Source organism: Gastrolobium bilobum, unplaced genomic scaffold (assembly GCF_033153095.1).
Source record: "Gastrolobium bilobum isolate Gb01-03AN ecotype WA unplaced genomic scaffold, APGP_CSIRO_Gbil_v1 utg908, whole genome shotgun sequence".
Classification (NCBI taxonomy): domain Eukaryota; kingdom Viridiplantae; phylum Streptophyta; class Magnoliopsida; order Fabales; family Fabaceae; genus Gastrolobium; species Gastrolobium bilobum.
In genome coordinates this window covers 167195-289741 of record NW_026897979.1, presented here as the reverse complement: position 1 = coordinate 289741, position 122547 = coordinate 167195, and the positions used below count along the sequence as shown (strand labels likewise).

Below are 122547 nucleotides of genomic sequence, written 5' to 3'. Positions count from 1 at the left end.
CTTGATCATGCGTTTTATAATCTTTAAAGTTTTGGAAATTAAGGAAAAAATATTTAAAATTTTTATTTTTCCTCTAAATAGATTTTTAAGATTTGATTTTTGATTTGAAAAAGAAAAATTTAATTTGAGATTAATTTTTTTTTTTTGAAATATTTGATTTGATTTTATATGATTTTGGAAAGTCAATTTTTGGAAAATTAATTTGAATATTTTGATTTTATTTTCAAAAGGTATTTTGGATTTTTTTTTAAATCATGATAATCTTGGCAAACCAATTTAGTGCAAAAATTTAGATATTTTTCCTTACTAATTGATTTTGGAAAAAAGTCTATAAAACCATACTTTGAGTCTTTTTTAAAGCATGGGTGAGCATTCAAGAGAAAGAGCACATTTGCACATATTGTGAGTATTTTTCCTCTTAAGATGCTTTCAGTATTATTTGGTAACCAAGGCATTATGTTTAATTTGTACCTATTTGTTTATTTAGAAACGTCTAAGGTAATCAATTTTAATTAAATTTTTTTTTTGACCTTGAAAAATATTGTGGCTTAGAAATAAGTCGGTCTTTGTTCATTGCGAATAAAGACGGAAGTCGTTTGGTTTTATGGAGTCATTGAGAATCTGAAGGTTATGTTTCAGGTTAATTTTTGTATTAGTGTAGAATATGATATATTCTTGTATTTAAATAGATTGTAATATTGGATTTGTCTCCCAATCATGTAGAGGTATCTAAATTAAGATTGTGAGTTTTTTTTCACGTTAAAATAATCGTGTCACTTTTTCTCTTTAGTCTTTGTTTTATTGCAATTGTGTTTTTTTTTTTTATGACAAAATTCTCAATAAACTCAATTCATCCCACTCTTAATCCGGGGCCAACATTGAATGGAAAAAATTATAAGATAAATAACAGATAAGAAAAAAAACATAGAAGATATAAGATAAATGAAAAGAAAAAAACTCGATAAGGAAACCATATCGAGTTTTTAAACTTTTCCCTTTTATAGTCAAATATGTGATCTGAGAATAATTTTTGAAGTGATCTTACACTTTAAAAGGGAACGCAACGAAGCCAAAATGTATACACAGAATACAAGCAAGTAAGGAGCAATGTATGTTGTCTATGTTTATTCTGTTTCCTCACATTCTGGAGAAAAATTATTTTGTATTTTGGCAATCTTCGTCTTTATTTTACTTTAAGAAAAAAAAAAAGTAGAAAAGTGATTTCTGCAATTTTTTTATTGCAAATTATTATGGTTTTATTTAATTTTCGTTTTATTTTTTTAAGAAGAAAAGCTAAAATTCTCTTTTCTACTTCTTGCATATGATTCTCAAGTTCATCAAGTGAAATCGGTGACAAGAAAATTAGCTGTCACGGCTTTGAAGGTTGGAAACAAAATTATGAGTCTCGTCCTTCTGCTATGTGTCATCCTTTTCGCAGGTTTGTTTTCATTATCTATATATTTAAAGAGGAAGTTATACTTACAATCTTTTATCACTGTAATCTTAACCGTTGATTTTCACCAATCAACGATTATTGTTTATTATTAATTAATAAATTTAATTTACGAAAATAATAACTATTGATTTGCGAAAATCAATGGTTAAGATTATAGTTGTAAAAGACTATAAACAAAAATAGATTATAAGTATAACCTTCCTCCTATTTGTATCCCATATATTGACACTTTTTTTTTTTGGTAACCATATATTGACACTTTTAATATGGATATGATAACCACTAATCACCTCTCACCATATTTTCAATTTTCAATATACGCCAACAAAGTACGTGTTAGTCAATATTTTTTCTATTTTATATATATTTAATCGTAATATACGTCTGTGTCATAGTTGTTAAAATCTTAATTTATCATTACGATTTTACGTTTTTATAATTTTTTTCATCAAAATAATTTTATCAATATTCCAAACGCTTTTACGATTTTTTTAATTACAATTTTATATTTTATGACTTTTTAGTCTCATTTCGATTTTACTTAAAATTTTGATTTTAACAATATTACTCCGCGTTGCCGATTAATTTTTTTTTTTTTTTGTAATAATTTTTTTTGTTTTAACATGCACGACATCTTCGTTATTTACATTCTGCATAAAATTTAGAGAAAATTTCATTTTCACGTATCGTGGTTTTGTGATTTATCATTTGACTTTTTATGATTTTAAATATATCACATTGATTTATTGTGTTTAAATAATTTATCATTTAATTCCCTATAGTTTCAAATTTTCACTTAGATATCTTGTGGTAGAAATTTTTTCACTTAGACTCCTTGTGGTTATAAAAAAAAATATAAAAAAAAAATATTTAAAATAATTTTTTCTTCTTTTTTATTTTATATTCTCACCTAATGCATTTAGGCTTTAAATAATAATAAAAAATTCAAGTATTTTTATCAAGAAAATAAATGCAAATAAAATATTATTTTATTTTATCTATTTTACCCGATATCATTATAAAATTATCTAAAGAAAGTAAATATCTTATTTTGATGATACATATTTAATTTATCTTAAATAATATTTTTGTTTAACTTCAAATATATTTTTTAAAATAAATAAAAAATAAAGATAATTTATAAATTAATTTTAGAATAAATAACTTGAAATATTTTTAAAACCCAAAATGCATTAGGTGAGGATATAAAATAAAAAAGACAAAAAATTTAATTTTTAAAATTTTAATTTTTATAACCACAAGGGATCTAAGTGAAAATTTTTGCAATCACAAGGGGTTTAAGTGAAAATTTGAAACCATAGGGAGTTAAATAATAAATCATTTTAGTACAGTAGATCTAAGTGATAAGTTTAAAATCACATGAAGTCAAATGATAAATTATAAAATTATAGTTGGTGAAAATGAAATTTTCCCTAAAATCTATAGTATTTACCTATGAAGCACCGACACTTCAAAAATCCTGACGTGTCGTGTCCGACACGTCGCAAAACTCTCAGACACTCCAACACTCCCCGACACTTCAACACGCGTTATAGAAATTCAAGAGAAGGATTAAAGGTTGCGTTGCGTTGAGTTTTTAGTTTCAACTATTAGATTCGTTGGATTACGATTACTATTTTATTGAGTAATATAAATATTTGGGATATCTTATGTTTCTTTGCAAAATTTATGAATATTATAAGTTTAGATTCATTTTTTTGTTAAATTATTGAATATTAAATATAATATACACTACATAAATTAAAAATATTATTTAATATCAAAACGTGTCCTAACGTGTCGAAATCTAAAATTTTAGTAATTAAAGTGTCACAATATCGTGTCGTATCGTGTCACGTGTCCCGTGTCAGTATCGATGCTACATAGGTATTTACCAGCAGAATTAGTTTGCCAAGCAAGTTTAAATTTCATTATTTTTCAATCATAACAGGGATACCTGTTGCCACTTCATCTTATTTGTTTGTTATTACTTTTGGATAATATTTATTATTATTATTGTTATTCCTTTATTGACACGTCCGTGTGTGTATATAACAAAAATCTATATATACGTACACATTTATTGACACGTCCGTGTATATATATATATATATATATATATATATATATATATATATGAGGTAGGATCATTTGACACCGGTGTCAAATTTGACACCGGTGTCAAATTTGACACCTCATCTTATAGCTATTAGATCAAAAAAGATCAACGGTGTCACATGCTTACAAATTAGAGCCGTTGATTTTTTTTGATCTAATGACTTTCAGATGAGGTATCAAAGGATCCTACCTCCATATATATATATATATATATATATATATATATATATATATATATATATATATATATATAGACACACACACACACAACATTATATTCAGTTTCCTTTTGTAGCTTTATTTTTTTAGTTTCTTACAATGTTATTGATGAAAGAAACTATGTCAGAATATATAGAACTGATATATCTATCTCACTTGCCACCACAGGTTTAGAAGCTGAAGCATTATCCTATGATTACACTGTCAGCATCGAAGTAAGCTCTCCCTGCAACATTTATATTTTCAATGGTGTTACTTATATTACTAAAAAATTCACTTTAATTTTGGGTGTTAAATGTTTTCTACCTCAGTGTTTGGCATACCCACACAAGCCTCAGTACAATGGAGGAATCATCCAAAACCCAGAACTGAATAATGGACTACAAGGGTGGACTGCATATGAGGGTGCAAAAATAGAACATCGAGAATCATTAGGCAACCGATATGTGGTAGCTCATAGCAGAAATCAAGTATATGATAGTGTCTCTCAGAAGATTTACCTTCAAAAGGGGAAGCATTATACTTTATCAGGTAAATTTTGTACTCAAATATATATCAAATTCTGCATAGTAACTCCCACCTTAAAAATCAATAACCCAATTGCATTGAGGGAAACTATGCAGCTTGGATACAAGTGAGTGAGGGAAATGTTCCAGTAACAGCAGTTGTCAAAACAACTAAAGGATTCAAACATGCGGGTGCCATTATTGCTGAGCCTAATTGCTGGTCTATGCTTAAGGGTGGTCTCACATCGGATACGACAGGACCTGCTGAGCTCTATTTTGAGGTACTACTAATAAAATGGGAAGCAATGGGTATTTTATTTTATTGAAGTTATTCTTTAGTAATTTGATTTTGATTATCTCTTCAAAATGTTGAACTCTGTAGAGCAAAAATACTTATGTGGAAATTTGGATCGACAGCATTTCCTTGCAACCATTCACAGAAAATCAATGGAGATCTCATCAATATCGAAGCATTGAGAAGGTAAACATTAGTTATAGTTTTCCATTATGTATATGGGAAAAATATTTCTGCAATTACTGTAGATAAGTTATCTGCATTTATTCTCAAAACGACGTCGTTTTGGTATTAAAATCTTAAAAAATTATAAATATAAAGACTATTATAACTTTGAAATAAATTAAAATTACAAAAATACCATGATTTCTGCCCCAAAACAATGTCGCTTACTGCAGATAACTTATCTGCAGTAACTACGTAAAAAGCGAACCTATGTATATTAACCTTTTTTAGGCAATTGTCAAATATTTAATGATAGCAAAGGTGGAAGGTATAATGAATCTCTTTGACATTAGGAACTTACCTAGAAATTGTGTTCAGCATGAAAATTTTATTGACTTTGTTTTTGAACGTTTCTAATATGATATATGAAAAGAAAAAGATTACAAAGAGTTTAATCTTGACTTGGCAGGCACGGAAGAGGAAGGTGTTAGTCCAAGTAGTTGATGAACAAGGAAATCCTTTACCAAATACAAGTATATCTATTATACAGAAGAAGTCAGGTTTTCCATTTGGAAGTGCAATCAACAGTTACATTCTAAACAATAGGGCATATCAAGATTGGTTCACATCTAGGTTCTCAGTTGCCACATTTGCAAATGAAATGAAGTGGTACAGCACCGAATATATACAAGGCAAGGATAACTACATGGTTCCCGATGCCATGCTACAGTTTGCCAAGAATCACAACATTGCTGTTCGAGGCCACAATATATTTTGGGATGATCCTCATTACCAACCAAGTTGGGTTCCTTCTCTCTCACCAAACCAGCTTAACTCAGCAGTCGAAAGGAGGGTGAATTCCGTAGTTTCAAGATACAAGGGCCAACTTATTGCTTGGGATGTTGTTAATGAAAATCTGCATTTTTCATTCTTTGAAAATAAACTTGGACAATATTTTTCAGCCAGGATTTTCAATGAGGTTCACAAAATTGATGAACAAACCACTTTATTCATCAATGAATATAATACCATTGAGGATAGTAGAGATGGTTTATCAACCCCAGCAAAGTACATCCAAAAGCTTAGAGAGATCCAAAAGTATGCTGGGAATTCAAGAATACCAATTGGACTTGGGCTTGAGTCCCATTTCCCTAATTTTCCTCCTAATCTGCCTTATATGAGAGCTTCCATTGATACCCTTGCCGCTACTGGTTTGCCAATTTGGATTACAGAATTAGATGTTGCAAGCCAGCCTAAGCAGGTAAAATTCAATAACAAAACCAAGTTATTTTCTTGTTAAAATTCTTTTTCTCATGTATCAATTTTGAGGTTACTAGAAGAACAACATGTGCATCTTGGTAGATAATACATGTCTAACAAACTGCTTATATAAACATAATCTTTTTTTATACGTGACACCGAGGTTGGAATCTATGACCTCATACAATTTACTCAAACCTCTCATTACTAGACAAATTCTAATGGCTTTATATACACTTAATAGTAAATGTTCTTTTTGGTCCTCAGCAACGATGCTTGCTTTAGTTCCTAGCAAATAAAAAAATTATTCGTGGTCCCTAAAAATTTCAAAATGAATCCATTTAATTGAAATCGTGGTCCCTCACAAATTCAAAAAAGACCCACATTAGTCCCTCAAAAGGACTAAAAAAGGTCCACTTTGAATTTCTTAAGGACCACGAATAGCCTTTTTATTTTCTAGGGACTAAAGCGGATATCGTGAAATTTGCTGAGGACCGAAAAAAATATTTACTCTAAACTTAATCTACCTTCAGTTGCTGAGGCATTTCTGCATGAGATTTGAGCTGAACTTAAACATAGAGATATTTCTTTTATGCAAAAAAGAAATATAGCTCTGCCTCAAAATGTTATTTTAGTATTAGACTTACTTATGCATTTAATTCATGAAAGTTTTCTAAATATGGTTTTTGTAGGCAGAGTACTTCGAGCAGGTTCTTAGAGAAGCACACTCCCACCCACAGGTTCAGGGCATTGTAATGTGGACAGCATGGTCACCACAAGGTTGCTATAGGATTTGCTTAGTAGATAACAATTTCAAGAACTTGCCTGCAGGGGATGTTGTGGACAAGCTTCTTAATGAATGGGGGTTGAAAAAATTATCAGCCACCACAGACGAAGATGGGTTCCTTGAGGGCTCCCTTTTTCATGGAGACTACAAAATCGAAATCACTCACCCTGTCAAGAATAATTACACTCTCTCTTGGCATGTGCAAGTGATTCCAACGGATGATTCTGACAAAACAACACAATTTATACAACTTTCTATATAGTTATTGTTTCTGCATACTATGCTTGTAGACTTATGGTTTAGTTATCTATTATTATGAGTACATGGCATAGTCTGTATTAATTGTTGTTTTGTGGGATATCACTAACGGGATTTATTAATCTCCTTTAATAGAAAATAGCTTGCATTATGTTATACAAACAAATTATGTGGATCCCATTATTTTTTAAAAATAAAAAAAGAATGACACATTTTTTTATGCTTCATTAACATAAGATAATTGTCTCGTGTAAAAGGAGACAATTTAAACCCATCACTATATCCTATGTATAATAAAAGGGTTATATTACTTTCATGTTGCATGAGATAATATAACTTCCTACACACCCATCGATTTTCATACTTCTCTTTTTTCTTTTTTAATAAATAATGGGACCCATTACATGATTGTATCTACAACATAAGATAATATATCTCCTATTACATGAGAGTAATATAACTCATAATAAAATGCATACTATTAAATGCATACCTTAAAGAATAAAAATAGTCCAACTAAAATGAAATTAGATTATTGCGAGTACATGACACTACAGATGTTAGTTCCTATGTACATCAAAAGTTAATCAGATGCACTCTCTGGGTCGATGTTACGAGTGCATTGTTTTTTATTTAAAAGTATCCAGTCTTTTCTTCCCTTTTCAATTTCAAAATTTAACTCTATTTTGTATAGCTATGTGCTAGAGTGACTTTAGTTTAAATTTTTATTATATAATTGGAGGAATTTTTCCTGGTATAATATATGATTCACGCAACATGGGTGATATTTGAATTTTATCCTTAATTATATACTATCATGATTAAATGGGTGTATCCGTGTATGCAAATTTGTTCTCTCATTTTCATAATAAATTTGGTTGGTGTAGACAACATACTGTCAACAAGGGAAAATCTTCCTAATATTTTCCTTAACACTTATATGACAATGAATAAGGGAGATATAAATGACTTATGGAAGAAGTAAACAAGCTATAAGGTGTTGCTGTTTGGGGCGAAATGATCTTTCAACAGTTTTTTTTGTTGTTGTTGGTAAATTAACATATTTTAACTATATCGATCATCTCATGTCTTGTTTTAGTTTTAATATAACCATGCATGCTTAGGATGTCAGTCATTGAAGATCAACAATGAACAATTAAAGTAACTATTTATATTTTTTTCATTTTACAAATTTCTTTATTAAAATTATAATTGTTAATTTATAAATAAATAACTGAGACCTTCACATAACATATCATATTAAAACAAAACATGAGATGATCTATTTCAAACTTATTTTTAGGTACAATGCATTTAGAGTTAACCTATTACAAATGACTCAAATAATCTTTTCCTCACATGTCCAAAGAAACAACAATTTGACATCTAGATCCAAGTGAAACAATAAATATAATAGTATTTTGCTTGATAAAAAAACACAGCGTGATTTAAAATTTAAGATTTGAGATATGATTTAAAAGAATTTATTATATTTAATTATTAATTTTTATAAAATATTTGTCGTTATATTTATAATTACATTTAAGATTTCAAATTAATTTATTTTTAGTGTAGAAGTTAAATATTTTATTATTTTAATAATTATAATTGAAAATCCAAAGTTTCTCCTTAATGTGAAAAAGTTAAATTAATGTTCAGTCAATAACAATTAATGAACACAGAAAATTTAAAGAGAGTAAAAAAAGTGATTTTTACTGATATAATTAGTTTATCATTAAAAATACGTGTCAAGCACGGACTGACATATTATGTATCTACATGCAGTTAATGTTCCAACATATTTAACAGGTCGTCAATATTTTTTCAACATTTTTTTTTTAATTCAAATTTTATTTTATTTTATATATTTATTTAAATAAAAAAAAATTATTTAAAAAAATATTTTTACCATTAAATTTAATATAAAAAATTAATAAGACATAAAAAATTATTTCTTTATATTTATATTATAAAACTAAAATATTTAATTAATTATATAATTTATTATGAGCTGTTTTATATATTGGACATAAATTATATTAGAGAAAACATTTTCTTCTTTTAAAGGAGAAAACTTTTCTCATGTTAGTGACACATTGTATAAGTGAGTCCCACAAAATAGTGAAAAAAGAAAAAAATTAAAGGTGGGACCCACATATGCTTTGAGTAACTAACATAAGAAAAATTTTCTCCTTTAAAAAAAGAAAATGTTTTTTCATTATATTATATATTAAAAAGAAATCAGTGCAATATGGTGCAATATGGTGCAACATAATTTACATCTTCTCGTTTCAGTAGAAATTGATACTTTTTTGCTTTAATCATATTTTCTAGAAACATAAATTAATCCATTTTAGATTTGGGTTAGGCATTACCGACCCGTACCCGTAACTCAGGACGCTTTGTCATTGCTATTTAACACTAATGTGGATCCTGTGGATGCTTCTGTTTCAATCAGTTACCTCACAAGTACTGCAATCTTCTTCTTTGCACTGAAATTAAAACCCTAACCCTATCTATCTTCCTATTTCTGCAATCCATGGACGCTCTCGATTCGAACCCTAACCCGCCTCTTCTTCCTTCCTACGATCCACCTCCACAGAACTTTTCAGCACCAGAGTATCACAATCCATCAGAAACCCTAGCTTCCGATGGTCAAAACTCTAACGGTAATAACGACAGTGGCCACGGAAACCCATCGGAGAACGGCCAGGGCGCTGCTAATGATAACAATTCACGGCCTCAGATCTCGAAACCCTTGGTCTCCGAGAACGGGTTGACCGGTACTACCCGGAGCGGCACCGACAAGGATCAATCTGGCGGCGAGGAGGAGACTACTAGCAAGCGCCGCCGTCGAAGCCGTTGGGACCCGCAGCCGGATTCCAACGACCAGAGCGGTGGCGAATCGGGTGCTGCCGGAACGAAGAGGAGGAAATCCCGTTGGGCCGATGACGAGCCAAAGCCGGTGATTCAACTTCCTGATTTCATGGGTGGTATTGAATTTGATCCCGAGATTCAAGCTTTGAATAGTAGGCTTCTTGAGATTAGTCGAATGCTACAATCAGGTTTGCCTTTGGATGATCGCCCAGAAGGTGCTCGATCACCTTCGCCTGAACCTATATATGATAATATGGGCATTAGAATTAACACCAGAGAATATCGTGCGCGAGAGAGATTGCAAAAGGAGAGGCAGGAAATTATATCTCAGATTATAAAGAAAAACCCCGCGTTTAAGCCACCTGCAGATTATAGGCCACCAAAGCTTCAGAAGAAGCTTTATATACCAATGAAAGAATATCCTGGTTACAATTTCATAGGGCTTATTATTGGTCCTAGAGGTAACACTCAGAAGCGGATGGAGAAAGAAACTGGTGCTAAAATTGTGATTAGAGGTAAAGGATCGGTGAAAGAAGGCAGGCTGCAACAGAAGAGGGATTTGAAACCTGACCCTTCGGAAAATGAAGATTTGCATGTTTTAGTGGAGGCAGAGACGCCAGAATCGCTTGAAGCTGCTGCAGGTATGGTGGAGAAGCTCTTGCAACCTGTGGATGAGGTATTGAATGAGCATAAGAGGCAACAGCTTAGGGAACTTGCTGCCTTAAATGGGACGATTAGGGATGAAGAGTATTGCCGGTTGTGTGGTGAACCCGGTCATAGGCAATATGCTTGTCCTACAAGGACTTCAACATTTAAGAGCGAAGTTGTTTGTAAGCATTGTGGGGACGGTGGTCATCCAAGTATAGATTGTCCTGTAAAGGGTGCTACTGGGAAGAAGATGGATGATGAGTATCAGAACTTCCTGGCAGAGTTGGGAGGTTCAGTTCCTGAATCTGCAACAAAGCAAACCAGTACGTTGGCAATTGGTTCGGGCAATTCTGGAGGCAATCCTCCTTGGGCTAACAATTCTGGTTCAACTGGTGGTGTACCACAAGCTGGCCTAGGGGCTAGTGCAGTTAAAAAGGAAATTGATGATACAAATTTGTACATTGGATATTTGCCACCCACTCTTGATGATGATGGCCTGATCCAATTGTTTCAACAATTTGGTGAGATTGTAATGGCAAAAGTTATCAAGGATCGAATATCAGGTTTAAGTAAAGGATACGGGTTTGTGAAATATGCTGATATCACAATGGCAAACAATGCGATTTTGGCAATGAATGGTTATCGCCTTGAGGGCCGAACCATTGCTGTCAGAGTTGCTGGTAAGCCTCCTCAGCCTGTTGTACCTCCTGGCCCACCAGCATCTGCTGTGCCCACTTATCCTGTTCCAAGCCAACCACATGGCGCCTATCCTTCCCAACAGTATGCTGCCGGTGGTCCTCTTGGGAGTGCTCCCCCTGGGAGTTATGGTGGTACCCCAGTCCCATGGGGACCTCCCGTTCCTCCTCCATATGCCCCTTATGCGCCTCCTCCACCTGGGTCAACAATGTATCCTTCGATGCAAGGTCAACCCATGCCTCATTATGGTGTTCAATATCCTCCTGTCCCAACAGGCCCCCCTGGTGCCCCATCCCAGCCTGCAACTTCTGGTGAAATGCAGCAGAGTTACCCTCCTGGAGTGCAATCTGACAATAGCACTTCTACTCAGTCTCTACCAGCGAATATGTATGGGAACGCGATACCTTCAATGCCACCAGCAGCTCAACCTACATACCCTGCATCTTATGGATATCCACCATACTACAGCGCAGTTCCTCCACCACCTCCCCCTCCTGCTCACATTCCTGTCTCGACATCAAATGTGCCTTGGGCCAGTAATCCTATGGTGCCACCTCATGCTTCGTCTGCTGAGAAGACAACGTATGGTGCTGATCAGTCCCAGAGCATTGGTAATGTGCCTTGGGCCACAAATCCACCAGTGCCTTCTCCTGTTTCATCAGCTGAGAAGACATCACATGGTGCTGATTCAGAGTACGAGAAGTTCATGGCAGAGATGAAATGATCTAGTTTCATCATGCTTCAAAGTTCCAAAAGGTGTGTTTTTCGTTTCTATTTTTTTTTTTTATATATATATATAGAATTTAGCTTTCAATTCCTGATTTGCTTTCACATCTGATGTAAAGTTTATTCTTTTTATTTAGTCATACGGAATCCTTTTAGAATTGTTGGTATCACAATTTCTTTGATTCTAAGAGATTAGTTCTTAAAGTTACTTAGTACCCTTGCATTCAAATACCAGTTTTAAAACTTTTTCAGCTGATGAGCATCCCATAAAAACCGTGAGTTGTTTATGATTTTGTTCTAATTGGAAACAGGTGGGACTAAGGATTTTTTGGATTTAATTTGGTCCTAATAAATTAATGCTATTACAATTAACTTGTCTGCTCCTGTTCATAGTTATATGCTGTTGGCTTCACTTTCAAGTTGGGATTTTCATCTGCAACTTGATGTTTTTTGTTTCTCTGATGTGCGTTGTGTTCATTAGCATATCTTTAAATTCATGGTTTTGTTTTTAATGCGATTTTGGGGTTTTTTCCTTCCCAAGGTTTTATATATTGCAATGTATTTGGTTTCCTTGGAATTTATTTTTCTGCAAATAAAGGGCAATGTTAGCTGCAAAAGCCTCCCTACTGACTCCCTGGACCTTAAAGAAAGCTATTTTATTGTATTAAACAACGTATTCAACCTTCTATGTTAACTTCCTTACAATTGAATTCAATTGGTCTTCTGTTTATCTGAAGGGCCCTTACAGAGGAAAGGGCAAACTGGTATGACTTTGTAAGTATATGATATCTGCACAAACTTTTTCTTGGATTTAATTTCTCCAGCTTATTTATTAATGGGATGATGTATGGTCTCCTTCCTAATTTTATGGTGTACATTGGAGCAGAAACTAGTTACAGTTGTATGGCTCAGGTATAAAATCCCCTTCCTGAAATGAACCAAAAGAAAAAAGGAACCTTTTTTTTTTGTTTGTTAATGTATTGTTAGAGTGAAGGGCCGGCTTGGCTCAGCGGTAAGCTTGCTTGCCGTGGTGTGTCAGGTCGCGGGTTCGAATCAGCCTCTCTGCAAAAAGCAGGGGAAAGACTGCCTAGAGTATTCCCTTCCCCAGACACTCACGAAGTGAGTATTTGAACTGGGTCGGCCCTTTAATGTATTGTTAGATTGGTTGATATCCATATTGTAATAGATTTTGAATGCAACATTTTGCAGATTATGTATACAATTTTCATTTCTAGTTTTTCAAAGATCTCTATATTTTTCTTTCGCTTTCACTACTTGAGGGTGTCTATTCTCATGCTTTTTTATTATGCATAAAATTAACAATGGCCTTCTGTATGTTATTTATATTTTATCGTTATTTTGCCTCTCTTAACTCTTCATTGTTATGATGTAACGTTTTGACAGGCCTGATGTTTCTTGGAGCTCTTGTGAACCTGATTTCTTAACCTCTTGCCATGTCTTTCTTGGAAGTTTGGGACTCACTTCTTTAACCTTGCTGTACTGTTATGAAATTTGCAGAGATTTGGGCTAGAAGTTTATAGCAGTCTTCATTCAGCAGAGGCAAACATCGAAGCTTACTATAGTTATGATTGTTATTAATCTTTTCTTTTTGTGTAGGACTTAATACTGGCTGAATTATTTTCTGTGGCATTTTATTGATTTACACAGTAATGTCTGGTTGCTAATGTTTCCTTTGAAAGTTTGTTTGAACTTTATGGCAGCTGGTTTCTGGTGTTTCATATTGATACTTTTCTGTAGTCATTTTAGTTGTTCTAGTTCATTCAAAACTGATTCTAACTAATAATTTTGGTGATGAGCTTAAATCTTTTTTGTTTGATGCTAATTCTCTTAATTGCTTGGTGCTGAAGCTGGCTTTTAGATGCCTTTAATCATGCATCTCATCCCGAAGGTAATCATGCCTTGCCATTTATTTTAGGCATTTGGGGTTGGTAGAAGAGATATTTTTTCTTTTAATGATTTGTTCATACAACTATAAAATGTATTTAACCGTTCCAGTGTGACAGGTAAAAAAGTTCAAACGTTTTTCTGTTTCTGGCATGACAAATGTCAGACTTCGATGGTATTTTCACATCTTATAAATTTTAGCTGACGTGGTGTTATGAACACCAAATTCTTGTATCATGGTACAGGCAATTATCAAGTTTCTCATTTCTTTCTGGAGTGATCATGTGGTCCCGTTGACACGGTCAATGTTTTTGGGCATAAGATGAAGGCTGAGGTGAAAATGATTGTTGATAGTGGTGTTTATGAGTTGTCTCCTCATGCTTCGTTTAGCTGTGTTGCTGGGCGAAGATAGAGTAAATGATCAAAGAATTGGAGTTGTAGAAATTTTCTTTATTTTTCTGCTTGATATCTGCCCTTTTTTTTGGATTAAAACAAACAGTTGTGTTGTATTGTTGCTAGGGATATCTAAATTTTTCTAATTCGACAATGCAAATCTTAGATCATGGTCGATAAATCCTGGAGCCATGCTAGTTCAGTTAGTGTGCTTGTAAGAATAAGGAAATATGTTAGTTCACCTAGAACCTTTTTCTTTTTAGGCATAGGCTGCCAGAAAGAATTAGTACGCCAATCGTATACGTACTCCTTGATCTGAAGTATTGAGTGGATTTACTGTTCTCAGGATTTAATAACTATTAGGAAGTTCTTATATCTACGTAGAATCTAACGGGGCCTTCAGATTCTTCATATGGGGGTAGTTTAGACACTCGAAGTTGCTGCTCTGCATTTCTAGTCAGAAACCTGATGTCTTTTCACAAAATTGTTATGGTCCTCGACCCCTGATTTTGCTAGTCAGATACCGGTTAAATCCATCATAGTAAATCAATTTCTAGGTGCTTGCCTCAAGCTTGTGATTTCATATCGTTATACTTTATGGGAAAAATTATTTTCATGTTGTTGATGAGTATCTCTTTTTTTATATATTATCGATTTCTGTGTAGTTTAATTTTTATTTTTTTATAAGTGAGTGAGTTCTATTTATGATTGTGTTTATGGTAGGAGAGAATTATTCTCCTAAATTAATAAAGCCCATACTTTAATGCCATAAATTATGATTTCTTTTACATTTATGCCAGTTATTTAGTTGTTTCTCTTTTTCTATGGTATTAGTTTGTTTAGAAATACTTTGCGTTTTCATATATGCATCGTTGCAAATCGGAACTTGAAAATAACGTCTGATGATTCGTGTTCATTGAAATGGGTAATTCATCATGGTCTGTTTGTGTGTGCATTTGCTATTGAGTAGGGTAGTATATAAATCGATCGAATCTAATAAAATTTTAAAAATGTTATAATGTAAGATAAAAAAATTTAAAAATTAAATTTTTTGATCGGATTGTATCAGTTTTAAGATGTGATGAATAGAAGAAACAATGTGTAATTAATGAATAGAGAAATAGAGGAATGATTAAGTTTGATATTGATTATTGGGGAAGGTTATACTTACGACCTATATATTCTAACTTTTGATTTTTGTCAATTAACTGTTAAGATTTTTGTAAATTAAATTTATTAATTAATTATTAAATCACAATAATTGATAACCGTTGATTGACGAAAATCAACGGTTAAGATATATGGTTGTAAGAGGTTATAAAGAAAATAGGTTGTAAGTATAACCTTCCCCTTGATTATTTGTTTATAATAAATTTAATCAATTATTGGAGATTATTAAGTTAAATCTTTAATATAAAATAAGACTTATATGATATTTGCCTTATTTAAATTTTTTTTTTATAAATTTTTAAAATTATGATATAGTTTCAAATTTTGTTTTATGTATTTTATATATATATATGTGTGTGTGTGTTAAATTGTTTCTTGGGTTTATAATTCTTGTTAAATAACTTGAATTTAGATCGCGAAAAAAGAATATGCAGTTGTATAGGTATTTGACTGTTTGCTATCATATTCTCGTGGAAACGGAAGTTACGTATATTATAAAATTTTAGACTTCATTTTAACCTTCGTCAATGCTTCTTTTGTTGGATAGATTTGAGGTCGTCTGTTTTCTCTTTTCATCCACGATGGTTTGAAATTTATTGTATCTTTGAGGGCCTAAATCTGAGAAATCAACTCTACTGAATTGAAACCGGGTGTCATGTTTCTTCTTAATCACTTTATTTTCAGCTGATCATCTTGAACCATGAATCTGTTCTGATTTGCAATTTGTCTGTTCATGCGAAACTGAATTGAATCATCTACTTTAGCAACATTGTTCACCGCTCTTTGGATTATCACTACTTACCTTTCTCATTTTGGCTACGCTAGGTAGTAAGAAACTTGACATTCATTATTACCGTGTTTATGCAATTCACAACACGTTATAAAGAAAAATTTACTATACACACACACACAAAATGAGTGAACTTTCAAAATAAAAATAAAACAAATGATTGAACTGGAATAGCTGGGATTGTAACTCATAGATCGGATGATTGGCTCAATGTACAGAAATCTGGTTAAGCTCAATAGTCCGACGGATCAGAGCTTGATAAATGGGTCTTTGTCCTATAGTGTGAATAAGGGCTGGAGCCAAGATGAGCCTAATGGGGAGGCAAAACGGGTCGATTAGTCCAAATTTATCAAAAATGGGTTGGTCCTTTCTTGAACGTGGATCGAAAAGTTTAATCTATCCAATTTTATGGTAGGTGCCGGATCAACTTGCCTATAAAAAATAAAAAAATAAAAAATAAAAAATTAAATAAATTATATTTTATGAAACCTACAATATTGCTTATTTTTATTTCACACTGCTCTTAGTTTTTTTTGTAATCTCAAGCCTAAATGCATATTAATATTCAGTCAGATATTCTTTAGGAACTTACTTTTGCTTTCATATATGGATAACTTTTATCATAAATAAAATTTTTCTTTATTTTTTCTAGGGGAGTATTAAGATAAAAAAATTAGATATCATAAAAGTTTAGTGACAAATAAAATACTACCTAATAGAAAAAAAGGCCTGTCGAGCCAACCCGACCCACCGCTAACCCGTTTTGACCCGCAACCAGGCGGGGCGAGTTGAGACAGGTTGGAGGGTTGAGATGTGTAACACAACTCGCCCCATTTTGGTTGGTTGGGAGTTGACATTTCGAGTTCAACTCATATAGCCACCTCTAAGGAGTATAGCTAGAAGTCCGCTTTTTGATACTTTTGCCCTATGTTGCACCGACACTAACATGTGACTCAGGATACGACACGTCGATACATTAATTCTAAAAAATATTAGATTTCGACACGTTAGGACACATTTTGATATTAAGTAATATTTTTAATATATATAATATAATTTACATTCAATACAATAGCAGTTCATAATAAGTCATATAATCAATTAAATATTCAAATTTCATAACATAAATATAAAAAATATAAAAAAATTCAGGTCATATTTCATAATAGAAAATATTTGATTTATAAGTTAATTTTTCATGTTTAGTTAAAAATAAAAATAAAATAAAATATGGATATAAAAAACTTGTAGGAAAACATTGACAGTGTGTCGAAGTATTGATCGTGTGTTGTAAAATGTTGATCGCATATTGGACACGTGTTGAAATGTATCGGTGTTTGACATGTGTCCGCCAGAGCGTGTCTGTGCGTCAATCATAAATAAAGTAAAAACAAAACAATGACACCGATATTGAGGAGCTCTCAAATCACTTTCCATGTATACCCAAGAGAGCAACCAAAAGAAACCTTAGAAAAAAAAATGATAGAAAAAAAAGTGAGTGTTTTGTGTATCATCGAAATTTAATCGATTAAATAAATTTGTTAATCGGTTACTATATTAATTTGACATTTAATCGATTAATCATTCAACGGTTAAAAAGAGACAGATTAATATATAATTTTGGAATGATATCAAAGTGGTAATTTTTATTTTAATTACAGACAAAAGGAAAAATCACCTCTAGAAGTCATTTTTCTAAAAATAATTCTTTTATGAAATATGATTTTTCTTTATTTTAAATCTGAAGTTGAATATAAAACTTTGTTACCTTTTATAAAAGGATTAATATTTTCTCATGTTACATGAGACAATATTTTTTTTCCTACACACACAATTCAAAGGTGGAGTTCACCCTATATTTTTTCTCTCTCATCTATTCTCTCTTCTCTCTCCTTTATTTTGTGAGTGTAGGAGATTAATCTTTTCTCATGTAACATAAGAAAAGATTATTTCTTTATAAAATAACTTAAAAGACAGTTAAACTCTGGTTGGAAAAATTTATGAGTCAAAGCTGGTAGCCCGTTTAATGATTTTTTTTGACTCATTTATTTTTTCACTCATAATTTTACAAGATTTAACTTCAATCAACAAAATTAGTTCTATATTATTATCATATTACTTAAATATACAGGACCAAAAAATACTGATAAATAATGCATTTATTTGTAGCCCAAATTTTTTAAAAAAAAAGGAAAATGTGATAATGTTAACATGTCTAGGACTGGCAAACGATTTAACCCATCCAGGTCTTTTGTACTGGTTCGTGAAAACAAACCGACTGTGTAAAATAAATACTTAAAGATGCTGTCGAAAAATCAGCTAGACTCAGGTTGGATAAATTTATGAGTCAAAAGTTTAATGATATTTTTTAACTCATTTATTTCTTTACACATAATTTTTCGAATATTTGAATTAACCATCTTTTAGTACTAACAAGTGTCTAAATATATGTATATAAACAAAATTAGAAACCCTAGTCACAAGTAGTTTATAAGCTCAGTGGTAAAAACCGAAACTCATTTTCTGAGCTCCCGTGTTCGATTCTCGTTTTGCCCAAAATCAGTATTTTTAGTTCATCATTTTGTCCTTCAACATCAGAGCCATGGATCCAGACCAATCCTCTTCAACTCGCCGGAAGGTACTCACTCACAAACACCGAATTCCTTTCTATTTTGAAATAGTTTCGGTTTCAAATCAACGTTGTGTCGTTTTGTGTTGTGTGCACTGTGTAGGTCAAGTTCGCCCCAAAAGCCCCACCCAACAGGAAGCCCAAACCACCACCACCTTCTTCCGAAACGTAATTCACCTAAAATTCACTTTGAATTTCCAAACACCGAATCGAAACATCATTCATTGCCTGATTGTGGAAAATGTTTCGATGCAGTGAAGCAGGTGATGAACTACACGAAGATAGCGCACAGGCTCAAGCTTTCTTACGTCGTTGGAATGTATGTCTCTCCGTTCTCATCGTTTTCTTTCTCTAATTATCTTCAATTATGGTTTGTGATATTCTCAGTGTTCAATGTAGTGCTCGTAATTTATAGTTTATTTTAAGTTAATAATAACATCTAAACTTGTGTTTGGCCAGTGAGAAAATCAGAATCAATTGAAGGGAAATTAATAATGCTAACAATAGCTCTCCTCCTAAATTTCCATCTTAGGCCCTTTAGCCAAAATAAATTAAGTTAATAAGAAAACTCAAAAATAAATGTAATGTTATGCAATTTTCAATTTTTCTACAACCCAAAATAGTAATTATGTTTGAATCTTTATTATCCTATATTTTCTCATTTTAAGATTTAGTCTTACTTTTGGAGTTGTTTTTTTTTTTTTATTTAGAAAAAGGTTAAGATAATAATACATATATAGGTGATTTGTTTAGTAAAAATTAGCTGTCTTTTTTTTTTCTTTTTTGGTAGTCACCTGTACTTTAATCTTTACATTGTCCTCAAGCAACAAATTTTAAAATATAAAGATTGCACTTTTATTTAGCTCAATTTAGAAATTGTAATTAAAAATAGTTACTATAAAGAGTGTGAATAGGTGATTAAAATGTTAATAATCTCACTCATTTTGTGTGTGTTAATATAAATTGTATATTTGAATTAGGTTTTTTTTTTTTTATATTTAAAACAGTTTATAGTATAATATTTAGAAAGAGAGCTTTTAAAATAAATAAATAAAGGTGGTATTTTTTTCTAAAAAATATGACCAAAACCAAACACGTGAGCTTTCGAAAGAAGCAATGTTTCAGAAAAAATTAATTAAAAAACAAACGTGTAATTAATTGCATGTTTGGTTTTGATGCGTTACTTTAGCAATGCCATCGTTCCATTCCTAAGATGCTGCAAAGTTATGCTTGAATGTATTCGTCTGTATCTTAAAAGATCACCGAAAATATTTGAACAATATGGAATACTGAGTGTCACCCAATAAGTATATTAAGAGTGATGGGCCATGGCATCTGGAATTCTGAATTGAAAATAAAACATATTGTACGTTGATATGTATATTAAGAGTCTGCATGCTCCAATTATCTAGCTACCTGAATAATGGTGAAGGTTAAAGTCATTACAAAGATCAAAGTAGGATGCCATGCCTATGTCATGTGAGGTTGCGAATTTATAGAGACTTTTTTATTTCTCCTTTTATCTCTTAGAGATAGTAAAACTGTTTACTAGGGAACTTTCTCAAATGTTTAACATTTGTTAACCCTTACCTAATTTCCCAACAATATTGGCATTTTGCACTGTATCAAGCTCAATGTCACTGAGGCTGCTATAAAGACAAGTAGACAACATGGATTTAACTGAGTTAAATTATATCAAAAGACAGCAATTGTAATGTGAAATAGACATGCTAACGAGACCTTTCCTTTCCTATTCCTTTTTTTTTTTTTTTTTACCTTTCCCTTATTTCTAATGTGACATTGATTTGCTTTTTATCTACATTTGCAGGAGAATCTTGCAAGACGCCAGCCTAAAGTTGAAAGAAAATGTAATTTTTCATTAGTTTTGCAAAACATGATTGTGCATCTGAATTCATAACCTTATATGCAAAAAAACATGGCTGAAAGTATGAAAGACATTGCAAAACATTATTAGTCACTTTATTTCATGATAATTTTTTGGAAAGATTTATGGTTGATGAAGAAGTTTTTGAAATGAAAGATAGCTGTGGTGTTGGGAGATGAAAAGATCTAGAGCAATATGTATTGGCTTAATAGTAAGGGGAAAGCGTGTGTATACTGTCAAATGTGATATAGTACATTTGAATGAAATATGTTATGTTTTTTGCTTTTCAACGAAGTTTCTTTTTGGGATTTTAGACATTTGTCTAAACCATTTTACCATGGGAAATACTAGCTGATCACTTTGACTGCATTTAAATATCTTGGACTCCTTGAGTAGTTAGTTGATTCTGTGTGGCCTGCTCACAATGATAAATTACCTCCACCATCATAATCAATATTTTTTTATTCATATTGTTTGCTTCTAATTTCTGGAGTTTAAAACTTGCAGCAAGCGTGCAAGTCGCATTTGGTCCTGGAGGTTCATCACCTTCTCTAAGGACAGATGGAATTAGTAAGTCTGTACATAGCGGTAAAAGCAGTGGCACGGCATCTGAATATCTTGCTAATGAGCAAAATGGTTTAACACGTTCTTTAACTGCTGTGGAAGATCAAAGCGACCCTTTTATGGTAGATGTTACTGATGATAACACTAATGCATCAGCCGGGAAAACTAAAAGAGATTACGTGGAACCATGGGTTAGAAATTGTCATCACTCATCTGTTCTCTTCCTATCTGTATCTTTCCAATAATCTTAGCATCCGAAGCTTTAATTTGATTACAGGATTATGTCAACTCTTACTATCCTATTACTCTTCCTCTGAGGAAGCCCTATTCTGGAGATCCAGGTATGCTCTCATATGCATTAACAAATGATCTACCAATGGAATTAATATTCATGAACAAGACAGATTAAGTCCCAAGGGTACTTTGAAACTGTATGAAAAGGGTCTTGTTAGCAAAAGTCAACTTCCAAGGATGCATTTGTTAAGCATTAACAGTCATGTTTGGATTTTTTATCTGGTAGAAATTCTTGATGAAGAAGAATTTGGTGAGGCTGCTACTAGTGTGGAGTATGATGAGAATACTGTTAATCCTGCTGCAGCACTCGGGCTCTTGGTTAGTAGTCAGAAAGACATTAATAAATATTAAAGTAATTCTAATAACACAGCAGTACTGTGATATAATGCATAGATAATTTTTCAACAGGAGAAGAGTGAACAACAAAGGATGCTTTTCTTTCAGCTTCCTGCTCTGCCTTTGGTCAAGCAATCTGTGAGTATTAAGGGGAAGGAGAAAATTGGTACATCAACAGTATCACGAGATCCAACTAATAGGAGTAACATGGAAGATTTACCAAGTGGATATATGGGCAAAATGCTAGTATTCAAGAGTGGAGCAATCAAATTAAAACTAGGAGAAACCCTGTTCGACGTAAGTCTTACTATCCCTGTTTCAAAATTAATAATTGGCATCGCCATCTTTCTCAATTTACTATATTTACTAAATTAAGAGCCAAGTCATTTTGTTTTCCCCGTGTGTTATTCAATTTAATTGTACAATATGTGATGATGAAGTAATAGATTTGTAGATCACCTCATTCCCGGAAAAGGAAAAAAAAAAAAAAAAATCCCATATTTTAGTTCTTTTACCTTGTTGACTTCAACTCTCGCATTTGATAACAATATAATTTGGTTCTCTAACAGGTCTCTCCAGGTTTAAATTGTGATTTTGCTCAAAATGTTGTGGCCATGAACACTACACAGAAACACTGCTGCGTTCTTGGGGAGATTAGTAAAAGGGTTGTTGTAACTCCTGATCTTGATTCAATTGATCTGTGAATATGTGAATATTTGGTTATACGCCATCATATAGGGAAATAGTACAGGTACCTGCGTGGTTTATGTAAATAGGGATATTATGTGAATATGGGTGGACTACAAATGCACTGCTGATTGGCAAGTGCAAATTGGAAACTAGACCTAGCATTTGACATTGACGAAACACTAAGCATGAAGTAGAAGTAGAATGCCATATTTCCCCGCTGAATGCATTCTTGGGGAGGGGGCTGAACTTTTAGCCATCACTGTTCTCCCGCACTCCGGATTAGTCTCATAGCCGGCTCAAAGAGTCGAAGCTCGTGGGGATACCGGAGGGAGACAACTCGTCTCAAAGAGATAATTAGGGTTGGGTAACTCAAAAAAAAAAAAGAATGCCATATTTCTGTTATTGCTTGGTAGGAAGCGCTAGTTTTATGCAAGAAGTAAATCATTGACAAATGTAAGATATTTCAAATTCTTTTGTAGTTTTGAACCATGTATTGCATGCAAGCTGCGGACACACACAAACTACATCTTTCAAAATCTCTACTTTAATATAACTTGTAGAGAAAATAAAGCCAACCAAATTAAGTTCAATGCATTGTCTGACAAAAACTACTGAGTCTAACAAATAACATGCAAAGTAGGCCTATCATTCATGCACCATATGATAGCTTAATCATATATTTCTTTGTCTATGAAGAAGACAAAGGACATAAAACAAAGCATCCAAAACTCATCCACGATATGATAGCTTAATCATAAATTTCTTTGTCTAGGAAGAAACAAAACGACAAAAAACAAAGCATCCACAAGTTTTGCAGTTCAAATTAATCTTCGAGAGTCGAAGAGAATTCTTGTTATGTAGGTGAATTCTGTCATGCCCTAGCTATTGGCACGGTTCACCATGGCAACCAACAGGACCATAATGGTAAGCATTAAACAAGCTTTCAGCTTTTCTTTGAGGTTATCAGAGTCAGAGCCATTTCCACCTCCACCTATCTTCTGATAAGTATGTTGAAACAACTGGTTCACAATCTTGGTAATTTTCTCAATTACTTCCATGAATTTGGCTTTGACAGTAACAAACATCGACACCACATTTCTTGTAGTAAGGGAGTCACTGTGAGCAGTCCCATCTGGAAGAACATGCGCTTCATCTGCACATTTCATGTCCAGATTAGTCAAATTGTGATTCATATGTAGATAATGGAAGTATCGGTGGAAGACATCCAATTTCCATCATAAGTCAGCAATAATAATAATATTACTTTGAAAAAGGTATTCTGATATATTATAGAATTGTGTAAATACTTTGGACAAAGGTTCTCTATTTATAGAGAATACAAGACCTAGAATACTTGACCTAATGGGCTAAGCCCAATACAACAAATAATAAATAAATATATAATATTAATATTTACAACACTCCCCCTCAAGCTGAGAAATAGATATTTATCATTCTCAGCTTGCTAGTAAGCTCTTGAAATCTATCTGAAGGAAGTCCCTTTGTCAATACATCAGCTAATTGACACCCGGTGGGAATGTAGGGTGTGGTAATCAACCCGCTATCAAGTTTCTCTTTGATGAAATGGAGGTCGACCTCAATATGTTTAGTCCGATCATGTTGAACCGGATTATGAGCTATACAAATAGTTGACTTATTATCACATAGCAGCTGCATTGGTCCCTCACATTTTATTTTGAGATCATCAAGTATAATTTTCAGCCATAGTAACTCACAAATGCCTTGAGCCATGGCTCGAAATTCAGCCTCTGCACTTGATCTGGCAACCACATCTTGTTTCTTACTTCTCCATGTCACCAAGTTACCACAAAGAAACATATAATAACCAGTGGTAGAACGACGGTCCGTCACAGATCCAGCATAATCAGCATCAGTGTAGACTTCTAAAGAGAGATTGCCATCTCGCCGGAATAACAGTCTTTTACCAGGAGTAGCTTTGAGATACTGAAGAATTCTCTCCACTGCCTGCATGTGTTTCTCCTTTGGATCATGCATAAACTGACTGACAACACTAACAACATAAGCTAAGTCTGGTCTAGTATGGGCCAGATATATCAATTTCTCAACTAGCCGTTGATATTGTCCTTTATCAACTGGAGGACTCTCCTCTTCAAAGCCTATCTTGTGATTCTGCTCAATAGGAGTATTAGAGGGTTTACACCCGAGCTTTCCTGCTTCTTTGAGAAGATCCAAAACATATTTCCTCTGACTGATAAAAATTCCTTTGCTTGAATTAGCTACTTCTATCCCTAAGAAATATCTCAGTTTCCCAAGGTCTTTGACTTCGAACTCAGAGGCAAGCTGTGTCTGCAGAATCTGTCTCTCCACAAAATCATCACCTGTGATAATAATATCATCAACATATACAAGGAGCACAGTAAGCTTCCCATTTTGGGAGTGCTTGAAGAAAAGAGTGTGATCTCCTTGACTCTGTCTGTATCCTAAGGTCATCATAACCTTAGTAAACCTTCCAAACCAAGCACGAGGTGACTGCTTCAATCCATACAAGGCCTTTTTTAATCTACAAACTTTATTTTCCCCTTCACAGAATCAAAACCAGACGGGATTTCCATGTAGACTTCTTCTTCTAACTCACAATTGAGGAAAATATTTTTCACATCAAATTGATTTATATCCCAATTGTAATGGGCAGCAAGGGATAACATTATTCTCACCATATTCTCAAAGTTGCAGCTAACACTGCTTCTCCCCAATAAGAACTAGGAACAGATGTCTGGAAAAGTAGTGCTCTAGCAACTTCAAGAAGGTGACGATTTTTCCTTTCAGCAACCCCGTTTTGTTGAGGGGTATCAACACATGTGAGCTCATGAATCATACCTCTGTCAGAAATGAATTGTGACAGACGTTGATTGACGTACTCAGTACCATTATCAGATCTGAGTCTTTTAATATCTTTACCAAACTGAGTCTCAACCATGTGATGAAATCGAATGAATATCTCTGGTACTTCAGACTTGTCTTTCATCAAGTATATCTATGTTACCCGAGTACAATCGTCAATAAAAGAAACAAACCACATTGCACCTGAAACACTGTGCACTTTAGAAAGGCCCCAAACATCAGAATGGATAAGAGAAAAAGGTTCCTTGCTTTTAATAGTGCTAAAAGGAAGTGACACTCGATGGTGTTTTGCAAATTCACAAACATCACAATGAAAGGTCTCAACCGACTTATTGAGAAACAGAGAGGGGAACATAGACTTCAAAAGACTAAATGGTGAATGCCCCAGACGCTTGTGATGGAGCCAAATCATAGACTCTGCAGTAGAAGGATGACGTGTCGTTAATAACAAATTTTTTCTAGCATGGTCTGGAAGGAGATGATACAACCCATCCTGTTCATTAGCAACTCCAATTGTCTTCTTCGTGGTAAGATCCTCAATAACACAATGAGAAGAAAAAAATGTGATAGAACAATTTAAATCAGTTGTAAGTTTTTGAGTGGAGATAAGATTAGTAGAAAGCTGAAGAACATAAAGGACATTCTTAAGCAACAAGGAAGATTGAATTTGAATGTTACCAGAACCAATAACTGATTTATGGGATCCATCAGCTACGGATATAGTATGACTACCAACAGTAGGATGATAAGAACAAAACAACTCAGTACGACAAGTCATATGATCAGTTGCACCAGAATCCAAAACCCATGAGGTTTTAAAATCAGTGCAAGAAGCAAGAAGAGATGTAGAATGTGTGTTCTTACCAGATAAGATCAAAGAACGGTCATATGGCTTACACATATTATCAATAGCGGGTTTAAGCTGATCCATGGAGAGGAGACAAAAAAAAAAAAAACAAGCAGGATTTTTTTTTTTTTGTGAATAGTACCCGATGAACAGTATCGCGTTTTTTTTTTTTTGAGCTTTTTCGGTCGTCTGATGAAAAAGAAACCTCCGTAGAATGATAGATCTAAGAAAACGGAGTGAAACAGGGGTCCTCACAATCCAAAAGGTCCTCAAAAATTTTTTTTCCGGCGGCGGCTTTGTGGTGGCGAGAGGCAAATAAGGTTGGTTTTTAAAGATGGTGATTTGCGGAAGCAGAACCTTCAGAATCGAGAGCTCTGACACCAACTTGAAAAAGATATTATGATATATTATAGAATTGTGTAAATACTTTGTATAAAGGTTCTCTATTTATAGAGAATACCTAAAATACTTGACCTAATGCACTAAGTCCAATACAACAAATAATAAATAAATATATAATATTAATATTCACAACAATATTAATAATATTTCTATAATATTATCAATACAACACTGAAAATGGAAACGAGCTAAGAAGCTAATAGCAATTATCAGCATGAACATGAATAAGGTAAAAGGAACAAATTCCACCCAACCTTCCCCTACATTCAACCTCCTGAGAGAGATATAGAGTGAAAGATAACTCCAACTTAACTGAGCCACTAAGATACATTCCAAATTTCTCAGGTTTAGTATGAAATACTTAAATGCCAACCTGCAGATATTGACTCCCTAAGTTCCCGTACAACTTCATTGTTCAGAATAGCATCCCAAACAGCTTCGTCAGAAGATAATGATTTGACAATTCTCTGCAGCAAGACCACAATTATTGAATACTTGTAATAATTGAAGTCAGCAAAGTTTAATTGTTGATTTTTCTTCTTTTTTTAATCAATGACAGCATGAAGACTCTATCATGAACCCAAGACCTCCTCACCCAAAGCCTTCACCGCAAGCCCATTTTATTTCTCATTATAGATATAAGAAAAACTGCAATACATGTAGAAACAACATAGCTATTTTTTTTTAGGAATTTATTAATCTCCTTCGATAGAAGATAACTTACCTCATGCATAGAAACAAGTTATGTGGGTCCCACAATTTTTAAAAAATAAAAAAAGAATGACACAACTTTTTATGTCTCACTAACATGAGATAGTTGTCTTCTATAAATGGAGATAATTTAAACCCTTTTTTTTTAATACAAAAAACAACATAGCTTTTGAAAGCTTGTTTGACAAATTTTTGTCCATCATGCAGAACGAGGGCATGCATATTAAGTTTAGCATTTTGAAAAAAACATTTACTTCGACAAAATGAACAGAAAATAACATTATAAATGGGTTCATTACTTCATTATGATCAGGGGCTTCTTACATAATCAACTAGAAGTAGGAAAAAACAGAACAATAAAAAGCAGCTTTGTGTTACTAATTTTACTTCTTTTTTTTCCCCCTTGCGTGTGTGGTTACAAGAGGCTATGATGCACGGACACGGACACGGGACACGGGACACGACACGACACGACACGCCGACACGTTAATTCTAAAAAATGTCATATTTCGACACGTTGGGACACGTTTTGATATTAAATAATTTTTTTAATATATATAATATAATTTATATTTAATAAATATAAAAGTGTATAATAATTCATATAACTAATCAAATATTTAAATTTCATAACATAAATATAAATATAAATAATTTTTCGTACTTTGTTAAATTTTCATGTCAAATTTCGTAACAGAAAAAAATTAATTTATAAATTATTTATTTTATATTTAGTTAAAGTAATAAAATTAAGATTTAAAAATAAAAAAAAAATAAAAAAAACGTGTCCGAGCGTGTCCGAGCGTTGACCACGTGTCCGAAAAAGTTGACTGCGTGTCGGAAAAACGTGTCGGAACGTGTCGGAGAGTTGACCGCGTGTCCTCAAATGTTGACCGCGTGTCGGACGCGTGTCCGAGCGTGTCCGAGCGTGTTCGTGTCGGACACGTGTCGGACACGTAAATTTTCAAAAAAATCACGTGTGCTATGGAGACAAGAGGCTCTAAGAGATAGCATTACATATCTTCTGAAGAGATATTATGCAGGAGATTAGTCCCCTAATGTCAATACTCACATCTATGACCCATAATGTCATATTATCAAAATAACTATTTATATATAATTATTTGTTTGGAAATTCATATTAAATTTGGTATTTTTGAATTTGGGTGATTTAAAAAGTTTGTGTTAAATGAATAAGAAATTAAGAATTATTTATTTTGTTAATTATTATTTGATTTAATTAATTTATTATTAATTTTTTAATTTAATATTATTTTAATGTCAATTTTTAATTAATGATAATTTAATGTCAATTTATTCAGGATGAGATAACAGAGATGGAAGAGAAAGAATTATTATGGTACATGGCAAATAACTTTCTTGGAAGCTTGGCTTGTTTGATTATTTTTGTTTTAAACTGTTTAGTATAATAATTAATAAAATATATATTTTTTGTATTTTTTAAAGTTAAAAATCAAAACACAAAACAAAAAACAAAAGTAAGTTAGATACATTTTCTAGATTTGATTCTAAAAATTAGAAAAAATAATTTTTAAAATAATGTTTACAAAACAAATCTTATCAAAACATGATTTTTAAATTTTTTTATTCTAAAAATCAAAAAAATTATTTTCGAAAACAATAATGAAACAGACCTTATTTTCACAATTTTTTTTTAACATTTTCACGACTTTTTAAAACAAGCTCAGAATGGTCCAAATGTTCTACGAAACGAAATAGGGTTTGGGAGCTCCAAGGTACAAATTTCTTCCATTCTGCAGTACAGTGTTTGTTTTTGGTAACCAATCTGAGGAATTTTTGCTCTGCAAACGCTTCTTCCATTCTGCAGAAGAAAGTCATGGGCTTTTCAAAGTACCAGCTTCTTGAGCTGTTAAAGGTTCTCTTTTTTCGTCGAATCCCACCCAATATTCATATTGAAAATGCCTTACTTTATTTTCATCTGTGTGTGCTTCGTTTTCCCATTCTACTCATTTTCTGTGGCCGGTGATTTTTGTATCAATCAATCCTACCATGCTCAATAACCAAGGGCGGACCCACATGGGTCTAAAATCTGAAAAAAATGTCTACGTCCCCAAAAAAATACATAGTATATTTTATTTTTCATAACTGGTGGGTTACTTTAACAAAATTAGCATTGTGTGTCGTTTGAATCTGAAATGAGTTGAATTGATTTCACCTTGTTGATGATCGGTACAGTGTTTTTGTTCAAAGCTTTCGATTTCATTTTCTGAGTCTCCTTCTTTTGCTTCATTTGATACCCAAAATCTGTTGGCATGAGAAAGAAGCTTGATACCCATTTTCTTGTTGTGAGTATTTTCACTTTCTCTTTGTAAAGTTGTAATCTTTTTGTAGTTTCATGCAGTGGAATAATTTTCCTAGAATATAGGAAGAATCCCTTGAGTGGGTAGAAAGAAAAAAAAAAGTCAATTTTTGAATGTTTAGAACTTTTGTAAAAAATAAAAAACTTTAGAATTACACCAGTGAATCGTTTTTTCAGTCATTCATTGAATGATAAATCACTACATTCGGATGCTCAAAAACCAACAGAAAGTGAAAGAAAAAAAATGGGTATAAAATAATTATAGTTTGCAATAACTTTTTTAATTTATTTGTTTAGCTTTATGGTGCTTGATAATTGAAGTAGATGGGTCTGTAGTGTTGTGGGCATTATGGAACTTTATGATGTTAGCTTGCCTAATTTGGGTTCTACGAGCTTCCCCCTCTTTTTGGATTTATTTTAGTTATGTGATTATATTTGTTATTAAAATTAGGCTAAAATATAAGTTACCCCTTGAACTTTGATCATGTTACAAATTACCCCTTGTACTTTTAATTGTTTCAATTAACCTCCTGTACTTTATAATTGTTTCAAATCAACAATTCTGTTAAATTTTTTACAAACACTGTTAAACCCCCTAAGCCCCAAATCTCAAATGCTGTTAGAACCCCTTATTCTCTTTGCCACTTGGAAATGTCACTCACAGTAACAGTGACATGCCATGTTGTTTGGTTTATCGCTTATACAATGATGAAATTTTGAGACTGAGCAGTGTGGAAATTCCTTTATCCTTTCGGATTATCAAGATGAAGCTACAATGGCAGAAGAGTCTCAAAAGAGTCATGTGAATGACTTACAGTATCATAGATGAAGAGTTTCTTAACTTAGGATGTAACATTCCCTAATTCTACAATAAAACTATATATGACGAGGCAAAAAAAAATTAGGATGCAGCCTTGTATTACATGTCAAAGAATACAATATATAATCTATGAGATGTGGCTAGTTAACTCTTATCAGCCAAAATGCATGAATTTTGTATGCGATTCAATGTTATACAGCTCTGTACCTAACAAGAATCGGGTAACTACACTAGCCAATTGAAGACAGTAGAATAATCTGACAAAGTAGAAGAAAAGAAAGAAGAAATATTTGAGATTTGGGGCTTAGGGCATGTGAGAGGGTTTAACAGTGTTTGTCAAATTTTTAACAGAATTGTTGATTTGAAACAATTATAAAGTACAGGGGGTTAATTAAAACAATTAAAAGTATAAGGGGGTAATTTGAAACATGGACAAAGTTCAAGGGGGTAACTTATATTTTAGCCTTAAAATTATTTAATGGGTGCATCTCTTGAGATCGCTGTACATGTTTTTTGGTTTAAGACTGTGATTCTCCTACTTTTCATTGTTGACATGGCACATGGCAATGAAATAATCTATGTTAAATTCGTCAATTTAGTATACTTGTTAAATTATATTTTATTTAAAATTCTATAAGTTGGATTTGTTAAAATTTTCGCCCCTCTTCATATAATTTTCTGGGTCCGCCACTCAATAACGATGAACTTTTGATGATGATGATGATGATGTTGATGCACCTATGTTCCATGAGCAGAATTATCTGACTTCTTGTGATGCCCTTCACTTTTTTATTTTCCTTCTTTCATGGGACTAATTGTTGTTAGTTTGTGTTGCTCAGGAGCTTCTAATTCAATTTTCCCAGTATGAGCATCCAGTTGTTTTGACAGTTGAGGAAGGGGTAAAAGGCCTTTAAAGATTGTAGGTTGCTTTGTGTATATTGTGTCCATATGTTTTTTTTCTCCTGATTCTGTATCCATTTTCATACAGGAAAAATATGTTGGACACTTAGGGGGTGGGATGAGTAAAAATTTATTTTTGAAGGTAATGTTCGTTTAGAATTTAAAGCAGAAAACACCCTTGTGTTGTTCAAATATGTATATGCCCTGATTACTACAATTTTACAGGACAAGAAACACAGGTTTTATGTTGTTTCTGCTTTGGCCAATACCAAAGTTGATATAAAAGGTACGAATAATTTTGTAATTCTGAGAGGAATTTGTTGACTTGCTTGTTTGGCCTGGCTTTAATGGATATTCATGATAGTAATTTGTTGTGTCCAATGGGAGCCAGTATTATCTCAGCGGCTAGGTTTAGGAAAAGGAGGTCTGAGAATGGCGCCCGCAGAGGCTATAGGAGAAATACTTCAGGTTTGTCTATGCCTTTGTTCTATCCCTTTGTTGCTTAAACCTTCATTTCTTTCTGTCTTTATTATTATTATTGGGAATATATTTCTATCTTTATTTTACCTTGTTAAAGAAGTTGTTTTCAACCTTTAAATTAGCAGATATCTTATAGAGGTATACTGTCTGATTTTTAGACATGTTTCTGTGTAATTCTTGGCTTCTTAACAAACTCAGTCCTTGCACAAAAGCTACTTACCATGTTGCTTGTTGCTATCCAATATATAGTGCATAAGGAAACTAGTTCTTATTGAGGTATTTTCTGATTGAGTTGGTTGGATTGGGATATAAAGCAGTTGATCCCATTTATGGATTTCTTCTTGCCTTGGTTACAGAAACCGTTTCTTAGTTTAATATTTTAGTAGGATTATTTAATAAATAACTTGGTTGAAATTATCATTGACTTATTTGAAGTCCTTGTTTTTCCTTACTCACAAGGTGCCCTTGGGTTGCGTCACTCCGTTTGCGCTAGTGAATGAATCAGCACGGTATGTAAATGTTATTATTCTTTTTCCTACTTATGAGATATCTAATTTTTTTCTTGTTAAATCTTGTTGCTTGCTATTAATTGCATTACCTTACTTTCTGATCCTGTAAGATACAATATTAAACATGAAAAACTATGCGAACATAACATGACTAGAGGTGTTTGCTTATTTCCGCATGAGGATAGTTTGTTTTGAAATCCATGACTAAATGTTTTTCCTATAAAGTTTCTTCTCTTTTGAAAAAAATACTAATTTTGAATTTGAAGTTATTGATGCTTTTTCTGTCAGCTTGAAAATGACATTCACTTGAATGATGAACGGGAGCATGCTGAAAGATTATCTGTGTCATGACTGTAGCAAAACTTGCTTTGATAAATGATAATGCATTTGCCTGTTAATGTAGTGGTGTTTATGCTTATTAGAGTGTTTACGATGAATGTTCAGACTGAATTAGAAAATATAGTTGAAAGAAACTAATTTCTGTCTTTTATGTGGCACGTCTTTCCCTTTCTGAAGAGATGTTTCGCTGTTGTTGGATCAAGGGTTCAAGACTCAGGAGCACTGCTTCTTCCATCCGCTGTCAAATGACATGTCCATATGTAAGTGAGAAGTCTCCTTTATGAAGAGAAAAAAATCAGTTGCATATTTTTGACTAACTCTTAAATTTTATGAAATAAAGTATTTCTTTTATGCTAGTGTTCTAAAATAGAATGCTTCTTGTTAAAGATTTGGACAAATATGAAATCAGTGGACTGTGAAGTATAACTAAGTAACCCTAAATTTTGCTGGATCTCATCTTTTGTGGATCTATTTGTTATATACATTGGTGTTACAATTTTTAGGATAATGCTTTATTTGTAGTAAATTCTATGAAGTAACCTTAGCAATCGCTGTATTGAATTTTAGTTAGTCCATTAGTGACTTTGAACAAAAGTCATACTGAATTAAGAGAATGCTTTGGATTAGAAACCTAGATTAGGTTTCCTAATGGCTAATGCTATCATTGAGGAAAAAAAAGTTTTATGAGTAGAATGAAGAAAGCATTTGCATGTTAGGGCTACTTTCCTGTACTATAGTCCTCATTTCTTACTTTAATGCATGATAATTATAATCTACACAAGTTAATGAACCATCGATGTCTTAGAATCCTATGATTCTCTAAACTTAGTATGAAAATGCTTCCTTCCTAGTTCCTATTGAATATATGTTCGTCCAGCTGTCCTAAAATTTTGTTGACTCTTTGGCTAATAGAATGTTCTCTTACTTTAGGTAGGAAGTGGAGGATGTCATGTGTATGAGACCTATTAAGTATATATCTTTCAGGCTTGACAAATACACAAGTGGGATATCTACTGACTATATCTGTTAACATATGTTTGTCAAGCCTAACAAATGCCAAAGAAGTCGTTTTATATTAGATGCTGTTGCCAATTGAATTAGTTTAGAAATGATTTTCAATAAGAGAATTAGTAATAAATAGGAGACATAGCTGAAAGTTACTGAGGACTGAGGTTATCAATTTTATTACTCTCCATTTTGCACACTTGTTATCTCAGAAATATTTTAAGAAAAAAATGTCATTGTCTTCAGTTTTCACGAGTGCTTTCTTGGGTCTCTATGATCTGTCTGTTGTCATCATTTGATGGTATCTATCTATTCCTTACATGTTATCTCATAATAACAAATTTTTAAATTAAATATTTATGCAGTCTTTTGTAGCATAGCTCAATTAGTTTAATGTAAGGCATCACTGTTCAGGTCCATTGTCACTTACATTTAACTAGATTTAAGTGTGGTGACTTGTGATCCATCATGCTTTGATGCACTACACTGATCAATAAATTAATTAGATTCCACTCCTCTACCCACTTGCAGCTCTAAATGCCCGTGATCTTGACAAGTTTCTTAAGTCAATAGGAAGGGATCCCTCTTATGTTGATTTCGAGGTGAGTAAAATTATTGGCATCTCCTTTCCTTTTCTTATTTGATGACATATTTATTCATTATTAGTAATCATATGTTTTCTTTATCCCTTTGCAGGCCAATCCTACAGTGGGGAAAGATCAACCCCCTGATCTAGTTGCACTAGTTCCATCTGGTTCAATAGTTTTGCCTGAAAAGCAACCTTCATCACAAGCTCCTACAGATGGAAACCATGTTTCTGTGGATAATAAGTCCAAGACAATTTCAGGTCAAAATTCAGTTAAATGTGATATTCTATCTTCATTCATTGTACCATCTTCATGCATGAAAACAACGTTTACTTTTTGGTAATTACCGGCCACTACCCGCATTTGATAACAATGTCCTAGGGTATCTTTTTTTTTTGCAAATCCTATTTTCAGCTCCTTACCCATTCCCCTAATAGAGATAGTTTTCTGTTCAGAAAAACCCATATGGAAATCTAAAGCTCCATCTGAGATCAAATCTTTTGTTTGGACTGTTGTTCTTAACACAATCAACACTAAGGACATGTTATTGAAGCGCAGACCTCTGACTGGTTTATCTACATGTGTGTATGTGCAGTTATAGTTCGGAAACTGGTGCTTATCTATTTTTGCACTGTTCTGCAACTACTCGTTTGGGATTTTTGAAGAATATTGGGTCTTTCCTAAGGCCTTGCATAAATTTCTCTTAACTAATTTCAGAGGTTTTGGCTTTCAGAAAGAGGCTGAAATTTTGTGGCATCACTTCTGTCTTTGCAGTTCTTTGGTGTTATTTGATAACATATTTATTCATTATAAGTAATCATATGTTTTCTTTATCCCTTTGCAGGCCAATTTTGATTTCTTTGTTTTGTTTTCTTGAGAGGGTGTCTTCCTAGCCTCTTTCTGATCTAGTTGCACTAGTTCTCTCTGGTTCAATAGTTTTGCTTGATCAACCAGAAAAGCAACCTTCATCACAAGCTTTCCTACAGATGGAAACCATGTTTCTCTGATTACCTGACATCAGACACATTTTGAATGTTATGCCTTCTGTTTGAGCTTTGATGGCATGCTTTGTTACGTTTTCCAATCTCCTCGGTTCTAGTTTTGATCTCTGTTTTGTTTTCCTAAGACTTCTTCTCTCTGTTTTGTTTTCTTAAGAGGATGTCTTCTTATCCTCTTTCTTTGTACCTTTTCTTCTTCCTTCATAAATCTCTTTTTCTATAATTTATTTTTCTTAATCTGAAGCATTAGTTCAAGCTTATAAAGTTCTTCAAAATTTCTTCATTGGACAATGTAAATTTCATTCTTTAAGCAATCAATTTTTTTGTTCACACTCTGATTGCATGACATCTGGAAAGTTTGAATGTTATGCCTTTTGTTTGAGCTTTGACGCAAAACAAGAAGACGAAAGGTATTGCCTAATGGTAAAATATTGTTGCAAATAAAGAATGTATAATGTTGTAATTATTATTGATATGTTTTTTCTTTTATTAGACATATTATGATAGGACATAGGAAATTGTGTGAAGGTTATATGTTTCATTTACTCCTGATTTGTTTCCCTAGAATTAGTTCTTTAATTAGGAAAGCGATTATTCTCATTTGGCCTATACACTATACATGATTATTCAAGCAACAATATACAGATTGACTTATATTTCAACTATTATTATGCATTACAAAGATCAAATTGATTATACTTTTAAGTTGGTGGCACGGTCTTTTATTTTCTGTTTCTCGTGTTTATAGATTAAATTTTTTCTATTTTCTCCTTTTGTTGTTTATATTTCTTTTCTCTCCATTTAGTATTTCTTTTCTTATCACAAAATCATCACTACACGAGGATTACATTAAAACTGAACTTGATACCACTGAAACTTTGGAGTCTAGGACCTACAATTTTATCTGCACTCTCTGCATCTGACACAATTTGCAAAATTGTACAGTCATGTTGATGCACCAATATTTTATGTTAAAAGAAGTTTATAATCAAAATGCTACCAATAGAGCTTTTGGTTTTTTTTGTATAATAATTAAGCAAAACCAAACGTGCTATAAATCTCCAATGTTTGTGGCTTAAAGATGTCAGTGCTTAGAAACAGTGTGAATGTCTTGCTAACATGTCAATCTCTCTGATGCAGCAAAAGTTGTTAGTGAGAAAAATACAAAGGGGAAACCAGTCAACAATACTCATTCATCAAGATCCTTTGCAGATGTTGACCAATTTGTTGAAGAAATGTTGCATAAAACATCAGAGTTATTGCTTTCAGAGGTAAAGAAAACTGTAGGCTTTCTTTCAATTTCAAACTACTTCTATACTTTCTGCATCAAGCTGAAAAATCTTGATCACACAGATCAATGAAGACACGATACATAAACATGGGGAGCATCTGGGCACTAGAGTGTCTGAGAATCTACGGAAAGCTCTCAGCTCAGATATGAAAAACCTTTCTATAAGTATCTGATGATGCCATTCAACTTTCCCCTCCTTTGTTGATAAGCCTTTATCATGTGAAAAACTGTGGTTCTGATAACTAGATGATCTTACTGCAGATGATATTTAAGAACAAAGCATACACAGAAGGGTTCCATGCTGGTACTCACTCTCAATGGAGACATTTGTGAAGATCATAATCATTTGAGATTGATTCACTGGCATCATCGTAAAATATGGAGCAAAACTTGTTCAATTTTTCATTTATGATCGTAGCATGTATTGATTGAACATATATACAGGAAATTTGATTAATGAAATGTCCTTATTCTCTTTGTTGTTTGCGGAATTTATGTTCAATCTTGTCCTATAATGATGTCACATCATTTAGTGAAAAATCTTATTTTCTTTGTTGAGGTATCGTAATCGAAGCATAACGTTTTAGACTCGCCAAGGATCATTTGATTTCCGGAAGTATAAAGGTCATCCTTATAATTAGTTCTGAAGCTAATTTTCCGGAAGTATTAGATAGACATACTCAGGTTAATATGGGATAGGATATTGTGACACACAAATAATGTTACGCACAATGTTACGACCACATCTTAATCGTTGATTTCCGCCAATCAACGGTTATCATTTATTGCGAATTAATAATTAATTAATGAGTTTGATTTGAAAAATGATAACCGTTGATTGGCGGAAATCAACAATTAAGATGTGGTCGTAACATTGTGCATAATATTATTTGTGTGTCACAATATCATATCCCGGTTAATATATGTGATTTTTTTTGGTTTAAGGCTAATATCCTTTCTTTCATATTTATGCAGTTTAGTTAACCAGGTTGAAGTCTGTCAAATTCTTAATAAGAACATTTGCATTTAAACTAAATTTTTGTTGTATACCTCATTCATTCACTCCATCATTGAGAATTCTCGTCATCAAAAGTAGGGCATTTCCAAAGGTCAAAACCACGAGAATACGAAACAGAGATGTATGCTACCCAAGCAAATTAACAAAAAAACCCAAGTTGCAAGACAAGCCATGAATATTACTATTCTAGAAGTTCATTATAGCTATAAATTTACAACCACCGATCGATATATTTGTTTACCCCGATCATTCTGAGAAGGATAATGCTATGTCTCCATCTTCATGAGAATCACCTAGCTTGTCACATGCACTATCATAGTCAGCTTCATCTTAGTTATCACCATCACTATTCTCCATAATAACTGTGAATCTGGAGATGGAAAAAAAATAAATTCCCAGGTTGATTGAGTATGAATTACAGGTGATTAAGGCTCCAAACTATTGTTACCTCTGCTATAAGAACCACCTTGACCTTCCCCACCATCCAATCGAACCCTACAAAGAGGACAGGTTTTGTTGTTGTTGAGCCAAAGAAGAATGCAATCAGAACAGTAGGTATGGTTGCAGGGCAACTTGCATGCTTGGTAACCCACTTTAAGCTCTTCCATGCAAATGGGACAAAGAGACAGTTTATCTCTATCATACTCTGAGATCCTCACCCTGAGAATGGAATTGATGATACCATCTGGAACCTGAGGGTAGTTTCTTTTATCAGTTTCAGGCCATCCTTGCTCAATCAGAGAAGAGGGACCCTGTGGATTATGATCCAAAAATGCATCACTGGGACGAGGAGTTTCATATATATCATCCTGTGATTCACTGCCAAATGCTTCATCTGTGGCATCCAGATAAAGTGGTGTTTCTGATGGATAAACTTGCCATGTACTAGTAGGAGTTTGAGTATTATTATGATCCAAAAATGCATAACCGGGACGAGGAGTTTCATATATATCATCCTGTGATTCACTGCCAAATGCTTCATCTGTGGTATCCAGATAAAGTGGCGGTGGCGGTGGAGGTGGAAAATGCCAGTCAATTTGAGGTTCTGGGTTTGGAGGTCGTGGTGGTGATGGTGTTTCTGATGGATAAACTTGCCATGTACTAGTAGGAGTTGGAGTATTATTATGATCCAAAAATGCATCACCGGGACGAGGAGTTTCATATATATCATCCTGTGATTCACTGCCAAATGCTTCATCTGTGGTATCCAGATAAAGTGGCGGTGGCGGTGGCGGTGGAGGTGGAAAATGCCAGTCAATTTGAGGTTCTGGGTTTGGAGGTCGTGGTGGTGATGGTGTTTCTGATGGATAAACTTGCCATGTACTAGTAGGAGTTGGAGTATTATTATGATCCAAAAATGCATAACCGGGACGAGGAGTTTCATATATATCATCCTGTGATTCACTGCCAAATGCTTCATCTGTGGTATCCAGATAAAGTGGCGGTGGCGGTGGCGGTGGAGGTGGAAAATGCCAGTCAATTTGAGGTTCTGGGTTTGGAGGTCGTGGTGGTGATGGTGTTTCTGATGGAGAAACTTGCCATGTACTAGTTGGAGTTGGAGTATTAGGAGCTAGGACTACAGATTCTGTGTCTGAATCATCTGAACTATCTGCATTAGTGGGAACAAAGCATAGCTGGTACCACCTTGTGGGCTGGCCTTGGCCACGGTTCGCTGGCATGACTTTCACAATTTGTGATGCCTACAAAATCTGAGTTAGACTATGTCAAAGCCTTTAGCCATTTACTATACAAGAATGGGTTCAATTCATTCTTTTACATATTTGTGTGGTATCATTACTTTTGATCATCTCAAATTTTATCCTTTTTTTTTTCTTTTTCTTTGAACTACTTGTTTGTTAAGTAATGGTGTGTCTAGTTAAATTTGCAAGTTGATGCTGTCCACGCACTCCCGCCACATCAAGCACAAAGAAAAGGGACTGAACCAAAAGGAAACAACTTTAAGAAAGAAACGACGGTAGGAGCAATTATTTTTAATCACTTGGAAAAGTGAAAGAGGAGAGACTATACATATATACTTATTATTTTTAATCACTTGGAAAACAAGAAAGAACTTAAGAAAGAAACGATGGTAGGAGCATTTATTTTTAAACGACGGTAGGATCTTTAAAAAGTTTGACACCTCGTTTCTTTCTTAAAATTGTTGTATTCTAAGTTATTTATTGGGATCTTTAAAAAGTTTGACACTGCATTTCTTTCTCTTTCTTAATCAATGAGTTTGATCGGCGAAAATTATAATTGTTGATTGACAAAAATTAACGGTTAGAATTTAATATCAAATTTCAACAATAGCCATTATACTTAGGATTGATTCTAAATCTCAATTATCACTCAACAATTGCTTTCATATTGTCATGTGAACCTTACAATAGTTATAACTCAAATAAAAAAACCGTAAGATTTGCTTTAAGGCTCCCTTAAAAATTTCTAATAAATAAGTAAATGGAAAAAAGGTGTGTCATTTTAAATGACACATTTTTTTTTTTTTTTTTTTTTTGATAACAGACACATTTTACATTCTTTCTCTCTTACAAAAAGGTGGGACCTACATCTTTAAAAATTTTTGCCCCAACTCTCTCTCGCATGATTTATCTCTTTCTCTCACTTAAAATGACATAATTTTGTATCCTCTAAAATGATACATTTTTTTCCTAAGTAAATAGACACAATTGATATTTATAAACTTTTGTCTCAAAACTTGTTACGAGGAAAACCCCTAAATTCTAACATTAAATCTAATTTTTTAAAAATTAAAAATTGTATCTTGAAAAAAAAAATCTATTTTGATTAAAAATGAATTTCTACCTTTCTTTCCTAATTTTTTTTTTTTATATCTTTCTTTCCTAATTTTTAAACCTTGAAATAACGCAATTCAAGGCAAAATTAGGATTTACACCATCCATTAATTACATAAAATTTAATATTTTATTTTCGATTTTTATATCTTATTACATAGATTTCTTCATAATTCATCATCTATCAAATCCTAGAGCAAATTTTAAAAATCTTAATACAGTTGGATGATATAGCCTCTCACCAATTTGTTATCACAAAAAATATGGAACCCAATAGTAAAAACAAAGTATCCACAGGTGAGCCACGTAGGACATTTCCTTGGACTATTGTTTAAAAAGTAAGTTTAGATAGAAAATGAAAACCTTTTGAAATGAACTTTATTGGATTTTAACTCAACTTAGCCCAAAAATATGGGCCCAGTGCATGTAGTGAGCCGAACGGCGTTGAAAAAAGTTTCCAACCCAACTTTGGGAACATAATCGCGATGGATGTGAGATGCATCCTTTAATCGCAAAGACCCAAAATCAAAATTTGTTTCATTTTCCACTATCATCCGAAGTGAAAATGGATTCTGCACATTTCAAGTTCGAAAATGAGATCCTATTGTTAGGATAAGGTTATTATCTGCTTGTATTTGAATCTAGGTAGTTTTTATGTTGTAACAGTTTGCTATTTAAGTGTGATCTTATCATATCACAACTGTACATGTTTAGCTCATCTTTCTGTTGTAACTCACTGTGTATTTAAACACAGCTTTGAATAATACAAAGTAACCGATTGCACTGTTACAGTTCTTTATGGTATCAGTAGCGTTTCGATCTTGGAACCTACCCATTTTTTTTAAACCGTTGTTCCGATTGCTCTCATGGCTGACAACGAGACCTCGCCCATCAAAAAAACTGATTCCATGTCACCTTTTTTTGTATCCCAATCTGATAGTCCTGGCATTTTACTCACAAATGTTGTGCTCCGGGGAGAATCTAACTATGATACCTGGGTCAAGGCTATGAAAAATGCTTTACATGCTAAGAATAAACTTGATTTTATTACTGGATCTGTTACTGCCCCTAATGCATCCAAACCTGCTGAGCTTCATGCTTGGGGAGTTTGCAACTCCATGATCAATGGGTGGATCCATAACACTATTGATCCACAACTTCAACCTTTCATCAAATACTATGACACTGCCAAAGCTTATTGAAGGAACGATATTCCGTGGAGAACATTCCCAGAATATACCAATTAAAGGCAAGTCTTTCTTTTATCAAACAAAAAGGCTCCTCTGTGGCTACATATTATACCAAGTTACGTGCCATATGGGACGAACTTGAGGCTGCCCATTCCATCAACCTTTGCTCCAATGGTGCAAATTGCTCTGTCCATAAATTTCTTACTGAAGAAACAGAGAAGGATCATGTCTACCAATTCTTAATGGGCTTGGAAACTGCCACTTATGGCCATTTGCGAACCCAGATCCTAAATATTATCCCTTTGCCTTCTATGAATCGTGTTTATTCCATGATAACACAAGAGGAAACTCACAAATCCATAGCCAGGACCTATGATGACCCTGTTGATGCCATTGGGTATGCTACTCGATCAAGTCACCGTACCAACTCTGTTGCACAACCTCCTCGTGTTGTTTGCTCTCATTGTGGCATACCTCATCATGATGTCTCTCAATGTTACCAATTGCATGGTCGTCCTAACCGACCCTCTGGACGCGGACGTGGACGAGGTAGATCTCTACCATTTCGCAGGTCACCTGTTACTGCACATGCTGCCCATGCATCCTCTCCAATGAATGGTGTTATTGCATCAGATGCTCTTCAGGAACCTCAAACCAATGCTACCTTATCTCCTGAGACTTTGCAACGTGTTCTCATCATTGTTGAGTCCCCTAAACGTGCAACATCTGAGAAACTCTCTGGTAAGGATTTTTCCTCTGTTTGGATTGTTGACAGTGGCGCTTCTCAGCACATGACATATAGACTTGATCTCATGACAGCAGTTCATGAAATTTCTCCTTCCGTTGTTGGGTTACCAAATGGTTCTCACACTATGGCAAGCAAACGTGGAACCATTATTTTTCAGAATTCTCTCACTCTTACTGATGTTCTTTTTGTTCCTGAATTGAATTGCAATCTCATATCTGTCGCTCAATTGCTTCGTTCTCATCCTTGGCATGTGACATTCACTAATCACTCATGTGTTGTGCAGGACCTGAACTTGAGGACTACGATTGGCTTGGGTGAGCTTTGTGATGGAGTGTATGTGTTTAAAGCTTCTTCACCACATATTCATGCTGTTCGTTGCTCTTCTTCCTTGGAGACTTGGCACCGTCGTCTGGGACATCCTTCCCCACAATGTCTACTCTATCTTCCTTTTGTTTCTGTTGGCAAGAATAAGTCAATGGTTGTTTGTGATGTTTGTTGCAAAGCAAAACAGACCCGTAGTTTGTTTCCGATTAATAATAAGCGTTCTACGCATTGTTTTGATTTAATTCATATAGACGTTTGGGGCCCTTATCATCTGTCTTCTCTTACTGGTGCACATTACTTTCTTACTATTATTGATGACCATAGCCGATTTGTTTGGGTTTACTTAATGTCTGATAAGCACGAATCCAGTAAATTACTCATCCATTTTATTAAAATGGTGAAAACTCAATTTCTTAAGACCATCAAAATTATTCGTTCAGACAATGGCGGTGAATTTCAGGCCACATCGCTCACATCCTTCTTGGCTGCTGAGGGTATCCTTCATCAAACTACGTGCTCATACACACCCCAACAAAATGGGCGTGCAGAAAGGAAACATAGACACGTATTAAATGTTGCTCGTGCTTTGCGATTTGAGGCTCATCTTCCACTGGATTTTTGGGGAGAGTGTATCTTGGCTGCTACACACCTAATCAACTTGACTCCTTCAAAGTTGCTTGCTGGTAAAACCCCACACGAACTATTGTTCAAGACTGTACCATCCTATGATCATGTTCGTACATTTGGTTGTCTTTGTTATGCCAACAGACAACCTCGTTCAACAGATAAATTTGCCTCACGTTCACGCAAATGTGTGTTTCTTGGATATCCAACTCATAAGAAAGGGTGGCGCCTTTATGATGTCAGTACCAATGAACTCTTTTATTTGAGGGATGTACTTTTTCACGAGGATGTTTTTCCATTTGCTGATGCCAATTCAGCTCCACCTGTATCCAGTGTGCCAGCTTTGCCTACATACATCCCTACTCTTCATGATGTCTCTTCTGGCCAAAATGTTGTTGAGAAACACACTGTGACTCCGCTTTCATCTCCACAGACATCTTCTTCTGGAGAATCCACTGATAGGGGGAGCACCACTGATAGGGGGAGCACATCAGTTCAAAATATGCCACTCCCTGCCACTGGCAGACCTCAACGGACACGTCAACCACCTGCATATTTACAAGATTTTGATTGCAACTCCATTTTTACACATATTACTCCATCTCAGGCTACTCCCTCGGTCACGTCCTCAGGTACTCTCTATCCCTTAGCTAATTATTTATCTTACTCCAAATTTTCCTCGCAGCATACCAAATTTCTAGGTGTTGTTTGTGCTACTGTTGAGCCTCGTGGCTTTAAGGAAACAATGTGTCATCCTCATTGGCAAAAGGCCATGAAAGAAGAAATTGATGCTCTTGAACTCAACAATACATGGGTTCTTACTACACTTCCACCAGGAAAACGAGCAATCCCCTGCAAATGGGTGTATCGTATCAAGCATAAGTCTGACGGCAGTATTGATCGCTACAAAGCAAGGCTAGTCATCGCTGGTAACAATCAAATTGCAGGAGAGGATTTCTTAGATACCTTTGCCCCTGTTGCAAAAATGGTTAGTGTGAGGACTTTTCTTGCTGTTGTTGTTGCTAAAGCATGGGAGATTCACCAACTTGATGTCCAAAATGCTTTCTTACACAGTGACCTCAATGAAGAAGTGTACATGCGCATTCCACAAGGATTCAATAAGGGACACTTTGGACAAGTTTGCAAGCTGCAAAAATCTTTATATGGTCTTCGGCAATCCCCACGAAACTGGTTTGCTAAGCTTCGTACTTCCCTTGAGTCTTTTGGCTTCACTCAATCCAAGGCAGATTATACACTATTTACCTACACTCATGGTAACACATTTACCGCAATCTTGGTTTACGTAGATGATATTCTTTTGGCTGGTAACAGTTCCACAATGTGTGCTCGCATCAAATCATATCTCAATACTTGCTTCCGAATAAAAGATCTCGGTAAACTTAAGTATTTTTTGGGCATCGAGTTCGCTCGAGGATCTGCTGGTCTATTTCTTAGCCAACGTAAATTTACACTTGACATTTTAAATGAGTGTGGCATGCTTGGTTGTAAGCCTGTAGACTCTTCTCTTGAACAAAATCATGGCCTTGCTTTGTCTTCCGATCCTGACTACGAAGATCCTTCTCGTTACAGGCGCCTTGTTGGCCGCTTGATTTATCTTACAATCACTCGACCTGAACTATCCTACACAGTTCATATTTTGTCCCAATTTATGCAGCAACCTAAGGTCCAACACTATGAGGCGATCATTCGAGTTCTTCGATACCTCAAAGCTAATCCGGGACAAGGTCTTTTACTAAAATCTGATTGTAATTTACAACTAAGTGCCTATTGTGATGCCGACTGGGCAAGCTGCCCTATCACTCGCCGTTCTATTACGGGTTACTTTGTAACCCTTGGCTCATCTCCTATCTCTTGGAAGACTCGCAAACAACATACTGTGTCCCGCTCATATGCCGAAGCAGAGTATCGATCCATGGCTGCCACGACATCTGAATTGTTATGGTTACGTGCCTTTTTGGCTTCACTTGGTGTTCATCATTCTCAACCTATGCTTCTTTATTGTGACAACAAAGCAGCTCTGCATATAGCATCTAACCCGGTTTTTCACGAACGTACCAAACACATTGAGTTGGATTGCCACTTCGTACGTGATCACCTTAAGACAAAGACAATCTCCACTGCTTACATCCGTTCCGACCAGCAGCCCACTGATATTCTTACAAAGGCCTTAGGGAAGAAGCAATTTTGTTATCTACTTGGCAAGTTGGGTATTAGTCACTTACATACTCCAACTTGAGGGGGAGTGTTAGGATAAGGTTATTATCTGCTTGTATTTGAATCTAGGTAGTTTTTATGTTGTAACAGTTTGCTATTTGAATCTAGGTAGTTTTTATGTTGTAACAGTTTGCTATTTAAGTGTGATCTTATCATATCACAATTGTACATGTTTAGCTCATCTTTCTGTTGTAACTCACTGTGTATTTAAACACAGCCTTGAATAATACAAAGTAACCGATTGCACTGTTACAGTTCTTTACCTATTACTACTTATAGATAACAAATAGACTCTCTTTTTTTCTCCCCTTACCATGGTGTTAAATCAAATTTCAATACACTTTGTTAGTTTTATTTTTGGTTACAAAATTACTTGTATTGTTGTTTTGCTAGTTTGAAGGAAAATACTTTGATGGTCAAAATTACAATCTATTTTTTAATCTAGTGGCTGTAATTGTTGAGATATATAGTCTCACATTAGTTGTATGTGCAACTAATGTGGCCTTTATAAGGCCTTGAGCACTCCCACCCTTTGAGCTAGCTTTTGGGGTGGTGTATCCCAAGGTTCTTTACATGGTATCAAAGTCTCACCGTCTCCCACTTTCTCTTGTGGAATTTCTTAGCACAGGTAGGCTGGGCCTGTTGCATTGTCCACTCTTCAAGCCCAATGGACTCTTGTGTGAGGGGGTGTATTGAGATATATAGTTCCACATTGGTTGTATGTGCAACTAATGTGGCCTTTGTAAGACCTTGAGCACTCCTACCCTTTAAGCTAGCTTTTGAGGTGGTGTATCACAAAGTTCTATACAGTAATACTTAGCTAGCTTGGTTGTAAAGAAACGCAATACCAAACCACCATGTTCTAAGCGAAGCGATCGTCATGTTTGCACACTATGACCTAAAGGCAATCATCTTTAAAATGGATGTGTGAATCACATATGAAACTCACCAATAATGTGAGTTGATATTCTTTCAAATGTAACCAACAAATTTGATTTAGTCCTCACCATAATCACTAAACATTATTGTTGCCAACCTTCCTTTTAATTAGTTAGATCATATTTTTCTTTTTTGTTGACTCTATTGAACTTAATTTAATAATAATAACCAGTTTTTGGGTATATGTTAACAACTTTTATTCTACTGGTATTTCAAATATACTTAAGGCCCATTTAGTATGTATGATAAGATAAAATTTGATAATTTATATAAGATTTGATAAAATTTTAATATTATATTGGCACAAAAAATATATTATTTTATGTTTGTGAGTATTCAGATTGATTTGGTCTGTGACTGACCTTTATGGATTGGATTGACTTAGTTGACAAATTAAATGGGTTTGTAAATTTTAGGTTGTCATCTACATCACAATAGCTTGCGGGCTATTTTTTTTTCTCTCTCTTATATACATTTTTTTCTCTTTTAAAATGTGAAATTAGCATAAATTGCTTTAAATTTTATTTTGATAAGAAGCATGTTAATATTAAAACTTAATTTCAACTCTAAATGTTATTTTCTATTCATACAAATACGATGCAATGTAACAAATCCAAAATGTTATTTACTATTAGGAAATATAATTATTTGTCATGTGTGTTTACATGATATTATCATGGTATCTAACAAACAATTAAGCTATTAAATAATAGTAAACAGGTATATAATGTGAAGAGCGGAATTTAATTGATGCGTTTTGGGGTTGAATCATGATCATTCAATGTTGCACGCTGCTATATAATCAACGGTAATAAAAAGGATTACAGTCAAAAGATGAAGAATAAATAATCTGGAAAAGAAATAGACGATGAATGCTTGGTTTTCGTAATGTACAAGTTTGGTGTAGCACCGAACACGTACGTATTTAGTAATGAATGAAACTAAGAAAGCTTTTCCTTTATGGTCAAAAGCAAGGTTTTCTTGATGTAATTGGTGCTTTAATGGGAAAAAAATTTCCGATGTTATTTTAGATAACTTTATCTAATGTTCATCGAAACGACGTCGTTTTAGGGTTAAAAAATTACAAAATAAGAGTGATAAAGACTATTATAACTCTAAAATAAATTAAAATTACAAAAATACCATAATTTTCGTTATGAACATTAGATAAAGTTATCTAAAGTAACATAAAAAAACAAACCCTTAATTTATTTGCGAACCACATTAACTAAACCTAATGACATCATGATCTCTTTAGGACAATACAATTCAGCATAATCTCTTTGAAGAAATGACCTTTGGTAGTCCACATAAATAGTACTGGCACTGAACTTGTAGCCATGTATTTGCATATGCCATATACTCTCTCCAACGCCAAGGAGATTAAAATCAATTCAAAACATTATATGGTTGATTTGGAACTCAGAAACCAATCAATTAACCATCCTTACCTAATAGAGGAACCAAGCTACCCCATTAATTGGGCCACTACATTATTAATATATCTTTTTGTAAAACCATAGTCCTGTCTCCACATTATGATCATTTTTTTTGATTAAATGGCAAGCAAAGTGGGGAATATTTTTAAACGGTTTGGTTATTGGTAATTACTATTCTCTTTCTTTCAAAATATATTGTTATTTAAGATAATTATATAAAGATTGATAAAAGTATTAAATAGCCTTCTTTACAGAAATTATATTAATTACATCTGACTAAACCATAAACTCTTAAAATATTATTTCTTATTTTTTTGATAAAAATAAATTAAAAATAATTGTCTTCTTAATTTTTGAAAAAGATAAATAAAATAAGAAAAACTCATTATTTAAATAATAAATATTTAGATGAAATAAAAAGAGTCTTGCTACAATACTTCTTATATATATACAAATATTTTGATGAGTTTCCATACATATTAATTATATTTGATTAGTGTGCATGTCCATTATTTATTGTAAAAATTAAATTTAATAATTATTTAATAACTTCTCTAATTAACAATAAAAAATATTAAAATATAATATCATTGTAACCCGACCCCGGCATTAACCTGTCGAGGTACTGGGTCAGTGGTAGGATCGGTTGACCCGGATATATATAAATATATAAAAATATAAAAATATGAACATATAAATTCAATTATATTATCCATATCTAAAATGAATTAAACAAGGTACACTAAATAAGCTCAAAAACATGAAGTATAAATAAATAAAAATGCACGTTATTATTATGTCAATTTAAATTACAACTCAGAATCTCCATAAACATACCTCTCAATGACATTGAACTCATATTTTTCAAATTCAACTACATTAAAATAACACATGTCACATTCTCTAATTTATTATTTCGCAAATTGCTTCAGTATTGGAAACTGAAATTTGAGGTCATTGTAGAAGAGTATACTAGCAAATAAAATTACAAAAAAAAAAATTAAAATGAGTTCTACATTTAAAAAAAAAAAGATAAAACAGTTTTGATTTTTTGATTTTTTTTTAAATGCATGACCCGACTGGGTCCCCGGGTCATAAGGTTTGACTAGATTTGGCCAATTTTGTCCGACTTTTGAATGAGTTTGATTGGATCGATGCATAACCGGTCCAATACTTGATCCGAACTGATTTGATGACTAATTCGCTGGATTCCAGATAGACCCGATCGGATTGGACCGGATTTTACAATAGTGTTTATGTAACTTTTTTTTATGGTGAACATCCTGCCGCAATCATAACATGGCACATGGACATTGATGCTTGGCCAAGGAAAAAGGTTCGATTCTTTTCCTTCGTGAAAAATATAGTAGCAAGGGACCATCGAACAAATGCCGCGACTTATATTTTATAATATAATCAAGAGATTGTTACTGATTGACTTATCCATTCAGAAACCCAGTTCGGGGAGCGGCTCATATCAGAACAAATGCCGCGACTTATAAGCTAAAGCTAAAAAAAAGAGCTTAAAAAAATAAGCTAAAAGCTGTTTGAAAATTACATAAAAGTTTTAGCTTAAAAATTACTTAAAAGCACATATTTCAAGAAAATTATCTCTTTCTATCTTTATCACTCTTTATTTTAAAAAAAAGCACACAATTCAAGAAAAACAGATAAGAGCTTAAAAAAAAGCTCCTCCTAGGAGCTTTTAATTTTCAGCTTTTTTCTTCATTATAAAAAAAGAGCTTTTCGTTATAAGAGCTTTTCCCAAAACCTGTTTGGCCTAGCTTATGCTTATAAGTAGCTTGTAGCTTAAAAAAAAGAGGATCCAAACAGGCACTTATTTACGTGGGTATATTTTTTTTTAAATGAATTTTTTTTCATTTAAATTTTTTAATTTTTAATTTTTAATTTTTTTTCAAATTTCAAAATTCAAAAAATTTTCTCATTTAATAAAGGATTATATTTATCCCATGTTACATTAGAAGTCAATTTCTTACACACGCAAAAGAGGAGTGAGTTTCACTTTTATTTTTCTCTCTCCTCCTATATGTGAGCTTCATTTGTACTTTTGTTTTTACTACATGAAGTAATTTTTTCTATAATATAAGAAAATTATTTCCCTTTAATAAAAATGTAGGTACAATAAATGTATCAAAAAATTTCTCCATATAAAGGGACTTCGACCACTATGTCACTGTTTCCAAAAAAATATTAGAATGTCACGTTGTCAGAAAATTTTGCCAAAACTATCATGGCATCAAATTAATAGGTAGTTTTAGCGGATATGGTTTGCCACGAGACACGTTCCTTGAGGCTATCAAAGTCATCGTCTAAATTTGCTATTATTGACAACGACTTTGATGGCCTATTATTTCATGACATATAATATAAAATTTTGAAAATCTTATTGTAAAATTTTGAAAGATTATAATTTTGGCTCGAGATTCAAATCATGCTTCTCTGCGTCTTATTTGACATATTTTATCTCTGTAAATACTGTTATTTAATTCTTATTCTTATTTTCACTTTCCAACATTAAAAAATAATCCTTCCAACGCGTAGATATCAAAAAGTTACGTGGAATAAAAAAAATTTAAATTCAAACACTTAAGTCAAAAGTTATTACTGAAAATAAGTTAACTTTTGACCAATATACTTGTTGCCACTGACACAAGGGCGGACCGAGGGGGGGCCCACCCCCAAATTTGAAGAAATTTTTTTAATATAAGTATAATACAAGAAATTTTTATTTTTCCTCTCCATTAATGTGAAGTACTTTTCTCCCACGTAGAATTTATAGAGCTTCTTTATATTCTCAGATCCTATATCTATTGAAACTCCTTTAACTCTGAATGCATTTTTTCTCCCTCAATGAAAGTTAACGAAATGAACAAAACAAAAAAAACAATAAGAAAGAGTGCAATTCAAATTCTTGTTGGGGCAGACCTGGTGGTAACAATTAACATATAGAATTAGTATTAAATTATGGGAAAGATCTGTCTATAAAATTTTTTTTTTTTTTAAATTACTCTAAGAGCCTGTTTGGATCCTCTTATTTTTAAGTTAGAAGCTACTTATGAGCTAAAGCTAGAAAAAAAGAGCTTAAAAAAAGTTAAAAGCTGTTTGGTAATTACAAAAAAAAAATAGTTTAAAAGTTACTTAAAAACACATATTTTAAGAAAATTATCTCTATATCTATCTTTATAACTCTTCATTAAAAAAAATACATAATTCAAGAAAAACAGATAAGAGCTTAAATTTTTTTCCTCCCAGGAACTTTTAGCTTTCGACATTTTTCCTCATTATAAAAAAAAGAGTTTTTCATTATAAGAACTTTTCTCAAAACATGTTTGGCCTAGTTTATATTTACAAGTAGCTTCTAGCTTAAAAAAGAGAGTATTCAAACAAGCACTAGTATTGAATTATTCGTAATTTGGCCTTCCATATATTATGTTTGAAGAGAGAACAAATGTTTAATTTTTAGCCCCCGGCAGAAAAAATTCTTGGGTCCGCCACTGGACCGACAACAAGTTTGTCCTAGTGTGTTATGTGACAGTTGAAACTCATTGTTATTGACAACAAATTTGACGCTAGTTTGGAAAAAAAAAATTCAACATCATGATATTGCAATAATTTTTTTTGGGAACCATGGCAGTGCTATCAAAGTCCCCATATTTAACGGAACAGTGACCATTTTGCCACTGTTGGCCAAAACAATTACCAGACTGCCACGCCAACAGTAAATTTTGCCAAAATGTCACGTGTCATATTTCGCTACACTGTGTAGCGAAATATGTGTGCAAATAATTCGCTACACAGTGTAGCGAAATATGCCACGTCAGAACCAAAAATGTCACGTGTCAAAATTATAGAAATTCGCTACCCTATGTAGCGAATTTCTTCAATTTGACACATGGCATTTTTGGTTCTGACGTGGCATATTTCGCTACACTGTGTAGCGAATTATTTGCACACATATTTCGCTACACAATGTAGCGAAATATGCCACGTGGCATTTTGGCAAAATTTATTGTTGACGTGACATTCTGGTAATTTTTTTAGTCAACAGTGGCACTTTGGTCACTGTTCCATATTTAACTATATGCATAAATTTGTATGTTTTATGCATCAAATATAATTTTTGTTATTCATCCCTTAAGCATAGTTTAAAGATTAAAAATATAATTTACTATTTACTTTACTCATTTAAAATAAACTAAATATATTTAAAAATTAAAATATAAATATTTATAATTTAATTGATTAATTTGTTTTCTTAATTATTTAACGTACATCAATAAGTACTTAACCAAACCCTAAACAATGCTATTATTATTCTTTATTTTTTAAATAATTCGTTTGTCCAATGCTATTATTTTTTAAAAAAAATGAAGAGATAAAGCGGAAGAATTTATAAAAAAATAAATAAATATTAAGTGATAATGGACAATGAAGGCGAAGAGCCAGACTTGCCTCCCTAGGAAAAAATCATTTTAAAATTGAGAACAATTATTACTAATCAATCTGTAAAAATGCCAAAAATAGGGGCCTAATTAATTTTATTTTGTCCTTAAAAAAAAAAAACTACCACTTTTCTCTCCTTCCCAAACTGTATACCAATTTGCCCTTGTTCTGACACTTATTTGAGTAAGTGAGTTATTCGAGTACAAGGTTCTTGTACTTGGAAGCTATGATATGACACTTTAAAAAACTTGATATGTCGTGTCCAACATATCCCGATACTTCCCGACACTCTGATACTCTTATACTTCAGCAGGTGTTGTAGATATTCAAAAAAGGTTCAAAAGTTGCGTTGCTTTTTTATTTTCAATTATTAGATTCGTTGGATTACGATTATCATTTTATTGTGTTTAATATAAATATCTAGAATATCTTATATTTCTTTGTAAAATTGATGGGTAATATAAGTTTAGCTTCATTTTTTTGTTAAATTATTGAATATTAAATATAATATATATTACGTAAAATTAAAAATATTATTTAATATCAAAACGTGTCCTAACGTGTCAAAATCTAATATTTTTTAGAATTAACGTATCATATCGTATCGTATCTCGTGTTCTGTGTCGGTGCAACATATCTTGGAAGCTCAATCAAATCATTATCCCAAAGCTTAATCAGGCCTTAATCCAAAACCAATGAAGATCATATTCGAATCACGACCTAAAGACAACATATATACTATGCAACGTCAAGCCATTTCCTCCATTCTATATTTTGAAGATGAGTTGAATATACCTATTGCTTGGCGAAAAGGTGTAATCCAATGCGTAGTTTTGTTTCCTATGACAAATTATCTCTAAAGTTGCATGCTTTTGCTAACAATGTTACACATGAAAAAAAAATCCCCACTTCATTTCATAAGATACAATAATGGTTTTTAGTAGGGTTGACAAAACGAGCCAACCCAGCCCAACCCGCATGCAACCCGAAAAAAACGAGTCGAGTTAAGGTTGATTTGAAAAAAAAACGAGCCAGAAAATCCAACCCAACCCGACCCGAGTCAGGTTAAGGTTGCTTCCTATTTATAGAGTTTCCTGAGAGTATTAGAATTCTGGGCCTTACAATCCAAGAGCCCAATTGCATTCTTGCATAGCTGTCCTGTGTTTAGGGCCTTTTAGGCGTACGGACCTTACCTAGGTCCATAACACTAACAAAATTAATCAACCCATGGCTGCATGTGGACTTGCTTATAAGCCAAAGGATTTAGTAGTGGACATTGATGCAACTAACACTCAGTCACTCACAATGAAACTCACAATGAATTGGCAGCAGCTGAGCGTATTCATTGCTTCTACAAACTCTACAAATTCACTGGAAGTATGTTCTAAACGATTAAAAAAAAAAAAAAACTCACTCCCCATTAAATTCTAATTAGCAAGGGCATGGGTAAAGATAATTTGTACGCAATTTTATCCTTTCATATATGCAAAGAAACTATTTCCATGTTACGAACCATGACCTTTCAAGCTCGTTCTCTCTAGTATAAACAATAAAGAGGTAAAATTATTTTTTCTAGTTGTAAGTTTGTTTTTTTATTTTATTTTTTTTTATAACATGGTTGTAAGATTTTTTAAATGTGACTAGCGCAGTGTGAAATGCATTAAGGGCCTGTTTGGTGTGATGTATAAGGCTTGATAGTATAAGCTTATACTATACGTTATGACATTTTCAGTTGTTTGGTGTGACCATCGTATAATATAAGCTTATACAGCATGACCCCTTTATACATCAAAATAATGTATAACTTAATCCGGCTTAGGAGTGGTGGATTAAGCCTGATAAGGGGTTGATGTATTAATATTGCTTACAAGTACAATTCCCAAGAACTAATATATTATTTCAATATTTATATAAAAAATAATATTTTTTAATATATTAATTTTTAAAATATTGGAGGATATTATCTTATACAATATCATACCAAACGCTGGATAGTATTAAAATTTAATCAGGTCTTATACTATCAGGTCTTATACTATCGGACCTTATTTTATACTATGCACCACACATGCCCTGAGTAATTGCTAAAGCTTGTGTCATTGTAGACGGATAGCCGAGCTTAGTCCGATGCACTATCAAGTCTATCCTACTGTAACTTTGTACTGCCCGTCTATGATTGCGGCTTCCGCTGTGTTTGCGGCAACATGTACACTTCAAAGGAGCCCTTTCTCTGTCCTTTCAGCAGTGTCCATGACAATGAAGTGAACTTGGTTTATGTTGCAGCTATTATGACACACTCATGGTTCACTCTCATTCTGCAGCTTGCTTCAGAAAGTAAGCTTGGGGAAGTTTACTGGAAATTCTGTAGCCCAGATCACAGTGCTGTTGCATTTCTTAGCCCAGCAAAAAATCTGTCAGCATAGACTTCATGAACATTTTCAAAACTACCCCATATAGAATAATTAGCTGTTAGGGTTAAGGTGTTGTTTGTCATGATCTATTAGCTGCTGTTTGTATATTCTTTTCTTTTCTTTTTTTGATTCAAATGGAAATTGAACATATAACCTAATACAAACCACTCAAATCACTCATCCACTAGACCAAACCTAATGGATTTGTATATTCTTTTCAAAGTGAGACGGAAGTTTTGAATGGCTATTGCTAGAAAGACTGCTCGAGGCCTCAAGCACAGTTGGAGACCATTGTGTCTATAGTAGAGTTTGAAGTGATGTTTTGAATGTGAAAATATGTGCATAATTAACACCTTGTGGAATTTGCTTTGACTTATGCGACATAATTTTTCAATCATTTGCACTCTAATTCAAGCTCGGAAGAGAATAACTAAGCTAAAATAATTTCACTGTCATTTCTACTCAGGTTCAAGGGCCAAAACGTTTTCAATTTGTATTGGGAAATAAGACAAATAACAAGATTGATGATATTATATCTCAAGAAAAGGGCAGGCTTATTCATTCAAAGATCAAATAGTTTTATTAACAGATTGAGAAAAGAGAATGGTGGAAAAGGGAGATTTTCTGAAAACTATTATTCAATTATCACAATCACCTCTTGTATCTTTGATCCCCAACATTTACATTAGTCTTGGTTACCTCCATCATCAACCCAAACCTTAGTCCCACAGCAGAGTTTTTTGTTGTGCTCCTTAATTTCTGTCTTTTTCCCACAGCAATCTAAATCCTTGTTACCAAGCTTGGACCTCCTCTCCAGGAACTCAGTGTTCTCCTTCCAAACCTCTCCATTTGAATAAACTTCTTTTTTCCAAATAGGAACTGTTGCTTTTATCTCATCTATTAAAAATCTACAAGCCTCTAGTGCATCAGCCCTGTGGATAGATGACACTGCGATGAAAACACTCGCTTCTCCAACAGGAACTGTGCCTAGACGATGAGCAACAGCAATGGAATGCAGATTCCAGGATGCTCTAGCAGATGAACAGACAGACTTCATACATCGTATTGCCATTGGAACATAAGCTTCATATCTCAACTCCAAGACTGCTTTTCCTTCAAAGGTATCACGTGTTGTGCCTGAAAATGTAGCAATAGCACCAGCTTGTGGGGCACTGACAAAATTCATATATTTAGCAACATCTATTGTATCCAGGTTTTCCAAGATTTCAACAAGATTTTTATCATCTTCAGCAGCCATTTTCTACAAGAAGTTCAAATAATATGCTGATGGAACAAAATTCCACTGTTATTAGAGCCTTTTCTTCCCTCAAAGATTAAAGTAGACAAGTGTATTGGTCCATCCTTCAAATTGATCACAGCCTCTCATAGTTGCGCAAGACACGATGAAGCTTGTGCAATAAGTTATAATGTCAACATCAAACGACCTATAAAATACAACAGAGCAAAATAAGGCAAAAGAGCAAAATAAGGCAAAAGGGCCAAGTCATAGCACAAATATGCTTAGGCCCTTCCATATTGGGAACGCAGCTTTCGGCTTAACTTGATGTTCAGCATTTCATGATTCATCAATTTGATAAGATTTCACTAAGTACTAGCATTTTATTAACAATTAAATAGAAGAATTCGTGAAGGTTTCACCAGACAATAATTCAAGTTACCTTTACTTCCACATATTATTTACTTCATATGATCTGAATTCTGAAATGAAAACAAGTTTCAGCCCAAAAAAATGTATTCTATTTCTGCATACATCCACGAATGGGAAGATCCACAACGAGTTTCATGGTTCACCACAGATTTTCAGACCAATTCACCCATTCAAACAGTTCAATCAATTTTTCTATTGCAGTAAAAAGAACATGTTTCACTCTTGTGATTTTTTTTTTATCATGACAGAAAAATAATGAATTAGGATAAATAGCAAACATATGCAGCTTGGTTTTTCTTTCTTATTGGTCCGCCATGCTGTTTGCTGATTTGAGTTTTCACTGCATGAATTTCATAGCATAAGAATCAAAACACAGTAACATGAGGCATACTCAGAAGAGAAAAATTTAAGAAAATAAAATAAAATAAAATAAAACCAAACTACCCAGATCGAAAAACAGCACCAAAAGGGAATATTTAATCGCTTAAGAATTATAATCTGGTCCTATATTGGTGGAATTTCGTTCTAATTTTAATAGGAAAAAAACACTCAAAGCACTGTTCAAATTCTAACCCCCAAAATCAGTATAGATTCAGGTACCCTAAATAATAATAAAAGTCGAATTTAACAGTGGTTGGAATTTCACACTACAATTCAACAAAGCAAGATCCGAATGAGCAACAACCTTAAATAAAGCAACCGTGAACAAACAAAAACCTCATAACATTCCTGACACATTAGCAATAGCAAAGCTTCAACAATCGACTGAACCTGATATAAAGTCTTTGCAGCGGCAACAGCAACTCAGCAAGAAAGAATGGTGGTCCAAAGTTCTAGGCAGGTTTCTGGTTTTGTTTGTCCTGCTTTGTTTCCCTGAAGTGAAGTTAGAAAACATTGCGTTAGAGATTGGATGAGGCTGTTGGACTAATGAGACCGGGTTAAAAATGAGTTAACTTAAATGGGTTAATAATATCAAACCCAGCTCGAATAATTTGTTAGAAATATATTGTATGTGTTCGTTTTTTCTGTAGTTACGACATAAAAGTTATCTGTAATATGCTCAATACGAAGTCATTTTGGGACGAAAATCATGGTGTTTTTGTAATTTAAATTTATTTCAGGGTTATAATAGTCTTTATATTTATAATTTTTTAAGATTTCAATACCAAAACGATATCATTTTAGAAATAAATGTAGATAAGTTATCTGCAGTAACGGCAGAAACATTTTTCCCATATTGTAATTAGGGTTTCCTTATTTTGTATTAGGTCTGATTATATTAGGTTTGAGCTTAGTCCATTAGTTTGTCTATATGTATTGTACATCCTTCATCAGTTTAAAATACACAGTATTATTTCAAACGTTCCTCTCTTCTCTCTCATTATTTAACATGGTATCAAGAGCCTAAGGAACTTTGAGAAAAAAAATTCCGGTGAACTCACTGTTCATCGTTTAAATTTTTTTCCGGAGCTGTCTCATTGTTAGTTTCCGGACGCTTTTCTCTCCGTATACAGCCGCCAGAACTTCTGTCTCGTCCAGCACCACCGTCCGGTGACCTTTTCCGGCGATCCACATACTGCCGTGCTCGTCTCCGCAACGCGGTACCAATGGCACCGGTCACGTCCCCAAACAAGGTCACACGCGCCCTCACGCGCGCGTCACATTTCGGCCACTCTCTTCACACCGGCGGCGCATGGAGGCTCCTCTCCGGCCGTGGCTGGTCGCGATCTTCTCGTCTCCTTGCGTAGGTTCTGGATCTGATCTTGTTTTGGTGTTTGGACCTCTTTTTGCGTTGACGCACAGATCCCTCTTCTTTTGGTTAGTTGTGTGATCTGACTTTCTGATTTTTTTTTCCTGATCTTGATTATGGACTCTCCTGTCTCCACTGTTTCTGGGACTCCGGCTGGACAAAAGTCAGAGTCTACTATTTTTTCAAATTATATCCTTGTTCTGTTGAGTGTGGATAAATTGGATGGGTCCAACTATGATACTTGGTCTTCAGATCTGCGACTTTGGTTGGATGGGCAGAATTATACATCCCATCTCAACACTAAGGCTGAATCTGTGGCGGACAATGAGCACACACGATGGAAGATGATTGATGCTCAGTTGTGTAGTCTCATTAAAGCTACTCTTTATCCGTCTATTAAGCAGATTTTTCGACCTGCTAATACTTGTGAAGCTATTTGGAGTCAGGCAAAAGCACTATACACCAATGATACCCAGAGACTCTATGGTGTGTGTCAGAAATTGATGACCTCGGGACTTCAATTGTCCTATGACCGAATGCTTGGGGAAAGCTCAGAGTCTACTTCATGATCTTAATGAACTTCTGCCTCTCATTGATGATGTTACTAAGGAACGGGAACAGCGTAATACACTTTTTATATTGTTCATTTTATATGGTTTTCCTGACCATTTATCTGCCAATCGGGATCAAATTTTGGGATTTGCTACAATTCCTACACTAGATTCTGTGATGTCTATCTTGCTTAGGATTCCATCCAAGCCCTCTACGTCACCAGCACCTCCTATGATGCATACACCTCCGGTGGATTCTGTTGACTCTTCTGCTCTTGCTGCTCAAGGTTATGATCGTGGACGTAAATTCTCTAAAGGAAAGCTATTATGCACTCATTGTCATCAGACCAATCATACTATTGGAAGCTTCATAGCAGGCCACCTCCACCTCCTCGGAATGCTCATATTGCTCAAGCCTTCTCTAGTACCTCTGCTCCAGGGTTACCTTCCGGTGTACAACCTCCAGCTGCTCTTCTTAACGAATTTGTGACTTGGTGGTCTGAGAAGCAAACATCAGGTCCTACTGCATCCATTGCTCCCACTGGTAATTCTTTTGCTGGAATCTCTCAGTTGCACTCTATAGGCCCTTTGGACTCTTGATTCTGGGGCTTCTGATCATATTTCTGGTAATAAGTCCTTATTCACTTCCCTTTGTACTACTGGTTCTTTTCCCACTATTACTATGGCCAATGGGTCTCTGGTCCAATCACGGGGGATTGACACGGTTCTTCTTTTACCTAATTTATCTCTGGATCATGTTCTCTATGTTCCAGATTCTCCTTTTAACTTTCTTTCTGTTAGTCGTTTGACAAAATCCATCGACTGTGTTGTTTTTTTTACTAAAACCTCTGTCATCTTTCAGGATCGGAGTTCGGGGAAGGAGATTACCAAAGGATGTGAGTCTCAGGGCCTCTATCAACTATTTCCCTCTTCTTCAGCCTGCTTCACTGTGGATTCTCCTCTTACTATACATGCTCGTCTGGGCCATCCTAGTCTTGCAAAGCTTCAGAAGATGGTTTCCACATTTATCGTCTCTTTCCAATTTAAATTGTGAGTCTTGTCAGTTTGGGAAACATACTCGTAGTACGTTCCCGAGTCGTCTTAGTCGTCAAGCTGTTTCTCCTTTTTCTGTGGTCCACTCTGATATTTGGGGACCAAGTCGTCATTCTTCTACTTTAGGATTTAAGTATTTTGTTACTTTTATTGATGATTATTCTAGATGTACTTGGTTATTTTTAATGAAAAATCGGTCTGAGTTGTTTTCTATTTTTCAGTTATTCTATAATGAAATAAAAACTCAATTTGGTATTCCTATTCGTACTTTTCGTAGTGATAATGCATGTGAGTACTTATCTCATCAATTTCAAAAATTATTTTCATCTCATGGCATTCTTCATCAAACCTCTTGCCCTCATACACCCCAACAAAATGGTATAGCTGAGCGCAAGAATCGCCATTTGGTTGAAACCACTCGTGCTTTGTTAATTGATGGCAATGTTCCGTACACATTCTGGGGTGATGCTATACTTACTGCATGTTGTCTCATTAATCGCATGCCATCATCTGTTCTACATCATAAGGTACCTCACTCTATTTTATTTCCCCATCCTAGGACTCAGCTTCCTCACTCCAAGAGCACGTCCAATGCCCGTAACCGATGACAATCTAACAAATACATGATCCCCTTTATAATAACCCTAATTATGACTTTTAAATTAGAGGGTTATAATGAGGACCTTATGGTCATAAACAGAATAAGGATGAAATTCTAAGAATTTTGATACCCATATTGACGGTATTATGCACAGATGAATTTTTATCTCTTAAATTTGACTGCTGACGCAGTAACAGTCAGTAGAATAGCTTCAAGTTAGCAAATTATAGTTAGAGAGCCAATCTAATGCTATAAACATCATGAATGAGGTTAGGATATGATTTGATGAAGATTGATACCCATATTGGGGTATTTTTGAAAAGTCACTTCTGTCGGATATTTTGTACTGCTGTAACCTGTAGCAGCAGTCGGTAGAATTTCGAAACGGAAAAAGATGCGAAAATGGAAAGAAAGACCAATATATGCCTAACAAGTCATAATTAGACCAAAAATGTTAAAGTTAAGAAGATTATGAAATCCGAGTACAGTTAAGAACACCGGTAAAGACTACAGTGCAATTAAACAACTTTTAGTGGATCTGTGATCTACTAATCAAATTTTTAAGTTATGATCATGATAATTAGACAAAATTAATGTTAAGTACTTAAAGTTAGAGTCTTGAGAGTTTCCGGATAAAAATTTGACGACGGATCAGTTAAAAATTACACCGGGTCTCACTAAAGGACGAATGCCACTAAGTGACATGGCACCCTTCATTAGGGCACCCTCCTCTCCTTCCCTTCCATTTCTGATCAGCCTCCTTCACCTTCTCTCTCTAACATTTTGAATTTTGAGTTTTCTCCTCATTCTCTCTAAGTTTTCTCCATTAAAACTCCACCAAATCACCAAACCTCATTCACCAAAGTTGTTCCTCTCATCATCCTCTTCAAGAACATCCTATTTTTATTTGGAAAAGCCAAATTTTCATGGTTCTTCTTCTCCATACAGCAGCGTTTTCATGGAGTTTCAAGTTATGTTGTTGGTTTTTGAGTTCTCCTTGAAGAACATCACCTTGATTCTTATTTCCCTACATTCTAGTATAAGTTTCTTGAGTTTTCTTCTTGAAAAATCCCACCTTTGTGTTGTATGCTTGAGTTCTAACCTTGGGTTTTCTTAAAGGTATGTTCTTTGTGGAAAGAAAGCATGCTTGCTTGAGAAAGATGGGAGCTTGAAGCATTGGTGCTCATTTGAAGATGTAAACATGAAACTTTGGAATAATGGTGACAAAAATCCCACCACCACCACCTAAACCATTTGACCATCATGCTTTATTGTGGGGTTGCTGTTTTGATTCTTGTAAAAATGGGTTCTTGATGTGGTAATGGGGGAAAAATCATAAGTGGAACCAATAAAAATTGTTAAAAATGTAATCTTTAAATTAAGAACACTAATCATGATTAATAATGGCTAAAATCTCTAATTAAAATAGCTCATCAAATCTTCCCCACAAAGTATATAAGGGTTTAGTTGTGTTAAAAATTAAGGAGATGATGAATTAGAGAATTAATTAAGGGTAGGAATTAATTAACAAAAGTAATTGAGGATTTAACTCTAAAATTGGACTAAAATAGGGTTTAGGTACACTAATTAAGTAATTAGTAAAATTTAAGTATCATGACATAATGGGACTAAGGATATTTCATAATGTGACTTAATAATAGAAAATCCAAGAATTAATGTGAATTAAGATTTATAATCAAAAGCAATTAAGGTTTGTTAAGTAAAAACATTTAAGGCTAAGTAACCAGTCTTTAGGAAAAATTGGAGAGATCATATCTTCCTCCATAGAGGTCATATAGGGCTATGCCTTATATCAAATTGAAGCTTGAGATGTTAGCTATGTGGTGTCAAAATTTGGTATAAATTGAAGATGTATTCCATTCTGTATGTTCATTTGAGTGAGGACTGCACAGGGAGGCCATGTGCAGGGGCTGTACGTGGCTGCAACTTCCACGAATCGTTTCTCCCTCTGTACTTACTCAAATTAGGCTCATAATATTTCAAATTAAATATAAAGGTGTCTATTTGTCTACATAAAAATTTGAGAGTAATTGGTTTAGTAGATTTTCTAGAATCGCAGAAATGGTAAAGGATTTTTAGGGCCCTGTTCGGAGTTGGCAAACAGCTTTGCTTGTCCAACTTAAAATGGTGATAACCGGAGCTAGGAAAATCCAAATGAGGCATGTGATATCTTGTTGGAAAGGTAATTGAGTCTAGATTAATATACTAAAAGATTAGAATTTTATAACAAGTGAGTTACGCTCAGTGACTAGAAAACAAAAGCATGTACAATTTTGGAAAAATCGTAAAAGTGATATTTAAGCTAAGTGGGCTTAGGGAAACCCTTAGTAACTTATAATAAGTAATTATATTGCTTGGATGAGTTGAAAATAATCTAAGTTACCTAGGTGAGCCTAGAAAAGGATTCTAAGTTATGTAAGTGATTAAAGAATGTAGTGGCTTATAATAATGCACTAAAATAAATAATAAGTAATAATTGGTCTAGACTTGTGATGGGCATATTATTGGCATGTAAGAATGTAATGTGGAATCATTAAGTGATTGAGTATTAATAATGTAAATGATTACTGCTCTAGGTTTGCCTAGAGAGCTTGGCACTTGAGAGTGTACGGGAGCATACGAATTGACTGTTGGAGTTGGGCTGTTGATAAGCTCAGTGAGGTAAGCTCCTAGTTCTAGTTGACTCCTCTCTCTTGTGGCCCCACCATGATGGTGGGTATTATGGTTATATTGTATGAAAGTATATGGTATGATGTACATGTGCATTCATTCACATTCATATAGATGTTATATGATCTTGATGTTATGATGATGCACTAATGATATATGTTATGAGGATCCTGGCTAGTGATCATGGTATGTAGGCTGCCTATGACTTGACTCTGGGAGCTATTTCTTACTGAGGTTGTGTTGACTGTCTATGGCTTGACCCTGAAAGTCACACAGGTGTAATTGTCTATGGCTTGACCCTGGGGTTACACAAGGATGATATGATGATGCTATGTTTATGCTGTATGTTTGTATTATATGCTTTATATCTGACTTGTCATGCAGAAAGTTGGCTCAGGGGTTAGAGGATCCTCTATGAACCTTGAGCTTACTGAGATGTGGTTATCTCACCCCGTTTGGGGACATCATTTCAGGTACCCAGAGTAGTGGTGATGCTTATAGGGGAAAGGCCCCCGCATTGGAGTAGTTGATGATGCAGCTGATGATTTTATGTTATGATTAGACTTGATGTTGGCATGTAGATTTGTTACCATGCTTAATTATTTTATGGAGATTATTGTATGTATTTAGTTAGGCTCATGATTGTATCCTTAGAGCCATGAATGATTTACTGATGCTTTTATACTTTGAATTAATATAGACTTGATGCATGTATTCAGTTAATTTGGGTATGGAGCCTTATTGTTTGTATTGACCCATTGAGGGGATTGCAGTCCGTGTGGGACTTGCAAGCTATCTGTTTAAATTAATGTATCAATTAGTTTATCTGTATGTGTGGGACCATGTTCCCAGTTATCCGAAATACAGCTGTTATGCTGTTCGTGAGACTCCGTCAGGAATGACACTTGATGTCATATCTTGATGGTCAATGGCCACTAATACTGGCTCATGGGATTAATTAGTAGATGTATGTTTAGATTTATGCTTTCGCAGTATCTCACGTGAACGTTTTTAGAAATATTTTCATAAAATATTTTGGAAAAAATTTACTCATATTTTTGTAAGACGCTTCATTCCATTTTCAAATAAAGTCTTTCACTGTGTATACTAAATATCATTGATAGTAACAACCGGAGTACCACGGGTGTTACACCCTTCAGCAAATTCTAGAGATCGATGTTTCTTATCATATTAACTCTTTTAACGGCTCTCATATGTTTTCAATTTATCTCTAATTATTGTAATCTGCTTTGTGGTATCTTGAATCATACCTGGCTTAGATAACTATTTCTCCCCAACCTGAGTCCAACACGTATGTTATTATAAATGGCGTGGGTTATTATAAATGTCACCTCCCTTATGATTATGGCAAAGTAGAAACTGTTGGAACGATTCAAAGGAATATGGGAGCTTATTTGTTTATTTACGATATCGCATAAAGTAAAGCTTTAGTTCTGAAAGCCTTGGCATGTAGTTAGTTTTCCATTGTGAAATTCTTTAGAAGATAAGGTATAAATTGTTCAAGGTTATTACATGCGTGTGTAATTCGAGAGTCTTTGTATAAAAATGACAAGAATCACCCGTTGGGCAAGGTGATGGCATAGACAAGACAGAGAGAGCACGTCCTTATAGCAAGCATCAGAAATTTAGAATCCAAGCTGTACTCAAGCATAAAGCACAAAAGCAGAATTTTGTTTCACCTGTATTGTTTCTTAATTGGACCAACAGCCTTTTGTTTCACCTCTATTTAAATGTTATCGAGTTACACTATTGACCTTAAATGGTTCAAAGCTATAGACAATACATAACAACGGAAAAAGGAACGGGGAGAAAGATAGCAACATTAAAATAGCCGAAATGGCTTCAGAAATAGACTTGTCACACTTACATATGTTTACATCAGATGACAGTTGAAAATTGTAAGGGTCATACTAGATTTATAAAGGTTCAACATGTTAAACCATCATATACATTGATAAATGACTCCTCTCAAGTGGTATTAGATAGGGAAAATGGGAGTGTTGAATGGAATGGGATGGATGGAAAAGACTCTATTACGGTACACATCCCACTCCTAATTTTAAGAAATCCTAATAATGGTAACAAATTGCATTTCATTCTATTTTCCTCAATTTCATCCCTTACCGTACACATCCCGATCCTAATTTTGAAGTAACGTTCCAAACATAGCCGAACACACTTTTTCCACAAAAATGCACTCAATGGTGCTTCTTACCGGGACCCTTTTTACCGTGTTTCATATTACCTCCTTTCTTTTTCCCTGTACTGAACATATTGGCTCCAGTGTCATGATCTCTTGATGGTACCGAATTTAACAAATGCTTCACATCGAGAATGCCATTTCTAAACCGACCTTCACTTGATTTCAGACCCCTGTTCTCAGGCTTGTGCTTCCCAATTGATCTTTTACTGCTACCACCAAGCTTTCCCCCAAATTGTCCAAGAATCAAACGCTAAAAGTCACAGGAGGCACAAATAGGAATAATAAGGTCAGTAAGAGTCGGATAAACAAAAAAGAAAAAGAAAAAAAGGATAATAAAAGTAATTACCTCTTGGACCATTTTCTGCTCCCTCTCCTTTTGTTTCTTCATCATTGGTCGTGCCACACTTAAAGGTAATCTCTGATTCCTGGGGGGCTACATATGGGCAAATAAAACACACTAAGAAAAAATATTTCCTGAGCATCATTGGAAATACTATTTGCATTGGCACGCGATGTAGAAAATAGTGCATCAACGAACAGTCCTCACCTTCCCACCAAGAGAAACGACCTTCCTATTTTCAATCTTTTTGCGTTCCTTCCATGTCATATGTGAGTAGCCTGAAAACTATGGTAATTAGCAGCAATTTTAAGAAGCAACTGCCCTATGATATTTGATGGACATAGTGGAAAGGCAAACTAAACCAGGTGAATCAAGTATGGTTTAGAATAAATTTTTTAGCTCCAACAGCCCCAATTAATTAAAAAAGAAAAAAGAACTAAAAAATATTTTCTTATTATTCAAACATCTCATATGCAAAATTATAATGCAATGCATTTTTAGAGAGACTAAGCTAAATTTTTTATAGTAAAAGAAAAACCATTATTGGCATAATTCTACACATTCTTCCAAGGTTTTGAAGCAACGTTCCAACAACAAATTGTATCCTAAAAAATGAAGACATATAACAGGCAATCAGCTATATTATTCAATTTGCTGAGTCATCCTGTTTATCCAAAAACACAACCGTGTAAGCTTTTTCTTGCTAAACTAGAAGTTTGTCAGTTTGAACTTAGAATACTAAAGTTATGTTTTGCACAAAACTTAAAAGAAGAAACTTTATAAGAAAAGGAGATCTAAAAGGAGGAGGATAATATACTAATTAAGAAGTTTGTTCCTTTACCTACAGTAGTACGAATTTCGAAAGTTACCAACTCCTCCATAAACTTCCAAATTCATAAACAAAAAAGGAATTGAAACATACAGTTATATCCTTTAACAATGCAATGTCATGTGCTCATATGACAATCTAAGCTTCTAAATTATGAAATTAGCATCCCCATCACATCTATCCAGCCACATAAATCAACACAATCCATAAAAGTCTACTCTAAAACCAAAGACTTAAGTTACCAAGTCTCTATAGCAGTTCAAGAACGAAACTGCATCATAGATACCAAAGAAATCCAACCTAATTATATAAAATATTATATTAAGAAGCAAGAACATAATCATCCACTTTCCATTATGCATTGTCTCCATTGAACATATATTCTTCGAAGTGCATCAACAACAGAAAGCAGATTCAATGAAAAGATACAGACAACAGTCAAGAAATTTTGGGGGGGGGGGGGGGGGGGGGGGGGAGAGAGAGTCAAAATGGAAATTACTGAAATTTTCAACGTCTTTCATAATCTTCCTTATATCCATTTCTTGATCTGCCGTATCGGTATGTTCTTTTGAAGGACCGTGTCCATCAGCTTGTTTTTTTTTCTTGTACAACTTTCCCATTACTGCACCAAACTTTGAAATTACAAACACAAATCAGAAAGAAAACAGTTCAAATGGATGCCTTCAAAGCTTGGTCCAAGCACTATAAAAAAAAATTAATCTTCCCTTCTAAATTGGAATAAGCAACTAAAGATAAGGATAAAGATACTACATATACATAGATCCAAGTCTTAAGAAAAATGTATAAATTACATTGCTGAAAGTGTCCAATCCAACTTTGTATAAGGCACTAAACAGCTAACTAAAACATGAGAAAAGTGACCATTGAGTATCCACCATGTCATCTATTGGGTTCTATTTGCAAGGTATGGGACTTGGAGTCCCATTGATTGTATGGTCAACTAAAAAAAATGGGGTTTATAAGGCCATGGACACTCTCACCCTTTGAGCTAGATTTTGGGGTGGTGCATCCCAAGGTCTCATCATCATCTAATTTAGTAACTTGTCAAAAATCAAAATTGAGAAACTAACTAGGAATATAGGGATTGTTCCCAAGGTTCTGGGGATGTAGAAGATTACTATCCTTTTTCCTTTGTTAGAAGGCAGCATACATATTGGCAAATAATCAAAGTGTATATAGGGAGAGGTAGGTCTTCACTCTTACCATAAATACGGCAAATAACAACAATCTACAAGATCAACGAATATTCATTCTCCAAAGTACTGAATTGACAAGTTCATAACATTAATGACACATTAGCAATAGCAAAGCTTCAACAATCGACTGAACCTGATATAAAGTCTTTGCAGCGGCGACAACAACTCAGCAAGAAAGAATGGTGTGGTCCAAAGTTCTAGGCAGGTTTCTGGTTTTGTTTGTCCTGCTTTGTTTCCCTGAAGAGAAGTTAGAAAACATTGCGTTAGAGCTTGGATGAGGCAGTTGGACTAATGAGACCGGGTTAAAAATGAGTTAACTTAAATGGGTTAATAATATCAGACCCAGCTCGAATAATTTATATTTTTGGTAATAAAGACAAGCTTAAGCCCAAAGAAACAAACTACACAGTAATCAAACTATCATAGACAAGTAAGGCAAACACTTGTATTGGAAGAGACATCCAAATCTTGAGATTACTATCCTATAATTGCTTCCCTGTAGATGTAGGAAACCTCCACTTGCCACTCCCACTGAACAATTGTTTTTGTACAAGTTTACAATATGTGTGGGCTTAGGTCGGGTTGGGATCTAGTGAACAAGATGTCCAAACAGATTAAAATGCTTCTAATTTCCTCGATTAGGTTTTAGAAAAAAACATAAGTTGGTTTGACATGGCACAAACTTTGAAGATGCAATATCTTTTTGCAATCCACATTCATTATGTAATTGACATCAACAGATAATTCTTACATGGCACATATATAAGCATTTTGACTTGGATTGGCAAAACTATTTATTTTGTGTTTGACTATATCTATATTAGGTATTGTTTAGTTTTTCCCTTCTCCTTAGAGAGATAATTTTAGCGAAATTATCGATGGAAGTTGACAAGATGCACTCTAAGAGGAAGAGAGAGAGAGAGAGAGGGAGAGAGTTGAACACGAAAAGGCGAAGAACACTGACCAGGTGAGGAGTGAGCCACTGAGGTGGGAGTTGAGAGCGTGATGCCGGCGAATAGGCTTGGCTGCGACGAAGGATAACTCGACGATGGCGGTGGCAAGGGAGAAACTGAGGCAGAGATTAAAGAGAAACAAAACCGGGTTTGGACTTTGGTGGGTGTTATATTAGATCGAGATGGACCACTCCGGAACAGTAACCAAAATGTTACTCTTCACCAATTTTTTTACTAAATGCCATGTGAACAATGTTATTTTTCAATCCGTCACGGGGGCAAGTTCGCTACACGGTGTAGCAAACTCGGTTCGCTGACGTGTCACGTTTTTAGTGGACAGCAAGTTCACTGCGCGGGGTAGCAAACTTGATTTTAACCGCCGTTTTGATTGATGAGCTCGGCAAACTTGGTTTTAACCGTCGTTTTGATTGATGAGCTCGAACAGCCGGTTGATGGCAATGAATGGGTGAAGCAGAGAAGGCTTTGTCCCTTCCTCAAACCAAGTTCGCTATTCAATGTAGCTAACTTCTTATCTCTTTTTTTTTTTAAAAAAAAAAACTTGATACTTGTTATCCACTAGAAATGTGACACGCCAGCAAATCGAGTTTGCTACACCGGATAACGAACTTGCCCCGTGGCAGATTGAAAAATATCACTATTCGCATTAGGTAAAAAAGTTGGTAAAGTGTGGCATTTTGGTCGGTGTTCCCCACTTTCCCGCGACTTGAACCCGCAGTATCTCTTTACACGTTTCACTTCATTACGTTATTTTGATAAAAATTTTGAGTTTTGCATCGACCTGATTTATAGTTTGAGAATTTTGAATCAATATGGTCAAATGGCCCTCGATTGAGGAAAGATATTATTTATGAATTGTTCGCATGAATTATGAGTTGAATATATGACGTGTGCAATGTTATTTGAGACTAAATAAATATTATTGAGTCAGAAAACAAATTACAACCCAATATGTGACTTCGTAAATACATATTTATGTACATTCAAATTGGTTACAATAATTTTTTATCATAATATACATGATAAATTTATTTGTCTAACATGTAAGGAAATTCTCTATTATTTCCCAACTATATATAAATGAATTCTGGACACCTGGTTAGTAATGATTATTTGTTCAGCAGCAGGGACCTTGGGTGGTGGCTGACCACTATCTCATTGTCCAAAGGTGGAGACCTAATTTTGACCCGTTCGATGAAAGAATCAAGAAGCTGGCAGTTTGGATTAGAATCTCTGGAGTGCCTAGGGAATTCTATACATATAAGTATCTCTGGCGATTGGGAAATATGGTTGGCCGAACGTTGAGGATCGATGAGAACTCCCTGAGGATTAGTGGACAAGGGCAACTAGAAGAAATTACATATAGAGGCAGATTTACGCGAATCTGTGTGGAAATAGATTTGAGCAAAAGCCTTTTATCCAAGTTTCGGATTGGGCAAAGGCAATTGTTCATTGGTTATGAGGGCTTGCATATGATTTGCTTCCTGTGTGGGCAGTATGGACATAGGAAGGATCAATGCAGCTTTAATGCCGAGAAGCCCAAGGAAGGTGAAGAGGAAGCAGGTATGGAGGATCAGGGCCAGAGTCCTGGGCAGGTTCAGAATGAAAATGCCACTAAGGAGGGAGTTGAGAAAAGCCAAGAAATCAATGGGTTTGGCAACTGGATGACAGTCCATAAAAGAAATAATAAAAGAACAGCTCAACAGCTAAAATCGAAAGAGAATTCTGGTGTTAAAGAGAGACCTTACTCAGGAAGTAAAGCTGCTAGTCCGATGCCAAATGCGTCTGGATCGAGATTTATCTGTTAGAGGAAGTTAATAGGAATGAAGATCATACCCAGGAGGCTGGAGGGTCAGATAATTTGAGAAATAGTGGGAAGGCTACCGAGGAGTTGAGCCAACAAAAGAGAAGCCAAGGTGATAGGAGGAAAAAAAATAATACTGAGAAGACTGATACTAGACAGAAGCAAGCAACTGAACCGAAGGGTTCTGGGAAACAAATGTTGTGTTCTCTGAATTCAGGGGGTAACAGGAATTCGGTCCAGAAATCTAATAATAGGGAGGCCATTTTAGTGGACAGGGGAGCTAATAGGGGTTGTAGTAAGGGAAAGCATTCTCTTGGTGCTAGTATGGGACCAATTGGAAGTTCCCCAAATCCAGAACTCAAAGAAAATCCCCCTGATGGAGATGGAGGAGTAAAAGGGTCTAATCAAGATGGTAGAGTTGTGATGGCTTTGGATGACATCACCAATGCTGGTGGTTCTCTGTTAAGATCCAATACTGGGATCTAGCTGGAGGTTAGTGTTCTACACTCTCTCTTTTATTTTCATGATAGTGTGCTCATGGAACTATAGGGGGCAGGAAAGATAGGCTTTTCTACCCTGATTAGGGATGTGGTGTTCCAGAACAAGGTTCAAATCCTTGTGTTGCTAGAAACTAGAATTAGTGGTAATAAGGCTAAAAAAGTGGCCAGAAATCTGGGGTTTGATAGCTTCTTTCTAAGAGAAGCTGTGGGATTTTCTGGAGGGATATGGATCCTGTGGAATAAGAGCCTGGCTAGAGTTAATATTTTAGAGGAAGACCATCAATTTGTACATACTAACATTCGATGGTTAAGCACTGGGAGTGAGGAACTGTTTACCTTTATATATGGTAGTCCTAGAAGGCTTGAGAGGAGGTATCTTTGGGATAATTTGAGAAGAATTGCTGACACTTGTTGTGGGAAGTGGGCTTCCATGGGAGATTTTAATGCATACCTGAATAAAGGGGAGAAATTTCGGGGATCTGGTGTGTGCTGGGAAAGCATGCAGGATTTTGAAAAGTGTCTTAGTGAGAGTGGACTCTCAAACTTGGGATTCTCTGGTCCCAAATTCACTTGGAGGAGAGGGAATTTACATGAAAGAATTGACAGGATAGTGGTTAATGAGGAATGGCACTTGCAGTTTCCTAACAGAGCTATTATTCATCTTCATTTTCATGGGTCAGATCATAGGGCTTTGCTACTAAAAGATGACAGCATGGTTGGTAAAACTGGTGGTCCTAAACCATTTAGGTTCCTAGCAGCTTGGTTAATGAATTCAAACTTCAAGGATGTGGTGGGGAGTTGCTGGAGCAAAAAGGCTGAGTGGCTTGATGCAAAAAATAAATTCCATTATGAGGCTTCAACTTGGCATAATGGTAGTTATAAGGAAGATCAAAAGAAGAAGTATCTTATTCAAAAGAGGATTAGAAGAGTGGATCTTCAGCTGAACAAGGGTCCAGATGAGGCTTTGGAGAGGCTGCACAGATCCTTGTGGAAGGAGTTAAATGCAATTTACATCCACGAGGAGCTTACCTGGTTCCAAAGGTCCAGATGTAACTGGCTGGCCTTTGGAGATAGAAATTCTAAGTTCTTTCATGTTGCTACAGTTGCCAGGAATAGGAGAAACAAGGTCTTAACCCTCAAGAAGGATGATGATGTGTGGGTGGAGGATCCTGAGGAAGTTAAGTCAATAGCCATTAATTTCTTCAAAGGGCTGTATGTGGAGGAGGATAAGATCACTACCTACCTTAGTGGAAATTATTTTCCTGTGATTGATAATGCTAAGTGGAGAAGCATTGATTCAGTTCCTAGTGTGGATGAGATTAGGGACACTTTGAGGAAGATGCACCCTTATAAAGCCCCAGGGGCTGATGTATTGCATGCTATGTTCTTCCAGTCCCAATGGGATACTGTGGGGAATTCAGTGGTCAAGCTTATTAAGAATATTTTCAGAAATCCAGAGTTGGTAGCTGATATTAATCAAACTTTGATTTGCCTAGTTCCCAAGGTTGAAAACTCAGAGAGGATTAGCCAATTTAGACCAATTAGCTTGTGTAATGTGGTGTACAAAATTATTACCAAGATGTTTGCGTTGAGGTTGAGAAATCATATGGGGACCCTTATTATGCCAAACCAGTGTAGTTTCGTGAAGGGTAGACATGCCTCAGACAATATTATAATCTGTCAGGAAATTTTCCATTCTATAAGATCAAAGAAAGGCAAGAAGGGTTGGATTGCCATTAAGGTGGATTTGGAGAAAGCCTATGACAAGATTAGCTGGAAATTTTTGGAGGAAACTCTTATTCTTACTAGGCTGGCTGTGGGAATGGTGAAGCTCATCATGGTTTGTGTTACTTCACCCACTATGGACATCTTGAGGAATGGGGAGAAGACATAATGTTCCAAGCCTTTAAGAGGAATTAGACAAGGAGATCCCATATCTCCTTATCTATTTGTCCTCTGTATGGAGAGATTGGGGCATCTTATTAGTACTGTTGTTGACCAAAAGAGCTGGAAACCTGTGAGATTGGGTAAAAAGGGACCTCCAATATCCCACTTATTCTTTGCAGATGACCTGTTATTACTCTCTGAAGCTGGGAGGGATCAGGCTATGTTGATAAATAAAATTCTGAATCAGTTTTGTGAAGCTACTGGTCAGAGGGTGAGTAATAGAAAAACAAGGTGCTTCTTTTCCAAGAATGTAAACCATACCAGACGTAGTGAATTGAGCCAGATTTTGAGCTTTGGTATTGTTGCTGATTTAGGAAAGTACCTAGGAATACCTATTCTTCATAAGAGAGTAAGTAAAATTACTTTCAGATACATTCTGGATAAGACAAATAGAAAACTGAGTGCCTGGAAAGAAAGATCCTTATCTATGGCTGGTAGAGTTGTCCTAACCAAAACTGTCCTTGCTGCCCTCCTTAGCTACTCTATGCAAACTTCTCTGATTCCGGTTGGGATTTGTGATGCTGTGGAACAGAAGATGAGGGGCTTTGTGTGGGGTTCAAGTGGGGAAAGAAGGAAGCTGCATGTTGCTCCCTGGAATGTTATTTGCAGAGCTTAGGAGGATGGAGGCCTTGGAATTAGGAACTTAAGGAGAACCAATAAAGCTTACCTGATGAAAGTAGGACATGGTATCCTATCCCATAGAAATGATCTATGGGCCCAAGTGCTAAGGAATAAATATAAGGTTGGGGATGATTTAATTCCTAATATACGAGGATGGCTGGTAGCTCAAATTTGTGGCTGGGAGTTTCTAAAGTCTAGCCCATGGTGGTTGCTGGTTCAAGGATCAGGTGGGGGATGGCACTAATACATCCTTTTGGAAGGATAAATGGTTACCAATAGGTCCTCTTATGGATCATGCAGTCCAAGAGATTCCCATGGACATTCTGGAGGCTGAGGTAGCCCTTATGGTAGACTCAGATGGTGACTGGAAGTGGGAGGAGATCAGCAGTGTGCTAGCTCATGAGGCATTGAGAGTTATTGCTGGCACTTGTCCTGCTAACCTGGATGAAGGAGCTGATAGGGTGGTTTGGGATGATTCTCAAGATGGGAGATGCACCATCAAGTCTGCTTACAACTTGTTGGGTGATGAAGAGAGGAGTCATGATCAGAATCAGTGGGATAAAGTTTGGACTTGGGAGGGACCTCCCAGGGTCAAAACATTCCTTTGGATGTTGATGAGGGAGAGCTTACTCACTAATCATAGGCGAGTCCAAAGGCATCTGGCTGAATCCTCTACTTGTCCCAGGTGTGACATTGATGTTGAAACCTGTATGCATGTGGTGAGGGATTGCTACTGGTCAAAAAAGGTTTGGATAAACTTTGTTAAGCCAGAATTGTGGTATGATTTTTTAGCTTTACCTCTTCTTGACTGGTTGGTGATTAATCTTTGGGAGAAAAATTGTATGTTGGGAGGGAGTAATGGTACCATTTTATTTGGTCTTATCTGTTGGTTCTTATGGAAAGAAAGAAATAGGATGGCATTTGATAATATAATGCCAAGGGAGGGGATCACTGGCAGATTAGCTTTGTCATATTTTTGGAATTTCCTAGAGGCTTGTAATTTGTATAAACGGGCTGGCTTACAAAATAGTCTGAGGAGGGAAATTCAGGTGCAGTGGAAACCCCCCCTGAAGGATGGGTTAAACTGAATTCAGATGGATCAGCAAGTAGTGGCTCTAGGCATTATGGGTGTGGGGGAGTATTGAGAGATGAGGCTGGGAATTGGTTAAAAGGCTTTGTTCGAAATCTGGGCAGCTATAGTTCAGTTATGGCAGAATTGTGGGGAATTTATATGGGAATGCTATCGGCTTGGGAACTTGGATTCAGGAAAATCATTGTTGAAAGTGACTCACAGGTTGCTATTAGTTTGGTGAAAGAAGGGGTGGATGATGGCCATAATCTTAGGGGACTGCTCAACAAAATCGACATTCTGAGGAAATATGCCTGGCAAGTGGAGTTTTCCCACATTTTCAGGGAAGGTAACAGGATGGCAGATTGGCTAGCCAATCTTGCTACCACTCAAGGATGGAGGACAGTGTTCTTTGATGTTCCTCCGGATGAGTGTTTTAGCTTATGGAGTAGTGACTTTAGGGGTATTGCCTGGCCTCGTATGATTAGAGGTCTGTAATTTTTTTTTAGCTTTTCCTTTGTATTCAAAAAAAAAAGTAATGATTATTTGTCATCATTTAAAAGAAAGCAGTACCTTTTAAATGTCTATACATTTTGAAGAAGCTTATAAGAAAAGCATTTATTATGCTGCGGGATCACTATTTTTTAAGTGGTCCCTTAATATAAATGGGAGCGTAAAATTGAGAAAGAAAAAAAATAACAGGGATAAAAAGAGAAAGAAAAAATTGATGTTGTGAAAGGAAGCACCAAGTTATTAAGTGATTCTGGACCATAGAAAACATTTCCCTTGTCAAGGTTCATACTCCCCAATGACTTCCCATGTCTCCTAATTGACTCTTAACCTCATCAAGAGTGAGACTATACCAAGAGTTTTGTCTAGACAATGAAGAAGGCTGTAAATGAGACTGTTACCCATTACCTTGAGAACCCATTGTCTGAATCCCCATTCAACAAACACTCAACCCAAAACCTGTAACCACAAGCACCAATTGAATAAAATATCATTATGCATTTAACTTCGATCCCTAGAACTAACATCCCTAAATCAAAACATTATCCTAGAGCCTTTCCTAAAACAAATTCCAAAAACCATCAAAATAAGTACCTATCAATATTAAAACTTTATGATTCACACACCATGATCAGCCCCATTATCAAATCATAATATAAGATCACAGGGAAAATCAACAAGAAATTTTTACCTGAAGGAAAATAAATTGGAAGGATTTAAAGCAAAATAGAGACCCTATGATTTGAGGGATTGGCAACTGCAGAAGGAACATGAGAAAACACATCAACAGGGATGCAATGGCGGGTGGGATGTGTAATGAATCAAAGTAAAAATGGGAATTAGGAACAATTTGAGAAGAAAACGCGAAGAGAAAATGTGTAGTTGCTGTGAACTTTGTTGTGTTGTGGGTATGGTAGTTAAAATCAGGATTTAAATCTTAAAATCCCGATTTTAACGATTTATTTTTGCTAAAACGATTTATTTTTGGGTTTGGTGTTTGTCATTTTAAATGACATAAGTTATGTCATTTTAAGATAGAGATAGACACAGAAAAACAGAAATTATGGGAGAGAGAAAGTGTTTGGGTTTTTTTAATTTAAATTTAAATAAATTTTTTTCTGTGTCTGTCTCTCTCTTAAAAGGACAGAGTGTTATGTCATTTAAAATGACAAACACTTTTTCATTTATTTTTTACTTAAAATCGTATCACTTATGAAATCGCGATTTATCTTCTCCTTAAATCGTAAAAGCGTAAAATCCTTCAAATTTTGAAACAGTGACCGAAATCTCAAACAACCTTACCCTAAAAAATCCCACTTTCTCTCTTTTTCCATCTTTGAAGTCTTTATCTGAAGATTCTGAAATGAACGGCTGAAGAAGTAAATCTCTCTTATGTTTTTTGTTACTTGGTCTATCGTCTCTAAAGGAAACAAAGAAACAGAGCCCTCCTTTTAAAACTCTGACGCCGTTCCTCACACGAATTCCATACAAGTTTGCCACTTCTCCTTTAAATTTTTTGTTGCCGTTTGTTGTCGATTTAATAGTGTAATAATGGTGATTCTTTGGTTTTTTTTTCAATAGATCTTGATATGTTTATTTTCCCCCACTTTAATGTGCCCTTTGTTCTTTCGTTATGGTGTTCGGTCTTTGAAATTGGTTGTTAGGAATTTTTTTTTTTTCAGTTATGTATTTGACCTTGGAGCATATTATTTTTCTGGTTGTTATCTATAACAATATATGACGGTTTCACTCTTTTTTTTAAAAAGAAAACAAAGGACAATGGCTTCTAGTGGACTCTGGATTTCACTGTTTTCATTGGATTTTGGTTATCTTAACAGTGTGCAATTAATTCCTGGCAGTGTTGAAGTCATCTTGGGTTTCTGTAGCAAGAAAATAGCAATCGCAATGCTACTGTCACATTCCTCGTTCATGTCATATGTGTTGGGCTTCCTCCTTCAATGCTAAGCCCAAGCCCATTGAGGGTTTTCCTAAAAACCCTAACCCTAGATCTCACCTCCTCTATATATTCATTAGTTGTGGGTGGAGGCTAGGTTAAGAGAATGAGAGAGAAAATTTGAGAGAAAATTATTTGATTGTTTGAGCAAAGCTTTATGCTTTGCATTTGAGAGATCTCTAGAGAGAGTTTGAGTGAAACATCTTTAGGGTAGTTTGATTATCACCATTGTTGGAGAGGTTGAGTTAATCACCACATTGGTGTATTCTGATTATTTTGTAACCATTATTTTCATAGTGGATTTTTGATCTGGACTAGGTCCCGTGAGTTTTTACTTCTTCATTGGAGAAGGTTTTCCCACGTTAAAAATTGCTTGTGTTCTATCTCTTCTTCTCCTCTCTCTCTCTCTCCTATTTTTCGTTTTGATTTTTCCGCTGCGCTGCTCGACCTGGTGAAGTTCAGGACGAGGTATTGCCGAGATCCGAGATCGAGGATCTCATTGACTGACTTCCGCAAAGGCCCCTGAGCCGAGCTTGAGGGAACCGAGTTCTCAACAGTGGTATCAGAGCCTGAGTTCGACGGGTTCTGAGGGAGATGAGATGGAGACCAGTGGCATAACCAATGATGGAGACATGTTCAAGTTGACCGCTGATAATTTCACCTATTGGAGACCGATGTTGGAAGATCATCTCTACTGCAAAGATTTACATGAGCCCATTATTCTTGATGAGAGACCGGCAGACAAAACTGATAAGGAGTGGGAGATCCTGAGTCGGAAGGCGGTAGCCACGATCAGGAAATATATTGATAAAAACCTTTTAGAGCACGTGTCCGAGTTCACGAATGCGTATGAGTTGTGGACGAAGCTGGAGTCTATGATTCAGAAGAAGACTCCCAGGAATAAAGCATAGCTGGTTCGCCGACTTGTGAAGCTTGAATACAAGGACGTCATGAGCATGATTGAACACCTCAACACCTATATAGGTATTGTGAATCAGCTGTCAAAAGCTGAGATGAAAATTGATGATGAGATGCAGGCTTTGCTGCTGTTGAGCTCGCTGCCAGAAAGCTGGGATACTCTGGTGGTGACTGTGAGTAATTCAGCTCCAGAAGGAAAGTTGAAGATGTATGTCGTGACAGACAGCCTCCTGAGCGAAGACGTCAGGAGAAGAAAACGAGGTGTTTCAAGCACGTCTGAGGCCAACATTGCTGAGAATAAAGGGAACTCCAACTCCCGGGGTAGAAGCAAAAGCAGGGGTAGAGGTCGTGACAGATAAGAAAAGTCCAGAGGTCGGTCAAAGCCGAAATATGAGTTGAAGTGCTTTTACTGTGGAAAGACAGGCCATAAGAAGCCAGACTGCTGGACCCAGCAGAATGATGAGAAGAACGGCTCTGTGAAGCCGGATCAGATTATTCCCAAGAAGAGGGAAGACAAGAGCACCACTACGGTGGCTGCCAACCAGGATGCTGAGATATTCCTCCTTGGTGAGGATACTTATTTGAATGTTGCATATGATGACTGCACCTGGATTGTTGACTCTGGTGCCTCCTTTCACGTTACTCCACACAAAGGTTTTTTCTCCTCTTACCGAGGTGGTGATTTTGGAGTCGTGAAGATGGGAAATCAAGTGACCAGCAAGATTGTTGGTGTCGGTGATGTAACTCTGACCACAGATGTCGGATGCCGACTTGTATTGAAAGATGTAAGGCATGTTCCTGGCATGCGATTGAACCTAATCTCGGTAGGAAAACTTGATGATACCGGGTTAGTGAACTACTTCGGTAGTGTTAGATGGAAGTTGGCCAAGGGAAACTTGGTCATGGCCCGAGGTAAGAAGGAAGGCTTCTTGTACGTGATGCAAGGAAAGATCAATGGCGGAGAAGCCAATTCTGTCCGGGATGAACCTAGCTTGGAGCTATGGCACAAGCGCCTCGGCCACATGAGTGTGAAAGGGCTCCAAATCCTACACAAGAAAGGACTACTGACCGGATTGAAAGGCTAAGTGTTGGAGAGTTGCACGTATTGTCTAGCTGAAAAGCAGCACCAGGTTTCTTTTGTGAGACCGGATTAACCCAGACGACGCAGGTATATTCTTGACGTCGTCCATACTGATGTCTGCTCCATGTCGGAAAGATCCCTTGGAGGAGCTCAGTACTTTGTTTCATTTATTGATGACCACTCCCGCAAAGTGTGGGTATATTTGTTGAAGTCTAAAGATCAGGTACTCCAATCCTTTAAAGAATTCCATGCAATGGCTGAAAGGGAGACTGACAAGAAATTGAAGGTGGTCCGATCTGATAATGGTAGTGAGTATTGCGGCCCTTTTGATGCATATTGCAGAGCGGCCGAGATTCAACTTGAGAAGACGCCCCCCAAGACTCCACAGTTGAATGGACTTGCTGAGAGAATGAATAGAACTATTGAAGAGAATGTTCGAAGTATGTTGTCCAATGCTGGATTGCCGAAATCATTCTGGGGAGAAGCCGTCAAAACAACTGTTGACTTGATCACCTCTCACCATCACAGCCACTTACAGGAGAAATTCCAGAAGAAGTCTGGACAGGTCGGAAAGCGGCCTATAATCAATTGAAAGTGTTTGGATGCCGAGCTTTCATGCATATCCCTAAAGATCAAAGGGCAAAACTTGATGCGAAGACAAAAGAATGCATCTATCTTGGTTCGCCGAGATGTGAGTTCGGGTTCCGCCTTTGGGATCCAATCAATAAGAAGATAGTGAGAAGCCGAGATGTGATCTTTCATGAAGATGAGAACATTCATGACATCTCGAAGCCCAAAGTCTGAGTTACTGTCAGACGCGAAGAACCCAATCCTCCTGTGCGAGCTAAAGCAGGGGGAGAAAATCAAGAGAATGAAGAAATTGATGACCAGCAACAAGCTGAAGATGACCAAGACATTGAGGTCCGAGTTGATGATGAGATCCGGGATGAGAATGATGAACCGGGTTCTCAAGCTAAAGAACAACCAAGATATCCAACTCGAGAAAGAAGACCCTCTACGAGATACCCATCTGATGAATACACTGTTGTTGCTGAAGACGGTGAGCCTCAGAGTTATGATGAGGCTGTGACGAGCTCAGAGAAAGAAGAATGGAAAAAGGCAATGCAAGACGAGATGAAGTCTCTGCACGAGAATCAGACTTATGAGCTGACCGAGTTCCCTGATAGAAGACGAGCTTTGAAAAATAAATGGGTTTACAAGATTAAGAATGAAGAGAACGGGCTGAAGCCGAGATACAAAGCCTGGATTGTAGTGAAAGGCTGCAATCAGAAGAAAGGAGTAGACTTTGAGGAGATTTTTTCTCCTGTGGTAAAAATGACCTTGGTCCGAACTGTGTTAGCTATGGCGGCTTCGATGGACCTCGAGGTAGAACAAATGGACGTGAAGACGACATTCCTTCACGGTGACTTAGAAGAAGAGATATATATGGAGCAACCTGAGGGGTTTCGAGCTCCAGACCAATAAGACTTGGTATGTCGATTGAAGAAGAGTCTCTATGGCTTGAAGCAAGCACCTCGGCAGTGGTATAAGATGTTTGAATCATTCATGACTGATCACAAGTTTGAAAAGACAGAAGCTGACCACTGCGTATTTGTGAAGAGGTATGAGGTCGAAGATTTTTTGATTTTGTTGTTATATGTTGACGACATGCTTATTGTAGGGAAAGACAAATCGAGGATAGCCGCCCTGAAAAAGGCATTGAGCTCATCCTTCGCAATGAAGGACCTCGGCCTTGCAAAGTAGATACTCGGAATAAAGATTATCCGAGATAGACAGAAGAAGCTATTGTGGCTAAGTCAAGAGAAGTATATTGAAAAGATTCTGAAGAGATTCAGCATGGACAAAGCCAAAACAGTTAGCACCCCCTAGCTGGACACATAAAGTTGAACCAGAAGCAATGTCCAAGATCTGATGAAGACAAAGATGAGATGATGAAGGTCCCGTACCAATCCGCCGTCGGAAGCTTGATGTATGCAATGGTTTGCACTAGACCCGACTTGGCGTATGCCGTTGGAATGGTAAGCCGGTATCTGTCAAACCCCGGCAAAAAGCACTGGGAAGCAGTGAAGTGGATCTTCAAGTACCTCCGAGGTACGACAAATTTATGCCTCTGATTTGGAGAAGGCAAAGCCGAGTTACAAGGCTACTCGGATTTTGATTTAGGGGGAGACGTCAACTCAAGGAAGTCGACTACAGGATATTTGATGAGATTTGCCAGAGGAGTTGTGTCTTGGCAATCAAGACTTCAGAAATGTGTTGCACTATCGACAACTGAGGCTGAGTACATTGCCGCTACTGAGGCAAGCAAAGAGATGTTGTGGATGAAGAAGTTCCTCATGGAACTCGGCCATGATCAAGACAAGTACGAGCTGGGTTGTGACAATCAAAGTGCAATCCATCTTGCGAAGAATTCGACCTATCACTCCCGCACTAAGCATATTGATGTGAGGTATCACTGGATCCAGGATGTGGTGGAAGGTGGAGAGCTCGAACTCGTCAAAGTGCACACTGACCAAAATTGGTCTGACGTGATGACGAAGCCGGTTCCAACAAGAAAATTTGAAGACTGCTATGAAGGAGCCAAGTTGATGCTGAAGCCGACGCATTGAAGTCGGAGGGGGAGATTTGTTGGGCTTCCTCCTTCAATGCTAAGCCTAAGCCCATTGAGGGATTTTCCTAAAAACCCTAACCCTAGATCTCACATCCTCTATATATTCATTAGTTGTGGGTGGAGTCTAGGTTAAGAGAATGACAGAGAAAATTTGAGAGAAAATTATAGGGTAGTTTGATTATCACCATTGTTGGAGAGATTAAGTTAACCACCACATTGGTGTATTCTGATTATTTTGTAACCATTATTTTCATAGTGGATTTCTGATCTGGACTAGGTCCCGTGGGTTTTTACTTCTTCATTGGAGAAGATTTTCCCACGTTAAAAATTGCTTGTGTTCTCTCTCTCTTCTTCTCCTCTCTCTCCTGTTTTTCGTTTTGATTTTTCCGCTGCGCTGCCCGATCTGATGAAGTTCAGGCCGAGGTATTGCCGAGATCCGAGATCGAGGATCTCATTGACTGACTTCCACAAAGGCCCCTAAGCCGAGCTTGAGGGAACCGAGTTCTCAACAATATGTGGCCTCTATTTGTTCTGTTAGGGTTGCTCATTGTATTAATGGTTGGTTTTGGTAGTGGATAGGTTTTATTAAGGTTTTTTGTGCTTCCATAAGCTCTTCAGTGATTTCAACTCGCAACTTGTTGGTTGCTTTCAAGTGAAGTTAATGATTTGGTTTTATGGTCGCAATGAAGTTAATCTTTTTGTGGCTTTTTCTTTCGGAGAATGGGTTATTGTTTCAGGTTTTGAAGTTGGCAGGTGATAAATTGGTATTATACCATTGATGATAATAATGTTGCCTTAGAGTAATATCTGATGCAATCTAAGATTGTATGCAAATGTATAAGGATGGTGGCAGGTAGTCTACTTTTCTTAATTTTTTTTATACATATGCATATGTATATAAATATTTAATTTTGAGTGCAGGTAAAATCTACTATTTGTATTACGATTTTACGATTTACGATTTTTCATTCTTCTTTCGATTTTAGGTAAAATCTTGATTTTAACTACCATGGTTGTGGAAGTAATTAGGAAATTTTAGGGGAAATATTGGCAAGAGGCCGTGTTTGAGAGGGACATGTTGCTTCTTCGTGGGGAACAATCGTATTAACCAATAATATTAAACTCGAACCAGTCATCGACTTGACTAAGATATTGGATCAGTGGATCATCAGTTTAACCAATGACCCGTATATATATATGTGTGTGTGTGTGTGTGTGTTCTGTATTCAAAATTTCTTCATAATTACTTCTATATTGTCTAACAAAATCCATAATTATGTCAATTCAGAATTATCAAGAATTATGCCCGGCAACAAATGTGCGAACTAATTTGCATAACAAGGTTGTTATGTAATGCGAGCATTTAAAACAATAATAAAGTGTAATAAATGAAAGATGACACCGTAATGAAGCAAAATGCAAGAAAATTCACCCCGGCAACCCGGACGCCCATGTAGCCTAGCTGAGGGGCAACTGTTATGGACCCGTATAAAGGGCCCATTGAATGGCAGGCCCAAAAAGGGGAAATCCAAGATTTAAATCAAGTGTAATTATGGATAATATCCATCAAGGATACTAATCCTAATACGACAGCGTAGCAGACAGGCCTGGGCCCTCATCAGAGGTTCTAAAGGTTCACATCGTATTATCCACAGGTAACCTCTATAAATAAAAGGTAAACCTAAAGGTACTTACGCTCTCTTCCTTACTATTATGCTGTCACTGTGCGCGCACACACCCCATTGGCAAAAGTCGTTATTAGTTCATTGTACATAGTGATATGCTTGGCTTAAGGGTATCTCCTTCATAGATACCTTGGAGATGGTACTAGATCCAAGATCAACATACCAGCCTATTGAGCTGGACATCTCTGTCTTCAAGACAGAACAATTTGTAATATTTCAATCCATGACAAGCTTTTTTTTTCTATAAGGAACTGTGATAATCCGATCAGGTATTCTTCTTAGGAATTTTGAAATTGAAGTACAATACTTTATGGGAGATGATTTTCTCATTTCACTGTAGAGAAATCATCTCCTGTTCCCACACTAAATTTTTTTTTCTAAGTTTTCTTTATTTCTTTATTTTTAATGGTGATGGGTCTCACCATACAAATGTCTCTATGACAGAAGATATGTATCAGCTGCAACATAAGAAGGTGTTTGCCCATACTTTATTAACATCTATGGAGTCAAGTGTACAGTTCTAGGAATTTCTCTAGGATTAGTCTTTAAAACACACTACACAATAAATAATTGCAAACCGTAAGTGATAAGAATTTTCCTTTATTAAATGATGTGACTTTTAGGGGCTGTTTGGTAGAGGTATGTTTAGGAAAATACCAGGAAAGTTATAATGGGTATCCTATTTAGCTATGTTTGGTAAGAGTTTTCATATTAGTTGACTGGGTATCCAGTTTGCCCTGGAATTACTTTTATGACCAAAATGTGTTATACTTTACTTTCTGAAATTACCACAAAAAGGTGGTATTTGTGAAATATCCAATGTAAGGATTTGTAATATGATATTTTCGAACAGTTATAAAGGCAGATCCAAGTGTTAGAGAAGGGGGGGTAAGTGCCCACCTTTAAAATTTGATACAAAAATATAAAAATATTTTTCTCTTAAAATTCAAATTTTCCTAATTTAATTTGGGGGTAGGGTATTGTAACAACTAAATAGTGTTACCACCAATATTACTACCAATTAATTTCACTATTAGATCGATTATGTTGATCCAACGGTTATATTTATTTCTATCTTTGTATGGTTATGATTTCTCATATTTAGTACTTTATATTTATTTTCACCTTTGTATGATTATGATTTTCCATATTTAATGATTTTACATTAAATATGGGGATCATAACCATACAAGATGAAAATAAATATAATCGTTAGATCAACATAATCGATCTAACGGTGAAATTGATTGGTAGTAACATTGGTGGTAACCCTAGTTGATTGTTACGATATCCTACCCCTTTAATTTTCCTCCTTCTATTTTATTTTCTTGTAAGTTTTTTTTTCCTCCTCCACTTTCATTATCCAAACCTAACAGCAGAGAACTCGTTTGCATCTACATACTGATTCATCTCCTCTCAAACCTCAATCTTCGTTATTAGAAGTTGGAACATTTGTTTCTTTCTCCATCATCGGTCAAATTGAGTCGCAATTTGTCCAAATCTAGATCTAAACCAGACCTAGCCAGCCGGCACTTGCTCGCAAGTCGCGTTTCAGATCAGACCCAGATCTATATGTACTTGAACAGTGTCCACCCTTCATTAATTTCCTGCGTTCGCCACTGGTTATACCTTTCCCTTTTGGCAGCTGGTCTTCATAACTAATGATGAAGAACTTCATGGTGTTAACTAATGATGAAGATCTCCGTTCACGTTTGGTATTGTTGCAATGTTGGAGATTGAGAATGGAACCAATATTATCTCCTCATATAGAAGCTGCAATTTCTGTAACTGATTGTGCTTTTTTCCTTCTTCCTGGAATAATTTGATTTTTTTCTGTTATGTTCAGGGATTCGGGATGGAGTTTAGTGAGCTTGAGGAGGACACCCATGGATTCTTCAGCAAACTTACTAGGAGGATGAGGTGATCTACAAAAATCACGATCTGTAAATTTTCAAGATGAATATGGTGTTTTTGTTTTGAACCGTGTCTACATAGTTAATGTATAAGGTTATTTTCGTAAAACTTTTCTATATTCCCACTAATATTTTATCATCAACCAAACAACATCTCAGAAAAATTAACCAAAATACCTGGTAATATTTTCGCTTACCAAACAGCTTTTTCATAACATTACCGAAAAACTAATATTCTAACTATATTTCCAGTAATCATGATTCCCGAGTAAAAAAAAATTTCTCCTCTACCAAACGCTCCCTTAGTGTGAAAAAGTGATCATGTTATTTGATTATAACCACTCATTTAAAAATCATACTTTTTCTATCTCTTATCTCATTATCAATGAGTAAAAATAAGTGGTTGTGATTAAATAACATAACCACATGACTATTTTTAACATGAGAGGATTCAAATCCATCTAAAAGATGCTTATAAAACATCGCTTTTGTTCATGGACATCCAGGATAAAGTGAGTCGTGCTAAAAGTATGTTGGCTAGAAGGCCATATATATGAGCCCTGAATATTTGTACGTGCTGCCTCCATGTCTTGAAGCTCTCCATATTCAAATACAATTGTCAAAAAAATTAATTTCCGAGGCCATTGCAGATTTGGGTAATCTTAATTGGCTAATTGCATCATCTTTTAAATATGAAAAAAGTATCTTGTCATCGTCTATAAATTTTGTTCCTTTTCTATACAATTTGTTCCGCTTGTGTGAATTGTGGCAGAATAAATATACCTTCAACCATACTTCAGAAATGAAATTAATATCTTCCTCAAAAAATAAAATAAAAAATGTCGCCGCACCATATAAACGAAATCTTACGCAAGATTTATTTCATGACTTTATTTACAATTGATTGATTTTCTGAATAAAACAACATGTGGCCCTTTTTTTTTTCAAGTCAACTGCAAAGCTAAAGACAAACTACAACTAACTTACGTTGCACCGACACTGACACGGGATACGGCACGATACGCTGATATGTTAATTCTAAAAAATATCATATTTCGACAAGTTGAGACACGTTTTGATATTAAATAATATTTTTAATATATATAATATAATTTATATTTTATACATATAACAGCCTATAATAAATCATATAACCAATCAAATATTCAAACTTCATAATATAAATATAAAAAAATAATAATTTATCAATACTATAGAGTGGAAGGTAATAAAAACTATGTGACTAAAATAAGGCCTAAACATTTCAGACTGTTGGAGGATTGGAAAGCCACAAGTGACTCAACCACTACAAGTAAGAAGAATGTGGAAGATATTTTAACCATAGATTCTTGCTTTTGGTCATATGTTGAAGAGGCTCTACTTTCATGCAAAGAGTTGAAGGTTGCCAAAGAGGATAAAGAGACATTGAAGAAATTGGTTGAATTTGAGGAGTATGTTTATGGGCAGCTCAAGAATTATGAAGTATCACCAGAGATTTCCTTGGCAGAAAGCAGCTATATATATGCGTTGGTGGAACGAGTATAAAGCAATTAAGGGAACTTCAAATAATTCAGAACTGGCAAGGTTCATGAACGATGCTACAAACCTTAAGCAATATGCTGAGGGAGCTTATGATTTTCCCTGAAAGTATAATAACCATGTAATAAAGGGGGTGTTATGTGATAAGATTATAAATTATGATATGATTGCGAAACTGGTTGGTCCTGTGTTTGGAAGTTCATTATAAACTCTTTTCTATTCGTAGAAATTTAGGGTTTGTGTTGTACAATATTTAATGAAATGGAGGTTTTTTATATTCATTTATTTTGAAAGTTAAAAGTCGAAACATAAAACAAAAATAATTCAGCTATCGGCCCTGATTGAATTCTGTTTTTAACAATATTTTAGTTTTCAGAACAACAAGAAAAACTCGCTTGATAAGGTCAGTTTTGAAATAAAAGTTTTAAAAATTATAATTATTTTTTGATTTTAGAATCAAATTTAGAGAACATGTCAGTTTTGTTTTTGTTTTGGATTTTGACTTTTAAATTTTAAAACCAAAAAATACAAAAAACACTTGTCTCGGTCACTATTCTACGAAACAGTTTTAAGAACAAAAAGATCAAAACACAATTATAGTTCTCTAAATTTGATTCTAAACACACAAAAACTGATAACAATTTTTAATTTTCTTTATAGAAAACAAGCCTTATTAAATGAATTTTTTTTATTTTTTTCCTGAAAATAAAAAAACTATTTTTTGAAACAAATTTCTAACAAACCCTTAGTTTGGCCGTTGGTTATTGTCAATAGTGGAGCTTTTCAGAGGCAGGGGTTGAAGCTCTCCCACCAATTTTTATTTTTATTTTTTCATTTTATTGCTATGAAGCACCGACACTTCAAAAATCCTGACGTGTCGTGTCCGACACTTCCCGACACTCTCGGACACTCCGACACTCCAACACGTGTTATAGAAATTCAAAAAAAGGTTCAAAGGTTGCGTTGTGTTGAGATTTTAGTTTCAATTATTAGATTCGTTGAATTTCGGTTACCATTTTATCGAGTTTAATATAAATATTTGGGATATCTTATGTTTCTTTTCAAAATTTATGAATATTATAAGTTTAGATTCACTTTTTTGTTAAATTATTAAATATTACATACAATATATATTACATAAATTAAAATTTTTATGTAATATCAAAATGTGTCCTAACGTGTCGAAATCTAATATTTTTTAGAATTAAAGTGTCGGAGTGTCGTGTCGTATCGTGTCACGTGTCTCGTATCTGTATCGGTGCTACATAATTTTATTGTGTTGCACTAATTGATCATCTCTTTAAAAAAATGAATAACTTATTATTTTTATTATATGAAAATTCCATCTGAAAATTCCATATAACTTTACATACTTGCATGAATGCCTTTACCATATGAAAAAAGGTATTTCTGTATATTTATATCATATTATGACACAATATGATTCACCCCAAACATTAGATATGATAACATTATCCTATTAGACCGTTTATCGAGTGCACATCAAACACATGATATGACATGAGTTTATCAAGCTTCTATCATATCCTAGTCTTATCCAGCTCTTCTATCTTTTCTATTCATATCATATCTTGTCCATAGTTCAAACTCCAAATCAGTCGCTCATCGCTGTTTACCGAAAGTGGAAAGGTTGGGCATTGCTGGTCGAGTGAGCCTTACTTTTTTTTCCAGATGATATGAGGCATTCAGTGCATGTCTCCAGAGTTCAAACCAAAAAGTTATATGGAATTTTCAAATGGTATGTCCAGAGATAACCTAAAATAAAGAGAATCTCCACTGGAAGTTAGTCGCTCATCGTCGTTCGCCGAAAGTGGAAAGGTTGGGCGTTGCTGGTCGAGTGAGTTTTACATTTTTTTGGAATGGTATGAGGCATTCAGTCACACGTCTTAGCAGTGACGGAGTCAGGAAAAATTTTTAGATAGTGCCAAAAACTTTAACATATCAAATTATCAAAATAATTATCTTAATTACACAAATTTATCAAAAAAATAATTACTATGAATTCTAGCATATTTATCTAAATTATTTACTAAATAGTGCCACATGCATAACATTGAAAATTCAAATGAACAATTGCTAATGATTATATATCAAAACAAAATTAACCTTTCCAGTAAGCATTCCAAATATAAGAATTTTACTTTCCTCCCATAGCATAATAAGTAATGAACCAAGTATTGTCCCAAGGATATGAACACACACAAATATAATATTATATGTATAATTAAATTTAATAAATAATTTAAAATATAATTAAAAAAATTGCATACGTAAAATTGTAAACGACGCTCTTTTATACTGACAAAATCTTTAAGGACAAAAATCTGTAGTAAAAGTTTTAGCAATCTATCTTTCAATATACACAACCAAATTATTTGCAAGAAAATCATCTTTCATTTTGTTTCAAAGCCTTGTTTTCTCAATTTTTATTGCTGATAATGCACGTTCACTACCAGTGGTGGCTGATTTTGTTTGCTTCTATAGGGCTGTGGCTGATGTTGGTTTTAAGAAGAACAACAAGACTTAGGGCAACAGGGAAGGGGGATATTTTGGGATGTTGATTTGAAAAGAGAAAAAATATATAGAAAAAAAGTGTGTAAAAGAAGATGTGGGTATATATTAATATATATATATATGTGTGTGTGTGAGTGTGTGTGTGTGTGTGTGTTTTAAAAAGTAAAATAACAAATGAGTGGTTTAAAAAAATGAGAGAAAAGATACAAATATTACAATTTTTCTATATTTATTTAGGTATTGCCAAATTATAATTTTAGCCATGGCCTTAGGGATATGTTGGTTATGAATTATTATTATCCTATCCTATGATCAATCATAACCTAGCTCCCCCGATAGGATAAGTTATCATGTGTTGGGTAGGATTAAATAGGACAACATAATAAGTTATTCTATTGATCCACCAAATAAGGGATAAAAATAGGATACGATAAGTTATCATATTCTATCATTTGTATCAGGTGCTTCAAACATGTCCTAAAAGTAAAGAATCTACTATATTTATTTAAATATGGGTTATATAATTATCAAGTTACATGAGAATTGAAATCTTATGTTTTAGAGACAAAACGCATGTGAGACCCATATGTCAGAAAAAATTATATGTAGAACTCACGTCAGCACGAAAATCAAATGATGTGTATGAAGATTTTAATTTTCGTGTTGAACGAGAATTATAAAACCCTTCAAATATTCCAATTCTAAAGTGTCCAAATGCTATCTGCCAACGGAACTCCAAAGCAATGAACAACAATATATAAGTGGGTCCTAAAGAATGGGTTGATGCAGTACAATGCAGTAGCGGAAGACCTTACAATAATGGTGTCTGCGCACCTGCGATTTGGAAGTGGCGCGGCCAAGGAAAATAAAAGGGGTGGTAACCGGACTGCAGGTCGTGGGTTCTTTGATAGATTATATGATTCCTTCTAAAATCTTCAGCCGTGAGTCCCATACTGCCTATCCTCAACTTTTCTCAACTGGACAAGATGTTGGGTATGGCTCATACTTCGCATGCTGATGAGGGCCCTAATTATCGGGGTCAGCAGAAAGGCAACTGGGCTTGGGCCCTAATTATTGTAATTTTCTTAGCAGTTTGGGCTTGGGCCCATGAATAGCTGCTGTTAGGGTTTTCTAATCCTATTTATATTTTCCTTGTAAACCGAGTGACTTGTAACGAGTGGCGGTGAGGAGAATATAGTACAGAAAAGCTGGACGTAACCTTAATTGGGTGAACCAGGGTAAATCATAGTGTCAATCTTTCTACTCTTATCTCTTTTTCTGTTTTCTCGATTTTGTGTGATTGTCGATTTCCAACATTTGGTATCAAGAACTTTGGTTCTGCGACTAGGGTTCCTGTGACAGATTGGGGTTTCGCGATTTGGGTTTTTTCTGTGCATAGAGAAAACTGTGAAATTGATCTGGAGAGGATGTCGACTGGCCAATCACGAATCGAGGTTGAAAAGTTCGGAGGAAAATGGTTCGAGTTATGGAAGCTGAAGACGGAGGCTCTGTTCGTTGACAGGGATGTGTGGTACATGATCGAAGATGATAAGCCATCGGTACCAACGAAACCTGTCGGTGATGAAACGTCAGATGAAGGCGTGGACCAAAGACGATCGAAAGGCGCGAAGCCTGATCTGGTTATGCCTGGCAGATAACGTTATGGGGAACGTAACTTCTGAGAAGACCGCGAAGGATCTCTGCACGAAGCTGGGAGGTCTCTATCAGAGCAAGTCACTCGTGAACAAGTTGTTCCTACGAAGGAGGCTGTACAATCTGCGGATGAGCGCAGGTGATTCTTTCTCTGCTCATTTAAATGAATTTAATACTATTTGTGCACAAATTTCGTCTATAGACATTAACTTGGATGAGGAAGACAAAGCTTGCGCCTTGTTGTGTTCACTGGCCAACTCTTGGGAACACATCATTGTGTCAATTGGTACTGGTGTTAATAAACTGTCGTTTGAGACGGTTGTTGCTGCCTAATTGTCTGAGGAGATGAGAAGGGTAGGTTATGAAGGTACCGACAATGAGGCTATGGTTGCTAGAGGGAGGAGTGGTGACAAATCAAAGTTTGGTCACAGAGGAAGATCAAGGGGACGGTCAAAGTTCCGTGATAAATCTGAAATGAGGTGCTGGAGGTGCAAACAGATTGAACATCTGAGAAGGAATTGTAGAAGTAAAAGCGTAGGTCCTGAGAAGCGGGATGATTCACAACCTTCTGCTTCGGGTACAAAGAAGGATGATGATGATAGTACAAAGGACCTGTGCATGGCGTTTGACAGTCATAGTGACTGTAATGACTGAATTATTGACACTGGAGCATCATTTTATATGACACCTCATAGGGAATGGTTCTGCACCTATGACTCATATTCTGGCGGTACAGTTAGAATGAGAGATGACACGACTCATGCAATTGTGGGGCGTGGGAAGGTAAAGCTGAAGATGAGTGACGGGACAGTCAAGAATCTGCCGGGTGTGATGAATATCCCGGGGCTTACCAGAAATCTGATCTCCGTCGATAGTATGACAGATGCTGGTATTAATTTTAGCAGTGACAAGTATTCTTGCAAGCTGACTTGAGGAGCTTTGGTTATTGCAAGAGGAGAGCGTCGTGGTAAATTGTGGAAACTGCTGGGTAGCACAGTATTCAGTGGTGAAAGCTATGTTTCAGAACAGGCGGAGGAGGACACTGCTATGTTATGGCATAGGAGGCTGGGGCATATTGGAGGAAAAGTTCTGGAGACTCTAACATTAAAGAAGCTGGTGGATGGAATTTCGAGTTGCTTATGGGGTTTAGATTTTGCGAGCATTGCCTGCAAGGGAAGCAAAATAGGGTATCTTTTGATTCCATAGGAGGAAGAGCTGAAGGGATTCTGGACCTGATACACAGCGACGTGTTTGGCCCCACACCTATAGCATCACATGGAAAATCAAGATATTATGTTTCTTTTACTGATGATTTTTCAAGATATGTGTGGTTATATTTCTTGCGCAGCAAGGATGAAGTGTTCGATAAATTCCGCGAGTTCAAGGCTTTGGTGGAAAATCAGTTTGATCGAAAAATCAAGGTGCTGAGAATTGACAATTGAGGGGAATTTTGTTCAACAAAATTTGACCAGTTTTGTGCGAGCAATGGGATTGTAAGACAGAAGACTACGCCCTACTCACCTCAACAGAATGGGGTAGCAGAGAGGTTGAATCGATCTCTCATGGAGAAAGCACAGAGTATGCTGAGCGGTGCAGGCTTGGCAGCTGAGTTTTGGGCGGAGGCAGTGGCTACTGCTTGTTATCTGAAGAACAGATCTCCTACATTGGCCTTGAAGGAGAAGACTTTGTATGATGCACTGTTTGAAAAAAGGCCAGACGTATCTCATGTCAGAGTGTTTGGCTGTGAAGCATATATGCACGTACCCAAGGAGAAAAGAAGCAAGCTTGACAGTAAATCTGAAAAGTGTATCTTTATTGGGTACAAGGATGGCGTCAAAGGTTATAAGTTGTGGAATCCAGATACTAGAAGTGTAACTTACAACAGAGACGTTGTATTCAGGGAATGTAAGTTGAATCAAATTTTTCCTGAAGCTCCTGAAAAGTCACATACAGTGGAGTTGGATGTGGGTTTGAAAGAGGATACAATAAACTCACAGGTTGAATTGGAAAATTTGAATTCTGAAGCTGCTGAATATAACGAGGTAGAGGATGATTTTTCTGAAACCGAGGCTGAGGTTGAAGCACCAGTGCTGAGGAGATCCACGAGGGAAAGAAGACCATCTGAGAGGTATACACCTGAAAATTATATCCTGTGTGCTAGTGATGATGTTTGTGCATTTAGTATTACAGGTGAGGATCCGAGCACCGTAAGGCAAGCTAGGAGCTCGGAGGATGCCAAACAGTGGGAGGAAGCTATAAAAGAAGAGATGAAATCTCTGATGAAAAATCAAACTTGGAGTTTGGTGAATCTACTTGTAGACCGAAAAGCAATTGGTTGCAAGTGGGTGTTCAAGAAGAAAGTTGGTGCCAATGGGGAGATTGAGCGTTACAAGGCTCAATTGGTTGCAAAGGGATATTCACAGACATAAGGGGTTGATTATGGAGAGGTATTTTCACCTGTTGCAAAGTTAAATTCCATAAGACTGGTTTTGTCTGTAGCAGCTGCATATGACCTAGAGGTGGAGCAGCTGGATGTGAAGACAGCTTTCCTTCATGGTGATTTGGAGGAGGTTTTTTTCATGAAGCAACCAGAGGGGTTCATTGCAAGAGGCAAAGACGAGTTAGTCTGCAAGCTGAATAAATCTCTGTATGGCATGAAGCAGTCCCCGAGGATGTGGTACATGAAGTTCGACACTTATGCGGTGAAGCTTGGCTTTGACCGCTGTGATGCTGATCACTGTGTTTGTGTGAAAAGGTTAGAAGGTGACTTTGTTATTCTAACTTTGTATGTTGACGACATGTTACTCGTTGGAAACAATTTGAAGATGATCGACACTGTTAAAGGACTGCTAGCAAAGCAGTTTGAAATGAAAGATTTAGGCGCTGCAAAGGTGATCTTGGGTATGCAGATTAAGAGAGAGCGTGACAAAGGAAGATTATGGTTAAGTCAGCGGAAGTATATAGAAGATGTCCTGATGAAATTCAAGATGACTGACTGCAAGCCTGTGTTAACTCCCATGTCTACTGGTTCTAAGTTATCGGTTGACCAGTGTCCCAAGACTGAAGAAGAAAAAAAGGAGATGGCGTGATTTCCTTATGCTAGTGCAGTTGGGAGTCTGATGTATGCCATGATTTGTACTCGACCTGATATTGCTCAAGCAGTGGGAGTATTGAGCAGGTATATGTCCAAGCCAGGAAAGGAGCATTGGACGGCTGTGAAGCGTGTGTTCCGCTATCTTCGTGGTATGTCTGACCTTGGGTTACGGAGGTTGTGCAAAGAGCTTGGCTTTGCACAAGGAGAGATGATCGTTGGGTATGACAGTCATAGCGCCATTTTCTTGGCTAAGAACCCAGGTTTCCATGCGAGGACTAAGCATATCGGCATACAGTATCACTTCATCAGAGAGAAGATTGAAGACAAGGTTGTATTGCTGGAGAAGGTTGACACAAAGGTCAACAATGCTGATTTTCTGACCAAGGTAGTGACTTCAGAGAAGTTTGAATGGTGTACAGCTGCATTGGGATTGAAGAAACATGCGAAGCATTCACCAAGTGGGAGAATGTTGGGTATGACTCATACTTTGCATGCTGATGAGTGCCCTAATTATCGGGGTCAGCAGAAAGGCAACTGGGGTTCCGCTCATACTATTGTGGGCCTCTGTTTTATTGTAATTTTCTTAGCAGTTTGGGCTTTGGCCCATGAATAGCTGCTGCTAGGGTTTTCTAATCCTATTTATATTTTCCTTGTAAACAGAGTGACTTGTAACGAGTGGCGGTGAAGAGAATATAGTACAGACAAGCTGGACGTAACCTTAATTGGGTGAACCAGGGGGGTAAATCATCGTGTCAATCTCTCTACTCTTATCTCTTTTTCTGTTTTCTCGATTTTGTGTGATTGTCGATTTCCAACACAAGCATGTGCCAACGATATGGAGATTTGTAAGTGTTGCTTCATCCGTAGTTGGATTTGTCTCTTACTTTTTGAGCTCCTCCTTCCCCACTCTCTTTGTAAAGAGGATCTGGTGGAAGATCTTCATTTATGTTATTTTTGGTATCATTTTCATCATCATCTGTCTCGTTCTCTTGTTTGCAAAGAAATGTCACAGACCAACTAGTCGTTGGATCAAAGCCCTTAATGTAACTTTGTTTTTCATCACTACTGTTGTGTACTCATTTTTCTGGGATAAATTAGTAAGGTAAAACCAGATGCATATATTCTGATTTCCTCAGTTGCTTTCGCTATCATGTCACTCAGCTTGTCAATACAGACTCACTGTGGAGTGGAGGCTGATCTCCTATCTTTCTTCTGTGCAACTTTAACAGCACAACTCATGAAGATACAATTCTTTTTGTTCTTTGTTGGAGCGGGTTTCTGTTATTCCCTTGTCAATCTTCGTGCCTATATCGATGCCATGGCTGATCCTGTACTCCCCGTCCAAAACGATGCTTATTAAACATCGCTTTTGTTCATGGGCATCGAGGATAAAGTGACTAGTGCTAAAAATATGTTGGCTAGAATACCATATGATCTCTGATTTGTGCTGCCTCCGTGTCTTGAAAGCTCAATATATTCAAATACAATTGTCAAAAAAATTTAATTTCCGAGGCCATTGCAGATTTGGGTAATCTTTCATGGTCTTTTAAATGTAAAAAAAGTATCTTGTAATCGTCTTTAAATTTTGTTCCCCTTTCTATACAATTTGTTCCACTTGTGTGAATCGTGGCAGAATATATAAAGGGATTAATGAGCACAGGGTGGGCACAGTTAGTAAGAATCAGGCTTTGTGTCTTATTCTCGGTAACAGCTTCTGGCCAGAGGTTTATCTTTGCACCCAAAGCCTTGTTGGTGAGATTAGTCTCATCCGCACTTCCGTGACCAATATTCAGAGCACCAGCTGTAACAATAAGAAGTTAGTATTCTGATAAGGTGATAAGGGGAAATTGGATGAGGATATTTTCTGATAAAAGTACTAAAATAAAATAAAAAATAAAGAAATTAATATTTTTCATTGTATAATAAATAATTTTATCTTTTATATAAATATGTGAAGTCATGCGAGAAGAAAAAAAATATAGACTTCATATATTTTTATATATGTGTAAAAAATTTCCTGCAACATCATAATCATTAATTAAACCCATAAATAAGTATAGGGTTTTATAAGAGTTATGTTGTAGGAAAAATGATTGTGTAATGTTATAGAGATTCGTTTTGCGTGCCTTAATTTTTTATTTATTTTTTGTTTTAAAAAGTGTGGGTCCCATAATCACTCTAAATTTTTCTGCGACCAAACCGTTCGCAACCAAACTTTCTTCTTGGATTAGATCTTTGTCTTACTTAATTCCCTTTTTAACAAGCTATTGTACGCTCAATTCGGAGCTCATTTGCTCCGGTTAACGCCGTTTGAAGTTGGATCAGCGAATAGCCAAACAACCACAAAAACAGCTCCAAACCACTCACCTTGCTCGAATTACTGCATTCAATCCCTTCAACCATTTGCTCTCAAATATTTATCCTAAAAACTAGACATCTCAAACTTCATTTTGATATATCACACGCTTAATTTGACTGAGACACGAAGCGGGAATTAATTTCCCAAATCCGATCCAGAATCTGCCTCAGGTGCAGGGCACATGAGCAGTCCGTGTTTCTCTATTTTTTTCAGGCCTAAGATCAACCCAGAATTTCCTCAAATTTTGACACAAGGTAGAGGACATCTCAACCTTCAAAATGGCGTATGGCACGTCCATATTGGACCTCTATGGAGGGAGATATGCTCTCCCGAAGTTCGCCTAAAATCTGCCAATTCTACAGAAAATTCGCCAGAGTTTCCTTTGTTTTTCCAATAATCCCAAATTTGTAAAAATCATTTAAACCTCAAAGGTACCTAATAATCACATGATAATACAGTAATAATCCAATGGGTGACACACACAAGGACCAACAACTCCTTGGGGCACTTACAACCCAATCTAGTTTATAGTTATTAGGCATATAGTTCATATTAATCATCCTTAGGTAGTTGCAATCACTAATACATTTTTCATGCATATTTTCATCATACATGTAATCATACCCTAAAATAGGCCTAAGGCCCTTCCATCATAAATAGTCATGCATCAAATATGATTACAATATTGCTTTACACTTTACAAATTGAAACTTAAACTTCAACTTACATTCTTCCAATATTACAACTTAAATTCAAATGACAACATAACCAAATACATAACTACTAGACTTAGGCAAAATGGCATGAACAAATATGCTAATGAAGCTCATACAACATACATATGAGATGTTCATGCCCTAAGTCTAGCCTAGGCCACACGGCCAACAAAATGCAAAATATGAAGCACTCCACTGCTCACTCTGCGGGCCTCTTGCCCGCTGCTCCGGCTCCACTGCTACCTCCTGAAATAAATGCCCCGAGACGGGGTGAGATATACGAATATATCTCAGTAACCAAGAGGTTCTGGAGAAAACTCCACCCAATGGTTGACTTCGATGCATATCAATAGAATAAAACAACCACTTTGAAAACGGGATATAGCAAGGGATTTAGAGAAATGGGAAATATAAAGATACAAAATACGACGATACGGGATGGTAACCCCAATTCCACGTACGCCCTGGGCATATATAAGCCTATGGGTATCATCCAAGGTGTGTTCACAGAAACCACAACCATGATGCCCAAACCAACCAAAACGCCAAAGACATTCCTAGTGTGCTCCTACCCGGATCACACACCATGACACGCAGTCAACTGGAACTCCCTCCTGGAGACCTATCCAGCGGAAGTCCGAAAATGCCCGAAGGCTAATAAAACTGTCTACTGGCCAGAGACTCGGTACCGCAGTACCCATAGCAATAATGCATGCATGCTCATGTGTTCTATACTATTCATACACACTTCCTACCGTTGCCATCAACTGGCAAGGTGGAACAGAAAAAGGAAACAAGCCCCAGTACCAAGAGGTTACCTTAAGTAATTTCCTCACTAGCTCCGCAGCAGCTTATCCCACAACTTGGTACACAGCGGAATGTCTACACAGAGGACATTCCCAATCTCTTATAATTCAAACAATACATGCTAATTTACAATTATACATGCATTGAACTAAATACATACCTCAATCCACTTGGTCCAAGACCAAGGGTAACTCCCAGATTCAAGTCTCGGGATTCAAGTCAACGTACGGCAACCTATACAATCATGTACATCCATCAGTACGCATCAAATATCATCAAAACGCAAATCACAAAATCCTCCCCATCCTCCCTTGATGGTTCGGCCAATGAAGTGTAAATTTGAGATTTATTTTTCTAAATTTTCTTTCTCATTTTATAACACTCCCTTAGGTTGTTTAGAGGCTAGTTCAATCGTCGTTTTTCCGTTTTACGATATTTACGCATCGTTTTGCGAAATATTTCACTTTGGGCTCATTTAGGTCTCTAAACACAATTCACTTTTCCCATTGATTCAAACACTTGCCAATCACAACACAACCCATCTAAGCACTATATAACTACACAAATCATCATCCAAATCATTTTTCATCATCAATTCACTCATTTTTCCTCAAAGGTTCGAATCTTGCCCTATGACATTCCAAGGAATTTCCATTCAATTTTAATTACTCCAACCTTCACACAACCTATCATATCATCATACCATCATGCCACAATTCATCAAACAAGTCTCAACACCAAAATTCACAAGTCCAAAATCATGATCATCAAATTTTTCTAAGTTAAATTCATTAATTTCACCAATAAATTTCATCGCATTTCTAGCTTTAATACATCATTCTAACACATTATCATCTAATACACATTTTCAAATTGAGCTCTCTAACATCACTATTCATCATATCAAAGTTTAGGTTTTCAAAATCAAATCATCACCATCAACCGTTTAAAATGCAAGAACACTCACCCAAATGGAAGGTACAAGGCTCCTTCTAACTATACTCCACCATTGGAGCACTTGGAAGCTCCAAGAACACAAAAATTCCTCCCAAAACCGTGACTGTAATTGGCCAAGATCTCCTAACACACGCGATTTCAAGGTTCAAGAGTGGTACCAATGTGTTTAGGAGGTGTTTTCCAACAAGTTTCAAGACAAAAATCGTTGGATTTGGTTGAGATTTAAGTGAGTTATGATCCAAAGAAAAATTTGCATAAAGAATGGGGGGAGGGCTGCTGGTGCGCGGGGGAAGAAGAGAGGGAGGAGAGAGAAAGTGTGAAGAAAAGGTGAGTTTGACTCACTTAAGTCACAGGCGGGTCCCACACGCGTTTTAACTTTAATCAATCATCTAATTTCAACCACAAATTCATGACCTACGTATTTTTCTTGTTCTTGTCATATTTTTGTTTCCCAAAAATACTGATAAAATTTTCACGCTTAACTGTACAATTATACCGCAGTATTTTTACACCGGAAAATCACTATTCATCAATTTTTCCCAAAATGACTAAATTCCATCAAATTTCATCAAAATTATATTTCCTAACTCAAAAAACCATTTATAACTCATATTTGAAACCTAGAGCTCAAAACTCAATCGGCACGTTTTACGGTGCAATCGTACCGCAGTATTTTTACCCGCGAAAAACACTATTCACTGATTTTTCTGAAACTTGCATGTCCACTCAATTTTTCGTTCTGAACCCATTTCCAGGGTTATTTTTACCATCTGAGACCTTCTACTCAATTTTTATCTTCCTAGGGTTGCGTGTTGGCTAATTACCGTTTTGCCCTTTCTTTGTATTTTGGCCTAATCTTTAGGATTTTCACTAATCCATCACTTGATTGCTCACTTAATATTTTAATTACTTGATTTAAAATTGTGAGGTGTTATATTCACCCAAACTTTTTAGAATTTTGTCCGCAAAATTAAATCATACTCATCCGCTAACTCAGGACACAGTCGGAGAATCTCATCATCCCGCTCCCAAGTAGCATCCTCAAGTGTGTTCTTTTACCACATTACTTTTATCACAAGCATGATATCCTTTTTATGATACTTATTATCCTTTGATCCTTCACAATCACTTGTCTCTCATGGTTCTGTGACCTTTTAATTCACAATACTTTACACTTTCTCTGGTCTCCCGTTACCCTTTCGCTGATTTGTAGGTAATAATATAATAATATTACGGATTTGTCGGTATCAATTTACCTCATTCTCATCTTTATCCATCTTTCTGACCCATGGTCGTTCTCAAAAGCATCTAATCGCTTTCATGCACATTCACTAGTTATTCCTGGAGTATTTCCAACTCACGTTCTTTAGTACTTAACTTTTTTCGCGGTCCTCACTGTTTTGACAATACCCCAACAACCATTTCTTTCCATTACTGTCACACTCTTATCATTTCGTTGTTTTCTTGGCTTTCACCCAAGCACATGCTTTCTAGTTTCAAAGGCACTTTGTCGTGTCCTACAATTTCGATTCACATTAAATTCTATACTCATATACTTTATTTTTCCTTGTCACGTGCCTTCACCTCTTTTTAGGTACTCACAACTATATCTTTCTCTCTGTGATACGAAACTAACAATACTCATCATAGTTTATATTTTCGATTAGCCCTATAAGGCCCTTCAACCACAAACACACTCCCAAATTTTCTTTTCCATCTACAAAATCATGTTCATAATTTACACTCATTGTTAAACTCTTTATTAACTTAACCATCTCAATTTTACCAACTCAATCAGCTCAACTCCATACTTAGACCTCTCCTAGTCTAAACACAACACTCATTAATGACCTCCACATGAAGGCCTCATGCTTAATATTTTCTCCCACTAACTATTTTCAACTTTCATTCCACTCCGGTGTTACAACTTAACCATTTGTTCCACTTATTTATACCACTTCTTCGTAATCATCGTCATTTAATCCTGGATGTCAAACTCAATATAATATCACCTTACAGTTTTACCAACTTTCACCAAATACCTTGGGACGAATCATTTTTCCACACCCATTTCACTATTAACTGATGGACCACTAAAAATGTCATGTCTCTCACATGCAAGTCTCATCCTATAGGAATCTTTGAAACTTGATTATCAAGTCACATAAAATTAAATCCATCATTGCCACTACTTATACAATTCACCATTGGTTGGTATATCAGTCTCTCGAAATATTCGAAGTTACCACAAGCACTCGACCATATATTATTAGTACCTAACCAAAACAACGTCAGCACTGTGCATTTTCCACACACTTTCCACTATAAGTGGTATATGCGATTATATATAACACTCCTCAATTCACTCTATCAGTACAACCAAGCTATCAGCTTTTAGGCAACTGATCGCAATTCCAGCTTCCAACTATTATTACACATTCGTGCTTGATTCCATCACAGTTTACCTTTTATAAGGGCTAATAATTCACCGTTTTAACCTGAACTCTTGATCATCACCAGCCTTCTTAGAAGGACACTTACTCCATCTGTCAACATTAAATCACACTATTATCTCTTTTATCATAAGGCGATGATTCCAAAAAACTTACTACCTCACTTGGAGCCGATATTATTTCATCGAACTTACTTTACACCCACAATAGTGCTTCACTATCACACTTCTAAAATTTTTACACACTATGCCTCACCTCTTGTATCCAATTCTGACATACTATTGTCCATTTACAAATATCTGACCTCATATTTTTGCGTTAATCACATGGAAGAACTCTCTCAATACAGTGGGTAACAACATTCACAGGTTTTAACCGCTCGAGCTCTTGCTGTCCTCAGGGCCCCAGATGTAATGACCCACCGATTAGAGAATCCACCCATATGATCCATGCAGTTATGATAACCTACCACCTGCTGACTGTGTTTTATTAATATTCCCAACGTTTCTTATTTGTGCACTTATGTAGATCAACTCAACTATAATAGCAGTCTCATCACTGCGGGATACTTCCTCATCCCATATTACTCATATAACATAATAATAGTCTCCGGGAACATAATCAGCACGGAGATGGCTACACACTCCGGGCACCTAGGCCGCACAGAGATGGTAACATCAAATCTCATAACGTGCACCCAGTGCACAGAGGAGTTCACATTTATATCACATCTGTATACAACAGCAAACGTGTACCCAGTACACATGGGAGTTCATACTTATAACATATCCGTATATAACGGCAAAACTGGTACTTCGTACACTCCAGATCACACATCGACTTAGTCCATTTGGTGTCTGTATCACCTCTGTGTATAACAGCAAAATATCTTTGGTATATTCACATGGGGCTATCCCCATAACCATAGTAATAGTGGTATGATATACACCTGTTATATATGTAAATCAATTCATTTTACTCTCTCATTTCATTCTTCTCACTGATAGTTTACATGTAAGTCACTATTATAATAATTCACATTCTCTTCGTAATTTCGTACACATTTCTTAACTCTCAATAGTTCCTTCTGTCATGTTACTATTCAAATCCATAGTCCATTATCTCTTCCTTGCTTATTCTTCTCACAGATTGTTTTCTCTTTTACTTTGACTATTCACTTGGCATAGTTCATAACATAATCTCTATTCCATGAATCCAGAATTTTCTCAAAGTTCTGTACACATCTCACATATACTTCCCATCACACAGGGATCTTCTAAACATATTCGTCCTATCACAGAGGACTAATTTTACCTCAATCCGTGCACTGGAAAATTATATAAATCCTTGCACTAACACTTATACCTCAACTCATTAACTCATCTTATCATTTTTGTTTTGACATTACATATTAGCTCTTTTGCTAAACACATAATTTCACACTTTATTGTAACTTAGTTCATATACTAATCACATGATTTCCCATCAGGTTGTACATTAGCTCATTCTCTAATCATACAATCTCTTCAGATACTTCCCATCATCGGGGATTTCATTCGGCCTCATTGTCCTTTTACAAAAATTTAATAATTTACCTCAACACGGATAATTAGGCGCTCAGGCCATCACAAGGTTTACATACATATATATGTATACTGGCACTTAGGCCATCACTGGATTATCATCCGTTTATTCATCAGAATAGGTATACTAGCCATCAGGCCATTAGGTATTATTCACAATGCATTACAACATCCACAAGTAATTAGGCCATTTTAAATTACGATATCCATTCTCTGAGATTTCCAAGAGACCTCCATCATGGATCAATTCTCTTATGCTTCATAACACCTGAATCTCTACATAGTAGCCATTTCCAAGGAGAATTCCACACATTAACGCACACATATGATCATATTTGTTTCCTTCATGGCATATCGGTCAAGCTAGACCATTATTCCGTTACGGACAATCATACTCTCAATGAACCTTGTTCAATGCCATCCATGGCGATTCTCTCAACTTCTTCCTTATACATATAATACATAATTAATTCATCTCGCCTGTGTTTAATCAACACTACCTCCTTATGGATTTAAATCCCATATTTCAATATATCTCAATTTAACAATTGACCAGCATTATAATTTCAAGTGGTCAAATCCCATAGGATTAATCATCAATTATTCTATTTATTTCTCTGCATGAACCAACTCAATTTTTTTTAAGTGTACATCATCCATCAAGGACTTATAACTTCTAGTCAACAAAATATTCAAACTCATGCCTAAGCATATATGTTCATCATTTTCAATAATCCAACAAGTTCTAATCTTCCACCTTAATGAAGTCCCTCCACCACGTCCACCTGGACATAATTGTTTTTACTATACAACACATATACTTGGAAGTTTCGCCAATACCGTTTCCATACTATGGACTCATCTCAATTATATATATTTATTATTCATAGTATTACAAGGTTCTCCCATGCAATACCGTACATATCATAGGTTTGGTTACAACTTTTACTTATAATACAATCTTTTTAACTTTCATCAAAAGTCAGACAAAATATTTAAGTCTGTTTTCCCTTAAGTCCTCTAATATTTATATTTTACTTACTGCCATCTCTTGTCCATGGAGCAGTCAATACTGCAGCCACAACATCAGGAAGTCTTCCAACATTCCTCCAATTCACATTGTCAATCACTGGAAAGAGTTTTCAATGCACAGGTTCGGGTCAATTTGGCTATCCTTAACATAAAGATTTTTGAAGAAATCAATGGCCATAGATTTTAATTCCTCTGGATCATCCACCTAAATTCCATCTTCATTCTTTAGAGTTCTCACCTTATTCCTCCTAGTTCTAGCTACAGTAGCTGAATGAAAGAACTTTGAGTTTCTGTCTCCAAAAGCCAGCCAATTACTCCTTGACCTTTGGAACCATGTAATCTCCTCCTGAATATAAATTGTACTTAGCTCATTCCATAACTCTTTATGTAGTCTCTCTAAAGAGTCATCAGGTCCCCTACTTAGCTGGTTGTCCACCCCTCTGATTCTCCTCTGGATTTTGAACTTCCTTTTCTGGTCTACCTTAAACCTGTTATGGTGCCAATTAGAAGCTTCACATTGAAATTTGTCTTTAGTTGAAACCCAGTCAACCTCCTTACCCCAGCAACTTTCCACCACTCCATTGAAGCTTTCATTAGTCATCCAGGATGCTAAAAACCTAAATGGCTTTACACTTGCCACATCCCTGAAACTCTCCTCATCCTTCAGTATAATTGGTCTGTGATCCGAGCCATGGAAATGGAGGTGATTAATGGATCTAAAAGGGCATCCCAGAATCCACTCCTCATTGAACACCAACATATCCAGCCTTTCCTGCAAAGTCCCTCTTTTCCAGGTAAATTTTGGACCAGAGTAGCCCAGATCAGATAAGCCACAGTCACTAAGGCCAGAATTAAATTCTTGGATGCTATCCCAACTTGCTTCAGATCCCCCTTGCTTCTCCCCTCTTCCATATAAGCATTAAAATCCCCCATACCAGCCCACTTTCCTCTAGTGTCAGCAGATTGGCTTATCAAATTTTCCCATAGGATTTTCCTCTCCATCCTCCTAAGACTCCCATAAATGAAGGTGAAAAATTCTTCCATTCCAGAACTCACCCAATGAATTTTTGAATGCCCAAAATGGTGATCTTCCTCCAAGATAGACACATTAGCTATGCTTTTGTTCCAAAGAATCCAGATTCCCCCAGAGTAACCAAGAGCTCCTCTTAAGAAGAAACTGTTAAATCCTAGACTCCTTACCACCCTATCAGCCTTCCTACCACTGATTCTAGTTTCCAGCAGAACCAAAACCTGAATCTTGTTTTGATAAACCAAGTCTTTAATAAGAGAAGAGAAACCTCTTTTTCCCACTCCTCTACAATTCCATGTACAAACTATCATCAAGATGACAAAAAGAAATAGGCCTGAACCCAACTCCTACTGAACCAGAACAGAGTTTTTCTCCTTGACCCCCATGTCATTGGTAATATCATCTAGAGCCATAGCTGCTCTTCCCTCTTGGTACCCATTAATACCTTCCCTACATCCATCAGGAGGGTTTTCCTTAAATCCAGAATTGGACCTGTTAATGTTTTCTGCCTCAACTCTTAAGTCCCTCACCAAGGTTTGATCACCACCTGGTAACATAGGACAAGACGAGGACTCTCCCTGAGTGTTGTCCCTATTGGATCCCTTATTAATCAGAATAGCCACCCTACTTGGCTGCCTTTGACAAGAAATTTTAGTTTGATCTAAAGAAACTGAACTACTCACCTGTTTCCCAGAGCCTGTAGCCACTCCTCCATTCTTCTGAATTGGTGAGATCCTGTCCACATTACTTTTCTTCTTTCTACCATTCTGGTTCTTTCTGTGATGTCCTGCATTGTCAGTCACCTTCCCCTATTAGTATCAGCTCCTAACACATTAATTGCTTGTTCTGTAGTTCCCCTTCCTGCTTCTTCCTCCAGAGGACCGAACCTGGACCCTGAGGCCTTCTTAGGAGAGTTGAGGCCAGTATTCTTTGGGCTAGTGTCCTTCCCCACCACTGTCTCCTTAAACTTCTGGTTAGGATTTGGCCTCTTGTTATTTCTCCTCTAGACTGTCACCCAGTTGCCAAAGCTGTTCTCTTCTTGACTTTTCTCTATTTCTTCATCCGTTCTCATGGACTCATGCTCATGATTGGGCTGCTGGCTTTGTACCTCCACTTCATTTGGCTCGCCAGTTTTATTCCCGTTTCCAGGACTGAAACAACACTGGTCCCTCTTATGGCCATATTGTCCGCACAGAAAACAAATTAAATGTAATCCTTCATATCCTATATACAATTGTCTCTGTCCTATTCTGAATTTTGAGAGCAAGCTTTTACTCGGATCAATTTCAACACATATACATGCGAATCAACCTCTATCAGTGATTTCCTCCAGCTGGCCTTGTCCACTGATTCTTAGAGAATTCTCATCAATCCTCAGTGTGCGCCCCACCATGTTTCCCATCCTCCAAAGATCCTTGTGCGTGTAGAACTCCCTAGGTACTCCTGGGATTCTGATCCAAACCGCCAGTTTCTTTACTCTTTCGTCATATGGGTCAAAATTTGGCCTCCAACGTTGAACTATGAGGTAGTGATCTGCCACGACCCACAATCCCTGCTGCTGAATGAATAAGTAGTCATGGGTCTTCTCAAACTCAACCATGTAATGGTCATTCTCCAGATCAACCACTATGTACTCTCCCTTTAGGTTCTAGAGTTTATGCAACATGTTCCAGAGGAATCTCACTCCAATTTTCTTCCCCATGAGCTTAACAATTAGGGTCTTCCTCCACCTCTTGCACTGTTCCAGTTTTTCAAGCACGTCAAACTGGTAATACGGGTTTAGAGGATCATCCTCCCCCGTCTGTTCATAAGCTTTCATAGCTTCCTCATCCTCAGCCTCTTCACGTTTGCATTGGGCAACCCAGTCTTCGTCTTCATCCTCTGGATTCCCGTCCCAGATTCCATTCACCCTCAGGAGTTGATCCTTGTATGAGATCAGCTTCCGAGGGTCTCTCCTTGTTCCTTCTTTAGTGCCAAGAGCAGCGACTGGCACATCTCCTTCGACTTGTTGTTTACCTCCACCAACTTCAATCTCCATTGCGCCCACAATCGGAGATTTCTCATGCATGACCAGATCCATGCCTTTTCCAACCTTCGCTTTCTTCGATTCCCTCACACTTGTTGTATCTCCCTCCAAATTGGGGTTTCTACCCCTTTTGCTACCATGAGATTTGAAACCCTAGCAGAACTTCAAAACGGATTTACACGGACCCCACGCGCATTCTTCTTTCTTTTCTTTTCTTTTTATCTCTCTCCTCTCTTTTCTTTCTGTGTTTTTTTCTGCTGCCTATGCTCTCACTGCTTTTCCTTTGCACAAATTGTCCTAAATAAGTCTTTTTTTATTATTTTACTTTTTTTTATTTTCACCTACTTGGTCAATGTGAAAGGCTTGAAATAGTAAAGTTACAACTATACACACTGTCCCCATTCCTCGAAATTTCTCAGAATGGGAAAGGGTTCCCAATTCAAAAACGGGAGCATTTGGTGACCAGAGGAGAGGTGCAGCCTAATAAACTGGAACCCAAACCACGTGAATCAATATCAATGCTTTTTTTTTAAATAAGACCCCAAAGTTGATTTATAATTATAAGTTCAGCTTAAAACCAGCTTTATAAGTTTGGTTTATTTTGAATCGTTCGTGAAACTATTTTTTATTCGACTGTATAAAATGAATTCACTTCTCGTTGGAAGTGGATTCTCTCCCAATGTCATGTGAAAAAATATTAATCATACAAGAGTGAATCAATGATAATAAAAGATGAAAAAAATATTAGAATAAAAGTTATAAAATTATATCATTAATCTATTCTTGTATGACTAGAATTTTCCCACATTATATTTTTCTATGTACATAGGACCCAAACTATTATTTTTATGAACAACAAATTAGTTATCTGATTTGAAATCAGCTGAAAATGTTAACAAGCCTCCAAAAATGTTAGATCTTTCATGTGATATAATAAAATATGTCATAAAAAGAAAATCAGAAATCGTGTTCTTGTGTTTTACAAATTAAGATCTTATCTATTATTTTCTTTTCATTTCTAACACAATAAGATTATACAAGGTCATAAACAATTCAAACAACATTTAACTCTAATTCACACAGAAGTATAAAAAAAAAACTTAAGAGCTATCAAAGTTGGGCTTTTTGACCCTTTTGTCCCTCATTAATTAATTAATAACCAATTTGCCCCTCCCCCAGAACTATCCACCATCCTGCCCCCATTTAGTCGATTAAGGTGAAGATGTAGTCGACTAAATTGACAAAATATAGGAAATATGAACCCCAAAATTTAATCGACTACAACACCATCTTGATCGATTAAATTTCAGGGAGATTAATCGACTAAAAAGCTTATTTAGTCGATTAAATTGCGCAGAAAACTCTATATGCAGCCCTTTCTCGGTCTCATTTGAAATATTTTCGTTTTGTAACCCACTATCTCTTGTTTGGCAGAAAATCCTTCCAATAACGATTACATTTCATCCCACCATCTCTAAAGCCTTAATATTGTGAAATCGTTGTCATTCCACTTATATTCTCATTTGTTGCCCCCAAAATTTGAACCCAAATCCCCAAAAACCGAACCCTACTCCCAAATTCGTGTGAAAGATGAGCTCAAGTCCAAACATGTATGTTACAATGATCTGTTATGATGGAAAGCATTATGAAGGCCCCAATGGTGTTCAATTTGAAGGAAAAACAAAAATGTTGAAAATCAAATGGGGACATACAATAAGCTGAAAGGGAGAATTCACCAAAAATTGGGGCTACAAGGCAGCCAATCCGTTCAGCGGATGATCGCCAGGGTAGAGTCTACAGTTGGTAAGGATGCTATATTCTACATTGGTAACGATATATGTGACGATGAAGATGTGGAATGTGTCATAGATTAAATTGTTGACCGAAAATTTCAAAATTTTATTCGGATATATATTGAAATAGACTGTGGTCAATCTTCATCTGCACCTATGCATGAAAGAAGTCAGAGTCAAGAAGACAGAGTCGTCGATTTATCTGCACTTGCACCTGTCCTAAGTCAGATAACACTGAGGGAAATAGACGAGGATGAGCATGAGGAGGATATGGAAAGTGATGACGACGGTGAACTTGAGAGTGTTATTCCGCTAGGTGACACCTCAGATACGGACGTAGAAGGGAATTTTGACGCTGACACAAACTCAGGAAACCTGAGTTCCCAGGTTATGCCACCACTTCGTGTTGACCCTGTTAGCAGTGGTAAGATAGTAAATTAAAGTTTTAAATGAACATTTCATATTTGTGTTATCATTCATACTGACAGAAAAGTTTAAATTTGGACATAGGTTATGAGATTGAGCCATTTTGGAACGAAAGTCCACATTATTCCTTCATTAATTGGGCTCACCCTAATGATGAGACAGAGATAATGTATGGCGACGATGACTTCCACGGTGGCTGGCAATTAGGGGATCCATTATATTTTTACCAGGAGTTTCGTAGTAAATCTGAAATGCAACATGCAGTCAAATTATATTTTATGAAGGCTCACTGTACTACTGTAGTGGCAAAAAGTGATGAGCATAGATTTGTGATGAAGTGTCGACACCATAATGATGGTTGTCCCTGGTACGTGCGGGCATTGTTGTCGAAGAATGTAAATACTTGGGTGGTTAGTAAGTGGGGTAAAGAATACACCTGCCTAAACCAAGGTCTTACTCGGGACCATAGGCAGCTGGACTCTGATGTTATCTGTGCAGCCATTATGAGTATGTATTAAGCGATGTTTGGTTACATAAGTTATGTTTATGTTATTTAGGGTTTTTTTATTGACAGTGTTGACATTTGAATTTTTTATAGGTATGTTAAAAGAAGATCCATCTCTAAAACTAGTTCTTATTCAAGAGAGGGTTCAGCTTTGTATGGAGACAACATAACTTACAGGAAGGCTTGGAAGGCTAAAATGAAGGTCATTGTGAAGTTGTTTGGTGACTGGGATAAATCATATGCATTCTTGCCTGGTTGGCTAACATACACGACACATGTTAATCCTGGTTCTGTGTTAAAGATTGATATGGACCAGTGTTTTGATGAACGTCGAGTCTACACCGATAAGGCTGTCTTTCACAGGGTATTTTGGATTTTTCACCAGTTCATTGAGGCTTTCAAATATTGTAAACCCATAATCCAAATTGATGGCACGCACCTGTACGGTAAATACAAAGGTACCCTCTTGATTGCTACGTCACAGGATGGAGATGAATACATTCTGCCTATTGCCTTTGCCATTGTTCCGCCGAGTGAGAGATTGGATGATTGGTCATGGTTTCTTAGCCTAATGTGTTTTCATGTTACACATAGGCATAGTATATGTCTAATATCTGATCGTCACCCCAGCATCACCAGGGATGTGAAGGATCATGCCGGTTGGCAGCCTCCATTTACGTATCACGTGTTTTGTCTTCGTCACATTGGAAGCAACTTTAACACTAAGTTTAGGGATGTGGAACTGAAGAAAACACTAATGAAACTTGGTATACAATTTCCTGAATGTGTACATGTTGTATCTGATGCAAGTTTATATATAACTTATTCAATATTCCTTCATTTTTTGCAGGGTACATGAGTTCGAAGATTCATTTTGATATCAGATTTTAGTAATTTGTCGACAGTAACCCACAAGTAGCTTCATGGATAGATCAGATTCCCAAAGAGAAATGGTGCATGTCTTATGATGAGGAGGGCCGCAGGTTTGATCAGATTCCCGATAAAAATTTTGGCCTACCAAACACGTTTTTGTAACTAGGATAAAAAAATCATGCCATATTCTCAGTAACCGTTTTTTCTCAGTTAAAAAAAATATCTCTCGTATCAAATTTCCCCTTAACTCTAATTCACACAGAAGTATCATAAAAAAAAAACTAAAGAGCTATCAAAGTTGCTAGCATTTTTCTAAGTCAAACCATGTTACATTAAGAAAAATAATCTTCTGACCACCAAATACATTAATCAATTGGTATAGGATTTTCATTTTTTTCGGTAGGGAGAGCTTTACTGTCATTATAGTCTTATCCGATTTGATTGGATTAGTTAATTAAACAATGAATAAGAGGAAAATTTAATAATAAAAAAAACTTCCAAATTTTGATCTTATTAGAAAGTTTTTTTGAGTTAAATGGGCCGAATCTAAATTAATGTTTTCAAATAAAATGGATCGAAACAATTGTAACCGACCAAAATATGATTTGGGAATGACCAATGAGGAGTGGTTTGTAAAGTTTTGATCAGTCTCAAAATTAATATTTTATTTTATTTTTTCGTAAATTTTTTTAAAGAAAAAGCTATTTTATTGTTTACGGGATTAATATTTCTTATATTGTAAAAAATAATTTTATTTCCTACGCCGTACACACATAAAAGTGTGTGTCACCTTTATTTTCTTTTTCTCTTTTTTCTCTTCACATGGCCCCATATGAGCTTTATGCACTTTTATGTGTATGTAATGTAGCAAATAAAATTATCTCTTACAATACGAAAAATGTTAAATACATAGTTTACATCACAAAAAACATGACAAACATTAAACCCTTGCTTTATACGTGAAAAACCTTAATAGAAAATAACATGAACTACTGATTCTTCTATTGTTACTTGTGTTGAATTTTGTATCATTGTGGTTGCAGATTTAACAGTGGAATTGAACTTGCACCTTTTGTGACAAGTTCTGTTATTCTCCAAAGATCATGGGATATTATCTCATCTCATCATGAAGAGATAGTTTCAAATGTGGGAGTGGGACTATCGTGGAAAGTTTATAAAGAACCTGTTTCAGATGTGACCAATATAGCATTTGATGCCAATTGCCACATTAGATACTAATCTTCAAATGGATTTTGTTTCATATTCTGATCTCACGGAGAGGAATTTTCTTCACTTCGACTTTCTGTGTACAAAACAATAATCCATTTTTCTCTATTAACAAACACTGCAGTTTCCCTATCAGAAAATAGAGAAAGAAGAAAGTGATAATTCTCATTGATTAAATCTAAGTTCATTCTTTACATGGTGTGTATATATGCATCTCAACCACAACCGAATTGGTGAGCTCTTTACACGTCTCTATATCAGCAAAAATAGCTGAGGTGTCAAAACAGAATACATCCCTATACATGTGTCCTACAACAGAAAAGTAGATGAGGTGTAAAACTGAATACCGATAATAAAGGAAACAGAAAAATAAAATACTTATTCTAATACTCCCCCTCAAGATGGAGAGTGTATGTTAAGCACTCCAGTCTTGGAAAGAAGAGAAGAAAAAAGAGAACTAGGAAGAGCCTTAGTCATGATATCAGCAAGCTGGTGTTGAGAGGAAACTGGAAAAGTGCGAACAACGCCTTTTGTAACTTGATCACGAGCAAGATGACAATCAATCTCGATGTGTTTTGTGCGCTCATGAAAAACGGGATTGGCGGCAATGTGAAGAGCAGCTTGATTGTCGCAATATAAATGAGCTGGAGTTGGAAGAGCAATAGGAAAATCATGCAGTAAGTTGAGTAACCATAAAATTTCACAAGTGGCATTTTCCATGTACCTATATTCGGCCTCCGCAGATGAACGAGACACAGTAACCTGCTTTTTAGACTTCCATGAAATCAGTGAGTCACCAAGAAAAGCACAGAAACCTGATACGGATCGCCTAGAATCAGGGCAGCTTGCCCAGTCAGAATCAACAAAGACATGCAAAGCCAAAGAAGAAGAAGAGGAATAAAAAATTCCTTGGCCAGGGGTCTGCTTTAAATAAGCCAACAAGCGTTGAGCAACATAAAGATGAGGCACTCTTGGAGAAGAAACAAACTAACTCAAATGGTTCACAACAAAACACAAGTCAGGGCGAGTAATAGTTAAATAAATGAGCCTACCAATAAGCCTGCGATAAACAGAAGGGTCAGGTAGGAGATCCCCAAGATGAATAGAAAGCTTTAAATTGGATTCCATAGGTGCAGACTGCGGTTTGCAGCCCAATAAACCTGAATCTTGCAATATGTCTAAGGCATATTTGTGCTGAGAAAGAAAAATCCCTTTAGAAGAGCGGGCAACCTCAGTTCCAAGAAAATATTTCAAGGGGCCAAGATCCTTTAGCTTGAACTGTGTATTCAGAAAAGAAATAAGGTGCTGGACAGCCTCAGAATTATTTGATGCCAAAATCACATCATCAACATAAACAAGTATAGCAATAAAAGAATCAGTAGTGGTGCGAGTGAACAAGGTATTATCAGCAGTAGATTGAATAAATTTCAAAGAAAGCAAGGCAAAGCTGAACTTGGCAAACCACTGGCGAGATGCTTGCTTAAGCCCATACAGAGACTTCTTCAAACGACAGACAACATTATTAGGAAGGGACTCCCCCTGAAAAAGATACCCAGGAGGTAAACACATGTACACCTCCTCAATCAAATCACCATGGAGAAAGGCATTATTGACATCTAGTTGATGCAAGCACCAATTATGACTAGCAGCAAGGGCAATCAACACACGGACAGTAGAAATTTTAGCAACAGGAGAAAAGGTCTCCATATAATCAAGTCCTTCTTGTTGAGTGAAACCTTGAGCAACCAGCCTCGCTTTATATCTTTCCAGGGAGCCATCTGAGTGATATTTTACTTTGTAAACCCATTTACAACCAATAACAACCTTGTTAGAAGGAAGAGAAACAACATCCCAGGTATGATTTTGTTCAAGAGCAAGGATTTCAGACTTCATAGCATCACACCATTCTGGCAACTGAGAGGCTTCAGCATAGGTAGTAGGTTCAAAATGGTGGGAAAGTGTATTAACAAAAGCCAAGTGAGAGGGTGAAAGGCGAGTGTAACCTATAAAATTAGAAATAGGATGGGCAGTGGTAGAATGACAGACATAATCTTGGAGGTGTGGAGGAGGGCGAGTGAAACGTTTGGGACGGTCAGAAGGTGGAGAAGCTTCAGCAGTAAGCAACGGAAAAGGAGAAAAAATAGGAGAAACAGGAAAAGGAGACTGAGGCTGGACAGAAGAAACAAAGGGAAAAACCTGTTCAAAGAAAACATCCTTGGAAATAAAAGTACGATTGGAGGTGAGGTCAAGAAGTTTATAACCTTTGACACCTGGTGGATAGCCAAGAAAGACAGCAGGCAGAGCACGAGGAGAAAATTTGTGACGAGTGCGAGACAAGGTGGATGCGTAGCAAAGACATCCAAAAGCTCGAAGATGAGAATAAGAGGGAGGACGTTGACAGAGAAGTGCAAATGGGGTCTTATCAGATAAAACAGGAGAGAGAGATTCTGATTGATCAAATAGATAGCAGTCTCAACACAATCCTGCCAATAGGGTAAAGGAACATGAGATTGGAAGTGAAGAGCGCGATCAACATTTAAGATGTGTTGATGCTTGCGCTCAACAACGGAATTCTGCTCAGGTCGTTCAACACAAGAATGGAAAACTTGTATTCCCTTAGAAAGAAAAAAGGAAGGAAGATGAAATTTAGGAGCATTATCACAGCGAACAGACTTGATGGGAGTTTGAAATTGTGTTAGTATAAGATTGTAAAAATTTGGAAAAACAGAAGCAAAATCAGATTTACAGTTCAAAAAGTAAACCTAGGTAAATCTGGTTGCATCATCAACAATCGTTAAAAAATACTTATAACCAGAAATTGAAATGGGGTTAAAAGGTCCCCAAACATCACAGTGAATGAGATCAAAAGCATGAGCACAACGTTGCAGATTCAAAATGAAACGAAGTCTTTTTTGTTTAGCTAAGGGACAAATATCACAGTTAAAAGAGCAAGAGCCTGTAGAAGAAAAACCAAGATCAGATTTCATTTTATGTAAAACAGGAGATGATAGATGTCCCATTCGTGAATGCCAAAGTGAAAGTCAGAAAAAAACAAAAAAACAACGGGGTGGGGGAACATGTGTAGGGGGTAATAAAGCAAGAGAATCAAGGATGTATAAACCAAAAACACGATTAGCAATCCCAATCGCCTGTCCCGTGATAATGTCCTGAAGAAAACAATGAGAAGAAAAAAGTGAGCAACAAGACCAGAGTCACGAGTAAGGGCACCAATAGAGAGAAAATTAAAAGAAAAGGATGGAACAAATAAGACATCATGAAGAGTGAGAGAAGAAGAAAGGGGAAGAGAACCCTTTGCAGCCACAGAAACAGTGGAGCCATTAGGAAGAGAAACCACTGAGTCCGAGGATGAAGGAGATGAAAAAGAAGACACAGGATTACAAGAGACATGATGGGTAGCACCTGTATCCAGGACCCAACAAGAAGCGGAGAGAGAAGAAAGAAGCTTACCACTGAAGCTGGCAACAAAGGGTGAGTCAGCCGTCTGCGACGGTGGAGATGGCGCGACAGACGGTGGTGAAGAGGTTGGACTTGGCGAAATCAGAGAAAGGAAATGTTGAAAGTGAGCCAGGGAGATATTATCTGAAGCTGGGTTTGGATGAGGTGGTGTAGAAAGGGCCATATTGGAGTGGGCCGTAGGATTAGAAATGGTAGTGGGCATGTGGTATTTGGACCGAGTGGGATAGCCCGGTGGGAAGCCATGAAGACGGAAACACTTGTCTTTGGTGTGACCCATGATGTTGCAATGTGTGCAAATGGGCTTGGATCTACGCTGTAACTGGCCACCGGTGGCAGCAACTGACGGGGAAGAAGTAAGCGGTGGTGAGGCATGATTGTGTGACGGCGAGGTAGTAACTGAAGCAGCAGATAGCAGAGGAGCAGCAAGAGATGAAGTGAGAGACGTCGAAATCTGGCGCTTTCGTTCTTCCTGGAGAACAAGAGAGAACACCCTTGAAAGAGATGGTAGAGGATCCATAATGAGAATCTGGGCCCGGATCGAAGAGAACGAGTCACTGAGACCCATCAAGAATTGCATGGCTCGATCCTGTTGTTGAACAGTGTTGAGAAGACGAATTCCACCACAAGAACAGGGAATGAGAGGAACATAATATTGGAGCTCATCCCAAAGGACCTTGAGACGAGTATAATAAGCATTAACATCGAGAGCACCTTGATGTAATGAAGAAATCTGCTGTTTAAGTTGAAAGATCCTAGGGCCGTTTGCCTGAAGGAAACGGGTGCAAAGGTCAACCCAAATTTCAAAAGCCAAAGCAAAATACATAAGACTATCAGCAATGTCCTATGAAACGGAATTAAGAATCCATGAAATAACCATGGAGTTGCATCGAGTCCAGGGCGAAAACAAGAAATCAGTGTTCGAAGGACAAGGAAGAGAGCCATCGACGAAACCTAACTTGTTCTTTGCCGTCAAAGCTAAAATCATGGCCCTGCTCCAGGAATGAAAATTGGAGCCAACAAGCGGATGAGCAACCAAAATCAGTCCAGGGTGATCACCACTGGATAGGAAAAAAGGACTACCAGAATCATCTGAACCTGCAGAAGAAGACCCAGATGAAGCTGAGTTGGGAGCGGCGTTATTATTGCCGCGGGTCATGTTTTATCAAATTTTTTACTTAAATATCATGTAAACAGTATTTTCTGCGAATTATGACACGTCAGTTTTTTTTGTGAAAGTCTGTGATACGTTCCCCAACAACACGTGAGCCACGCATACGTAAAGCACCGTCTTATTTATCTGACTATGTGCATAGCTGAAGATGTCAAAGGATTAACTCCATCTCGTGAGTTATGGGATATGCGCATGATTATCTTGGGTAGTTATTTATTAGTTTCCACATTCTGTCGGTTACTTAGGTAGTTTCTATTTTATGAGTTTGTCATTTTCCCACTTTGTAAGTTGTGTTATTAGAGGTCCTATGTATACGGGATCGTGGGTAGTGAACGTTGGAATGTAATCCCTATATAAGGGGTCTGTTACTTGAATAAAAGGAGGAGAAAAATTGCACATTCTCTGTTTTCCAAGCTTAACCTTTTCTGCTAAAAAGGTGCTTAACATTTTTGGTGCTTTCATTGAACAACTCCCCTTCCCTATGTGTACTATATTCCTTTGTAATGGCTGAAGGTACTCGCTTCCGAAAGCTTGAAGAAACTCTCGACACCCATGCTGGCCAAATCCATAAACTGTTTGAAACCTCTCACCAAACACTCTCTCAAATATCCCAACTTTGCGACACTGTCACTAAAACTACCCACCAACTTACAGACCTCACAGACCAATCCAACCAGACTGCCACACGACTCAATGATTTCCAAACCACTCTTACTACTCTCATTGGCCGTATTGACCAACTTGCCATTACCACCCAACACCAGGAGACAACTACCCCACCCCCACCGCCTCCTCCACCGTTCCCTCATGTTGTCCAACCAAGACCATTTAAACTAGACTTTCCTCGATTTGACGACACCAACCCATCGGGATGGATTTTCAAAGCCTCCCAGTTTTTTGATTATCACAGTACCCCTCCCAACCAACGCCTACAGGTGGCATCATTCCATATGGACGGCCCCGCACTGGCATGGTATCAGTGGATGCATCGGAACTACCCATTTCAATCTTGGGATCACTTCCTTGCTGCCCTCGAAACTCGTTTTGGTGATTCCCCTTATGTAGATCATATGGGCTCCCTTGCCAAACTCCACCAAACAAGTTCAGTGGCAAACTACATAGCTGCTTATGAGTCCCTTGCTAACCGTACACAACACTTACCACCTGAATTTCTTCTCCGAAATTTTATTTCCGGACTCAAACCCAATGTACGACATGAAGTTCAAGCCCTCAAACCTATCACCATTATAGAGGCACAAGGTCTTGCTAAATTACAGGAAGAAAAGTTATTGGACCACCCTTACCCCTACCGTTCCTCTGCCACTCATCAATCTTCCTCTCGACCACTTTCAACCTTACCTGCCCCCACATCAACACCCAACAACCAAACTCCCACCTCTGTCCAACCTTCAAACCCTTCACCTCCAGTGCGTCGCCTCTCTGCCGATGAGCAAAAGGCGAGACGCGAACAAGGATTATGCGTCAATTATGACGAGAAATATACTCGAGGTCACAGGTGCAAGAACCCTTCTACTCTTCTACTCCTTGACGACCCCACCGAAGAACTATTTCCCGATGAACCAGACATTACCCCACCATCCACTGAAGTCTTGGATATATCCCTTCATGCATTCTCTGGCCAAAACTCTCCACGCACCCTCCGCCTCGAAGGCACCATTAAGGGCACACCAGTACAAGTTTTAATTGATAGTGGCTCTACCCACAATTTTGTCCAAGAGCGAATTGCTACTCATCTTCAACTTCCCATTGATAATTCACATTCATTCCATGTTACGGTTGGTAATGGAGATACATTGTTGTGTTCTGGTCTCTGTCATAATGTCCCCATTCACTTGGCATGTCACCTCTTCACTATTGACCTCTATGTACTACCCTTGCATGGTGCAGATATTGTTCTCGGTGTCCAGTGGTTAAGCCAACTTAGCCCCGTCACCTTTGACTATCGCCACCTAACACTCTCCTTCACCATCAACTCCGAACCTATCACCCTAAACGGCTTTATTCCCACCCCTTCCTCCATTAATTCACCAACCATTCGACGCCACCTCACCACCTCTTCCATTGCAACACTCTACCAACTAGAACTCTTGCCTACCCCATCATCTGTTCCTGACCCTCCAATAACCACCGACATCCGCAATCTTCTCCAACCATACCAACACCTCCTCAACCCTCCTCACGGCCTACCACCACCCCGCCCTCAAGACCATCGTATACTCCTTACACTTGGATCCAAACCTGTTAATGTTAAACCTTACCGTTACCCATACTTTCAAAAACAAGAGATTGAACGCCAAGTACGTAGCATGCTTGAGGAGGGGATCATTCAACCAAGTACCAGCCCATTCAGCTCACCCGTACTTTTGGTCCGAAAAAAAGATGGTACGTGGTGTTTCTGTGTCGATTTTCGAGCTTTAAACGCCTTAACCATTAAAGACCGCTTCCCCATTCCCACCATTGATGAAATCTTTGATGAACTTCATGGCTCTAAGTACTTTACAAAGCTTGACCTCCGCTCCGGGTTTCACCAAATTCGGATGCATTCTGACTCAGTTTCAGCGACTGCGTTTCGCACTCATCACGGTCACTATGAGTTTTGTGTGATGCCCTTTGGCCTATGCAATGCTCCCCCCACTTTCCAAGCCACCATGAACTCCATTTTTGCTAGCTTCTTACGCAAATTTGTTCTCGTCTTCTTTGACGATATATTGATCTACAGTCCAACTTGGGAAGCCCACTTGCACCACCTTGCCGCAGTGTTTTCAGCATTGGACAAAAATCGCTTACACATTAAGCTTTCCAAATGCTCTTTTGGCCAAGAGACTATCCACTACTTAGGGCACGTGGTGTCTGCAAGCGGTATTTCTGTTGATCAAGATAAGATCCAAGCCATTTTAGCTTGGCCAGCTCCTCGTACCACCACACAACTCCGGGCTTTTCTCGGACTTACTGGATATTACCGGCGTTTTATCAAACAGTATGTTGCTTTGGCTGCACCACTAACCTCTCTATTGTGCCACAATGCATTTCATTGGTCCGAGCAACAAGAACAAGCGTTCACTGCCCTTAAGCATGCGCTGTCCACAGCCCCTGTCCTGCAACTTCCGGATTTCACTGTCCCATTCTGTATTGAGACTGATGCGTCCGAGACAGCCTTGGGTGCAGTCTTAACTCAACATGGTCACCCACTTGCATATTATAGCAAGTTGTTTTCCCTGAAGCTTCGTGCAGCATCCACCTATGTCAGGGAGCTTTGCGCCATCACAGAGGCCGTGCAAAAATGGCGCCACTATTTGCTTGGACGAGAGTTTCTCATCCGCACTGACCACTATAGCCTCCAATATCTCCTCACACAATCAATTCACACACCGGAACAAGAACGGTGGCTTTATAAGCTAATGGGTTTTCAATATCGTATTGTGTATAAGCCAGGCAAAACAAACGGAGCTGCTGACGCATTGTCACGAAGCCCAGAGTCAGCATTACTAGCACTCTCAGTTCCCATCTCTGCTCTTTCCAACCGTATTACGACACATCTCAAGCAAGATGCCAAAACCAGCACACTAATGGAGGCCATCAGTAAGAATCCTTCTTCCTATCCTCACCATCGTATTACTCATGATTTGCTTTTCTTTAAGAATAGGATATACCTTCCTGCTGGTTCACCAATTTGTAAAGAAATGTTTGAAGAGCACCACAATACCCCCATGGGTGGCCATTCTGGTTTCTATAGGACCTTACGCCGCCTCACTCAAGGATTCTATTGGCCACATATGAAGCTGGATATCAAAAAGTGGGTACGACATTGCCTAATTTGTCAACAGACCAAGTATGCCACTACATCGCCACAGGGACTCCTTCAGCCACTTCCCATACCGGACCGCGTCTAGGACGATGTCACCATGGACTTCATCACCGGACTCCCTCCTTCTCATGACAAGTCATCCATAATGGTGGTCGTCGATCGACTTTCCAAGTATGCTCACTTCATACCAATGCCTTCTCATTTTACTGCTGTTACTGCTGCAACAGCTTATGTTTCTAATGCGGGCAAGCTACATGGTTTACCAAAGACTATCACAACAGACTGTGGGTCTATCTTTCTCAGTTCTTTTTGGCAAGAACTCTTCAAACAACAAGGGAACAAGCTGCAAATGAGTTCAGCGTATCACCCACAAACCGATGGGCAGAGCGAAGTTGTTAATCGATGTCTTGAGCAATATCTTCGTAGCTTCACTGTGGATCAGCCATCCTCTTGGTCTAAGTATATCCATTGGGCAGAATATTGGTATAATACCACTTTCCATTCATCAACCAAAATGACCTCATTTGAGGCTCTCTATGGACGCCCACCACCTACTATACCAGATTATATTTCTGGTGGCTCAGCTGACTTCGTTGTTGATCGGGTTTTAAAGGATAGGGACACACTCTTACGCTTGTTAAAAGATAATTTGCACCGTGCACAGCAAAGAATGAAAGCACATGCTGATCAGAAGAGGACAGACCGTCACTACAATATTGGCGATTGGGTTTTGGTGAAGTTGCATTCCTACAGGCAACAGTCTGTCGCACACCGTCAGTCCTACAAGTTATCTCGACGGTATTATAGTCCTTTTCAAATTCTGGACAAAGTTGGTCAAGTCGCTTACCGACTATCATTACCGTCCACTTCACGGATACACCCAGTATTCCATGTTGCATTGCTTAAGCCATTCGTTGGAGAACCAATTGACCCCAACATACCTGCACTTCCTGATGCCGATATTGAAAACCTTGGGGACAAGGTTTGTTTTCAAGGGCAGGGGGATGATACGTTCCCCATGTCAACAACACGTGAGCCACGCATACGTAAAGCACCGTCTTATTTATCTGACTATGTGCATAGCTGAAGATGTCAAAGGATTAACTCCATCTCGTGAGTTATGGGATATGCGCATGATTATCTTGGGTAGTTATTTATTAGTTTCCACATTCTGTCGGTTACTTAGGTAGTTTCTATTTTATGAGTTTGTCATTTTCCCACTTTGTAAGTTGTGTTATTAGAGGTCCTATGTATACGGGATCGTGGGTAGTGAACGTTGGAATGTAATCCCTATATAAGGGGTCTGTTACTTGAATAAAAGGAGGAGAAAAATTGCACATTCTCTGTTTTCCAAGCTTAACCTTTTCTGCTAAAAAGGTGCTTAACAGTGTGCCACGTGTCAAAAATTCATTCGCAAACATAATTTGCTACACTGTGTAGCAAATTACAACCTGCTTGACACATGTCATTCTTACTAACTGTGGATTCTGACATGGCATAATTCACTAGACTGTGTAGCAAATTATTTGCAAGCATATTTTGCTACACAGTGTAGCGAATTATCCTACGTGATATTATGGAAAAATTTACTGTTGATATAATAGTCTGATAGTTTTTTTGCCAAGCGGGACAAAATGATCATTGTTTCGCTCTACTGTGATAGTACCTCTTTCAAATGCATTGAACATGGCAATCTTTTGGAAAAGGTTTGTAGTACGGTGCTTTTACAATATTATATCTCTCTTGGTTGACAAATGACAAGCACTGATTGGATCGGAGTCTTTGATTTGAAAATGGCTTTGGCTGCTATAATGTTTTCAAGAGCAATTGTGAAGACTTCGCCATCAATTGCAAAATTGGGCTCCTAGTTGTTCATCAAGTGGAAGACTTGACAAGAATTGTTGCAGGTGGTTGAACCCCAAATTTCAGTGGATCATGCCCGTCAATCTC

General features: G+C 36.4%; 9 protein-coding genes and 1 pseudogene across 11 annotated transcripts; 6 read left to right on the top strand and 4 right to left on the bottom strand.

The window, feature by feature from the left end:
• The first annotated feature begins 1398 nt into the window (after positions 1 to 1398).
• LOC133311907 (endo-1,4-beta-xylanase 5-like) lies at positions 1399 to 7078 on the top strand. The gene is made up of 7 exons (XM_061513033.1): positions 1399 to 1438; positions 3962 to 4008; positions 4105 to 4324; positions 4417 to 4580; positions 4682 to 4780; positions 5229 to 6020; positions 6712 to 7078. The coding sequence occupies exons 1-7, from the start codon at positions 1399 to 1401 to the stop codon at positions 7066 to 7068; spliced, it is 1719 nt and encodes a 572-aa protein (XP_061369017.1). The 3' UTR covers positions 7069 to 7078.
• Positions 7079 to 9528: 2450 nt separating this feature from the next.
• LOC133311904 (splicing factor-like protein 1) lies at positions 9529 to 14382 on the top strand. The gene is made up of 2 exons (XM_061513030.1): positions 9529 to 12041; positions 13416 to 14382. The coding sequence occupies exon 1, from the start codon at positions 9604 to 9606 to the stop codon at positions 12007 to 12009; it is 2406 nt and encodes an 801-aa protein (XP_061369014.1). The 5' UTR covers positions 9529 to 9603; the 3' UTR covers positions 12010 to 12041; positions 13416 to 14382.
• Positions 14383 to 18770: 4388 nt separating this feature from the next.
• LOC133311921 (uncharacterized) lies at positions 18771 to 22837 on the top strand. 2 transcript variants are annotated; one of them, XM_061513054.1, is made up of 9 exons: positions 18771 to 18907; positions 19002 to 19066; positions 19154 to 19217; positions 20727 to 20766; positions 21291 to 21538; positions 21625 to 21688; positions 21868 to 21959; positions 22086 to 22274; positions 22547 to 22837. In XM_061513054.1, exons 1-9 carry the CDS (start codon positions 18872 to 18874, stop codon positions 22679 to 22681), a joined length of 933 nt encoding a protein of 310 aa, XP_061369038.1. In that variant the 5' UTR covers positions 18771 to 18871; the 3' UTR covers positions 22682 to 22837. The 2 variants fall into 2 exon arrangements, with proteins under 2 accessions (XP_061369038.1, XP_061369037.1); XM_061513053.1 differs by having other exon boundaries at positions 22050 to 22274.
• Positions 22838 to 23545: 708 nt separating this feature from the next.
• LOC133311901 (uncharacterized) lies at positions 23546 to 27532 on the bottom strand. Its single transcript, XM_061513027.1, has 3 exons — positions 27524 to 27532; positions 27173 to 27266; positions 23546 to 23820 (listed from the first exon to the last, which is right to left on the bottom strand). Exons 1-3 carry the CDS (start codon positions 27530 to 27532, stop codon positions 23546 to 23548), a joined length of 378 nt encoding a protein of 125 aa, XP_061369011.1.
• Positions 27533 to 29207: 1675 nt separating this feature from the next.
• Positions 29208 to 37113, top strand: LOC133311899 (uncharacterized). The gene is made up of 13 exons (XM_061513026.1): positions 29208 to 29267; positions 29360 to 29407; positions 31511 to 31570; positions 31660 to 31713; positions 31797 to 31857; positions 31963 to 32039; positions 32511 to 32560; positions 33077 to 33159; positions 34436 to 34506; positions 34601 to 34751; positions 36630 to 36760; positions 36843 to 36940; positions 37041 to 37113. The coding sequence occupies exons 2-13, from the start codon at positions 29369 to 29371 to the stop codon at positions 37111 to 37113; spliced, it is 948 nt and encodes a 315-aa protein (XP_061369010.1). The 5' UTR covers positions 29208 to 29267; positions 29360 to 29368.
• Positions 37114 to 38223: 1110 nt separating this feature from the next.
• Positions 38224 to 39477, bottom strand: LOC133311898 (extensin-like). The gene has a single exon (XM_061513025.1). It carries the CDS (start codon positions 39475 to 39477, stop codon positions 38224 to 38226), a length of 1254 nt encoding a protein of 417 aa, XP_061369009.1.
• A 2000-nt stretch (positions 39478 to 41477) lies between these two features.
• On the top strand, positions 41478 to 41813 carry LOC133311897 (uncharacterized). Its single transcript, XM_061513024.1, has one exon. It carries the CDS (start codon positions 41478 to 41480, stop codon positions 41811 to 41813), a length of 336 nt encoding a protein of 111 aa, XP_061369008.1.
• Positions 41814 to 55530: 13717 nt separating this feature from the next.
• On the bottom strand, positions 55531 to 57561 carry LOC133311917 (molybdopterin synthase catalytic subunit). The gene is made up of 2 exons (XM_061513048.1): positions 57426 to 57561; positions 55531 to 56430 (listed from the first exon to the last, which is right to left on the bottom strand). Exon 2 carries the CDS (start codon positions 56241 to 56243, stop codon positions 55671 to 55673), a length of 573 nt encoding a protein of 190 aa, XP_061369032.1. The 5' UTR covers positions 56244 to 56430; positions 57426 to 57561; the 3' UTR covers positions 55531 to 55670.
• A 7501-nt stretch (positions 57562 to 65062) lies between these two features.
• Positions 65063 to 68986, bottom strand: LOC133311914 (uncharacterized). 2 transcript variants are annotated; one of them, XM_061513043.1, is made up of 6 exons: positions 68875 to 68986; positions 68044 to 68147; positions 67193 to 67325; positions 66072 to 66142; positions 65871 to 65957; positions 65063 to 65774 (listed from the first exon to the last, which is right to left on the bottom strand). In XM_061513043.1, the coding sequence occupies exons 3-6, from the start codon at positions 67311 to 67313 to the stop codon at positions 65520 to 65522; spliced, it is 534 nt and encodes a 177-aa protein (XP_061369027.1). In that variant the 5' UTR covers positions 67314 to 67325; positions 68044 to 68147; positions 68875 to 68986; the 3' UTR covers positions 65063 to 65519. The 2 variants fall into 2 exon arrangements, with proteins under 2 accessions (XP_061369027.1, XP_061369028.1); XM_061513044.1 differs by having other exon boundaries at positions 67193 to 67315.
• Positions 68987 to 86724: 17738 nt separating this feature from the next.
• On the top strand, positions 86725 to 87160 carry LOC133311896 (senescence-associated carboxylesterase 101-like; annotated as a pseudogene).
• The last annotated feature ends 35387 nt before the right edge of the window (positions 87161 to 122547 follow it).

What these genes read in the sequence shown, in the direction of transcription:
- LOC133311904 (XM_061513030.1), top strand. Translation starts at nt 9,604, where the DNA reads ATGGACGCTCTCGATTCGAACCCTAACCCGCCTCTTCTTCCTTCCTAC.
- LOC133311921 (XM_061513053.1), top strand. Translation starts at nt 18,872, where the DNA reads ATGGATCCAGACCAATCCTCTTCAACTCGCCGGAAG. An exon ending in CCACCACCTTCTTCCGAAAC is followed by an intron (nt 19,067 to 19,153) that starts GTAATTCACCTA and finishes GTTTCGATGCAG; the next exon opens with TGAAGCAGGTGATGAACTAC. An exon ending in CTTTCTTACGTCGTTGGAAT is followed by an intron (nt 19,218 to 20,726) that starts GTATGTCTCTCC and finishes CTACATTTGCAG; the next exon opens with GAGAATCTTGCAAGACGCCA.
- LOC133311897 (XM_061513024.1), top strand. Translation starts at nt 41,478, where the DNA reads ATGGCTGACAACGAGACCTCGCCCATCAAAAAAACTGATTCCATGTCA.
- LOC133311901 (XM_061513027.1), bottom strand. An exon ending in TAGGGAGTCAATATCTGCAG is followed by an intron (nt 23,821 to 27,172) that starts GTTGGCATTTAA and finishes TGAAATGTGCAG; the next exon opens with ATGAAGCGCATGTTCTTCCA.
- LOC133311914 (XM_061513043.1), bottom strand. Translation starts at nt 67,313, where the DNA reads ATGGGAAAGTTGTACAAGAAAAAAAAACAAGCTGATGGACACGGTCCT. An exon ending in GAAAGACGTTGAAAATTTCA is followed by an intron (nt 66,143 to 67,192) that starts GTAATTTCCATT and finishes CATAGTTTTCAG; the next exon opens with GCTACTCACATATGACATGG. An exon ending in TCGTTTCTCTTGGTGGGAAG is followed by an intron (nt 65,958 to 66,071) that starts GTGAGGACTGTT and finishes GCCCATATGTAG; the next exon opens with CCCCCCAGGAATCAGAGATT.
- LOC133311899 (XM_061513026.1), top strand. Translation starts at nt 29,369, where the DNA reads ATGGGCTTTTCAAAGTACCAGCTTCTTGAGCTGTTAAAG. An exon ending in TACCAAAGTTGATATAAAAG is followed by an intron (nt 31,858 to 31,962) that starts GTACGAATAATT and finishes AATGGGAGCCAG; the next exon opens with TATTATCTCAGCGGCTAGGT. An exon ending in CTAGTGAATGAATCAGCACG is followed by an intron (nt 32,561 to 33,076) that starts GTATGTAAATGT and finishes CCCTTTCTGAAG; the next exon opens with AGATGTTTCGCTGTTGTTGG.
- LOC133311907 (XM_061513033.1), top strand. Translation starts at nt 1,399, where the DNA reads ATGAGTCTCGTCCTTCTGCTATGTGTCATCCTTTTCGCAG. An exon ending in ATTACACTGTCAGCATCGAA is followed by an intron (nt 4,009 to 4,104) that starts GTAAGCTCTCCC and finishes TTTCTACCTCAG; the next exon opens with TGTTTGGCATACCCACACAA. An exon ending in TTGCAAGCCAGCCTAAGCAG is followed by an intron (nt 6,021 to 6,711) that starts GTAAAATTCAAT and finishes TGGTTTTTGTAG; the next exon opens with GCAGAGTACTTCGAGCAGGT.
- LOC133311898 (XM_061513025.1), bottom strand. Translation starts at nt 39,477, where the DNA reads ATGCCAGCGAACCGTGGCCAAGGCCAGCCCACAAGGTGGTACCAGCTA.
- LOC133311917 (XM_061513048.1), bottom strand. Translation starts at nt 56,243, where the DNA reads ATGGCTGCTGAAGATGATAAAAATCTTGTTGAAATCTTGGAAAACCTG.